Source organism: Podarcis melisellensis, assembly GCF_964234715.1.
Source record: "Podarcis melisellensis genome assembly, chromosome: 4".
In the NCBI taxonomy this organism is placed as follows: Eukaryota; Metazoa; Chordata; class Lepidosauria; order Squamata; family Lacertidae; genus Podarcis; species Podarcis melisellensis.
In genome coordinates, this window is record NC_138531.1 from 96,581,470 (window position 1) to 96,725,045 (window position 143,576).

The window sequence follows — 143,576 nt, forward strand, 5'->3', positions numbered from 1 at the left end:
GGTGGCCCCTAGTTCAGAGCTTTCCAAACTGATTGTCACAACATGTTACTGTGTCGGTGTGTCATAGAAACGCTCCTCACAGGGCTAGATAGGGGTCTGGTCATGTTGTTCTGATGCCTGATTATCGTCTTCCAAAGCAACTACAATGCAAATCTGAAAAAATCTACCATAAACACTGACAACTGAGAAACTCTGGCCTGCGAGCGCTACAACTGGAGAACAGCCTTTACCAAAGGTGTCATGAGCTTTGAAGGCACTCAAACTCAGGACGCAAGGGAGAAATGCGCTAAGAGGGAGGCACATTTGGCAAACCCTCACCGTGATCAACTCCTGCCCGGAAACAAATGTCCCCACTGTGGAAGGACGGTGGATCCAGAATTGGCCTCCACAGTCACTTGTGGACTCACTGTTAAACCTGTGTTTATGGAAGACAATCTTACTTGACTACGAGTGATCGCCAAAGAAGAAGTTTAACCTCCGCTTTGCTACTACAGTGGTACCTGAGGTTACACACGCTTCAGGTTATAGACGCTTCAGGTTACAGACTCCACTAACCCAGAAATAGTACCTCGGGTTAAGAACTTTGCTTCAGGATGAGAACAGAAATCGCACGGTGGCAGCGCAGCGGCAGCGGGCAGCCCCATTAGCTAAAATGGTGCTTCAGGTTAAGAACAGTTTCAGGTTAAGAACAGACCTCCGGAACGAAGTAAGTACTTAACCTGAGGTACCACTGTACTGTGTCGCAAAATGATACATGTCTAAAACAGTGTGTCACTGACATGAGAAGTTTGGAAATCTCTGCCCTAGTTAGAGAAGAAAACCACCTTTGCTTAGGGTGTCTTAGTGCACTGCAAAGTCCGGTGCTAATCCTGCCAGGAGCAAAGGCAGGGTGTAAACAAATATATATTAAGAAGAGTGCTACCCCAGACACGCACCACTCTGATCTTCCTGAGGCACCTGTAAATACAGATTAGCACCTAGAAATGCGATACAAATCTGTGCCCTGCCTACTAATTCTCTTCGCATTGGGGGATTTCTCAAGGAGTCAGACCAGTAAGAAACCTACAGATCTTGCTGTTTGCGTACGGCGGCACAGAAAGGCTGCCAGGCAAACCATTGCCGCCGAGTCAGGAATACGAACCTCTCCATCTCCTAGGGGTGAAAAGAAGTTCATTTTGAGAAGTTCATGAGACTCTTTCCAGCAAGATCACTGTCCTGTTCCCACCTGCTGTTGTGATCTAGTCAAGCAAAAGGGCTTCCCTAGGCAAAACCCACTGAATTCAAGTAGGACTGACTTCTGAGTAGATGTGGTTAGGAACGAGCCGGCAGTGTCTCAGAAATATTTAGTAGTCGAAATGAATTAAAACAATTCTTTAAGAAGATAGTTTAAAAGACTCTTCTTAAAAACTCCCTTAAAAGAATCAAGTCTTCAAAAAAGTTGTATGGTCTAAGGAAGTCTGTAAAAGAATCCTTCCAAAAGAATTTAAAAATTATAATGTAGCACTAACTGAGTACAGGAGCTTTAGGTATAAGCTTTTGTGTACATGCAGATACCTTCAGATGTATGTATCTGATGAGAAACAAAACTATGAAGTAGAATGAGTACAGTTGCATGTGGGTTAGAATAACAAAGTCCAAGCAAAGACTGTCTGTGTTATGTACATAAATTAAAAAATTGTCCCGTAGCTCCTTAGAGACCAACTAAGTTTGTTCTGGGTATAAGTTTCCGTGTGCTTGCACACTTCTTCAAATACCTCAGATACGTGTCTAAAAAAGTGTGCCTGCACACAAAAGCTTAAACCTAGAACTACTCACAGATAGGTAGCCGTGTTGGTCTGCCATAGTCAAAACAAAAAAAATTCCTTCCAGTAGCACCTTAAAGACCAACTAAGTTAGTTCTTGGTATGAGCTTTCGTGTGCATGCACACTTCTTCTTGTTGTGTATCTGAAGAAGTGTGCATGCCATGCACACGAAAGCTCATACCAAGAACTAACTTAGTTGGTCTTTAAGGTGCTACTGGAAGGAATTTTTTTTGTTTTGACTAGAACTACTCAGTTGGTCTCTAAGCTGCTACATTATAATTTTTAAATTCTTTTGGAAAGTCTTCTTTTAAAGACTTTCTTAGATCATATAACTTTTTTGAAGACTTGATTCTTTTAAGGGAGTTTTTAAGAAGAGTCTTTTAAACTATCTTCTTAAAGAATTGTTTTAATTTATTTCGACTACAGCAGACCAACACAGCTACCTGCTTGAATGAAATATTTAGTTTTGTTTTACCTAGACCCAGGAAACTGAAGACCCACTGGAGAACGGAAGCCGTCTGGAGCCTCCTTTCAAAAGGGATGGAGCGGGGAGCAAATTCGACCTTCATTGCGGCGCGTGGCTTCAAACTGGATGGCAAAGGACTCTCCATGGACGAGCGAAGGAAATGGGAAAGAGCAAAGTCTCTGCTGATGCAGAATTAAAGGAGTGGTTTGCAGGGGGCAATTAACGTGGGAGTGGATTAGGCCTATCCCATGGAACGGATCAAGTGTTCCTGTGTGCATTGGGAAACTTTGATTTAAGAAAGGTAGCGAAGCCCAATGCGCAGAGAGAGTCTTGTAGAGGCCTGTCTAGTCCAGCTAAACCACTGAGCATCTTGGGCAGGGGTCAGCAAACTTTTTCTGCAGGGGGTCAGTCCACTGTCTCTCAGAGCTTGTGGGGGGCAGGAATAATTTTTTTGGGGGGAAATGAACGCATTCCTATGCCCCACAAATAACCCAGGGATGCAATTTAAATAAAAGGACACATTCTACTCATGTAAAAACATGCTGATTCCTGGACTGTCCATGGGCCAGATTTAGAAGGCGATTGGGCCAGATCCGGCCTCCAGGCCTTAGTTTGCCTACCCATGCTCTTGGGCTTGCTGATCAGAAGGCCAACCAACCGCCTTAGGGACTTAGCTCTGGATCTGTGTATGATTGACTTCTTTGCCTTGTCTTCTCTTGAAGTTATCCCTTGAGGCACCAGGTATATTTAGAAGCAGAGTGGAACACAGATGGCGCTGTGGGTTAAACCACAGAGCCTAGGGCTTGCTGATCAGAAGGTCGGCGGTTCGAATCCCCGCGATGGGGTGAGCTCCTGTTGCTCGGTCCCTGCTCCTGCTAACCTAGCAGTTCGAAAGCACGTCAAAGTGCAAGTAGATAAATAGGTACCACTCCAGCGGGAAGGTAAACGGCGTTTCCGTGCGCTGCTCTGGTTGGCCAGAAGTGGCTTAGTCATGCTGGCCACATGAACCGGAAGCTGTATGCTGGCTCCCTCGGCCAATAAAGCAAGATGAGCGCCGGAACCCCAAATTCAGCCATGACTGGACGTAATGGTCAGGGGTCCCTTTACCTTTACCTTTAAACATGTTGCAAGATTTGCCCTGTCTTCCATCCATTAAGGAAAGGAGGGGCATAGATTTTCTTTCCAGTGGATCAATATCAGTGGTATTAGATAAGCATGTGTAGAATTTTTTTTTTATAAATAATTTTTATTATTTTCCAACACAAATATACAATTCTGTCAAATTTTCACAAATTTGATTCTTTTTAGACTTCCTTCGGCTTCTCTGACAATCATCCATAATTACTTCTCAGTTTACGCATTCCTCTGTTTATATTGCCATTAAACTTCCCTTCCACTCCTATTTCTTTTTAACAATATATCTCTGCTTTCACAGTGCTTCTTGAAATCCCACCAGTGTTATTTGCACATGTTCTTTTCAGATATTCAACAAATTTCCCCCAGTCCTCGATGAACTTTTGGTCTTGAAGATATCTAATTTTCCCAGTTAATCTGTCCAATTCTACTTAGTCAAGATACGCATGTGTAGAATTATGGTGTGGTGTGATGTGTGATGTGTGTGTCTGTGTGTATTTATACACTTTTATTTATTTTTCCGTTTGTTTTTCACTTTCTTTTGTTTGAAATGTTTTCGATTAAAAAAAATGTTATTGGAAAGATTTTGCATCTGAATCCGCTAGGTTTTGTCCTGGCGAAGTGCTCATATTTTCTCGAACGTAAAATCCACTGGGCTCTGTGGGACTTGCTTCAGAGGAGGCATAATGCAGAACAGGAGAGATGCCTCCTTCTAGGAAACAATGTGAATCTTCCGGCTGCACATTGCCAGTCTGTTCAGGGAGTTGTTTGTGGCCCTAACAATTGTCTGAGGCATCTGTGAGGCTTCTATTTTCCCTTAATACAGAAGCAACAAGTACCAACAGGCCTTTTGTTTGTCAGTCCAACAGAAGAGACTCTTGTATCCGCAGACAGCAGGAGGGTAAAAAAGACTCGCACGAGACACATCTCCCAGCAAACGGGGCTTTGTCCAGCTGAAACTCCATCTCTATCAAGGAACAGGAGGAGAAAGTAATGCAGTGCTGTGACCTGTGGCTGCTGGAGGGTGTCTCCTCCCATGTGTGCAGGGTTGCCAACTTCTCAGCTGGCCCTTGCAGCTCTGCAGAATGCTGCGGCACGATTGCTGACAGGTGTGAGGCATTGTCCGCATACAACATCTGTGCTCAGAGACCTGCACGGGTTGCCGATTTTCTACCATGCCAAGTTCAAGGTGTTACCACCAGTTTGAGCTGGGTGGCGCTGTGGTCTAAACCACTGAGCCTCTTGCTGATCAGAAGGTCAGCGATTCGAATTCCCGCAACGGGGTGAACTCCCATTGCTCTGTCCCAGCTCCTGCCAACCTAGCACGCCAGTGCAAGTAGATAAATAGGTACCACTGCGGTGGGAAGGTAAACTGCGTTTCTGTGCGTTTTGGCCTGAAAGTGAGATGAGAGCCACAGTGGCTATATGCTGCCTTCAGGATCAGCCATAGCTTGCTTCTGAATACAGTGGTGCCTTGGTTCTGAAACGCCTTGGTACTCAAATGACTTGGAACCCAAACACTGCAAACCAAGAAGGAAGTGTTCCGGTTTGCAAACTCTTTTCAGAAGCCGAACATGCTTCGTTTTGAGTGTTACGCTGAGGTCTGTCTGTTTCTGCTATTTCCTTTGCATTTTTGTTTTCGTATCTTTTTTGTTTTGTTTTTGTGACTCTGTGGAACCCAGTTCAGCTACTGGTAGATTGAGTGATTGTGTGACTGCTGTGCATTCTTTATTGCTTTCATTTTATGAAACAACGGTCTCGTTAGTAAAAATCATATCAAATTGCCATTTTAGGGGTTGTTTTTAAAAGTCTGGAACAGATTAATCCATTTTGCATTACTTTCTATTGGAAAGCGCGCCTTGGTTTTGGAACGCTTTGGTTTTGGAACAGACTTCTAGAACAGACTAAGTTTGAGAACCAAGGGACCACTGTACCCCTTGCCTGGGAGCAACAGTGGGCCGGGCTGTGTCTGCTGCTGCTTGGACAGCAGCCTTGGTGGAAAGGCTGTAGCTCAGTGGAAGAGCATCCGCCCTGGAATCAGAAGGTCTCAGGTTCAATTCCCGGCATCCCCAAGGAGAGCTAGGAGAGACCACCCTGCCAGAAACCATGGAGAGCTGCTGCTGGTAGCTGCCAATGTGCTAGGTGGAGCAAGGGTCTGACTCTGTATAATGCAGTTTCTATGTTGAAGGGGTAAAGGTAAAGGACCCTTGGACAGTGAAGTCCACTCAAAGGCGACTATGGGGTTGCAGTGCTCATCTCGCTTTCAGGCTGAGGGAGCCGGCATTTGTCCGCAGACAGCTTTCTGGCTCATGTGGCCAGCAGGACTAAACCGCTTCTGGCACAACGGAAACCCATGGCGGAAACCAGAGCACACAGAAATGCTGTTTACCTTCCCACCACAGTGGTACCTATTTATCTACTTGCACTGGCATGTAGTTTAGACCACAGCATGTAGTTTAGTTTTTAGCACTTCCGCAGGTGGCGAAAGCAGCCTGGTGACTTACTGTAACAATTGCATCATGAGTTCTGGCACCTATTTTTCCGGGGTGGGGGGTGGGGGAGCAGCCCTGGGGGGTGCAGCACAACAGGAGGAGTGGGGGGGGCAAGAGGCAGCAGCCTCCTGCTTCTTTTTTTATTATTAATTTTTTTTTTTACAAATTTCTCTTTTACAAATTATTCAAACATTACCATATTTGCCAAATTACAAATTTTTGACTTCCACCAGCTCCTCCCTTTATATTTATTACGCATTTCCTTTATAATATATTGCCAGTTAATAATATCCTTTCTTCTCGTTTTCTTTTACAATACCCTTTCTCATCACAAAGCTTCTTTAAAACCGACTAATATTGTCTGTTCGTCACAGATATTTTCCAGATAAATCGTAAACTTTCTCCAGTCCTCAGTGAACTTGTGATCTTTCTGGTATCTAATTTTCCCAGTCATTTTATCTAGTTCTGCAAAATCCATAAGTTTCATTCTCCACTCTTCCACTGTCGGTAATTCCTCTTGTTTCCACTTTTGGGCCATTAAAATTCTTGCCGCAGTCACTGCATATTGGAAAAGTTTGTAATCACTTCTATTAATTTCTCTTCCTGTAATTCCTAACAAGAAAGCTTCTGGTTTCTTTACAAATGTGTATTTAAACATCTTTTTCAACTCGTTATATATCATTTCCCAGAAGCCCTTCACCTTCTTACATTCCCACCACATATGGAAAAAAGACCCTTCCTTTTCTTTACATTTCCAACACTTATTACATGTTTTCAACATTTTTGCCAACTTAACCGGGGTGATGTACCATCTATATACCATTTTCATAATGTTTTCCTTTATCGACATACATGCAGTGAATTTCATAACAGCAGCCTCCTGTTTCACCTCTGCTCCCTGCCTTGTGCGCACGCGCACACACACACACACACACACCGTCCATGGCAAAGCCTCACTGCTGCAAGGTCAAGGCCACATGATATAAGGGCAGCTCTTATCTGCTTGGTGGCGCTTGCAGACCACACACTCATGTGCCATTTAGCCACCTAATGCCTTTGCCACCTTTGATGGTCAAAGGCTGATGGCACCCAAGCTGGAGCTAAGTCCCTGCTGCCGGGCTTCCTGATAAGATTACGCCTTATCGCAAAGTCTGAAGGTTTGCCGATCCATTGGGTGCCCTTCCGCAATGTTCCCTTGGCACCATGCCCATCACGGGGGCAGGGGAGGTTTTATTTTCCAGCCGAAGGGCCACATCCCTTTGCAGGAAGCATTGTGGGGGCCGCGTGCAGGTGGCAGTCAGGGCCAGAGGCAAAATTGGGAGCATCCCCTTCATTCAATAATGAAGAGGCATTGCCCCAGTTCAAGGGCACAGTCCAGCTAGGCAAAAACACCCAAGAAGAGTTCAGAGGAGAGCTTTGGAGGAGGGTGGTGTGGCCTAAGGAAAGAGAAACAGAGAGAAACCTCAAGGGCCGCATTCAGATCCCAGGGGTGTGATTCCCCACCCCTGAGCTAAAGAAATGTGGGATCGCAATGCAAAGAATTGACCCAGGTCGCCTCATCATTTGAGCCCAGCACATCCCTAATTATTTACACACACATGGTTGCTTGGCATCCAAACCCCTGAGCCTCTTGCCGATCGGAAGGTTGACGGTTCGAATCCCCATGACGGAGTGAGCTCCCATTGCTCTGTCCCAGCTCCTGCCAACCTAGCAGTTTGAAAGCACACCAGTGTAAGCAGATAAATAGGTACCACTGTGGCGGGAAGGATTTTTGCCGGATATCATGTGCCTTGCGACTAGGAGTCTGCCTGCCACCCTACAGTTGGCGGGTGGACCATTTTGTCAGCGGGAAGCCTGCACACACAAAACCAACAGTGTCTCTCACAGACGTTGAGTACCACACAGCATTTGTTACACACCCCTTGGAGGTGACACCCGGGACAGACCGCCCCCACCGCCCCCACCTTGCTCTGCCACACATGGGCTCTAGGAATTCAGCACACATTTTGTCTCTCTCTCGGGATCTGAGTAGGGGATTTGAAGAATGGCAATCTTCTCTGTTAGTGTCTCCAAGTGATAACACACAGGCAGGTTCAGCTAGGGACTTGAGTCAGAAAACAGAGTCTCTCTCTCTCTCTCCCTGGTAAATAGGGAGAGGCAGAACATATGGCATGCGTGTGTGGCTTTCTTTAATCTGAAAAGCAGTGAAAGTTGTGCTGCCTGTGGCTGGGGAAGTTGTAGACTGCATACAAACCCTGCGTTTAAAGCCCGTTCTGTACCTCTGCAAAGAATCTCAGCAACTGAATTTTGTCCAGGGGGCTGGGGATTGTAGTAAAACGACACTTCCCAGGATTCTTTGGGGGGGCATATGATTTATACGTGTGTGTTTTTAAAGCTTTGGTTAAAGTGGTCAATCAAACAATACAAATTAATTCAATAAAAATAATAGGAAGCAGGGCTGCCTATTTGGAAAAGATTCAGTATTGGGTGGCTTAAGGCTATGACACCTTCCGGTATAGGGCGGTATAGAAATAAAATAATAATAATAATAATAATAATAATAATAATAATAATAATAATAATAGGAAAGCATTGCATTGTGAAAAGGGAATCCTTGGTGTCTGTATTTGTTGCACATAAGATAAAATCCCACCAAACAGCACAGAATTATTATTTTTTTAATAATTTAATAATTATTGGAGTTTCAAAAAATTACAAAAATAAAGAAAAGAAAAAGAAAAACAGAAAATACAAAAAAACAGAAAAATAAAAACAAGTCCATCTTTCCATGTCTTGTCTTTCATTTGCTTGTTTCCTTGACCTCCTCACACCTCCCTTTTTTGTATTCTAGTTCAATTAGTTGTTTCAGCAAATCCTTTCCATCTTTATTTTTATCTTACTAATTTATCTTAATATATTGTAACTTTACATTCTGACCTGTTAACAATCCATTTTAACTTAATCCTTTATAACATTACTGCTAAAACCACATAACTTCATTCCAGCATCCTTCTAACATTCCTTAATTTTACAATGTTTCTGTAGATAGTCTTTAAATTTCTTCCAGTCTTCTTCTACCGACTCTTCTCCCTGGTCTCAGATTCTGCCAGTCATTTCCGCCAGTTCCATGTAATCCATCACCTTCATCTGCCATTCTTCCCGGGACAGAATTTTCTTCCCAGCACAGAATTTTTCAGGGCCCTCCGAGTTTTTGGCAACACATAATTTATGAGTTTTTTCCCCAGCTACATGTCGACTCCACATTTTTTTATACCAAAACAAAACTCTCAAGACTTGTCAGGTTTTCCATTTGGGGGCAGGTGAGGTTGTGGCAGCTGCCAGCATCAGTGTCAAGAGCTCCTGAGAGCTGAAACCTTTGCCTTGAACATCCCATAGATTTAGCAGACAAATTTGCAGTGTCGCTGGAAAATTGTGGTCATTTCCTGACCAAACCATTGTCCAGAATTTGCATTTATTTATTATTTAAACACATGCATTCAAAAGTTACAGCACAGCTTTGCCCACTGCCATAATATCGCAGAACGATCACTCCAATCCTCGAACACTGTCATGTTAGAACCCAATTACCAGTCTGATTTACCTACTAGAAGGAAACCTCTAATATACCAATAGAGGCTGGGTTTAATAAAATCTGGAGTGTTGCTCTATCAGAACACCTCACATACCATTATTATTATTCTTTGGCGATCACTCGTAGCCAAGTAAGATTGTCTTCCATAAACACAAGACAGTGAGTCCGTAAGTGACTGTGGAGGCCAATTCTGGATCCACACGTCCTTCCACAGTGGGGACATAGGTTTCTGGGCGGGAGTTGATCACGGTGTGGATTTGCCAAGCATGCCTTCCTATTAGCACGTTTCCCCCTTGCGTCCTTAGTTCGAGTGTCTTCAAAGCCCATGACACCTTTGGCAAAGGCTGTTCTCCAACTGGAGCACTCGCAGGCCAGTGTTCCCCAGTTGTCAGTGTTTATACTACATTTTTTTAAGATTTGCCTTGAGACAGTCTTTAAACCTCTTTTGTTGACCACCAGCATTATGAGAAATTAGGAACCGCATTGAGGTAGAAGGAAGTCATCAAATAAATCAGGGAATAAAACCGGAGATTAGGTACAGATAAGAAAGTGAGAGTTGCGGGTAGAAAAAGATATGGTCAAGATAAAAGGCTCTCTTACTGGAATTATGTGTTCAGAATATCGTCAATGATGGTTTGTATTTCTTGGGTAGCTGTGTTTTTGACAATATTTTTCATTAGCATTTTTGTTTGTCTTTTCTTTTTTCTTTTTGTGTAGATCTTCTTCTTTTATATAATAGAATACAGTGGTACCTCAGGTTACATACGCTTCAGGTTAAACACTCCGCTAACCCAGAAATAGTGCTTCAGGTTAAGAACTTTGCTTCAGGATAAGAACAGAAATCGGGTTCCAGTGGTGCGGTGGCAGCGGGAGGCCCCATTAGCTAAAGTGGTGCTTCAGGTTAAGAACAGTTTCAGGTTAAGAACAGACCTCCGGAACGAATTAAATACTTAACCCGAGGTACCACTGTATAATAACGTGTTTCATTATGTGTAACATTTAATAAAGTTTAATAACATTTTTTTTTAAAAAAAATAAAATCCTAAATAAATAAATAAAAACTCAGTCAATCAATCCACTCATATTCCCTTAACACATTTCCGTGCGCTGCTCTGGTTCACCAGAAGCAGCTTCGTCATGCTGGCCACATAACCCGGAAGCTGTACGCCGGCTCCCTCGGCCAATAAAGCGAGATGAGCGCCGCAACCCCAGAGTCGGTCACGACTGGACCTAATGGTCAGGGGTTCCTTTACCTTTACTAATATTCTGTTGGAGGCCACCCAGAGTTGCTGGGGAAGCCCAGCCAGATGGGCATGGTATAAATAATAAATTATTATTATTATTATTATTATTATTATTATTATTATTATTATTATTATTTAATTTAGGCAGCAATAAGTAGTTAAGACAGTGCTGGATCCTTGATATCTTTCCTTCCTTCCCTTATTGTGGGAAAAGCCTGCAAAGGTTTAAAATCCCACGTCCAGGAATAGAATTCCGCCCTCCCTCCACAAACACACAGCTCTAGAGACTTTGGGATTCTATTTATTTTAAATGCCCCCTGGCACTCCCATAGCCTATGATCCGCCTTTCAGATTTCTAAATGGGCACGCCATGGTAGATTAAAGAGGGGGATTAATTCATTATTCACCGCTCCTTCGCTCCCTCTGGACTTTCCCTCGCTCTTTCATTTGAGATCTTTTTAAAGGGTGGGTTGCCTGGGGATCTGTCCAAAGATTTTTAGTACTGAAAATTCCTGTCTGGAAAAGAGAATGGCAAGGATTCTGGGGTGCTGTCCAGCACCTTTGCGAGAGAGAGAGAGAGAGAGAGAGAGAGAGAGAGAGAGAGAGAGATGCTTGTGTGTTTGTGTGCTTGTGTGTTTTCAGTTGCCTCTGAAAATGAGAAACCGTGTGCTTCCAAGAGACACTTTGGCAAGTGTGTGTGAAGTCTGAGAGTACACAAGTGGGAACAAACACTGGATGGAAAGTGTGATGCTAGTGGTCAACAAAAGAGGTTTCAAGACTCAAATCTAAAAAAATGTAGAATAAACACTGACAATTGGGAAACACTGGTCTGCGAGCACTCAGGTTAGAGAACAGCCTTTACCAAAGGTGTCATGGGCTTTGAAGACACTCGAACCCAGGACGCAAGGGAGAAGCGTGCTAAGAGGAAGGCACACTTGGCAAATGCACACTGTGATCAACTCCCACCCGGAAACCAATGTCTCCAATGTGGAAGCAAAAAAAATTCCTTCCAGTAGCACCTTATTTTTTTTTTTAAATAATTTTTATTAAGGTTTTCCAAATTAAAACAAATGAAATCCAATTCATAAACTTTTTCCAATATCCAGGACTTCCCCTCCCCACCCCCTCTTGTGTTCCAAATCTTCCAAAAAAGCAATAATATTCAACAAATTCTTATTCCCAAAATACACTCATCATCAATAACTCAATTTATCCAAATTTCCATCCCCTAAGGTCGACCTATTCCCTTCCACGAGTTCCCCCCTTTCAAATATAATACAGATGAAAATAGAATAAAAACAAACAATAATTTTACAACCTTTGGATTCCAAATTTCCCTCCCCTCTTTCCCTGTTGCGTTCCTCCTATCCCTCCACTTCTAGTGTCTTCCTGATGAACCCACCTTTCACTAAACCCACATCCCTCTGGTTCTTTACCGGTCTTTTTTTTTTTTAAAATGGCATATATTAAACTTCTGGCATTTTTAAAATTACAGATGTCCAATCACAGAAGGAGTCTATCAAAGGGGGCCCATTTCTTCTATCCAGATTTTTATATCCAGGAGTATAAACTCCAATTTTATATCCATAAGCTTGTCAAATCTGGATATCCCAAATGTTCCCACTCCAATTCTGTCCAGTTCTTGTTGTTTCCTTGTTCTTGTCAATCACTCTCCTCCTTTTTACTTCCCTGTTCCCTCACAGAAATGTTCTTTTTCCAAAGGCTTCTAGTATCTCTACAGAGGCTTGTTATTCAGGAGCAAAACATTACATCATGTTCCTTTCATTTTTCAACAGATTAATCCATTGTTTCCAGTAAAGTGTAGGCCTCTGTAGACAAAATAATGTTCCATTTCTGCAGTTTCCCAGGAGATTAAAAGTTCTATCCAACTGTTCAAGTTTCCCGTCGAAAACACGTGCAATGTCCCTCAGCTCCTCTAGGTGGATTACAATAACAAAGTTCCCTTCCAGATCACATCCGCCAGTCCAAATAACTTATAAATCCTTATTTGAAACAATTTATCTCCAATTTATAACAAATGTAGCCGGCAAAGTCCTCATAACAAAGTCTCAATTTCATTCTTCCGTTTTGACAGCTCTTTGACAGCTGTCAAAACCTCCGTTGTTCTTCTCCAGGCATTTTCACGAATCGCTCCAGGGGTTCCGGGGGGGTTACTTTTTAATACAAATTCCACTTTTCTCCTCCAGCTCAATCTTATAAATTTCCCTCGCGAAGTTGCTAGTTCGGCAAGATAAGGTTCTTCTCGATCTTAGTTATCCAGTCCTTTGTTTTGGCTCTTCTACAATTTGGGGGGGGGGCTGACTTCCTTTTTTCCACCTCCCCCGTTCGCTCCAAATTCTAAAAATTTACCCCTCTTTTTAGTCCATATTCCAATTACTCACGGGTTCTTCTTTTGGGTCCAAATTTTCAATAGAAGAAGTCAGCGCTCTCCGCCGGATGGCATGCGGCTGCGCTCGGCAGGGATAGCAGAGGACTCAAAGCACCACGCTCCTCCCCGGCACCCGATCCGTAGCCTTTAAAAAGGCTCCTTCACGAATCGAGAGGGCGCTGACGGTGCCAGCCGAGTCTCCATGTCCACGGCCTCTGTGGCCGTGGTTTTTAAGGGTCCCCGCATCGCCGGTGCGGTAGGACCCAGCCCCTGCCGAGCAGGCTCCCTCCGGAGCTCGGAGGGAGCCCGCCATTCGGCGATGGCGCCGACCCGGAAGTCCCAGTAGCACCTTAAAGACCAACTAAGTCAGTTCTTGGTATGAGCTTTCGTGTGCATGCACACTTCTTCAGGTATCTGAAGAAGTGTGCATGCACACGAAAGCTCATACCAAGAACTGACTTAGTTGGTCTTTAAGGTGCTACTGGAAGGATTTTTTTTTGTTTTGACTATGGCAGACCAACACGGCTACCTATCTGTAACTGATCCAATGTGGAAGGACGTTGTGGATCCAGAATTGGCCTCCACTGTCACTTACGGACTCACTGTTAAACCTGTGTTTATGTAAGACAATCTTACTTGGCTACAAGTGATCACCAAAGAAAGAGAAAGAGAAGAGATTCTGAATGATCTCTGCAGCTTCATTCCCCAGCAGGCACCTCCAATAATAACAATGGTAATAATAATAGTAATAGCAATAATTTTATTATTTATACCCCACCCATCTGACTGGGTTGACCCAGCCATTCTGGGCAGCTTCGAACACATATAAAAATCAAACATGGCTCAACATCAAAAAAACGAAGATCATGGCCACTGGTCCCATCACCTCCTGGCAAACAGAAGGGGAAGAAATGGAGGCAGTGGGAGATTTTACTTTCTTGGGCTCCATGATCACTGCAGATGATGACAGCAGTCACAAAATTAAAAGACGCCTTCTTTTTGGGAGAAAAGCAGGGACAAACCTAGACAGCATCTTAAAAAGCAGAGACATCACCTTGCCAACAAAGGTCCGTATAGTTAAAGCTGTGGTTTTCCCAGTAGTGATGTATGGAAGTGAGAGCTGGACCATAAAGAAGGCTGATCGCCGAAGAATGGATGCTTTTGAATTATGGTGCTGGAGGAGACTCCTGAGGAGACTGCAAGAAGATCAAACATATCCATTCTGAAGGAAATCAGCCCTGAGTGCTCACTGGAAGGGCAGATCCTGAAGCTGAGGCTCCATTACTTTGGCCACCTCATGAGAAGAGAAGACTCCCTGGAAAAGACCCTGATGCTGGGAAAGATGGAGGGTACAAGGAGAAGGGGACGACAGAGGACAAGATGGTTGGACAGTGTTCTCGAAGCTACCAGCATGAGTTTGACCAAACTGCAGGAGGCAGTGGTGGACAGGAATGCCTCGCGTGCTCTGGTCCAGGGGGTCACGAAGAGTCGGACACGACTAAACAACAACAACAACAACGCTGAAGAACCCAAGGGCCAGCCTTGCTCAGGCCATTGCCTGGCGCAGCGCTTTGGAGACGTGGTGCGCTTTTTACGCATCTTGCCAAGCGCCTTTCTTCCTTGGGAAGAATGCACGCCTCCCACCCTTGGGGAACGCCTCCCTCTTCTGTCCGGGCCGGGAAGGGTTAAGGGCTGCTTCCTCCCTCCTCCTCCTCCTCCTCCTCCCCCACCTCCCCCTCCCTCCCCGGCGTGCAGTGCGTGCTGACGGAGGCAGGTGATCCGACCGCATCGCCTCCCTCCAGCATCCTTCTCCGCCAGGGCGCACGACTGGGTGCGGTCCTCTCTCCTCTCTGCCGCAGCCGCAACCAGCGCGGCCGTCCTTGCGCCGCTGCCGTCGGATGGCGATGGCCGGAGCCCCGAGGCGCGCGGCTCTTTCTGAAGCCTGACTTGGTGTCTGCAAGCAGTTGAGCCGGAGAGAGAGAGAGAGAGAAAGACAGGCAGACAGACAGACGGAGCGAAAGAAAAGAGGTGGGGCTGCAAGGCCGGATCTCTCCCCCCGCCATCCATCACCCCACCGTCCCCTCTCTCAGCCATGAGGCTCCGAAGGACCCCCCTTTCTCCTCCTCGGGTGGGCGATGCCCTTTGAAAGCAAGCGGGTCTCCAGTCTCCCTTTTGGGGCTTGCCGGCGCCCTCTGCTTTGGATATTGGCAAATCGGATATAGGACAATTTCCTCCCCATCCCTGATCATCTTTCTCTTGGGATCTCCGGACTCTTCAACCCCCTGCCAAAGGGAGTGGCTCCGAATTTGTTTGACCCTCTTTTCTGAATGACTCTAGATTTTTATTATTATTAATTGCTGGCTGTTTGTTTGTCTTACTTCAGTGGGGTTCCGCCTCTGATCAAGCTTGGGTGCTTTTGCCAACCGCACTTTGATTTTTTGTGTGCAAAATCACGCCTGTAAGGTAAGGGGAGAGAGAGAGAGAGAGTTGGGTCGCCACTGAGCTGGTGGCTCCCATTGTCTCTCTGTGTGTGTATCTATCTATATCTGGGGAAGGGGAAGGAGGTGAGTAGGTGTTCCCCAAACGTGGAGGGAGGAGTGGAACTGGACCAGGCTGCCAAGATGGCCTGGCCTTGCATCAGTCGGGCCTGCTGCATCGCCCGCTTCTGGAACCAGCTGGACAAAGCCGACATCGCTGTGCCTTTGGTCTTCACCAAATACTCGGAAGCCACCGAGATCCCGGGGACCCATATTGTGGTGCAGCAGCAGCAGCAGCACCACCTGCCACGCCCATCCTCGGCCATCGAGACCCAGCCCTCTGCCCTTGGCGGGGGTGACCTGGATGCGGTTGCCAGGGCGACCTCTGCAGCTGTGGACCACGCGGCCCCGGGAGGCCATCACAAGCCTGGGCAGCAGCCGAAAGACCCGTCGGCCGACTCGGTGATGCGCCAGGACTACAAGGCTTGGAAGGTGCAGAGACCCGAGCCCAGCTGCAAGCCGAAGAGCGAGTACCAGCCATCGGACACGCCCTTCGAGAAGGAGAGCCAGTACCAGAAGGATTTCCGCGCCTGGCCTATCCCCAAGAGAGGCGACCATCCCTGGATCCCCAAACCTATGCCCATTCCTGCGGTGGATCTGGACAAAGGCTCCAAGGAGAGGCCCGGGAGCCTGGAGATGAGGAGGAAGACCCACGTGGCTCCAGAAAAGGAGGAGAGAGGGAAGGAAGAGGAGGCCAACCCCACCAGGCCTGAAGAAGGGAGGGTCAAGAAGACCAAGAAGAAGGTCCTTGTATCTGAGGGCGACCCGATAGAGCAGCAACAGCAGGTGGCGGCCGGGTACTCCACGTCGCTCGACACCAGCAAAGGACGGGCGGCCGTGGATGCTCTCAACCGGCAGATCAAGGAGGAAGTCACAGCCCGGGTGAGCACCTCCTCCTATAGGTAAGAAGCCCAGCAGGTTGACCCGTACCTGGTAGGACTTCCTACATGGTCCATTTGCGCGGTCGGAGGTGGGCCTGACCGCCAGGCAGAGGGAGGGGGCTGGCCGAATTCGTGGGAGATGCTTGGATCTTTGTCACCGGGAATAATAATAATAATAATTTATTTGTACCCCACCCATCTGGCTGGGTTTCCCCAGCCACCCTGGGCGGCTTCCGACAAGGATTAAAAATACAGTGGTACCTCGGGTTACGCTTCAGGTTACAGACTCCGCTAACCCAGAAATAGTGCCTCAGCTTAAGAACTTTGCTTCAGGATGAGAACAGAAATCATGCTCTGGCGGCGCAGCGGCAGCAGGGGCCCCATTAGCTAAAGTGGTGCTTCAGGTTAAGAACAGTTTCAGGTTAAGAATGGACCTCCAGAATGAATTAAGTTCTTAACCCAAGGTACAACTGTACATCAAAATGTCACACATTAAAAACCTCCCTGAACAGGGCTGCCTTCAGATGTCTTCTAAATGTCAGGTAGTTGTTTATCTCTTTGACATCTGACAGGAGGGCGTTCCACAGGGCGGGCGCCACTACCAAGAAGGCCCTCTGCCTGGTTCCCTGCAGCTTTGCTTCTCACAGTAAGGGAACCGCCAGAAGGCCCTCGGCGCTGGACCTCAGCGTCCGGGCAGAACGATGGGGGTGGAGACGCTCCTTCAGGTATACTGGGCACAAACCATAAGGCGGTTCTCCTCCATAAACCACGTTTACATGAGGAACATCAGAATCTGCCTTATATACTACTGCTCCATCTAGCTCCCTATTGCCTACACTGACCGGCATCAGTTCTGCAGGGTTTCAGGCAAGGGAGAATCTCCCAACCCTACCTGGAGGCCCCAAGAATTGAAGCTGGGCCTTCTGCAAGCAAAGCAGATGTTCTGCAGCCCAGCTGCTGCCATCGCCAAAGGAGGTTGTTGGTAGGACCCGTGCTATACATGCAGAATCTTCCAGGTTCCATCCCTGACCTTTCCCATTGAGAAGATGCTTGACTACGGGGATAGGAATGTTCTTCTGGGTACCGAAGAGCCTCTGCCATTCAGAGTAGACAATATGGAGGCAGGTGGGTCAGTGGTCGGCATATACATGTTTGTATGAAAGGTTCTCTCCTTTTACAGTTTGCATTCAGATTAGTGAAAACCACGCAGGAGAAGTCCCTAGGAGATTGTTTCCCAGATCAATAACTGCGGGGGCACATTATATACAGTGGTACCTTGGTTTAAGTACTTAATTCATTCCGGAGGTCTGTTCTTAACCTGAAACTGTTCTTAACCTGAAGCACCACTTTAGCTAATGGGGCCTCCTGCTGCTGCAGCGCTGCCGGAGCACAATTTGTGTTCTCATCCTGAAGCAAAGTTCTGAACCTGAAGCACTATTTCCGGATTAGCGGAGTCTGTAACCTGAAGCGTATGTAACCTGAAGCGTATGTAACCCGAGGTACCACTGTACATATTTCGCCCTGGGAGTCAAAATATTTTGTGCCAATTTTGCATGCTGTGGGAGATAAACTTCTTTCCTTTTTTCTTCCTCTAACTTCAAATGCAACAGATTTCATGGGTTTAGAAATAACAAGTGTCGACTGTAGTTGTGCCTCCAGAGCTGACAATGAAATTCTGTAAGAGGCTCTGAAATTTTGCCATCCTTGAATTATCACATTGACGGTACAGAATTTCACACTGAATTTTTGCACCCAGAACTTTGACATTTGCTAAGAAAATTCTGTTGGGTGTTCCTAATTCTGCCATCTATAAATCTCCCCCGCAAAAAAAATTATATGAGGGTACATATATGAACTTGCAGAATTTTATATATATTTCTGTGCCTTTTAAAACTTCTGATTGCTGTCATCCATTCAGTTCCTTTCACAGGATTCATATATATTTTAAATCATCATAACCTCTAAGTAGTTTACATGAAACAGAAAACATACTTTAAAATGACTGATAAGCTCAGATGTTAAAAACAAAATGAAACCAGCAGATTTAAAAACAAACAAACTAAAATTACACATGAAAATACATGTTCAATTGACATGTCTGGGTAGGCATGCTTCAACAAAAAAACCGGTATTAGCAGGTCCTGAAAGGCACACTGGCCTAATATCACTGGGCAGGGAGTTCCAAAGGATAGGCCGTAATACAGAAGGCTTGATTCCTTGCAAGGCCAGAAAGAAGATTATGTAGCCTTTGTGAAACTACATGTGGTTGGAGAGAGAAAGGGCTGGCAGGCTCAGAAGAACTGAGACTCAGAAGGCTTTAAGATTATATCTTTAGCCAAGGGTAGCAGGGTAGCTCTCTGAATCTTGTTCTATTACAGTTCCCATCATTCCTGACCATCGGCCAAGGCTGATGGGAGTTGTAGTCCAGCCTCTTCTGGAGGCTGCCCCTGTCTTAAGACACTTGACTAAGACGGTAGCCCCACCATATACTTACCTGGGAGCAACTTGCCTTGAACCAAAGGGCGGTTCTTTGGGAGGAGACCTGCATAGCGTTGCAAATCAGCAATCAAAAAGCATGATTTAGCACTTCTGTGCATGTGTGACTGCCGAAACCCGTAAGTAACCCATTCCAGTATTCCGGTTTCCGGTGGTCCGTAACCCCCCCAAAAAAGCAACCTGAAGCGGCTGTAACCCGAGGTATGACTGTATTTCCTTGACATCTGATGGGAGGGCGTTCCACAGGGCGGGCGCCACCACTGAGAAGGCCCTCTGCCTGATTCCCTGTATGCACAGAGTCCTTTCTCCAATTACATTCGCTGTCCTTTCATGGACATTGTGAGGTTGGGGGGCAGCGTTAGATACTCTGGGGTGGGGGGGACTCGGTGCCAAATGGCTCCTTAAACTAAGGGTAAAAGGTAAAGGTAAAGCTGACCATTAGGTCCAGTCATGGCCAACTCTGGGGTTGTGGCGCTCATCTCGCTTTACTGGCCGAGGGAGCCGGCGTACAGCTTCCGGGTCATGTGGCCAGCAGGACTAAGCCGCTTCTGGCGAACCAGAGCAGCGCATGGAAATGCCGTTTACCTTCCTGCCGGAGCGGTACCTATTTATCTACTTGCACTTTGACGTGCTTTCTAACTGCTAGGTTGGCAGGAGCTGGGACCGAGCAACGGGAGCTCACCCCGTCGTGGGGATTTGAACCGCCGACCTTCTGATCGGCAAGTCCTGGGCTCTGTGGATTAACCCACAGCACCACCTGCGTCCAGTCTGGTTGCCATTTTGGAGGCAAGAAGCCTCATTTTTCAAACGATGAAGTGACTGTGATCAGGACCTGATTTAGGTTTGATGAGGCCCTAAGCTACTGAAGGTAATGGGGCCCTTTATATGTCCAGCTGTCCTTTGTCAACAACAAATTGTTGCTTTTTTTGTTGTTGAATGTATGCTCTATGGTAATTTATGGACCTAATAGGTACCTCAAGCCATTTGCACATAACAGTCCATGCAGAATGTCGGCACCCTATATATAGAAAGGAGCAAACCAGTGATATTTTAGGGAGCAGGCTAGCAGGCGGAGCCCATGACTTACATTCTAGGAGCCTACACAACACAAAACACTGTTGCTGTATGTAGGTTTTATTTTATTTGTTTTTTATCTTATATTTTAGAAATGTGCACCCAGTGGTTTTTTTCCTTTAAATTTTTTGGGGGGCCCCAAGAGAGTGGGGCCCTAAGCTATAGCTTGTTTATATGCAAATCTGGCACTGACTGTGATTGATTCCCAGATGAACATACCCCCAAAATTTGTTCGTAATACCAAAAAAAGGGGTTGTAATCCAAAAATAATGGGACACAGGTGGCGCTGTGGGTTAAAGCCTCAGCGCCTAGGACTTGCTGATCGAAAGGTCGGCGGTTCGAATCCCTGCTGCGGGGTGCGCTCCCGCTGCTCGGTCCCAGCGCCTGCCAACCTAGCAGTTCGAAAGCACCTCCGGGTGCAAGTAGATAAATAGGGACCGCTTACCAGCGGGAAGGTAAACGGCGTTTCCGTGTGCAGCTCTGGCTCGCCAGAGCAGCGATGTCACACTGGCCATGTGACCCGGATGTGTCTCCGGACAGCGCTGGCCCCTGGCCTCTTAAGTGAGATGGGCGCACAACCCCAGAGTCTGTCAAGACTGGCCCGTACGGGCAGGGGTACCTTTACCTTTACCTTTTTAATCCAAAAATAGTTTGCAAACCGGGACACGCACTTCCGGTCTTGACGTGTTTGTAATCCAAAACGTATGCAAACCTGACTGTTTTTAAACCAAGGTACCACCATATTATTAGAAATATATAGAGGCAGATAGTTATGAAATGATTGTGAGGTTTTGTAAGTTAACTGTTTATATTTGGACTTTTCTGCTGTACTTTATTGGAAGGAGAAAAATAAGCATTTCCTTAATAACAATTTAAACAATTTGGTTAACTAAAACAATAACATTATAGCATACATATCCACGTTTGTTAACTGATGTGGTTAAGCAATTAAAAACACACACACACCTTAGACTGAGTTTTGGCACACAGGAAAAACTTAAAACTTATGTAACTCACTCTTCAAAAACAAGTATCTGTGATAATATCTTGTCGTTAGAAAAAAACTGCTCCAAATAATCTTACAGAAACCTCTGAAAGAGCATGACTTTGTGAATGGATTAATGGAAAAATTTAAACATTGCGTATAAAGCCTCATGCTACGTAATTAAAAATAAATCCACATTTCCTGGTGAATAGCCTTTGGACTATAATGTGACTTAAATAGAAAACTATCTTTAGAAAGATTGCACCCCCCCAAAAAAAGCATTTTTTTTGAAAAACTGACTTAATTTTTTAAAAATCCAATTTAATTTTTTTAAAAAATAAATCTGATTTTTATTATTTATTTTTAAAAAAATAATTGATTGATTGATTTTTTGAAAAAAAAAAACACAATGATTTTTATCCACCCTGGCCAGTTTCCAGGCATACCTGCTGCTTGCCAAGAGAGGGAGATGCAAAGCGAGGGGTGGTCGTGGCAGTGTAGACCAGGGGTCAGCAAACTTTTCCAGCAGGGGGTCGGTCCACCGTCCCTCAGACTTTGTGGGGGGGCCGGACTATATTTTGGGGAAAAAATAATGAATCAATTCCTATGCCTCACAAATAACCCAGAGATGCATTTTAATTAAAAGCACACATTCTGCTCATGTAAAAACACCAGGCAGGCCCCACAAATAACCCAGAGGTGCATTTTAAATAAAAGCACACATTCTACTCATGTAAAAACACCAGGTAAGTTCCACAAATAACCCAGAGATGCATTTTAATTAAAAGCACACATTCTGCTCATGTAAAAACACCAGGCAGGCCTCACAAATAACCCAGAGATGCATTTTAAATAAAAGCACACATTCTACTCATGTAAAAACACCAGGTAAGTTCCACAAATAACCCAGAGATGCATTTTAAATAAAAGGACACATTCTACTCATGTGAAAACACCAGGCAGGCCCCACAAATAACCCAGAGATGCATTTTAAATAAAAGGACACATTCTACTCATGTAAAAACACGCTAATTCCCACGCTGATTTAGAAGGCGATTGAGCCGGATCCGGGCCCCGGGCCTTAGTTTGCCTACCCATGGTGTAGATGCACTGGCGAAGCCGATCCGGTACTCCCACCGCCCAAACATAGTTGCTCCTCACCCCTTCCTTTTGCCATTTCTTGTTTCTCTCGCCCTTCTCCTGTGTGTGAGGACCGGTTATCATTTAGCAGAGGACCTTGCAAATTTTCTCCCTCGTCGGTCAGCACAATGCCATCTCTGAAAAGCTGGGAAGGCCGTCAAGTCTGGAAAACAGGAATAGAATCGTAGGTCTTCCAGATGCAGTTATATTTAATTAAAAGGGACGCCGTGAATCATCTTCTGGTTTTCTAAAAAGGCACTGCAGAGCGCTCCTCCCATTTCAATTAGCCGCGACTGTGTGCCGAGAGCCTTTCGGCATCGCTGTTTCCTAAAAAGCACCCACACACCCGCCAGTGAAAACCTGGGCTGATTTTCTGCTCTGTGGGGGTTTTTTTTGGAGAAATCTTCAGTTTTTCCAAATGGTTTTGCTATATATCTTTAAGAAGTGACGGTACGGTGTGTGCATGTGTGTTTGATGTGTGTATGAGAGAGAGAAAGGTCTTGCTTCTCCTTAAAATAATCAAGGATAACCAAAATTGTGTGATAGTGTTAGTGCAGACAACGCAGTGTTCAGAACACTTTGCTGCTCTTAGTTTCAGTGAATGGAATCCACATGTAAAAATTAAGTACAGTAATTCTTGTCTGGAAAGGTGGTTGGTCGACCGTGGCTGTAGGAGCAAACATGGCAATGGCTTTTTATTTCCCAATATTGTTAATGCATTAAACCATGCGTAGGCAAACTAAGGCCCAGGGGCCGGATCCGGCCCAATCGCCTTCTCAATCTGGCCCGCGGACGGTCCGGGAATCCACGTGTTTTTACATGAGTAGAATGTGTCCTTTTATCTAAAATGCATCTCTGGGTTATTTGTGGGGCCTGCCTGGGGTTTTTACATGAGTAAAATGTGTGCTCTTATTTATAATGCATCTCTGGGTTATTTGTGGGGCATAGGAATAAATTCATCCCCCCCCCCGAAAAAAATATAGTCCAGCCCCCCACAAGGTCTGAGGGACAGTGGACTGGTCCCCTGCTGAAAAAGTTTGCTGACCCCTGCATGATAAAACAGACAAGATCTATGGGTCAATACGCACATTAACCTCCATTTTTTAAGGCTTTGAGCTGGTGAAAGTACTGGGGGGCGCTAGGTTGGAGAATGCTGTTTTTAAGCACATCCTAGAAACAGACAACGGAGACAAATGTTTTTTGCAAATGCATGCATCACAACTGCGGCTGCAATGTTTGCTTGAATGCTTAGTCAATCGGTAGAGCGTGTGACTTAATTTCAGGATTGTGGGTCCTAGGTGCATATGGGGCAGAAACATAGGCGCCGACTCCATGGGGCCTGAGGGGGCCCGAGCCCCCTCAAAAATTCGTTTGGGGGGGGCTCCGCCCCCCCAATAATTTAAGAAAATTATTAGTTATATTATGCTTTGTAAAATCACAATATTATGTTGGTATTTTTTATTTTCCTTGTTTGACGATAGTTACCTTTTAAAATACATTCAGTAATGAGTTAAAACAAAGCCACTCCCGATCTAGAGAGGGGGTGGGGTTGCGGGCTCTCGACCCATCAACAATCTCGCAGGGCTGGCGTCAGTCCCGCGAGAAGCGGGGATTTCCCCCTAGCTCATTAATATTCACCGCCCACGGCGGCAGCCAATCAGCTGCCACAAAGGGCGGGCCCTCACAGGTTCACTTAAGGTCGGGGCAGCCCGGGGCTCGCCCCTTTCGTTCCCCCAGCAGCAGCGGTTTGGAGGTCTTGGGCCCCCCCAATATTTTTTATAAGTCGGCGCCCCTGGGCAGAAAATTCCTGCATTGCAGGGGGTTGGACTAGATGACCCAGGGGTCCCTTTCAACTCTGCAGTTCTATGATTCTAATTAGAATGATTTGATTAGATAAGACTGATTGATTGATGGATTGATTGATTAGATCTGGTTTGTTTGTTTGGTTGGTTAGATGAATTGATCTATTAGATGAATTAATCAACTGTCAATTGGTCAACAGGCTAATATTATTGTTATTTTTAAAAAAGTTTTTATTTATACTCTTCAAACGTATACATTTCATTAATTTTACAATCATTTGAACATTTCAAGGTTTGACTTCCTTTTGTTTTTTTAGCAAGCCCTGAAATTGTACAGTGAAGGCATCTGCCTGATGTCAGTAGGGAATCCCACAATGTAGGTGCTGCCACACTAAAATATCAATTTCTTAAGAATGCAAAATGGGTATTGTTGTTGTTTAGTCGTTTAGTCGTGTCCGACTCTGTCGTCCCCTTCTCCTTGTGCCCTCCATCTTTCCCAACACCAGGGTCTTTTCCAGGGAGTCTTCTCTTCTCATGAGGTGGCCAAAGTCTTGGAGCCTCAGCTTCAGGATCTGTCCTTCCAGTGAGCACTCAGGGCTGATTTCCTTCAGAATGGAGAGGTTGGATCTTCTTGCAGTCCATGGGACTCTCAAGAGTCTCCTCCAGCACCAGAATTCAAAAGCATCCATTCTTCGGCGATCAGCCTCTTTATGGTCCAGCTCTCACTTCCACACATCACTACTGGGAAAACCAGAGCTTTAACTATACAGACCTTTGTTGGCAAGGTGATGTCTCTGCTTTTTAAGATGCTGTCTAGGTTTGTCATTGCTTTTCTCCCAAGAAGCAGGCGTCTTTTAATTTCGTGGCTGCTGTCACCATGGGTATTATGTGTCACCTATAAATAACGATTTGCTTGGATAAGACTTAGTTGGGTTTGCTCTTTTGCTTCTCAGCTATAAAGGCTGCACACCAGCCAAGCTGCAAAACTCGCTGATCTTGAGACCTGGGAGAGATTGGTGGGATTGGTCACCTGGCTCAGTCTAAGGTGGCTTCACGTGTGTGGAAGGGGATGGGTGGGAAAAGCAGGTGAAAGCATTTGTGCTGTAAAACGGGCAACCTGTAAAACAATCTCGTTTGCATTTAAGCGTTTATGCTTTGCACAACGAAAAGGCCAGAGGGATTTCAGGTCTGATGCAATAAGACTGATGGTGCGGATGGTGACAAAAAAAGGGACAGTTAAACACAGTCCCACACACACACACAAATCAAATCCCTGTTTAGGGAAGCTTTTAATGTCTGATGCACTACTGTATTTTAATATTTTGTTGGAAGCCTCCCAGAGTGGCTGGGGAAGCCCAGCCAGATGGGCGGGGTATAAATAATAAAGTATTATTATTATTATTATTATTATTATTATTATTATTATTATTATTAAATACAGTCCTTGTGGTTTCAGTGGATGTTATGTCCAAGCTAGGATGCTATATCCTGTTCTCACTATGTGAATGGACCTGTTGGATGTGACCATTTAGATCAGGAACGCCCAGACTCTGTGCTGGTGTCAGATCAGGGTGCCAAGAGCAGGTCAAGTAAGGACTCACATGGCGTCATTGAAGTTAACTATTTATGCTCAGAAACAAGCAGCTCAGGAGGCCAGACCTTAGGAGCACAACTCTGTCCGGTAGATCTTGCCTTGATGCCACAGTTCCCTAAGTCTCCTTCTCCCCTGGCTCCTTCCCAAGCAATCTGAGACTTTGCCGCCTTGCGTGTCTCTGCTCCATCCTCTTCATACCACTTCTGGTCCTAGGAGACCGGGGGGGGGGGGCTGGTTGCAGCAGGCGGGGGGAACCCAAGCTTCTTCTGCAGCCTGCTTCTTGGTCTCCCTCCTCTCCTGCCTCCTCTTCTGCCTCTGATTCTGCACTGCTCTCTGCCACAGTTTCTTCCTGCTCACTAAACCCTGGTACTTCTTCAGCTTCCAACACCTTCTGCTCCCAGTCTTCTCCCTCTGAGCACTCATAGTTGTCCCACCACCAATCCCCGGGCTCTGAGCCTTCTTCCCTTGGGGGTCACAAGCAGGCCCAGACAGAGGGGGGGCCATACGGGCCACTTGGCCCAGGCCTCCAATTCCAAAGGGGGCCTCGGTCAGCATATTTATCTATATTTTCCATTTTGTCTTTATATGCAGATGCGGTTCAAGCCTTGAAATAGAATTATTTGTCAGCATAACTTTTGTGAAAATTATTTATATACTTACTTATTTATAAGACCAGTTATCGCCAGGGTAAAAAAAGAGGGGGGGGCACATTATCTACTTGGCCCAGGCCTCTGCCTGGCTCTGCAAGGCCGTGGTCACAAGAGACCTGGCTATGATGCTTGGACACATAAAAGAATGAAATAGTGAAAGGTTTTGGTGAACCCAATGTCCCCGGCAACAGCAGACGCCTCTTGTTATGTCTCTGTATGCTCTGTGGCCTCCCCTCCCCCTTCCATTCAGCTGGAGATGAGTCTCTCTCCAACCAGTGTAATCCAATTCAGTGATGTAGCAGAATTAGGTAAAGGGACCCCTGACCATTAGGTCCAGTTGTGGCCGACTCTGGGGTTGCGGCGCTCATCTCACTTTACTGGCCGAGGGAGCCAGCATACAGCTTCCGGGTCATGTGGCCAGCAGGACTAAGCCGCTTCTGGCGAACCAGAGCAGTGCATGGAAACGCCGTTTACCTTCCTGCTGGAGTGGTACCTATTTATCTACTTGCACTTTTTTTGCATGCTTTCGAACTGCTAGGTTGGCAGGAGCAGGGACTGAGCAACGGGAACTCACCCCATTGCGGGGATTCGAACCACCGACCTTCTGATCAGCAAGTCCTAGGTTCTGTGGTTTAACCCACAGTGCCACCTGCGTCTCGTAGCAGAATTAAGGTAAAGGGACCCCTGACCATTAGGTCCAGTCATGGCCGACTCTGGGGTTGCGATGCTCATCTCGCTTTATTGGCCGAGGGAGCTGGCGTACAGCTTCTGGGTCATGTGGCCAGCATGACTAAGCTGCTTCTGGTGAACCAGAGCAGCGCACGGAAACGCCGTTTACCTTCCCGCCTCAGCTATACCTATTTATCTACTTGCACTGATGTGCTTTCGAACTGCTAGGTTGGCAGGAGCAGGAATCGAGCAACGGGAGCTCACCCCATCACGGGGATTCGAACTGCTGACCTTCTGATCAGCAAGTCCTAGGCTCTGTGGTTTAACCCACAGCGCCACCCGCGTCCTGTAGCAGAATTAGCCTCCCTTTAAAAAAAGTTTTCCACTGTATATCTGTGTCAGTTCCTCCTGTGGGCTTTCTGAAGAGGCACACCCAGATCGGCAACTCACACAGAGAGAACGGAGTTGGACTCCTCACTTTTACACACTCAGGTGCACTCCTGTTTTAATTCAGGAAAAAAAGAGTGTGCCTCAGTATCGGAAAAGGTGCTTCACAGATAGCTTGAGATTTGAACCTGCATTTTCTAGTTGGTTTTGTTAACCACTGAATTTGTTCTTTAGATGTCATGCTGATTAAAAGAGTAGAATGTTTGTTTTTGGTCCACGCTGCAACCTTTGCAGCTGCCTGGTTTTCGAAATTCCTGCTGCTTGATGAATAATACCCAAGTCCTGCTCACTTTCATTAATAATAGCATTGTCCGGCTAATCTCTGGATAAACATCTTAGCTCTTCTTCGGATACTATTTTGAGGATCCAAGTATCCGCCTGATATCCTGGCAGCTGAGCTTTGCTGGACATCAGTGAGCACAAGCCAACAGAGGAGCTTTTAGAAATACAACAATTATAGCCCGTGCTTAAAGCTTAATGCTCCTGCTAAATCTTTGACAAGGTTTGCCTCTTCTCTCCCTCACCACTGTGGCCAGTGCACAGAACCTTTCTTGCATATGCTTAATAATAATAATCATTTATATCCCACCCATCTGGCTGGGTTTCCCCAGCCACTCTGGGTAGCTCCCAACAGAATATTAAAAACACGATAAAACATCAGACATTAAAAGCTTCCCTAAATAGGGCTGCCTTCAGATGCCTTCTAAAAGTCAGATAGCTGTTTATTTCCTTGACATCTGGTGGGAGGGCGTTCCACAGGGTGGGTGCCACTACCGACTGCCTGGTTCCCTGTAACCTCACTTCTCGCAGGGAGGGAACTGCCAGAAGACCCTCGGAGCTGTACCTCAGTGTCCGGGCTGAACGATGGGGGTGGAGATGCTCCTTCAGATATACTGGCCCCAGGCTGTTTAGGGCTTTCAAGGTCAGCACCAACACTTTGAATTATGCTCGGAAATGTTTTGGGAGCCAAATGTTTTGTGGTCTTGGCGGTCACACTGTGCAGGATTTACATATAAGCTAAACAAGCTGTAGCTTAGGGCCCCACACTCTTAGGGGCCCCCCAAAAAATTAAAGGAAAAAAAACAACTGGGTGTACATTTCCAAAACATAAGAGGAAAAACAAAGCAAATAAAACCTACATCATTTTTTTTTAAAAAAAGGTAAAAGATCCCTGACAGTTACCGTATTTTTCGCCCCATAGGACGCACCGGCCCACAGGACGCACCAAGTTTTTTGGGGGGGAAATAAAGAAAAAAAATTTATTCCCCCCCCCCCAGGTGCTTGTGGGGCCGGCAGCGGGGAGAAGCGCTCTTCTCCCCGCCGCCCGCCTGCAGATCAGGTCCGGGGACAGAGGGAGGACGCGCTGCGCCTCCCAGCTGTCCCCGGAACTTGCGGGGCAGGCAGCGGGGAGAAGCGCTCTTCTCCCCGTCGCCCGCCTGCAGATCAGGTCCGGGGACAGAGGGAGGACGCGCTGCGCCTCCCAGCTGTCCCCGGAGCTTGCGGGGCAGGCAGCGGGGAGAAGCGCTCTTCTCCCCGTCGCCCGACTGCAGATCAGGTCCGGGGACAGAGGGAGGACGCGCTGCGCCTCCCAGCTGTCCCCGGAGCTTGCGGGGCAGGCAGCGGGGAGAAGCGCTCTTCTCCCCGCCGCCCGCCTGCAGATCAGGTCCGGGGACAGAGGGAGGACGCGCTGCGCCTCCCAGCTGTCCCCGGAGCTTGCGGGGCAGGCAGCGGGGAGAAGCGCTCTTCTCCCCGCCGCCCGCCTGCAGATCAGGTCCGGGGACAGAGGGAGGATGCGCTGCGCCTCCCAGCTGTCCCCGGAGCTTGCGGGGCAGGCAGCGGAGAGAAGCGCTCTTCTCCCCGCCGCCCGCCTGCAGATCAGGTCCGGGGACAGAGGGAGGACGCGCTGCGCCTCCCAGCTGTCCCCGGAGCTTGCGGGGCTGGCGGCCGGGAGAAGCACGCGTCTCCCCGCCATCAGCCTCCAAACCACATCGGGAGACAGTGGGATGGCGGCGTTCCGCCTCCCCGCTGTCCCCCGACCTTGTGGCACTGGCGCTGCGGCTCTCCTGAAGCCTGGAGAGCGAGAGGGGTCGGTGCGCAACGACCCCTCTCGCTCTCCAGGCTTCAGCGAAAGCCTGCATTCGCCCCATAGGACGCCCACGCATTTCCCCTTCATTTTTGGAGGGGAAAAAGTGCATCCTATAGGGCGAAAACTACGGTAAGTCCAGTTATGAACGACTCTGGGGTTGCGCCCCTCATCTCGCTTTACTGGCCGAGAGAGGTGATGCTTGTCCGCAGACAGTTTTTCCGGGTCATGTGGCCAGCATGACTAAGCCGCTTCTGGCGAAACCAGAGCAGTGCACGGAAATGCCATTTATCTTCCTGCCGGAACGGTACCTATTTATCTACAGTGGTACCTCAGGTTACATACGCTTCAGGTTACAGACTCCGCTCACCCAGAAATAGTGCTTCAGGTTAAGAACTTTGCTTCAGGATGAGAACAGAAATCGTACTGTGGCGGCGTGGCGGCAGCAGGAGGCCCCATTAGCTAAAGTAGTGCTTCAGGTTAAGAACAGTTTCAGGTTAAGAACGGACCTCTGGAACGAATTAAGTTCTTAACCTGAGGTACCACTGTAGTTGTTTTTTCCTTTGACATCTGGTGGGAGGGTGTTCCACAGGGCGGGTGCCACTACCAAGAAGGCCCTCTGCCTGGTTCCCTGTAATTTCGCTTCTTGCATGGAAGGAACCGCCAGAAAGCCCTCAGAGCTGGACCTCAGTGTCCAGGCTGAATGATGGGGGTGGAGACGCTCCTTCAGGTATACAGGACCGAGGCCATTTAGGGCTTTAAAGATCAGCACCAACACTTTGAATTGTGCTCAGAAAAGTACTGGGGGCCAATGTGGGTCTTTCAAGACCGGTGTTATGTGGTCTTGGCGGCCACTCCCAGTCACCAGTCTAGCTGCCACATTCTGGATTAGTTGTAGTTTCTGGGTCACCTTAACCCAACGTACCACTGTACGTACCACTTTTTTGCGTACTTTCGAACTGCTAGGTTGGCAGGAGCTGGGACCAAGCAATGGGAGCTCACCCCATCACGGGGATTCGAACTGTCGACCTTCCAATCGGCAAGCCCCAGAGGCTCAGTGGTTTGGATGGCAAGCAACCATGTGTGTGTAAATAATTAGGGTTGTGCTGGGTTCAAATGATGAGGCGACCTTCCGATCGGCAAACCCAAAAGGCTCAGTGGTTTAGACCACAGCGCCACCCACATCCCTACATCGTTTTAAGTTAGAGCTTAATATTTATTTTACCATTAATATACCATATTTTCCAGTGTATAAGACGACTGGGCCTATAAGACAACCACCCAACTTTTCCAGTTAAAATATAGAGTTTGGGATATACTTGCCGTATAAGACTACCCCTCTTCCAACGCACACCAAATAAAATTTTTAAAAACCAGTCTCCAGTCCGGCTTGGAAATCTGCTCCACTTCCCAGTGGCCGGGGGCTTCTGGGGCCAATTTTCAAGTGTATTTCTGCTTCATATAGAAAGCTTGGGGTTCTCTGATTTAATTTGCTCTCGTTTTATCCTTTGGTGGGGAGTTGCTGCAGGAGCTGCTGCTGTAGCCGGCGTATAAAACGACCCCCGACTTTTGAGAAGATTTTCCTGGGTTAAAAAGTAGTCTTATACGCCAGAAAATACAGTACTTCTTCTTAATTGTATTTCACTGTTAATATACTTCTTTATTTCATTTCAGTTCAACAATTACTTTGATAAAATACATATTTTGTTTTGCACAAATGGCTTGAGATGCCTGTTAGGTCCATAAACTACCGTAGAGCATATATTCAACACAAAAAACAGCCACCATTTGTTGTTGACAAAGGGCAGCTAGACATATAAAGGGCCCCATTACCTTCAGTAGCTTTGGGCCTCATCAAACCTCAATCCTGCCGTGTGTGTGTGTGTGTGTAGGGTGGGGAAACTTGCTGAGCCCACCCCCATCTGTGCACCGCAAATTTATTGCCAGGTAATTACTTGTCTGCTGCAGTTACTGCGATGTGATGCAGTCGGGGAAGAAGAGGAGGACGTGTGCAGGCTTGCATTATATCACGGACGCTCCCCTCCCCTAAAGTGCTTTGCTGGCAAGAACTCTGGGCTCAGGTGTGCAGAGGTCAGCAGAGTAGCTCAGAAAGGGAGGGGGGAAATGGATTGAGCCCCTCGCTTGGCTACAAGCCAAATGAGAGAATGTCAAGCGCAGCTTTTGAAGCGTCCAACCTCCGCGTTGTTAATGTAAGTATAACATAATATATAGCTAGAAAAGGAGATGGTGTTGGACTTCCAGAGGAAGAGAGGAGAACTAGCCCCGCTGTACATCGGGGAGGGCTGTGTAGAGAGAGTCTCTTCCTTTAAATTCCTAGGAGTTTATCTCAGTGAAGACCTTACTTGGAAAATAAATACAACCCAGGGGGTTAAGAAAGCCCAACAGAGACTCCATCTCCTCAGAGTCTTGCAGAAGAACGATGTCAATCAACATTTGATGATCTCCTTCTACTGGTCCACAATAGAAAGTGTCCTTTCCTACTGCATCACGGTGTGGTACGCTGGCTTGACATCAACTGATAGGAAGTGCCTACAGAGGGTGGTGAATACAGCACAAGATATTATGGGCTGTCCCGTGAATCCGCTGAATGACATTGTGGAAGAACGTTGCCTCAGGACTGAGGAAAATTCTCAGGGATGATTCACACCCTGGCCGGCACTTCCTTGATCTCCTGTCTTCAGGCAGAAGATACAGAAGCAGGATTAGTCGCGCCAACAGGGTAAAGAACAGCTTCTATCCATGGGTGTTAGGCTGCTGAATGAAAAGATAACAACAGGGCAACTGACTTTCGGGTTTGGTGTGTGTGCATCAGTAAACGAGGGGAATTAAGTTACAGATAGGTAGCCGTGTTGGTCTGCCATAGTCAAAACAAAAAAATTCCTTCCAGTAGCACCTTAAAGACCAACTAAGTTAGTTCTTGGTATGAGCTTTCATGTGCATGCACACTTCTTCAGATACCAAGAATACGAGGGGAATTAAGACTAAGAGAGCTGAGTGGGGGGTGTTCATGTAATCTCACTGTATACAAGTTGTACAAGCGACAATAAAGTATTTCAATTCAATAACATAATATATAGCTAGAAAAGATAATGAATGCATTCAGAGGGCCCTTTGCAGGTAGAATCATAGAACTGGAGAGTTGGTAGGGACCCTGAGACAGGAGCGTACAAAGTGGGGGGCAGAGGGGGTGGGACGGCCGAGGTGCCACTCTGGGGCGTGTGTGTGAATGACAAGATGGCCCCTGCCTCCCCCTAGCTGTAGAGCGGCCGAGGGCGCGCACAGATAGTATGGGTGCCGCTCGCATAGCGTCCGTATGGGCTGCCGCGCATGCACACAGTGCAAGGGATGCCGCACATGCGCGCACTGTACGGACATCACGCGTGCGCCATAGGGTGGTTCACCCTGCCCCAGCTGCCGGAGAGGGTTCCTCCTGCCAACGCCCTGAGTCATCTAGTCCAGCCCCCTGAAATGGAGGCTCTGAATCCTTTCCTACCTCCAGTCCTAAGGACCCAAAAACACCTCCTGCCACATTCCTCTCTAAACATCATTTATGCAACAGATACAGCACGAACATATTCCATTCCACTTCCTGCCTTTCTATAGCTTTCTTTCGCAGCAGATATATCTGAAGGGCTTGTTTTCATTTTCGTTTTTATTATGTATTTTGTGCTTTTATATTGTGGCTTTATGTTGTAATGGCCCTGAGACCTGCAGGTATAGGGCGGTATACAAATTTAATTAATAATTTGATGTTGTTGTTGTTGTTCTAATGGCCCTGAGACCTGCAGATATAGAGGAGTATACAAATGTAATTAATTTGTTGTTGTTCCTTGGCTACTGAACATGCTCAATCTTCAGTGAGCTCTTTGAAAAACAGTGACTTCTCCCTCTGATTATTATTTTTAAAGCTTTCCAGTCATTGGGGTTCTCAGTGCTGAGACCTCCTCCTTGCATCTCAGTGGCCCCGGGGAGGGGGTGGTCCATTGGGGCAAATGCAGCTCTGACCCACTAACCTCATTCTTCTCTCGCCAGTCTTTGCCTGCCTGCCTGCCTGCCTGCCTGCCTGCCTGCCTGCCTGCCTGCCTGCCTGCCTGCCTTCCTCCTATCTGCCTATCAGCTTCCTCCTCCATAGGCTCACCTTAGCCTTTATAGAAGGAAGAGGATGGGGACAAGGCTAGAATTAGTTGCCTCTGCCAGTCATTGGCTCTGGCTGGGCTTACAGAATTATGGAACTGCAGAGTTGGAAGGGGGTCCCAGGGTCATCTAGTCCAACCCCCTGCAATGCAGGAACGTCAACTAGAGCATCCAGGACAGATAGTCACCCAACCTCTGCTTAAAAACCTCCAAGGAAGGAGAACCCACAACCTCTCTTGGGAGTTTGTTCCACAGTCAAACAGCTCTTACCGTCAGAAAGTTATTCCTGATGTTGAGTCAGAATCTCCTTTCTTGTAACTCGAAGCCGTGGGTTCAAGTCCTACCCTCCAGAGCAGGAGAAAACAAGCTTGCACCTCCTTCCATGGGATAGCCCTTGAGATATTTGAGGATGGCTGCCACGTCTTCTGTCCGTCTCCTCTTCCCCAGGCTAAACATGCTCTGCTCCTTCAACCATTCCTCATCAGGCTTGGTTTCCAGACCCTTGACCATCTTGCTTGTCCTCTTCCGCACACCTTTCAGGTATCTGGAGGTATCTGGTTGGCCAGCTCCCTCAACCGTTCCTCATCAGGCTTGGTTTCCAGACCCTTGACCATCTTGGTTGTCCTCTTCCGCACACCTTTCAGGTATCTGGAGGTATCTGGTTGGCCAGCTCCCTCAACCGTTCCTCATCAGGCTTGGTGTCCAGACCCTCGAACATCTTGGTTGCTCCTTGCCTTCTGTTCTACCAATCACAGCGGTGATCAGCCACCGCTGGCTACAATCTCTAGGCTCTTTTTGTCAGCCCTCACCACTCATGCTCACAGCTGTTCACCAAGATAGCTGCTACTTGAACCCTCCGTCATTTTCCTTCGGATTCTTTCCGGTTAACAAATCCGCAAGCAGAGTAAGATCTCAGGCATGGAGGAGGAAGGATGAATAATAGTTTTGGTGCAGTGTGCGGGGGGTGAAAATGACTTTTCAGAGGCTTGCAGAACGTGCAAACAAATAAACATACACTCCTAAGGAGTGGGTGTAATTAAAAGCTTATTGAATGCCAAATCAGACCAAATCTCATGTCCTGTTACTTGCAGATCACAGCTGCTTCACAAACTCTCACAAAAACCAGTCACTTGCTGGCACTCACTTTTGTGAATGAGTTTGGCACACCCTGCTTTTCCCAGACCTGTGAAACTCATTCTTGTGAATGGGCTAGTCACATGGCCCAGTGTTTCCAGGCTTGTTGCATTCTTGTATTTTGAATATGTCCTTATTGAATGCTACTACCTGTTGCCCTCCCCATCCCATGAAGCAGTGGTGTAGCGTGGGGGGTGCAGGGGGGGGCCGGCCGCACCGGGCGCAACATCTGGGGGTTAGGGTTAGGGGGCGCAAATCCACGGGTTAGGGGGCGCAAATTACTTGCCTTGCCCCGGGTGCTGACAACCCACGCTACGCCACTGCCATGAAGCCTGCATTTTCTTAAATCTGGCAACAAAGACCTCCAAAAGGACGTCATGTGAGCTTTCCAGGAGCTGCTCAGATCATGGCAAATCTGTGTAGTCAACATGCAAACTTTTGCAAAATTCCTGCCTGCAAACTGTAGCTCATATCCAGAGTCTTGCAAGAGGACATCACAATGTTTTAGAGAAGAGCTGTCCAGGCCATGGGTCAGCAACCTTTTTCAGCCATGGGCCGGTCCACTGTCCCTCAGACCACGTGGTGGGCCGGACTATATTATTTGGGAAGTGCTCGTGTAATCTCACTGTATACAAGTTGTACAAGTGACAATAAAGTATTTCAATTTCAATTCAAAATAACCCAGAGATGTATTTTAAATAAAAGGGCACATTCTACTCATGTAAAAACACGCTGATTCCTGGACTGTCTGCAGGCCGGATTGAGATGGCGAGCCGGACTGGAGACTGGTTTTTTAAATTTTTATTTGGTGTGCATTGGAAGAGGGGTAGTCTTATACGGCGAGTATATCCCAAACTCTATATTTTAACTGGAAAAGTTGGGGTGTCATCTTATACGCCCAGTCGTCTTATACGCCGGAAAATACGGTACATTGTTTAAGATTTGCCTTGTGAGAGTCTTTAAACCTCTTTTGTTGACCACCAGCATTATGCTTTCCATTTTTAAGTTTGGAATAGAGCAGTTGCTTTGGAAGATGATAATCAGGATCTGAAAGAGTGCTGAGTCCCCATGCCAAATTTCTTCCTACACGGCTGAGACTTCATGCACAAAAATTGGGTAGCCTGATATGTCAACCTTAGAAGGTAAAGGACTGAGCCCAGAGCACCCTGGCATGCACCAGGAATCCCGATTACTCTTATATTAATCTCTCCTTTTATCTCTGGGAGCTTCCCACACAGTCTATCAGATTATATTTGAGCTAGGTTGGACTAAGCTCATTCTGGTTGGCACCATTGTTATCCTTGGATGAGTGTAATTGGTGATGAAGGAGCCCTCCCCTTTTAACAGGCTGTCTGGTTGATTTCCTGTTGGCCTTGACCTTGAGATCCCTTGCATCTTTTCCCGTGCTCCCTGGAGGTTCGGAGCAGCATCTAGCAAATTATAATTGTAATAGAAAGTGCCTGGTGATGGATGGAAGGTCCATAAGGATTCAAATTATCCTGATGGCTTTTCTTGATCCATAATTTGCACTGCTTTCTCTCTGTCTCTCGCTTGCTCCACTCCTCCCCACATCAATAAATATTGTGGGAGTAACTCAGCAGGTTATCTGCTGACTTCAGCTTCTTCCTCTGTGGTGATCCCTTGTAGCCGAGTAAGATTGTCTTCCATGAACACGGTCTTCACAGTGAGCCCATAGGGGACTGTGGAGGCCGATTCTGGATCCACATGTCCTTCCACAGTGGGGACACAGGTTTCCGGGTGGGAGTTGATCATAGTGAGGGTTTGCCAAGCATGCCTTCCTCTTGGCACATTTCTCCCTTGTGTCCTGAGTTTGAGCGTCTTCAAAGCCCATGACACCTTTGGGAAAGGCTGTTCTCCAGTTGGAGCACTCGCAGGCCAGTGTTTCCCAGTTGTCAGTGTTGAAACTACATTTTTTTAGATTTGCCTTGAGAGTGTCTTGAAGCCTCTTTTGTTGACCACCAGCATTACGCTTTTCATTTTTAAGTTCCAAATACAGTACAGTGATACCTCGGGTTAAGAACTTACCATATTTTTTGCTCTATAAGACTCACTTTTTCTCTCCTAAAAAGTAAGGGGAAATGTGTGTGCGTCTTATGGAGCGAATGCAAGCTGCGCAGCTATCCCAGAAGCCAGAACAGCAAGAGGCATTGCTGCTTTCACTGCACAGCGATCCCTCTTGCTGTTCTGGCTTCTGAGATTCTGAATATTTTGTTTATTGTTTTCCTCCTCCAAAACCTATGTGCGTCATGTGGTCTGGTGCGTCTTATAGAGTGAAAAATACGTTCTGGGGGTCCATTCTTAACCTGAAACTGTTCTTAACCTAAGGCACCACTTTATCCATTTTTTCTCTTACACTCATTCTCCAGGGCTAGCAAATAAAATAAAATAAAATAAAATGAGACAGCTGCCTCAGGCAGGGACAGCAAGGTGTTGGGAGTTTTGGGGGCCATTATTATTATTTCTACTACTACTACTACTACTTTTTTCAGATGGTACTCAGTTCTGTCACCTCTTAGGTGGGCGCCATTGCCATTCTAAAAGGAGGGAGGTGTTCATGGTGAATTCTGGCACCCCTTTCCCCAGAAAAATAGCACTGCTTATTATTAATTTTATCCCCCCGCCTTCTTCCCCGACAGGGGCAGCATACAGATAAAAACAAGAACCGCTAGAAACATAGAAAAAATAATAATTGAAAAACAACTGATAGAATTAAAACCATCTATCTAATCTATTGGGATGCGGGTGGTTCTGTGGTCTAAATCACTGAACGCGTTGGGCTTGCTGATCAGAAGGTTGGCGGTTCAAATCCCCGCAACAGGGTGAGCTCCCGTTGCTTGTTCCCGGCTTCTGCCAACCTAGCAGTTCGAAAGCACGTCAATGTGCAAGTAGATAAATAGGTACCGCTCCAGCGGAAACAATGGCGTTTCCGTGCGCTGCTCTGGTTCGCCAGAAGCGGCTTAGTTGTGCTGGCCACATGACCTGGAAAAACTGTCTGCGGACAAACGCCAGCTCCCTCAGCCTGTAAAATGAGATGAGTGCCGCAACCCCAGAGTCGTCTGCGACTGGACTTAACTGTCAGGGGTCCTTTACCTTTTTATCTAATCTATTAAAACCATACAAATAATTGCAATAAAAGTGGGATAGAACCAACTCTTTCATGAAAGGCAGTCAGTTCCCTAAAGCCTGTTGGAACAAAGGTCTTCATGTGCCGGCAGAAAGGCAGAAAGGAGGAACTTCTCCAGAGAGGGAGTTCGAAAGTTGCCTGAGGGCTGCCACCACAGAGAAGACCCTCTCCTTCATTCCCATCAACCATGCCTGTGAGGGTGGTGGGACGTAGAAACGGGTCATTGCGTCTTCCCCCTCTTACCTGCTTTTGTCTACCTCCTCCACGAGGGTGCTGTCCGGTGCTGAAATAGCGTTCCGCCACCAGTCAACTTCTCTGAGTTGAATGATGGGAACATCTTCTCCTTTGCTTCAACCACAAGCATATCTTGGACTGGTCCTCTCCTACAGTAGACGGCAATGGGGAGATTCCTGCGTACCTGTGGAACTCCCTGCCACAAGATGTGGTGATGACCGCTAGCTCCAAGTGGCCCTTTTATCAGGGGATGTTTATGGCAGGAATGTTTAGCTAAGGAGGAATGCAGCTCTTGGGCCGAAGAAAGGGCTCGTCGCTTCTGGTTTAAGCGACGCGTGCTTTCTTCCTTTCTTGCACTGCAATTCGTAGGAACCTAGGAAGCTGTCTTACAGTGAATCAGGCCACTGGTCCATCTAGATCAGTGTTGTCAACACTGACTGCCAGCAGCTCTTTAGGGATTCCAAGTTATATCTGTAGATCCTGGGGCTCAAACCTGGGACTTCCTGCATACAAGGCAGTTGTTCTGCCACTGAGCCTCTTCCCCAGATTAGGAATCATATTGATAACACAGGGAGCTGCCATAGAATCACAAAATTGTAGAGTTGGGGGGGGGACCCAGGGGTCATCTAGTCCAACCCTCAACTAGATCATACTTGATAGATGGCCATCCAACAAAAGTCCATTCCACCTTCCAAGGGAGTCCAATGTCAAACTGTTCTCGCTCTCAGAAGGTTATTCCTGATGTTTAGTCAGAATCTCCTTTCTGATAGCTTGAAGATGTTGGTTTGGTTCCTACTCTCCAGAGCAGGAGAAAGCAATCATCATCATCATAGTAATAATAGTAATTTATTATTTATACCCCGCCCATCTGGCTGGGTTTCCCCAGCCACTCTGGGTGACTCCCAACAGAATATTAAAAACATAATAAAGCATCACACATTAAAAACTTCCCTCAACAGGCCTGCCTTCAGATGTCTTCTAAAAGTCAGATAGTTGTTTATTTCCTTGACATCTGATGGGAGGGCATTCCACAGGGCGGGTGCCACCACCGAGAAGGCCCTCTGCCTGGTTCCCAGTAACTTAACTTCTCACAGTGAGAAAACCACCAGAAGGCCCTCAGTGCTGGACCTCAGTGTCCGGGCTGAACGATGGAGGTGGAGACGCTCCTTCAGGTCTACTGGACTGAGGCCGTTTAGGGCTTTAACAGTCAGCACCAACACTTTGAATTGTGCTCAGAAATGTACTGGGAGCCAGTGTAGGTCTTTCAAGACCGGTGTTATGTGGTCTTGGCGGCTGCTCCCAGTCACCAGTCTAGCTGCCGCATTCTGGATTAGTTGTAGTTTCCGGGTCACCTTCAAAGGTAGCCCCACATAGAGCGCATTGCAGTAGTTCAAGCGAGAGATAACTAGAGCATGCACCACTCTGGCGAGAGAGTCTGTGGGCAGGGAGGGTCTCATCCTGCGTACCAGATGGAGCTGATAAACAGCTGCCCTGGACACAGAATTAACCTGCGCCTCCATGGACAACTGTGAGTCCAGAATGACTCCCAGTCTGTTTAATGACTGTTCGTCTTGCGTGTTCTCCCCGTCTCCATCCCCTAAATCTGTTCTGGGGGTTCTCCTATTCCTCCAGAGCAGAGCTGTGGGGCACATTCAGGTGGAGGAAAGAGGGGAAACTTTTGCTGCGCCTACTAACAGCGTCGAGCGTATTGGATGTCCCCCTTAGTGTTATGAACGGGGAAACTGATAAGGACTTGTGCATATACAGGAGACATGCAAAGGCTGTTTCTCCCCCTGGGACGGGAGAGGATCAAACAGAAATAAAGGGAGTGTTAGTTTGGACTAAGCCACAAGGACTAAACCTTGGCACGCATTAAATTTTAAGCAGAGTGTCTGCAAAGCTTCGTTGCACATTATCTAGAATGTGATGGTTGACACTGATTTTTCCCCCTCCCTCTCTTTTAATGATGGCTTTCCCACAAACACCACCTGTGACACAGCAAAAGCCTGTCAACTGCTGCCTCCACTTCAGTCGCCGAGTCCTTTTATAATGGATGGCTAATTAAACAAAGAAAAGATGACTCTCAATCTCGCCATCTGCTTCGAGGCTCTCAGCCGGCCTTGCAGACTCCCCTGAGACCTTTGGGAGCGGCCCTGATGTTTGCAGAGATTCTTGACATGGGGAGAAGCAGGGCTAAATTAGTAGTCTGAGAAACTGGGCTCTGGGATTTATTTTTTATTTTTTGCAAAAGAGGTCATCCGTTTGTGGTGTTGAAACGACAGAGAGTTCCTAGTTTGCTTTCCTGAGGCATTGCTGCAGCGAAGCCTAGTCTGTGCATGTACATTATTTTTTCTTTTCTTTTCAAAGAGATCAGATTTTGCATCACATCCCAGCTCCTGCCACCAGGATAAGTTCAGAAAGCGTGCTCATAGCAATTTGTTTCATTAAAAATTATATACCATGCAGAGATTTCAGGACAATTGGAGTAAATTTATTGAATATTTAAAAGACAGCTGTAAAAACTTTAAAATACTAGCAGGATTGAAGTAATTCCTACAATGTAAAATAGATAAGATGTGATGATAAAATACGCGAAAAGAATTTGATAAGGGATACCAACTGAAGGGATGGAGGGAGGTCACAAGCTCAGCAGGGCAAAAAGGTTTATATATTGATAAATATATGGTATGAAAGAATAGGTAATGTAAAGAAAATTTTAAAAAATTATTGGAAGAAAAAAAATTATATACCACCCATTGACAAAAAGAATAAAACAATGGAATTATCCGTTAAAAACAAATTCAGACGTTTGGGTCTGAAGATTGGGGAAATATTGCTTAACAGAAAGTAGAATAGCTGAATGTCATCCTAGAGGGAATGTATTGAATAATTTCTTTTATTTAACTGACAGGCAGAAAAGGAAAAGTTCTTTCTTCCTTCCTTCCTTCCTTCCTTCCTTCCTTCCTTCCTTCCTTCCTTCCTTCCTTCCTTCCTTCCTTTTATCTCCTTTCTCCTTTCTCTTCTCTTTTGTTTTCCTTTGGTGTTCTCTGCTCTGGCCTGTTATCGGGGTCCAAGGATTACATACACATGAAGGTGGTATAAGGACCCTGAGAGGCAGGGAAGGAAAGACCCCCTCCCCCAGGGTGAGAGACTGGGAGAAGGAGGGGAAGCTCCCAGGTGAGAGCTGAGAGGGGCCACCACTTTTTGTGCAAGACAGAAAGGATGAAACAATGAGATTATTGGCTTAAAACAACCCACTTACAAACAACTAACTTAAGACATTCGAAAAGAATCCAAATCTGCAATTACCGTATTTTTCGCACCATAGGACGCACCGGACAATAGGACGCACCTTGTTTTAGAGGGGGGAGAACAAGGGGAAAAAATTCTTCCGCTCTCTGCCCAGCGCCCCTTCAGCGAAGCGGCAGGAGGCGCTGCACAGAGAGGGGGAGAATTTTCCCCCTCTTGTTTTCCCGCTCTAAAACAAGGTGCCGTTTAAGGTTCAGGCGGCTACCTTGGAAGCCTGGAGAGCGAGAGGGGTTCCTTTCGACCTGCTCTTTGGGGCTGGCGGGGGGAAGCCCACCACCAGCCCCAAAGAGCAGGTCAGGGAGCAGCGGAAAGGCGCAGCGGAGAGGCTGCTGCCATAGCCGCGCGTCACCTTTCCAGCCGGGAGAGGGGCGCGGGGGGCTGCTTTAGCTCCGCGCGCGCTCTCCCGGCTGGAGAGGTGATGCGCGGCTATGGAGGCTCCTGCCAGGAGAGGGCCGCGGGGCTATGGTGTCTTCACTTCATAGGACGCACACACATTTCCGCTTCATTTTTGAAGGGGGAAAAGTGCATCCTATAGAGTGAAAAATACGGTAGCTAAAAATCATTAAAAGACATGGCAGCATAGCTGGATAGGCCTTCCTAAATGAGAATGCTTTTGTTGTTGTTGTTTAGTCGTTTAGTCATGTCCAGCTCTTTGTGACCCCCTGGACCAGAGCACGCCAGGCACTCCTGTCTTCCACTGCCTCCCGCAGTTTGGTCAAACTCATGCTGGTAGCTTCGACAACACTGTCCCACCATCTTGTATTCTGTTGTCCCCTTCTCCTTGTGCCCTCCATCTTTCCCAACATCAGGGTCTTTTCCAGGGAGTCTTCTCTTCTCATGAGGTGGCCAAAGTATTGGAGCACCCTGATGCTGGGAAAGATGGAGGGCACAAGGAGAAGGGGACAACAGAGGACGAGATGGTTGGACAGTGTTTTCGAAGCGACCAACATGAATTTGACCAAACTGTGGGAGGCAGTGGAAGACAGGAGTGCCTGGCGTGCTCTGGTCCAGGGAGTCATGAAAAGTTGGACACAACTAAACAACAACAACAAATGTTGCCAGTTCTGCAGATGGAAGCTGTCGAGTGAAGAGATTGGCAAGCAAACAGGTAGTTGCTTTGCTGAAGTTATGTCATCCACACAATTGTAGTTTTCAAATGCAAACATGTGGGCAGGTGCATCCCTACTTCCATGCGTTTGACTTGCGTGAGACCTCAGCGCTATGCGTGGTGCCAGGAAATAATTAACTAAATCAGTTCAAACTGGAAAAAGGCCCAAAACTGGCAAAACTGGCCCAAAACCTGTGGGGAAACTGCAAAAATGGCGCAGAAGGAACACAAAAACGGCTGGTAAACCCAGGAGCCTTTGCACCAACCTTTGAGTTTTGAGGAGAGTTGGAGTTTGAGAAAGGAAATCTGGAGGGAGCAGTTGTGGTGGAGCTGGCTGGACTTTTTGGTTTGGTGGAGATTCATTTAGCTGAAAATGTGCATCTTGCAGATGGAACATATCAAACGTGTATTATTCTTGTTAAATCTGCATCACATCTTTCTTCTCTGATTGAAATTAAGGGGTGAGGGTCCCAGACAATCTCCAATTCAGGGACCAGGAAGTCCAGACTTGCTTTCCTTCAGCAAGACAGCCGTAAGTCGTGCTTTCGGATTTTTCAGTCATCCAAGCATCTTAGACTCTGCATGTGCCAATGTCCAGCTTTCTAAGTGGTCTGGAATGAGCCAAACTATTTGGGATGCATTTCTCGCCCTTCGTTTCCAGGGAGAGACTTGACAAACATACCGCTGCTTCAGATTTTCATAGCAACCAGAGTTTTTGAGGGGGCTCAGCTGCCAGTTTTTTTACCTCTCACCAACCCAGCTGTTTTGGACAACAGTTTGCATCAGCCACAGCTGGGGAAGGCACTACGTTGGGGAAAGAAAGAAAGAAAGAAAGAAAGAAAGAAAGAAAGAAAGAAAGAAAGGGGACATGACAGAAGTTTGTAAATTTATGCATGGAATGGAGGCAGCAGACAGAGAAACATTTCTCTCCCTCTTTCAAACCACTAGAACTTGTGGACATCCAAAGAAACAGGAGGTTGGAAGGTTCAGTACCAATAAAAGAAAGTACTTCTTCATCCAGCACGTAGTTAAACTATGGAACTCCCTGCCACAGTAGGCAAGGATCGCTACCAATGTAGATGGTTTTAAAAGAGGGTTGGGCAAATTCACGATGGAGGAGAGGGCTATCGAGGGCTACTATGGAGGATGCTTTACATGCTGTACATGCTGTACTGACTCATTTGGAGAAGCAAGGGAACTATGTGCCCCCAAATACCCCAGTAATAAGATCATTAAGTTTGCAGATGATACAATGGTGGTTGGTTTAATCAGGGCTGGAGAGGGGGAGGCAGCCTACAGGAAGGAAGCTGAGCAGAGAATAATTGGGCGCACTCTTCCCACCTTGGATCAAATCTATGCTTCCAGGTGCCATAAGAAAGCTGCAGAGATAGCGCAGGATAGTGCGCACCCCGGAAATGATCTCTTTCAGCTTCTGCCATCTGGAAGAAGGTACAGGGTTATAAAGACCAGGACTAGATGCCTGAGAAACAGTTTCCATCCAAATGTGATTTTGGTTTTCAACGCAGTGTAAGGTAGTCTCTATGGGAGTAAAGGTAAAGGGACCCCTGACTGTTAGGTCCAGTCGTAGCCGACTCTAGGGTTGCGGCGCTCATCTCGCTTTATTGGCCGAGGGAGCCGGCGTACAGCTTCCGGGTCATGTGGCCAGCAGGACTAAGCCGCTTCTGATGAACCAGAGGAGCGCACGGAAACGCCATTTACCTTCCCGCTGCAGTGGTACCTATTTATCTACTTGCACTTTGACGTGCTTTCGAACTGCTAGGTTGGCAGGAGCAGGGACTGAGCAACGGGAGCTCACCCTGTCGTGGGGATTCAAACCTCTGACCTTCTAGGCAGCTAGACTGGTGACTGGGAGCGGCCGCCGAGACCATATAACACCGGTCTTGAAAGACCTACATTGGCTCCCAGTATGTTTCCGAGCACAATTCAAAGTGTTGGTGCTGACCTTGAAAGCCCTAAACGGCCTCGGTCCAGTATACCTGAACGAGCATCTCCACCCCCATCGTTTTGCCCGGTAACTGAGGTCCAGTGCCGAGGGCCTTCTGACGGTTCCCTCATTGCGAGAAGCAAAGCTACAGGGAACCAGGCAGAGGGCCTTCTCGGTAGTGGCGCCCACCCTGTGGAACGCCCTTCCAGCAGATGTCAAAGCGATAAACAACTACCTGACATTCAGAAGACATCTGAAGGCAGCCCTGTTCAGGGAAGTTTTTAACGTGTGATATTTTACTGTATTTTTGGTTTTTATGGAAGCCGCCCAGAGTGGCTGGGGAGGCCCAGCCAGATGGGCGGGGTATAAATAATAATAAATTATTATTATTATTATTATTATTATTATTATTATTATTATTATTCTGATCGGCAAGTCCTAGGTTCTGAGGTTTAACCCACAGCGCCACCCGCATCCCAATAGAATCATAGCATAATAGCATTGCAGAGCTGGGGTGCACCCAAGGGTCATCTAGCCCAACCCCCATGTTCACAACCGTCCTTGGGTGGGTCTGAACCACCAGCCACTGAACCACCACTGACCCATTTCTCTTAAAGGCTTCATGATTTGAGTCTGCCAAGATTGCAGGTGTGGGCATCTTGGGTTCTTCAGGTGTTGTTGAACTACAACTTCCAGTAAGTATGGCCAATGGCCAGGGGTGATGGGAGTTGTGGCTCAGACACATCTGGAGGGCCAAAGAGTTCCCCACACCTGGCCCAGAGGATACAAACTCAGTGAGCATGCGCAGGGGGGACGGTTGCTGAATGCATTGCTGGCCTCTGCGCCTCCAGCGAACATCCTTGTTGTGGGTATATCATCCGGGTTCTGCTACTGTGGGCAAGGCTGCCTTCGGCAATACTGTTGATCTCCCTTAATTTCACTACAGCGAAACAGAAAAGAAATGGATGTATCGTCCTATATTAGAAGCAAAAAACCCCCATTGTTTTGCTGAATTGGAAGAGCCGCAAAAAGATTCAGTTGAGCACACGGATTGATAATATGGACAGATTAGCTGCATACGAATGAATTGCATGTCGCCGCAAATTAAGAATGGATACATATGAAGAAATCTGGAATAAATATTTAAGCAATAAGGCGGACAGTGGGGGGTGGAGAGAGAGGGGGGGAAATATTGTTTAAAAGATGTAGTCATAGGTATATCAGTGTATTCAGATCTGAATTGTCAAATTGTGTCATTATTGTTATTATCGTTTTTGTTGTATGTGTCTTTTGCAGTTGTTGTTTGTATCGAAAAAATGATTAAATAAATTTTAAAAAAACAACTACAGTGGTACCTCGGGTTACATATGCTTCAGATTACATACGCTTCAGGTTACAGACTCCGCTAACCCAGAAATAGTACCTCAGGTTAAGAACTTTGCTTCAGGATGAGAACAAAATTGTGCTCCGGCGGCACAGCAGCACCAGGAGGCCCCATTAGCTAAAGTGGTGCTTCAGGTTAAGAACAGTTTCAGGTTAAGAACAGAATTAAATACTTAACCAAAGGTACCACCGTACAGCGAAACACGACTCGCGTGTCGGGCCCCACACCAGTTGTAGAGCTCCATTCGGCTTGTACTTATTCTTAGCTCCTGCCGCCTGCACGCTACATTATTCATGTGCCTTTTGTCTCGGTGATGCGCACGAGGCAGAGCTTTTTAATGAAGGCGCACTCGGTGGTGTGCCTCTTTCAGCGCCTGCCTGGAAGTCCCCCTCCTCATCTTTGCATTAGGGCCAGGGAAGTAGGGAAAGTGGGCTACTGGACTCGAGGGGTTTCAAGGAAGAACCCATTCAGAATTCCCTTCCACTCTCAGACTAAAAGGTTCAGTGTTCTGCTACCAAGGGAACATCAATCGATGCCTCTGGCGTCCTGCAAGAAGATGAAACGAGCCCGCTGGATCAGGGCCAATGGCCCGTCTAGTCCGGTATCCCGAATGCATCTCGTTCAGAATGTTGGAAGATTTGGGACAGAGAAAAAAAGAATGAAGTAGTTGAACTACGGAACTCTCTGCCACAGGAGGGATAGCCGCCAAACTTTGAAAGATGATTAGACAAATTCATGGATGAGGCGAGGGCTATCGATGGCTGTCAGCCATGAAGGTGATGCTCTTGCCTTTGTGGTTGAAGACCACAATGCTTGGATGACCTGGATAGCTCAGTCCGTTAGAGCACAAGACACTTAATCTCACGGTTGTGGGTTCGAGCCTCACACTGGACAAATGTTTCCTGCATTGCAGGGGTTTGTACTAGATGATCCTGGTGGGGTCAGGAGTTCAGCCTACACTCGAGTAGGACCCTGGCAGAGATACATGCCAGCGTGGTGTGGTGGTTAAGAGCAGTGGACTCATAATCTGGGGAACCGGGTTCACTTCCCTGCTCCTCCACATGCAGCTGCTGGGTGACCTTGGGCCAGTCACACTTCTCTGAAGTCTCTCAGCCCCACTCACCTCACAGTTTGTTGTGGGGGAGGAAGGGAAAGGAGATTGTTAGCCGCGTTGAGATTCCTTAGGGTAGTGATAAAGCGGGATACCAAATCCAAACTCTTCTTCTTCTTCCTGGACTTTCGTTTGGGAGCTTCAAAAGCTTTCTTCAGCCCGAACATCACAGCGACCGATGCCCACCGACACCGGCACACTTAGGGATCCGCAGAGTCTGCGCACCTTGCGTAACAGACCTCAGCAACTCCGCATTTTGGCTAATCTCCTTTATTTACTTATTGAACTTTTACTTATTTATTTATTGGGACGCGGGTGGCGCTGTGGGTAAATCCTCAGTGCCTAGGACTTGCTGATCGCATGGTCGGCGGTTCGAATCCCCGCGGCGGGGTGAGCTCCCAACTTTCGGTCCTATTTCCTGCCCACCTAGCAGTTCAAAAGCACCCCTAAGTGCAAGTAGATAAATAGGTACCGCTTTATAGCAGGAAGGTAAACGGCATTTCCGTGTGCTGCGCTGGTGCTGGCTCGCCAGAGCAGCTTCGTCACGCTGGCCACGTGACCTGGAAATGTCTCCAGACAGCGCTGGCCCCCGGCCTCTTAAGTGAGATGGGCGCACAACCCTAGAGTCGGACACGACTGGCCCGTATGGGCAGGGGTACCTTTACCTTACTTTATTTGCATATAAACACACACAGAGCACTGCAACATGGCTCCCTCTCTCTCTAGCATCAGATAGCAAAGAGAAAATGAACAAAGGACAATACAGTGGTGCCTCGCAAGACGAAAAGAATCCGTTCCGCGGGTCTCTTCGTCTTGCGGTTTTTTCGTCTTGTGAAGCAAGCCCATTAGCGGCTTAGCGGATTAGCACTATTAGCGGCTTAGCGGGCTTAGCGGATCAGCTGTTAAGCGGCTTAGCGGATCAGCTGATAAGCGGCTTAGCGGATCAGCTGTTAAGCGGCTTAGCGGCTTAGCGGATCAGCTGATAAGCAGCTTAGAGGCTTGGGGAAAAGGGGGGGAGGGGAAAAACCCCGCAGGAACTCGCAAGAGATTTTCGTCTTGCGAAGCAAGCCCATAGGAAATTTGTTTTGTGAAGCACCTCCAAAACAGAAAACCCTTTCGTCTAGCGGGTTTTCCGTCTTGCGAGGCATTCGTCTTGCAGGGCACCACTGTAGTCCCACTTCATGGAACACAGTCACACAAACATCCTGTCTCCATCACTTCCCACTCTGTGGAGTCAAAACATAACACGTTATGTGAAAGACAACAATCCCATGACTGCAAGCATGGAGCAGGAATTCTAACAGGTGGTCCCTTCCAATGATTCTGAACACCAGTTGCTGGAAACCACTGAAGGGGAGAGTTGTTCCTGGTTCTGCATTTGGGCTTCATCACAAGCATCCAGGTGGCCGCTGTCAGAACTTCTGATGTTCTTAGGATGGTAGGAGTGACAGCTAGAGGGTTTCAGTCTCGGAAAGGCAAGGGGTCAACTAGATGGCCCTGGGAAATCTGCAAGCCAGATTCAACCCCATGAGCCCTCTCCCCTCTTGCTGTTTCCAGCAACTGGTGTTCAAAAGCATCTCTGCTCCCACTGTGCCGGATACAGTGGTACCTCGGGTTAAGTACTTAATTCGTTCCGGAGGTCCGTTCTTAACCTGAAACTGTTCTGAGCCTGAGGTACCACTTTAGCTAATGGGGCCTACTGCTGCTGCCACGCCGCCGGAGCACGATTTCTGTTCTCATCCTGAAGCAAAGTTCTTAACCCGAGGTACTATTTCTGGGTTAGCGGAGTCTGTAACCTGAAGCGTCTGTAACCTGAAGCATCTGTAACCCGAGATACCACTGTATAAGCTAAACAAGCTATAGCTTAGGGCCCCACTCTTTTGGGGGCCTCCCAAAAAATCAGAGAGGGGAAAACCTGGATGTACATTTCCAAAATATAAGATAAAAAAAATAATAAAACCTACATACAGCAACAGTGTTTTGTGTTGTGTAGGCTCCTAGGATGTAAGTCATGGGCTCCGCCTGCTAGCCTGCTCCCTAAAATATCACTGGTTTGCTCATTTCTATATATAGGGTGCCTGCATTCTGCATGGACGGGTTGCATGGCAACATGTGCAAATGGGTTTCTGTACCTGTTAGGTCCATAAATTACCATATACCATATATTCAACACAAAAATCAGCGACAATTTGCTGTTGACAAAGGACAGCTGGACATATAAAGGGCCCCGTTATCTTCAGTAGCTTAGGGCTTCATCATACCTAAATCCAGCCCTGCTAGTAGCTATCAATAGCAATAATAATAATAATAATAATAATAATAATAATAATAATAATATAGTGGTACCTCGGTTCTCAAACATAATCCATTCTGGAAGACGGCTTGAGTTCCGAAATGTTCAAAAACTGAGGCGTAAAGGGCTAGGTTTTCAGCGTTTGGGTTCTGAAACATTCATAAATGGAGACATTTGAGAACCGAAGTACCACAGCAGTAGTACAGTAATAATCATAATCATAATCATAATATCTATACATAGATACATTCTATACAAGATCTCAAAGTAGCTGTTTTACTACAAAGGAATTTCAGAAATAGACTGGAAAGAGAAGCTGCTGAATTGCAACTTATTACCAAACTTAAAACCATGGAGAGACCTGGTCTGAACAAAGACATTGGATTCTTATCTCATTATACGTGACAAAGCCATTTTTCACCTTCTCACCCCTTGCTTTTTCCTGTAAGACCTATTGCAGTCGTTAAGAGTCGTCAACAGGCTCATCACAGCTATCTGCCCATCACCCATTCCCACCACCCTTCTGAGTAATACCCCTCCCCACCTTCTCACTATATAGAAGGGTCTGGAAACTTCTGTTTCAGTGTATCTGAAGAAGTGTGCATGCACACGAAAGCTCATACCAAGAACTGACTTAGTTGGTCTTTAAGGTGCTACTGGAAGGAATTTTTTTGTTTTGACTATGGCAGACCAACACGGCTACCTATCTGTAACTGAATCATAATATCTGACTGGGTTGCCCCAGTCTCTCTGGGCGGCTCCCAACAAAAAAACACCACACACTAAAAACTTCCCTGGTGTCTTTTAAGAATCATATAACTGTATATCTGTTTAACATCTGATGGGAGGGCATTCCACAAACTGGGTGCCACTACCAAGAAGGCCCTGTGCCTGGTTCCCTGTAACCTCACTTCTCACAAGGAGGGAACCGCCAGAAGGCCCTTGGAGCTGGACCTCAGTGTCTGCACTGAACAACAGGGGTGGAGATGCTCCTTCAGATATATAGGGCCGTTTAGGGCTTTAAAGGTCTACAAGCAAAACTTTGCATTGCGCTCAGAACGGCGAATTTGTCCGCAAAGCCATTTGGAGGCACCAAGCTGAGGAAGGCTGGTTTGGACCAAAGTTCCTTGTTAGAAACGACCTGTTGTGCACGCAGATCTCAATCCACTGAGTGGAGCCCTGATCTACATGCAAATCTCCCTTCTGGGATGCCGTTAATGCAAGGGGGAAAATCATATGTGTGCAGACACACATTGGCTGCTTGTGGTGTTTGCGGTGTGGTCTTTGCAAGCAGTTTGCCGCTAGCCTGGAGTGTGCACTGAATATTAACAACCGGCTAGGTTTTAATTAATGGGTGTGTTTCTCCCCTGGAGGAAGGACGCAGCATCACGGTCTGCTGTCACTCAAATGGATTGCAAAGTGGATTGATCATCCTGAAAAGGGGGAAGGGAATAAAGCAGACCTTATTGGTCAGTCCACCATCAACTCTCATTGATTATTTTCCATTGAGGATGGTGGAAACTCAGAGATGTTTGACAGCAACACATCCTACCTCTCATTGCTATTTTAGAACAGGGGTTCCTAAACTTATTTGGCCTACCACCCTACTTTTCAGGGGGGAAAGATTTACTCAGCACAAACACACACCCCATCTACCTTCTTTAAGCGAAAAAAACAAAGATGCAGAGATAAATTTGCATTCTTTTGTGTACAGTGGTACCTCGGGTTACATACGCTTCAGGTTACAGACTCCGCTAACCCAGAAACAGTGCTTCAGGTTAAGAACTTTGCTTCAGGATGAGAACAGAAGTCGTGCAGCCGCAGTGGGAGGCCCCATTAGCTAAAGTGATGCTTCAGGTTAAGAACACTTTCAGTTCAAGTACAGACCTCCGGAACGAATTAAGTACTTAACCTGAGGTACCACTGTATTACCTCAGGTTAAGTACTTAATTCGTTCCGGAGGTCCGTTCTTAACCTGAAACTGTTCTTAATCTGAAGCACTACTTTAGCCAATGGGGTCTCCCGCTACTGACAGGCCGCTGCTGCGCGATTTCTGTTCTCATCCTGGAGCAAAGTTCTTAACCTGAAGCACTATTTCTGGGTTAGCGGAGTCTATAACCTGAAGCGTATGTAACCCAAGGTACCACTGTACTCAAAAAACAGTAAAATAGGAATACATGCCTCCTTCATTACAGTAGCAGGAACCAAAGTGTTTGGGGAATGGGTGCATGGAGGACAACATTTTGGGGGAACACCAGCGAAGAACGGAACCACGGACAGCAGCCATTTTGAGCTCAGCTGTAGTGTTGAATCAAGTCTCCTTTTTCCACATTTCAGTCTACAGTGACTTCTTTTATCCATATCACATTGTGTCGGTGGATTCTTCTCCCCGCCCCTCAAGGACGAGGATGGGAATATTCCCCAGCATCCCCTCAATTTCTGGCCGGCTTACTGGTTCTGGCTGTTATAAACTAATGAAATAAGTGACTTTTTGGAGTATGGATGCCAAAGGCACACAGCCCTTGAGCGTGTTGGGGGGCTGCGGAAATGCTGGCTGACCTTGTGAGGTCTTCTGAGGATGTGGTCATAGACACCAGTCACAAAATGGCTCCTATGGGGGCCAAAATGGCTGTCAACGGGTCATGACATAACACAAAATGGCTGCCCTAGAGGTGTGGCATAGCACAAGATGGCTGCATCTAAAAGAACAGGGGGAAAACAATAGGACTGTGACATTCCCAAGCTTGGGAAATCTCAATTTTTATTTAAAAAAACCCAGCTGTTTGAAACATATGAAAAGCAAAACGCATTCCGCTGTAGATTGGAACTAGGATGCACAGAAAATCCAAATTATTCATTTAAATGACTTCCAGAGAGGCTGTACAAAACACTGAAACAAATAAAAGTTCCCCAAACAGAGGGGGGGGGGAGACTTATACAGTGGAACCTCGGTTGTCGAACGTAAACCGTTCCAGAAGACTGTTCGACTTCCGAAACGTTCGACAACTAAGGCGCAATGGGAGCCTGGCAAAATCCATTGGAAAAAATGGAGAAATGCACCTCGGAAGCCATTGAACGTCCGAGGTGCGTTAAAAAAACCTGAAGAATTTGCTTCCGGGTTGTTGGTGTTCGAAAGCTGAAACGTTTGACTTCTGAAGCGTTCGACCACCGAGGTTCCACTGTCAGTGGCCTCAGTTTGACAGTGCCACTGAACCCCACAAGCATGAGACAGACATACCTACTGGAGATGGGGAAACACCTTCTTTTTGTGCAGAAGGTTGTCAAGTTTCATCTCAGCATCTCCTCTGCCTGAAATCCTGGAGAGCTGCTGCCAGTCAGTGCCGACAACACTGAGGTAAATGGACCAATGGTCAGACTCAGTACAAGGCAATTTCTTGTCTTCCAGTGTCAGTGGTCCGCCCTTGATCTAAACCAGGATCTTCTTTTGGACCAGCCCAGTACCACCTAATTCCCCTACCAAGTGATACTAAGCTCCAGCCCTTGATCACTCTGTAGCCTCCAGCTCTGGCTCTTGAGTTTTGAAAGACCAGGCAACCTGACATGGCAACAGCCTCTTCCCCCAAACCCTTGGGTAGAGGGTGGGGGAGCCCTCTGTGTCTATCACAGATATTAATATTGCTCAGTGTGAAGTCACTGGATACATAAAGACTTGCTCCTTTTGGAGTGAAACATCGTCTAGACCAGCGGTTCTCAACCTGTGGGTCCCCAGATGTTGTTGGACTACAACTCCCATCATCCCTGACCACTGGTCATGCTGGCTAGGAATGATGGGAGTTGTAGTCCAACAACGTCTGGGGACCCACAGTCAAAACAAAAAAAATTCCTTCCAGTAGCACCTTAAAGACCAACTAAGTTAGTTCTTGGTATGAGCTTTTCGTGTGCATGCACACTTCTTCAGATACACATCTGGGGACCCACAGGTTGAGAAAGGCTGGTCTAGACCCATTAGATTGTTGAAACTTTACTTGCAGAACTTTCTTCAAAAACAGAATGAAAGAATCAAAGATACGTCCAAATAATTCCATACAATATCTTTTTGTGTGTGCCAATTATTTTTTTATTGGTTTTCCATAATTCCATCGTGTGCAAGTCAAACACAGCCCCGTCTTCTTAGAAATAAAAGAAACTTACAATCAGAGCTGACTAACATAGCTCTCTCTCTCACGGACTCCATTTTGCCTGCATTTCAGCCCCTTAGGCTGTGCGGCATCTTAGGTTATGGGTAGCATCTCACTCCCACAGAGCCTGAGAGCAAAGACTTAGCCAGCACCCTTCCAAGATAGCACATTTGCAACCGAATACCTTTGCCACCTGATCTAAAGTTAAACACTCACATGTTAGCTAGCAGGCAACAGTTAATTATCAACTCAAAGACCACTCCAGTGGAATTTCCCCACATTAAAACCTTCGGTGTCAATTAAACAACCGACACTGCTCAGCATAACGGTGTGTACAAATAGAAAGCTACTGAAGCCATTCTATTTCTTAGCCGTTCTTTTGATTTCCCGCTTCTCACTCAAGCTCTCCCCCTTCCCCTCAGAAATGAATTCCAACCCTGGACAGACGTCAAGCCGGTGAAAGCCATCAAGGTCAAGCCCCAGTACAAGTTTCCGGAGGGGAAGATGAACCACAAAACAAGTTACAGCACCCAGTTCACTGTCGAAGGGGCAAAGCCTGGCCCTTCGGATAACAAATTCCTCGAGCATCGGAGGATACGGAGCCTGTACAGCGAGCCCTACAAGGAAATCACAAAGGTAAGGGAGACGGGAGACGGGCAGTACGGCTCCTCTGTGGGATACTTCCCCGCCGAAACAAAACATTTATTTCATACTTTTGTATGCTGCTTCCTCGCACGCTGGCTGGGGCTGATGGGAGTTGGAGTCCAGCGTCATCTGGAGGGGGGGAGGTTCTCCCTCCCTGCTCTGTGGCAAATTTGGAGAGGGGGGAGTCTCTGCGGGGTCATCAGGATCGACCACTCCCCTGCGCATCCCACCAACATCCCGCCCAGTTGGTTGGCTAATTCAGAAGTTCTCAGCTCCTTGGACTGCTCTGTGATTTGACTTTAGTTTCATTTTGGCCCACAAGCCAGATTAGACAGAGACTAGGAACCATTAGATCAGTCTCCCACTGTTGCAAAAGCTACAGGGCTTGGGGTTTTTGTTTTGTTTTGTTTCCAGGGCCTATAATAACCCCTAGTATCTCTGTGTGCCCTCGTTCATTCACTACAAATCTGTACATGATCTGATGTAAGCCAGGGTCCGCCAACCTGTGGCCCATGGGCCAGAAGCAACCCACAGAGGCCATTTAACTGGCCCCCGAGACGCCCCCAAACCAAGCTGCCCTCTTGGCAAGTCCCAGCGCGCTGCACTAAACCGGCACAGCGCGGCGTGGGGACTCACTTCTGCTGCTCTGGAAATCGCTTCTTCTGCGCATGCCCAGATACCGGAAATCACGTCTGCGCATGTCCGCAGCACCGGAAATTGCTTCTGCGCATGCCCAGACACTGAAAATCGCTTCTGTGCAGATGCAGTTTTCGGTGTCTAGGCATGTGCAGAACTTATATCCGGCACTGCAGACATAAAGGTAAAGGGACCCCTGACCGTTAGGTCCAGTCGTGGCCGACTCTAGGGTTGTGGTGCTCATCTCGCTTTACTGGCCGAGGGAGCCAGCGTACAGCTTCCGGATCATGTGGCCAGCATGACTAAGCCGCTTCAGGCGAACCAGAGCAGCGCACAGAAACACCGTTTACTTTCCCGCTGGAGTGGTACCTATTTATCTACTTGCACTTTGATGTGCTTTCCAACTGCTAGGTTGGCAGGAGCAGGGACCGAGCAATGGGAGCTCACCCCGTCGCGGGGATTTGAACTGCCGACTTTCTGATCAGCAAGTCCTAGGCTCTGTGGTTTAACCCACAGTGCTATCCATGTCCTTAAGTGGATTAAGCCTGCTCAAAAAATTGCAGCCAGATATATCCAGGGAGTTTTGTGCAGGGCCCTTCTAAAACCTTGGGCAGTAAAGGCTGAGAGAGACCCCTACCCAAGACCCTGAAGAGATACCCCGATCTCTGCCCCTCACATCACCATCTCCGAGAGGACAGAAAATGTCTGAGGAGGCCCAATGTGTGGTGGTGAAGGCAGCGGCCTGCGGCACAAGGGAAGCTGAGAGCCATGCTACACCAGTGCTGTGCAGATCCAGGAAATTAATCTGCTTACACCAGGGGTCGGCAAGGGTTGGGAATGGGCCGGATCACTCCCGCGGAGATCCTCTGTGGGCCAGGCCAGCACAGCGCGACGCCGGAAATTGTGTCTGCGCATGTCTGGGACGCAGGTGGCGCTGTGGGTTAAACCTCCTGAGCCTGGGACTTGCCGATCAGAAGGTTGGCAGTTCGAATCCCCACGATGGGGTGAGCTCCCGTTGCCAAGGCCGTCTAGGGCTTTAAAGGTCAGCACCAATACTTTGAATTGTGCTCGGAAACGTACTGGGAGCCAATGCAGATGTCCAACTGGTTGACCACGACCGACTGGTTGATCCGCAGGAAGGTTCCAGGTGGGAATAAATCCGTTCCCTTTCTCTCCTGCCACACAGTGGTTCCTCGGTTCTCAAACTTACCGTATTTTTCGCCCCATAGGACGCACTTTTTCCCTCCTAAAAAGCAAGGGAAAATGTGTGTGCGTCCTATGGAGCGAATGCAGGGGGGAGGCAGGCGGGAAAAGCCCGCAAGAGCCGCACACAAGCTCCGTGCGCTCTTGCGGGCTTTTCCACAGGAGGGAGAAGGGACTGACATGCCAGGAGAAGCCACGATCTCTTTAAAGGAGTTGCACGGCTTCTGCGGGCTTTTGCGAGAGGTGACGGAATTCCCCCACCTCCCAGGAAAGCCAGGAGAAGCTGCCCAGTCCCTTTAAAGAGCGCAGGGCTTCTGCGGGAGGTGGGGGAATTCCCCCACCTCCCTCAAAAGCAGGAAGAAGGTCTGGGAGAATCGCACAGGCTGCCTGCAGCCTGTCTGCTGCTCCCATAGCTGGGGGGGGGGGGGGAATCATATTTTTTTCCTTGATTTCCCCCTCTGAAAACTAGGTGCGCCTTATGGTGCGAAAAATACGGTAATCCGTTCCGGAAGTCCGTTCCAAAACCAAAGCGTTCCAAAACCAAGGTGTGCTTTCCCATAGAAAATAATGCAAAATGGATTAATTTGTGCCAGACAACCCCTGAAACAGCAATTTGACATGGATTTTACTCTCTAACGAGACCATTGACCCATAAAATGAAAGCATTAAACAATGTACCTCAGCCACACAATCAATCGGTAGCTGAAGTTGCAAAAACAAAAACGCTGACTTTTTCTGTTTCCCCCTAAAGAAGGCTCAACATTTCTACCTGCCCCTTTAAAAAAGGTCAATAACTTTGACTTTCCTCCCTAAAGAAAGCTCAACAACTTTGACCTGATTGCCAGTTTTTTATTCTTTGAGTAAATCACAATTTCATGGGAGCTGGACGTCTCTGCTCTACGGCATGTGCAGAAACCGCCTTCTTGACCATTGAACCCAGTCTTGGTCTCATCCACTCAATCTGCCAGACCCTGTCTTCACATGCAGGGGGAATGCTTAACTCCCTAAGGGTTTGAGACCCCCATCAGCTTCCCGTCTGATGGGGTTTAGCTGGCCAGTCGAAGCCATTCCTAGGGTGTGGCCGCTGTTGCCTCCTGACAGCAAATAATAATAATAATAATAATAATAATAATAATAATAATAATAATAATAATAATAATAATAAAAAACAACTTTATTTATACCCCACCCTCCCCAGCCAGAGCTCGGCTCAGGGCGGCTAACACCATTAAAATCACAGTAAAAACATAATAGGGGGGTTATGTACTGAGTTGAATAGGATCCAAAAGGCAGCAGTCTGATTGGTCCTAGAACAATAGGATCCAGAATGCAGCAGTCTGATTGGTCCTAGAACAATAGGATCCAGAATGCAGCAGTCTGATTGGTCCTAGAACAATAGGATCCAGAATGCAGCAGTCTGATTGGTCCACAGGAGCCACCCAATCCAGCTCCAGGTGGAAGTGAATCCACAACCTGATTGGGCTACAGGTGAATCCCAGAATTAGCCAATCACGTGGGGCCCATTGTGTAAATAATGTATATAAAGCAGACATTCTGGGGGAACTTCCATTCCTCCTCACCACTATGAGCTGAATAAAGAACATGAAATCCACTCTCGACTCCAAATATATTTCAAGGGGGAAAGAGAGGGGGTGGGAAAACCAATTTAAAATGCAGCCTCATTTTAAAGTAGCCGATAAATCAAGACCATAAGGGGAGGGAAACATAAGGGTCAGACTGAGTCCAAACCAAAGGCCAGGCAGAACAGCTCTGTCTTGCAGGCCCTGCAAAAAGATGTCAAGTCCCGCAGGGCCCTAGTCTCTTGTGACAGAGCATTCCACCGAGTCGGGGCCAGTACTGAAAAGGCCCTGGCCCTAGTTGAGACCAACCTAACCACCTTGCAACCTGGGACCTCCAAAATGTTGTCATTTGTGGACCTTCAGGTCCTCCGCAGAGCCACAGGTGAGAGATGAATGCTGAAGGCCACCAAAGCTGGACAAACTACCCCAGAAGGAGCACAACATGTCCCTACCAGAGGCACTAACTGTCCCCTAATGCTCCATACAGTGTTACCTTGGTTTATGAACTTAATCCATTCCGGAAGTCCGTTCTTAAACCAAAGCATTCTTAAACCAAGGCGTGCTTTCCCATAGCACTGGGGGACTCAATTGACACTCAACAGGAAGCGGAACATGTTCTGCTTCCAAGGCAAAGTTCGCAAACCAAAATACCTGCATGCGGGTTTACTGCGTTCTTCATCCAAGTTGATCATCAATTAAGCTGTTCTTAAACCAAGGTACTGCTGTATATCAGATAGAGATGCAAGGCAAATCTTGCGGCCCACAATCTCGATGGTGGTGCATACACAAAGAGGGTTTAATGGTTCTAAGGACAGGTTAGTTCACCAGTCAACTTAAAGCAGGCATAGGCCAACTCGGCCCTCCAGATGTTTCGGGACTACAACTCCCATCATCCGTGGCTAACAGGACCGGTGGTCAGGGATGATGGGAGTTGTAGTCCCTAAACATCTGGAGGGCCGAGTTGTCCTGTGCCTGGCTTAAAGGCCTTGACACTGCCCTTTCGATGAAACCTTTGCCACCGTTCGGCAACGCCTCTCTAAATTCGCTTTTCTCCTCCCTCCCCCTCACCTCTCCTTGTGTGTTGTGTGTGTTGTTTTTCTTTTGTGCCGGCGGCGGCTTGCCGGTTGCACCCGCCCAGGTGGAGAAGCCGAGCCCTCAGCCTTCTAAGCCAAAAAAGACGACCACAAGCCATAAACCCCTGAAAAAGGCCAAAGATAAGCAGATGGTTTCGAGCCGGTCGTCTAAGAAAAAGAGCGCCGAGGGGCCCAGCGCAACAAACGCGGAGGAAAAGGAGAAGAGTAAAGAGATGAACAATAAATTGGCCGAGGCGAAAGAGTAAATTTCACTGCTCTTACTTGCTTTCTCTTTCTCTCTCTCTCTCTTTCTCTCGTTTTCTATCCCCCCTCCTTTTATTTTCTTTATTTTTTCTTTTTTTTAAAATAAAGGCCACAAAATTAATTAGAGGCTTCTAATCTGCCTGTGTTCCAATTGTATTAGAAGCTTTTTATCTTTGATTTCAAAGGCGGATTAGAAAGCCTCCTTTTTTGCAAGGGGGGCGTTGTTTGGCTGCCTAGCGTAATAGGAGGCAGGGAAAGGCACGGCAGATTAGTTTTCAATCTGTGTACATCAGAGATTTAGGGGGGAGATAGAATAGGAGAGTGGCTGGAAGACAGGTCTTCTCGTCCAGCTTTCACCCCGGAGAAACAGGTTGGCTTGGTTTTGGGGGGCATCAAAAATCCTGCCCAACCTGTTGCACCCAGGGGCAAGAATGAGGCAAAGGGAATGTGTGTGGATTCACACACTGAAAGCAGAAACCCATTTGCACCACTTCCATCTCCCTTAAAAACAAATACTAGTCTCTGCCCGAGTGCCCCTTTCTTATGCCTTAGCCTATAAAGCTCAGAGGAAGAAAATAACCTCAATTCATACCACTAAGAGAGGGTGTAAAATAAATATTGGTTCATGTGTAAAAAATAATCTATCTGGTAGCCCTCCCGAACCTCCTTGCGGTGTATTTTTAAAGTCAAAGTAATTTACATTTCTGTGGGGGTGAACAGGACCGCCTTGTCACTCCTAAGCAATTTGGAAAGGGGGCAGGATCAGCCCCTTCATTTTTGAGGACAGATGCAAAACCCGTGACCTGGAATTTGAGGGCCCACACTTTCCCACCCACAATGCCTTAGGAGAACGTGGCGCATGCTGTGATGTCACAGCGTCCCGTATTTCCTAGCCCCGCCTCGGCCAACCAGGGTGGAGAGCGTCTCCTGTTGTGATGTCACTAGGAGAAAGTTCTACTAAGCATGACAGAAGGAAAGAGAGGGGAGGAACCGTGCAATTCCCATTAACCTAGTTTCTTTGGACATCTGCAGCCTGCACCGTGCGAGGTTTCGAAAATTGTAATGGCGACGTTAAACGTCTCCCAGAGGAAATGCTCTTTTTCAGCTTTCAAGTCCATGTAGCTCTGAGGTTCAGAGGTAGAAAACCTTGCAGAAGTAGACCAAAAACCAGAAAATAAAAAGAGAACTGTTTAGTTTCTAGAATATAAAAAAAGACCCAGGGATTTCTGTGATCAGTCTGAACGGTATTGCCAGAACCCTGCTGATTTCAGATTACGGCACAGGTTTCAGAGGTCTCTCCTAGCCCTACCTGAGCTCGCATGTTGGGACCGGTTGTCCTCAGCAGAGGTTGGTTTCATACATTGCCAACAGCAGAGAACTCTCCTCATTTCCACCCCATGCTGAAAATAACATGAAATTTCAAGATCTCCACTTGGCAGCCATGTGTACTGACGTCCTGATTTGCCCAACATTTTCGCCTGCGAAAAAGGGCAGATCGAACGTTGTGTGTGTCACATGTGTGCTATGTCAGATATCCACGCAGGTGTGATGTGAGAGACTGTATAAACCTGGAGTCTGCTGAGGACAGCCGGCAACAGCAGATGACCTCATGGTGATGTCACGCAACTGCCGATGGCGTCATGCAAGTGTCAGCTGATCGCTGCTGAACCACCATCACAAATTTGAAGAATACTAGTTAGTATCTCTCCAGGTGAGTTCTGGAAATACAGGGTTAGGTTGATCAAAGGCCCCGGGTGCTTTCTCATGTCAAAGACAAAACAGTTTTTAGTTTGTTTTTCTGGTTCCTCCAATGTGCAAGTAAGAACAGCACCGCAAGCGACTGGAAAAATAATAATTCGCTGCCCAGAGAAGCGGCCGTTGGGTTTAATTGCTCTTTGGCCCTAAATTGCCAATTAGTTTTTAAAAGAACGTTAACAAAACAGGAAGGGCGATTGGGATGGATCAAAAGGGCAAATTTCCAGGTCCACAGTTGCTATGGAGATGTTCAAGAAAAGCTTCCACCACCCCCTACCCTACCCCATGAATCTTTCTTAGTATTATTATTTATAGAGCGCAAGATTTGCAGAATGTAAATTTTTGAGGTAGTTGAGAAAGAAGCAGAAATACTGTCTTTGCCGCAGAACCAGGTTAGGGGGCTGCAGACCTAACCATGTCTGCCCAGAAGTAAGGCCTATTGAATTCAGCCGGGCTTACTCCCGTGTAAGTGGAGGTTTTAGGATTGCAGCCTCAGAGGCTGGGGTGGGGTGGGGGAGAGGGTGGGGTGAGCTGTATGATAACTGGGTAGCAAATGTTTGTGGGCTTGGCTTTGACTACTGAACTGAATGCAAAAACCGTACTGTATTTGTGTGTGACGTGTTCTATTAAGGCTTGCTCCCGAATGCTTTCGGCTATAGAGTATGTGTAACCAAATTCTGTGGTGTATCTCCAAGTGTAGCTATATTAGAACTTGTATGAAGTATAGCCAGGTTTGTGTGTTTGTGGAAGTGTCGTTGGGTGGGGGGTTCGGGTCGGTCGGGGCAAGTTCTTATACCTCCAGTACTTTGGAGAAATGCAGGAATATCCATCAGGAAGCGTAGAAATAATTGCAAATGTGTGATGCATTAAAAAGGAAAAAAAAATCTCAACAAAGATACATGCATCGTGGAGAGCTTCATTGATAGATCCATAATGCTCATTTGCTATTCAGAATGCTTTTTAAAAAGGAAAAGGGGTGGGGGAACATCTGCATGGACATTGCTTGATTATACAAATTTGCAGCTCTGAAAAGATGCTACTTCATTCTGCGATAGCATCTCATCTACATGCTCCATGAGAGCCCTGCAGCAAAAAAAGTTGGGCCATGATCCAGGGGGTAGATCTCTGTTTTTCTAAAGAGTTTTTTTTTTAACTCCTTCGCTTAACCACCATCACCCTAAGGAACCTGCAACCTTTAAAACTGGCCTGGGTCCATTTTTCTTCTTGAATTTCTGCCAGCTGGACACAGCAGTCTAATTCACCCTAGTGGGAGCATTGCATCAGCCTTTCCCCAGCTAAATAGGTGGTTTCAGAAACCCAGCTCAAGCGGCGAATAAATACCAGTACTTTCCCTTTCTCTCCTGCCACACAGTGGTGCCTTGGTTCTCAAACTTAATCTGTTCCGGAAGTCCGTTCCAAAACCAAAGCGTTCCAAAACCAAGGTGCGCTTTCCCATAGAAAATAATGCAAAATGGATTAATTTGTGCCGGACTTTTAAAAACAGAATTCCGACATGCATTTTGCTATCTAACGAGACCATTGACCCATAAAATGAAAGCAATAAACAGTGTACTGCAGTCACACAATCAATCAATCAGTAGCTGAACTGGGTTCCACACAGTCACAAAAACAAAACAAAGGAGCCGCAAAAACAAAAACGCAAAATCAATAGCAGAAACAGACAGGCCTCAGCGTAGCACGCAAAATGCAAGGGTGGCACTCAATTCGGAGCACTTCTGAAAAAAGTTCACAAACCGGAACATCTACTTCCGTGTTTGCAGCTGTTTGCAGTGTTTGGGTTCCAAGTTGTTTGAGGACCAAGGTGTTTGAGAACCAAGGCACCACTGTATTTGGAAATTTGGGGTGACAGATATTTATTTGGGTGGAGGGGAACAGGGAATGGATTTGGATAGTGGAGGGAGAAGGTGCTGCATTTGATCTTTGAAGCACTCTCAGTTGATACACAGAGCAAAGGGTAGCCATAGAAAAAATGTTATACTACCGGTATGCTACCTCCAGTCCTGTGCAGAACTGGGATATGATTCAGCTTGGCTCAGGCAGCCGAACGAGGCAGGAGACCAGGAGCTTCCTTCGCAGGCTGAATAGCATCTTAGGTGTGCGTGTGTGTGCACTTTTCACCAGGACAGTGGTGCAAGAGAAAAAGCGTGGCCCCACCTCTCTCTGCACAATCCGAATCCTGACCTCCTCTCCTCACTGAGATGGCTGTTTAAAGAACAAAAACCACACACACTTAAATAAGGAGAAATCACACACCTCAAATATGCATCTAGCACCGTCTTTGCCAACCAGAGCTGACTTGAGCACTGTCAGGTTAGCAAAGGTTAATCTAATTCAGCGTTTCCTGCAGGTTTCGGACTACAATTCCCATCATCCCTTGCTAGCTAGGGGTGATGGGAGTTGTAGTCCGGAAAACAGCTGGAGACCCAAGTTTGGGAAAGACTGATCTGATGCAAGTGCAGGGAACCTTGGACCTGCCAGATGTCTCCAAACTACAACTCCCATCAGCTTTAGCAAGCATAGCCAGTGACCAGGGGTGGTGGGAGTTGTAGTTCAACATCTGGAGGGCCAAAAGTTGGCCAGAACTGAACTAATGCACTTTTCTTTGATCCAAAGCCCCATTAAGCATAACTGGGCAGCTTAAATGCTCACCTGCCCTCTTAGAGGATGCTAAGATGCCCCTACCGGTCCATGGGGAGACCGCAGTCTAATGAAACGAGGAGGTGTGTTTTGTTTTGTTTTTGTATTTAAAAAATCCTCGTGGGTCATGGAGGGTGCAAGAGGCCTTTAGTGACTTACCTTTTCTCTGGTTAACACCCAAGTGTTTCCTTTAAGCCCGACATATTGCAGCAGCAGCTCCTGAAATCTCCTGTGGTCTTGGATGCAAAACACGATTTAGTTTCATTCCGCCATTCAGGTTTTCCTTCCGAACTGTGTCTCAGCAAACTTCTGTAACTCCCTCATTCTTTGCATTCCTTTGACAAATATTTGCTTGCTGGCTTACCTTCCTGTTTTCCCCCCTTCCTTTTGAATATTCCTGCGATTTCTCGTCTGCTTGTTGGATCACCTCCTTCCTTGTACTGTTGTATCCTCTTTTTTGCTCGAGATGGTGCTTAAAGTCCTCTTCACGGCTTGTTGACACCCCCACTCACCTTGGCTTTGCAAAAAAAAAACCCTGAAATAAATTCCACAACCACACGCTTTGCTCATCTGCGGTGTTTCTGTTGGGGGGGTATTGTATGGTCTTTTCACAAGCGCATCCATGCTCATGATTCTGCGAGGCAGACCCAAGTTGTCTTAAGAGATATTTTGTGGTCTCGATTCTGCTGCATTATCACCAAGAGGGGGAAGGAAATTGTCTCCCTAAACTGTGCTAAGAGTTCACTGTCTCAGTACTGCCTTCAGTTTTGCTGTTAGTATAATCACAGCCAGACCAATATTAATGTATAGCCAATAGATTGTGGTGTGTTTGTTCAAATAGAGGGTCACTTTTTTCTTCTTCTTCTTCCTGGACAATGATAAATAAATGCTGAACACAAATGCCCACTTCCTTGATTTTTTTGTTTTTACCCTCCGAATTGAGTAAGCCAAAGAGGTTTCCTTTTTTTGACGGTAAGTCCCACAAGAGACCTTAGTTTCATCCGGGAGAAATCGTGAGAACAATGCTCTGCAAAGTTTGGTTCTCTTTCAAGCTTGAGCTGATTGATCAATTAGGAATAATAATAATAATAATAATAATAATAATAATAATTGGAGGAGGGGGAAAGTAAGGATGGAGGCAAAAGTTTGCCTCAGTTTGCATTTAAAAATGAGCCTACACTTTGCAAAACTGCACAGCCACCTTTTCAATCATGCGCTTCTCTGAATGTTGCAGTACATTTCTCTAGCCAAGTAATGTGCACAAACAGGCAAATATTACTAGGGTAAAGAAGGTGGTGTGAATTAAAACATATGTATTAGTGACAATAGGTAAAGGTAAAGGTACCCCTGCCCGTACGGGCCAGTCTTGACAGACTCTGGGGTTGTGCGCCCATCTCACTTAAGAGGCCAGGGGCCAGCGCTGTCCGCAGACACTTCCGGGTCACGTGGCCAGCGTGACATCGCTGGTCTGGCGAGCCAGAGCCGCACACGGAAACGCCGTTTACCTTCCCGCTGGTAAGCGGTCCCTATTTATCTACTTGCACCCGGAGGTGCTTTCGAACTGCTAGGTTGGCAGGCGCTGGGACCGAGCAGCGGGAGCGCACCCCGCCGCAGGGATTCGAACCGCCGACCTTTTGATCGGCAAGTCCTAGGCGCTGAGGCTTTAGCCCACAGTGCCACCTGCGTCCCTTATTTTGGTGTGACAATAGCACACCAAAAAAAGCACTCTGTTAGGAGAAACTGTTTTGCAAAAATGTGAATATTAGGCAAAATTGCATATAAAAATGTGTTTGATGCACTAAAATGCTGGTGAATTTTCATGAAGGCCTCATATATATATATATATATATATATATATATATATATATATATATATATATATATATATATATATATAAATAATTGCAAGCGTAACGTGGAAATGTGGAGAACTGAATTTTCAGACTGGGGAAATGAGGTATCAAGATGGACATATCCACTCTCCCCTAGCTGCAAGTTAAACACATTTCTTCTCCGTTGTTTTAGCAGCCTTTGCTTCTGGTGTGTTCTTTTGCAGTGAGGAATGAGCAAAATTGTCCTTAGGCCTAACCCTGCATGGCAGGTTTGCTTTATTACAATATTATGCCTCCTACGGATCTCAAAAAGGCGCCCATGCTGAGGTCTAGTGGCACATGAACTTATTGATTCAGCCGCAAAATTGACAGTTGCATCTTAAACACACATTTTATTGGCCGGAGAAGTATAGCAGGTTATTGGTGCAAATCCCAGCAGCTATGCCGCAAATCATGGGAAACTATTTTAATTGCATTGATGAACTGGCTGGTGGCTTTTACTGTTTGATATAGGTTTTCAAAGGCATAAAACAATCAAATCCACACATATAAATGAAAGACACAAGTCCTCAGTGTCAGCAAACAGGCTTTAGTGCTTTTTTGAAAGGGTTCATCATTCAGCTACTACAGTAGGTATCTCTTTACTGACAGCAGCGAGACTGGAACTCGGAACCTTTTTGTGTAGGAAAATGCAAAGGTGCCTAGGATCACGGCCTTTTGAGTTTGCCTTGGTGCTTATAGATGTTGCTCTCCACAAAACCTCTTCTTCATTTCCTTGAACGCAAGGAAACCGAGATGGCACATAATATTATGTAGGGTAAGGCAGCCTCCCTCATAGGCCATCTTGTAATGAAAGCAGTCGTCACAGGAACAGCTTGTCCAACTAAACCCAACCATTAAAGGTAAAGGGACCCCTGACCATTAGGTCTAGTCGTGGCCAACTCTGGGATTGCGCGCTCATCTCGCTTTATTGGCTGAGGGAGCCGGCGTACAGCTTCCGGGTCATGTGGCCAGCATGACTAAGCCACTTCTGGCGAACCAGAGCAGCGCATGGAAACACCATTTACCTTCCCTCCAGAGTGGTACCTATTTATCTACTTGCACTTTGACGTGCTTTCGAACTGCTAGTTTGGCAGGAGCAGGGACTGAGCAACGGGAGCTCACCTCGTCGTGGGGATTTGAACCACCAACCTTCTGATCGGCAAGTCCTACGCTCTGTGATTTAACCCACAGCACCACCCACACCCCTAACCCAACCCTTAGGAAGCTGTTAATGTGAACAGCAGGATAAACTCTTGAATGCATTTTCTGAGAAATCTTTGCTTATGGGAACGTTACCTGCCGAAGTCCCTGCCATACGCTTTCACCAGAGACAAAGGGAGAAAATGGCGGATGTTTGATTGGGATTCCACCCGACGCGATCGCGTGGGAAGAAATTTCTTTGTGTTGCGACATTGCCCCACCACAAAAGCTGTTCTTAAAAACACCCGACAACTGTTTTTTGATGTTACACATGTGAGAAGAAGCTCCCGCTTTGTGTGGAGGCCTTTTTCAAATGTGGGTGCATTTTGTGACCGTCAGAGGATGGTTTTATTAAACATTTTGCTCCATGGTGAGGCTGTCAAGGGCATAGCAATGTGATGTGTTGGGTTTCAAAGATGGCATGTCTTGGGCTGAACACTGGAGTCTTCTTCTTTCAAGTTTCGTCCGCAAAGACATGAAAAGATGCCAAACTCTAATACCTCCACTCAGTGGAACACTCGGGGACACATACTCCTAAATATTTTGTGAATCTTTGTACTTTTGTCCATTTGAAGTATAAAATGGTCATTTTCTTGAGTCAAAATGAGAGTACCCCTAAACATTTTTTAAGAGGAAAAAAAGCATTGCCTCAACTCAACATTGAAAATCCTCTAATAATTTCAAATTGGACAATATATCTTTTTACATTCCAAACTAATGTTTGGACTTCCAATATGTGGCTTTGCACAATTGAAGTATTTTAAGGCATTTTCCCCCTCCTCTCCTCCCAAATCCATTTTTATTGGACCCATTTCTACTCAGCCTATAAGACAGTATAGTTTTCCAGCACTGTTGCCGGGTAGATCTCCCCTCACGGGCCATTCCCCTTTCTAGAAACATGGGGCAGCGTGTCCTTCTAGGACCGAGGAGGTGCGGGTTCAAATCCCCTCTCAACTAGGGAGAGTTTCTTAGGCGAGATGTATACTGCCCTACATCACAGGGTTGTTGTGATGTTGAGGTGGGAAATGGCAAGAACTGTGTGGGCTGCTTGGAGTTCATTGGAGGAAAATTGGGTTGTAAACGAAATGAAACAAGATAAATGCCGTTGTGCCAACCTAAAAATGCAGCTAAGGCCCAGTTCACACATTGTGTAAGGCCCGTGTACCCTCTACCTGCATTGAGCATACTTGCACAGTCTGGTGTGTGAAAAGGGGTATTGGTGGGCGCTGCAATGTGTGAGACTTCAGGTTCACATCCCATCTCAGCTTTAACCTTAGGGATGTCTCAGAGGCTTGCCATACATTTCTGGTGTAAAAAATGGCATCAGGGGGGAATGGATTTTGGCGAAGCAGTAAAATGTCAGGACAAACTTGGATGCGTGGCAACACAATGGCTCAAATCACTATTTTGGGGATAGGTTTCCTGAGGGAAGCAGAAAGCTCGACAATTTGTTTCCCCCAAAATTTTGGTGGGTTTCCTTAGAAAGAAACTCAACAACTTCTTTGCAGGTGTCAGGAATTTTACCTTTTGAAATATGACAACTCGAGCCTCTCAACTTTGTCCTGGAACAAGGCTAAAATAATAATAATAATAATAATAATAATAATAATAATAATAATAATAATAATAATTTTTTATTTATACCCTGCCCTTCCTGGTTCAAAAACCAGGTTCAGGGCGGCTAACAATAAATTTAAAACACTTTAAAATAATTATGAAAGCAGCATAAAATACAGTATAAAAGAGTCTGGTGTGAGGTCCTTGAATGAAGGGAGAGATACATGGGGACAAGAAGGGGGTATTGGGTTGCTGTTCTTATTTTTATTAGGCATTTTGAGGTTTTGTATCTTGATTTTATTCTATGAGCCACCCTGAGACCCCCAGGTATAGGGCAGTATCTAAATTAAATCAATCAATCAGTCTGTCAATCAATAAATAAAAATAAAGGATGGACCTTGCCATTAGTGGAATTGGGCGCCTCAGGCAACAGATACTGAAGAGCAATTGCAAGTTCTTGTTGAACAGAGAAGGGCCCTAGGCTACATTGACACCATTACATTTAAAGCACCAGATTAAACTCTCCTAGCTTCCTCCAAAGAATTCTGGGAGCTGTAGTTTGTTAAGGGTGCTGAGAGTGGTTAGGACACCTCCCCATTCCACTTGCAGAACTACAGTTCCCAGAATTCCCTGTGAAAAGGGGTTGATCATTGAAACACTCTGGAAAGGGAATAGGGTCGCCTAACAACTTAATGAACTACTGGTCCCAGAATTCATTGGGGGGGGGAACCCTGATGATTGAAAGTGGTAGTTGGTAGAGCATGAGTCTCTGAATCTCAGGGTTCTGGGTTTGAGCCCCACATTGGGCAAAATATTCCTGCATTGCAGGGGGTTGGATGATATTGTGGGAATGTTCAGGGAGGCAGGAGAGGATATATTGTTTAATGATACCCTTCCTAACTTGCGTTAGCAAGTTCTATATCTTAGCAGACTTTAAAGGCACAGCGGTTTGCTTGTTGCAGGCTCGTCTGAGCCTCCCTGTCTAAGATTCCTGGGAAGATTCCTTCTTGTCCCTCTTAAAAAGAATTGGCACGGCAATCTTACTAAAGTCTATAAAAGTAATTTACTCACATTCATTCAGTTCACAGATGGATCCCTGAAGGCAGACTTAGGTTACAAAAGTATATGTACATGTGGAACTATTCCATAAGGGAGTTTGTTCCAAGTGACAGTCACTTCTGCTACCATGGAGAAAAACAAAATGGAGAAGAAGAGCAAAAGACGAACGTGTGCTCCCCTACCCTAAGGTTACCAGATATTTTTTTTTCAATGAATCCGGAGACACTTTTCAACTTCCTACTAAATTGATGGATTTTGTCAGGGGACTGATTTGTAAATCCGGGGACTGTCCCCGGGAAATGGGGACGTCTGGTAACCTTACCCTACCCAGATTAGGCCATGCCCACATCTAGTCACATGCAGAGGAAGTTTGTCCCAGCTCAGGAGGAAACTGGAAGTTTTCTCCTGGCAGGTACAAAGCATCCCCTAGCATGTCCATTCTAGGAATGTTGTACAATAGTACCTCAGGTTACAGACACTTCAGGTTACAGACTCCGCTAACCCAGAAATAGTACCTCGGGTGCTTCAGGATGACAACAGAAATCGGGGGGCGGCAGCAGCAGGAGTCCCATTAGCTAAAGTGGTACCTCAGGTTAAGAACAGTTTCAGGTTAAGAGCGGACCTCCAGAATGAATTAAGTTCTTAACCCGAGGTACCACTGTACTTGACTGCTATGTGTTTCACATCCCAGAGATATGACCCTCTTGTTCCCTTACGACTCTAAGACTCTACGACTCATTTAAATGTACAGTGTGAATAATAATAATAATAATAATAATAATAATAATAATAATAATAATAATTTATACCCCGCCCATCTGGCTGGGCTTCCCCAGCCACTCTGGGTGGTTTCCAACAAAATATTAAAATACCATAATACATCAAACATTAAAAGCTTCCCTAAGCAGGGCTGCCTTCAGATGTCTTCTGAATGTCAGGTAGTTCTTTATCTCCTTGGCATCTGATGGGAGGGTGTTCCACAGGGCGGGCGCCACCACCGAGAAGACCCTCTGCCTGGTTCCCTGTAGCTTTGCTTCTCACAATGAGGGAACCGCCAGAAGGCCCTCGGCGCTGGACCTCAGTGTCCGGGCAGAACGATGGGGGTGGAGACACTCCTTCAGGTCTACTGGGCCGAGGCCGTTTAGGGCTTTAAAGGTCAGCACCAACACTTTGAATTGTGCTCGGAAACATACTGGGAGCCAATGGAGGTCTTTCAAGACTGGTTTTATGTGGTCTTGGCAGCCGCTTCCAGTCACCAGTCTAGCTGTCACATTCTGGATTAGTTGTAGTTTCCGCCTGCTGCCCACAGACGGACACGGTCCCATTCCCAGTGTTGAAATAAGATTCAGCTGTCAGCCAGCCCAGCTCCTGCAAATGAAATGGGCTGGTTTAGCCATTTTGTTCTTTGCCTCAGGCCGCAAAACATCTTCTAGCCTGTCACTGGAGACGAAAGCATCTCAACTGTCCTGGACAAAGCCTGATTTCGACAAACACCATAAAATGTTTGAAGGAAAAGTTCAGATGAAATGAGCAAATGGAATAAATCCATGCTTCATGAGGGCTCGCTTTTATTTAGAGGAAGGCTGGAAATACTTTTGGTTCTGAGTGCTGAACTAGAAGCAGGGGAAAGAAGTAACCTGAGCTATTGGGGGGAAATTCCCACTTGCACTGTATTTGGAAAAACTGCAAAAGGAGTTTTTTGTCACCACAGCAGTCAGCAAAGATGGGGAAGAGATTTGGTTTGGATTGCATTTCGATGCATGCTTACCTAATCCGTACTTCCTGAAACAGTTAGCAAACTTTAACACAGGTCGCCGTTGACATCCACACTTCTCTGAATTTTGCAATGCAGTTCAGCAACCAAAAAGTGTGCACAAAAAATGTTAGGGGGAATTAAGTGGGAAAATGCATATATGAGACAAAATTGCATACAAAAATCATATGTTGGGATAAAGAGGAATGAACATGCTGCTGAATATTCACAAGGGGTTGTTCCTTTAATTGCGAACTTAAGCAGAATTATTGTGGACTGAGAAAACGAGAAGTGAAGAAACCATAATTAACAAATTCACCCACCTCTAGCAGTCAGCCAGCTGTTGTAGGAAGCTCAGAGACAGGACCTAATGTTGATCATCCACTCTCTTTCTTACCTGGTCCCTAAGAATAAGTGGCATTCTCTACATTAAATTCCCGTAAAATAAATGCCTCGCACACCCAGATATTATCTTTGTCTCTCACGCCTACGCAAGCACACACCATAATAAATGTTTTCACTTTCAAGATGCTCTCAAGAACTTAACCCGATTCCACAAAATGTCCAACTTGGCTTTGGAAATTGCCACTTAGAGTGCTGTACAGATACTTAAGAAACAAAAGAAAATGCTCCAATCGAAAATAAGAGTTAAGACGACCGATTTGCAAGGCTCGTGCAATTCACTTGGACTGTGACCACTGGATCTTTCTCCTTAATGATGCTGCAAATCTCCTTAGCAAATCCACTAAACCCTGCGCCAGCATTGGGGGTGTTCAAAAATACCATATTATGGGCTTTTGCAAGAAGACGGGTGACTGAAGCTCCTGCTGATTATTATCCTTCATCTTTTAAAAATGGAGACCATGGCACATTTGGGGGGGGGGAATTAACCCTTCCCTCCCACACAGATTTCCCACCCAATTCACACGATAAACATCTCTAAAACAGGTCCCGGGAGATTAAGATGCCATAAAGACATGCAAAAGAATGATAAAAACTAACACACACACACACACATTATTTGTGACATGCAGATGTGAACCAAGTGGATCATTTTGGGGAAAGCTTTGCAAGCGAGGGAGAGTCCAAGGATTTGGCCATCTCTGGTCTTTTCTCTCTCTGCAGTCAAGGCTTCACTGTGACCTATCAGAATTTTCCGTACACTATAGCACATCCTGGCGAATTCATTCTTCATAGATAGCAAAGGGGTTCTTATTTGCTAGCCTCTACCTTTTGGGGGACGCGGGTGGCGCTGTGGGTTAAACCACAGAGCCTAGGACTTGCCGATCAGAAGATCGGCAGTTCAAATCCCCACAACGGGGTGAGCTCCCGTTGCTCGGTCCCTGCTCCTGCCAACCTAGCAGTTCAAAAGCACGTCAAAGTGCAAGTAGATAAATAGGTATCGCTCCGGCGGGAAGGGAAACGGCATTTCCGTGCGCTGCTCTGGTTCGCCAGAAGCGGCTTAGTCATGCTGGCCCATGACCCGGAAGCCATACGCCGGCTCCCTCGGCCAATAAAGCAAGATGAGCGCCACAACCCCAGAGTCGGCCACGACTGGACCTAATGGTCAGGGGTTCCTTTACCTTTTGCTTTAAAGGGAAGCAAATGGCCTGAGTGTCATTTTGGATAAACTCCAAAATATGTGGTTGAAATTTCAACATGAGGATGTCTGCAAAAGCAGATTAGAAATTTTCCCCGCTTAGCGACTGATTATCTCTCATCTACAACAGGGGCCAGGCCTCAGACTAGAATATACGTCATCATCCTTTGGACATTGGGCTGTTTAGGAGCAGTATTATCTGAGTTTAAAAAGAAAATGTCCCAAAGAAAAACAACTCTCTCTCTCTCTCTTTTTGGCTCTTCAATTATTGTCCACCTTTCGGCAACAGCCCCGTAACGAAATAAACACTATCACAAAGCATTATTCATATATAAAATGTGAATCTTCTTCCATATTGCAAGCCTTCAGGGTGCGATATCAAAAGCCAGTTTCAACATGACTCCATTACACAAAGCTGTTAACAGGAGCAAAGTTCTAATTTTCTCATTAAGTAGACAGTTTGGGGAGTTGTTTTGCTTTCTATGCAAGTAATAATAATTGGCAAATCCATTAAATAGCCAATATTGGATGGGGGAGGTATTGAACTCACAGAGGGCTCAACATGCCATAAAACCAGCCTAGCCTAGTAGCTCAGGTTTAGGCCAATGTTTGAGAGCAGAAATGTGGTAGGGTTGCCACATTTCAAGAAGTAAAAATAAATTTTAAAAAGGTTGTTGAGTTTTGAGGGAAAGTTTCGAAAATCCAGACATTTCCCAATTTCCCAAAATTCATGATTGGAATCCCGGCCATGTCCAGGAAAAACTGGACGTATGGCAACCCTACCCAATGCATTGTTTTTATCCAACGAAGCCATGCTCAGAGTAGACCCATTGGAGTAATGGACTACAGACTGTGATGTTTATTGATTTCGGTAGCTGCTGCTTCTTTTTTTAAATAATCTTTATTAGTTTTTCAATTAGATACTCCACATACACATATTGTATTACATTTTACATTCATACTTGCTCTTCAGAGATGACTTCCTTCCTTCTTCTGGTTTTTTATATCACATATAATTTTATCACATTATTTTCTTCCATTTTATCTATTGTTCTTCATTTTCCATATTTGTCCATAGTGTATCCATAAACAAATAAGTCCTCATGTTTATACAATTCTTTTTGTCTGTCTGTATACATTTACCACTACTGTTAGTTATATTAGTTTCCTTATACATTTTGCTTCCTATTATTTTCATTATCCATCACTTTTCTTACATCTTTCCCGTTATGAGGTTTGTTTCCAATTCTACTGGTTTTACTATTTCATCTTATCTTTCCTATATACAACATAAATTTTTCCCATTCTTTTTGAAATGTTTTCTCGACCTGTTGTCAACTTTCCCCCGTTAGTTTGGCTATTTCTGCATATTCCATTACCTACTGCTAGCCCAGGTTTGGACATAGCTGTCAACTTACAAATTTTAAAATAAGGGACCAGCAGCCTCGAAAATAAGGGATCAAAAATTACTTTGATAAAATACATATTTTGTTGCATGCAAATGGCCTTAGATACCTATTAGGTCCATAAATTACCATATAGCATATATTCAACACAAAAAAACCAGCAATAATTTGTTGTTGACAAAGGACAGCTGGACATAGAAAGGGCCCCATTACCTTCAGTAGCTTATTTAAGAGACATCATCAATAAGGGACAGCAGCGGGACATGGCGCTGGGATAAGGGACTGTCCCGCCAAATAAGGGACACTTGACAGCTATGGGTTTGGAAACAGCAGCAATTACCAACAGTAGAAGAATGGCGACAGATTTCGGTAGCTTTTTAGCTGGCTGCAACCCGATGACACCTTAGTTGGCTACCTATGGACCACATTCTACAGTTCCACGCTACGCAAATGATTGCAAGTTCTGCTGCTTTTATGTGTGACAGAATAGGCTTTCGGTCAGTCTTGTGGCATGATGACTTCTTTCTCTTTTTTTTGCTTTCAGTGCCTCCATTAAAACAACCGGTGCTACAGACAAGGAACCCATTTCCTTAGGACGGGACCAACTGGTCGAGGTTAAGCCCCTGCCTTCCATTCCTGAGTAAGCAGATGGGACAAGCATGTAGCCTGCATGAAACGTATAAAAGACTTATTTGAATAATAGTACAAAAAATAATAATAATTCGAAAATCAATAAAGTGGTGCTAGATCCTCTGTTGTCTCTGGAATCATTTGCAGAATTGTGTCCGGATTCATTCCATCAAGTTGCTTCCCCAGATGAGAATGGCGAGGGTTGGATTTTGACAACATCTGGAGAGCAAAAAGTAATACAGTGGTACCTCGGGCTACATACACTTCAGGTTACATACACTTCAGGTTACTCACTCCGCTAACCCAGAAATAGTGCTTCAGGTTAAGAACTTTGCTTCAGGATAAGAACAGAAATCGTGCTCTGACGGCACAGTGGCAGCAGGAGGCCCCATTATCTAAAGTGGTGCTTCAGGTTAAGAACAGTTTCAGGTTAAGAACGGAACTCCAGAACGAATTAAGTGCTTAACCTGAGGTACCACTGTAGTAATAGTACTGTAATAGTAATTTATTATTTGTACCCCGCCCATTTTGACCAAACTGCGGGAGGCAGTAGAGGACAGAGGTGCCTGGCGTTCTCTGGTCCATGGGGTCACGAAGAGTCGGACACGACTAAACGACTAAACAACAACAACAACAACAACCCTGCCCATCTGGCTGGGTTTCCCCAGCCACTCTGGGCGGTTTCCAACAAAGATTAAAAATACATTAAAATGTCACACATCAAAAACTTCCCTGATCGGGGCTGCCTTCAGATGTCTTCTAAAAGTCTGGTAGTTGTTCTTCTCTTTGACATCTGGTGGTAGGGAGTTCCACAGGGCCGCCGCCACCCAAAGAAGGCCCTCTGCCTGGTTCCCTGTAACTTGGCTTCTCACAGTGAGGGAACTGCCAGAAGGCCTTTGGCACTGGACCTCAGTGTCTGGGCAGAATGATGGGGGTGGAGATGCTCCTTCAGGTATACAGGACCGAGGCCATTTAGGGCTTTAAAGGTCAACACCAACACTTTGAATTGTGCTCAGAAACGTACTGGCAGCCAATGTAGGGCTTTCAGGACCAGTGTTATATGGTCTCGGCGGCCGCTCCCAGCCTGCCATGCTTGTTTTAAAGAGCAAAGCTCCATATCTCTGCTGCTGGAGGGTCCAGCAGGCCAATTACTAGGGATGCTTAGTGGGCTGAGCACTGTAGATCTTGTTTCCATTTGTTTGAAAGGGGAGAAAAATATTTTAGTGGTAAAAGAATAGCTCTCTGGGTGCCTAGATCCAGGTTCAGGGCAAGTACTTTTCATGAGAGAACCCCAACAGATTTAAAATCGCAAAATATGCAGCAAAGTGAAAAGTGGGAATGTAACCTGTTAGACCTTTAAAATATCCCCTTCTAAGTTGTAGTGTTCCCAAAACAAGGAAAGATTGGACTCTGATTAATAGAATACACATGAGGCTTGACCAGCAAGACTCTGGGAGGAGGTGCCCATAATAATCCTCTCCACCCCTCAGCCCAGGTCGTTTTATTCACAAAAGAACTTTTTACACAGTGTTTGTAAGAACCAATCAGATTTCCTCTGAACATTTCAAAAAAAAAAAAAACCCACGTGGGACAAAGTCAGATCAGAAGAAATCCTGTTAACTACAAAGACTACTCTGAGCATGCATACATAAAGGTAAAGGTAAAGGGACACCTGACCGTTAGGTCCAGTCGTGGCCGATTCTGGGGTTGCAGCGCTCATCTCACTTTACTGGCCGAGGGAGCCGGTGTACAACTTCTGGGTCATGTGGCCAGCATGACTAAGCCGCTTCTGGCGAACCAGAGCAGTGCACGGAAACGCCGTTTACCTTTTCGCCAGAGCAGTGCCTATTTATCTACTTGCATTTTGACGTGCTTTCGAACTGCTAGGTTGGCAGGAGCAGGGACCGAGCAATGGGAGCTCACCCCGTCGCAGGGATTCGAACCGCCGACCTTCTGATCGGCAAGCCCTAGGCTCTGTGGTTTAACCCACAACACCACCGACGTCCTCTGAGAGTAAATAAAACAGGACTAGAGGAATGCTTTTAGGAAACCCAGAGGTCATAAATAAGCAGTAAACAGGAGAGGAAGGATGGGTAGTATTTACCATCTCTTTGTGAACTCTCTTCCTGGCCCTAAGATTAACAAAACTAACAATAGCTACATCAAAGAAGCTACCTGCTATCTTTATGTACTGAGGATGCCTGATGAAGCAACTGGCCTGTGTTTCAGAATGCTTATATGTGCCTGTCAGGTGTAGAGAAATAGGACAGAGACGCAGAAGCGTGAATTGATCAGAATTCATATAAAATGGCTCAAACCCAGTCAATGTGATGCTTTCATTGCTGACACAAATGGCTTGCTCCATATCTTTTATAATTCCTCATAGCCTGATCACTACACTAAGTTGCTTCCAAAATTCCCCACTTCCCTTAGCATAGAAAGAGACCGCATATTTGGTAACTTGAAAAATGATTTACTTACAAATTCTTCCAAGGTCAGATTCATGTGCTTTTTCACACAGCAGCAAGACAGACAACTTAGTTTCAAAAATTGTTTCTAAATTATCTGTACAGAAACAGAGAGATGGCTTGCTAAAGCCACACAGCCTGGGATTGGAGCAACCTAGCTCAGACGCCCTTATTGGAAGGGTTCACATGGTGGAAGAGAAAGAACAAAGAGTCTGGTAGCCCTTCCTCCCAATGTGAGTGGGTGTGACCTAGCTAAGCCTGGCAGGACAGCTTACTCTATGGTCTTAACCCCTTCATGCATTAATTACAGTTAAGTATGTTGGTTATATGAGACTGGATATATCCCACAGATCTCAGGTCCTCCTGGAGGGGTTTCCCAAATGGGACATCTGGTTCGCCACTGTGAGAACTGGAAGCCTTTGGCCTGATTCAGCAAGGATCTTTCTTTCTTTCTTTCTTTCTTTCTTTCTTTCTTTCTTTCTTTCTTTCTTTCTTTCTTTCTTTCTTTCTTTCTTTCTTTCTTTCTTTCTTCTTTCTTTCTTTCTTTCTTTCTTTCTTTCTTTCTTTCTTTCTTTCTTTCTTTCTTTCTTTCTTTCTTTCTTTCTTACCTTATTTCCCCCAAAGCGGCATACATGATTCAGATCCCTCCATTTCAGGGGGTTGGACTAGATGAGCCTTGGTGTCCCTTCCAACTTTACAGTTCTACGATTCCATGGCTGAGTGGGAATTTGAACACCGGTCTTCAGGCCCAACACTCTAACACAGCCTTTCTCAACCTTGGGTCCCTAGCTGCTGTTGGTCTGCAACTCCTATCATCCATGACCACTGGTCCTGCTAGCTAGGGATGCTGGGGATTTGTAGCCCAACAACATCCGGGGAGCCAAGGTCGAGAAAGGCTCCTCTAACCATTACATCACACTGAATCTCAAGTCTTGGGCTGCCATTTCCCATCATCCCTGACAAGTGGCCATGCTGGTCAGAGCTGGTGGAGTGCCACCAACATCACCAGATCCACAAGATCTCCATTCTTGTGTTAAAAAACAAGAGTCTCTAAGCTAGGCTTCCTCAAACTCAGTCCTCCAGATGTTTTTGACCTACAACTCCAATGATCCCTAGCTAGCAGGACCAGTGGCCAGGGATGATGGGAATTGTAGTCTTAAAACATCTGGAGGGCCGAGTTTGAAGAAGCTTGCTGTAAGCACTGACATCCAGGGTATTAAAGCGACCCATATTTATTAAAACACACAAACACACACAAACGTCTACGCTGATGTCCTTCTTGGATGTGAGTCTCCTTCTCTTTGTCTCATTTTCCATTCCTTTGTGTCCCTGCCTTCATGTCAGCTTCATTCTTTCCCCCTCTCTCTCCTTAACTATGCAATAGTCACATATGTATCCCAGATCTCCATTATTATTTAAGCTGGGCAAGGATTTCCCATTCAGTAACCACCAACCATCAACCCTTGTGACATTTCTGGGTCACAATCCAGATTCCTCCATCTCAGAATAATAGATATTATAGTGTTCCATTTTTAATGAGCGATCCATTATTTAGGCAGGGGCATTAATGATGTATAACCAAGTCAGGACCTCGGAGTTAAACGTCTTTCTGTGTCATGTTGCGGAAGTGAAATGGGAGGTGGGCAACTTTCTCTATCCAGATCTACATCTGTAACGTAAGTAACATGTTGGGATTATGTAGGAACCTCAGAGCTACAGACATAATCTCAAGGTTGTGGGTTTGTGTCCCACGTGGGGCGAAAGATTCGAGGCTTGCACAGGGTTGGGCAAGATGACCCTCAAGGTCCTTTCCGATCCTACGATTCTATAATCTTCCTTTCCACTACTTTTCAACAACTCAGGGGTGGGGGAGATTTGCTGTATTTTCTGACCGTGCCGTAAAAGCAAGAAAGTTGGCACTGGGCACTGAACTCTGCCTCAAGAATCCCAATTCTCCATTAAAAAAAAGAAGTCAGGTTTCTAATAATAGTTTTCCCTGTAGTGATGTATGGAAGTGAAGGCTGATCACCGAAGAATAGATGCTTTTGAATTATGGTGTTGGAGGAGACTCTTGAGAGTCCCATGGACTGCAAGAAGATCAAACCTCTCCATTCCTAAGGAAATCAGCCCTGAGGGCTCACTGGAAGGACAGATCCTGAAGCTGAGGCTCCAAGACTTTGGCCACCTCATGGGAAGAGAAGACTCCCTGGAAAAGACCCTAATGTCGGAAAGATGGAGGGCACAAGGAGAAGGGGACGACAGAGGACAAGATGCTTGGACAAGGTTCTCGAAGCTACCAGCATGAGTCATGAAGAGTCGGACACGACTAAATGACTAAACAACAACAACAAATAATAATTTATTATTTGTACCCCACCCATCTGGCCAGACCTCTCCAGCCACTCTGGGTGGCTTCCAACAAAGATTAAAAATACATTAAATTGTCACACATGAAAAACTTCCCTGAACAAGGCTGCCTTCAGATGTCTTCTAAAAGTCAGGTAGTTGTTTATCTCTTTGACATCTGATGGGAGGGTGTTCCACAGGGCGGGTGCCACTACCGAGAAAGCCCTCTGCCTCGTTCCCTGTAGCTTTGCTTCTCACAGTGAGGGAACCTCGGCACTGGACCTCAGTGTCCAGGCTGAACAATGGAGGTGGAGATGCTCCTTCGGGTATACTGAGCCAAGGCCGTTTGAATTATGCCTGGAAATGTACTGGAGCTAATGTAGGGCTTTCAAGACCGGTGTTATGTGGTCTCAGCTGCCGCTCCCAGTCAGCAGTCTAGCTGCCGCATTCTGGATTAGTTGTAGTTTCCGGGTCACCTTCAAAGGTAGCCCCACGTAGAGCGCGTTGCAGTAGTCCAAGCGAGAGACAACCAGAACATGCACCACTCTGGCGAGACAGTCTGCGGGTGGGGAGGGTCTCATCCTGCGTACCAGATGGAGCTGATAAACAGCTGCCCTGGACACAGTATTAACCTGCGCCTCCATGGACAGCTGTGAGTCCAAAATGACTCCCAGACTGCGCACCTGGTCTTTCAGGGGCACAGTTATCCCATTCAGGACCAGGGAGTCCTCCACACCCACCCGCCCCCTGTCCCCCAAGAACAGTACTTCTGTCTTGTCAGGATTCAACCTCAATCCATTAGCCGCCATCCATCCTCCAACTGCCTCCAGGCACTCGCACAGGACCTTCACTGCCTTCTAGTCCCTGTGAAGTTTGGATGGATATTACTAATGAGTGATGACTCCGTCCCAGACTGCTGTTTCCTTTGTCCAACAGAACTGAGCAGAAGTTGCTGTGAACTAGCCCATATCTACATGATGGTGTGTGCATTTGTTTCACGAAAAATTGAAATGCTGAACTGAAAGGAGTCCATTCGTTTCCGTTTTTATTTGTTACAAAACTAACGCCTTGGCTGATGAATGGTTTGAGTGATTTTTTTTTAATGATGCCTTTTATTGTTCGTTTGCTTTGGGACGTTTTGCTGGAAGACACTCAGGAAATAAATAAATGTATACCATGAATGTCTGCAGGGAGAGAGAGCTTATGCATTTAATTACATGCACGGCTCCCTCGCTCCGTTCCCTACAGACATTAATGCAATATGCAGATATGTCAGCGAATCAGCTTGTGATGTTGCAGTGTAGCTTTCCTGCTTCCATGTTCATCAACACAGGAATCCTATGATTCTATAGGGACAAGGGTAGCGCTGTGGTCTAAATCACTGAGCCTCTTGGGCTTGCCGATCAGGGAGTCAGTGGTTCGAATCCACATGAGAGAGTGAGCTCCCATTGCTCAGTCCCAGCGCCTGCCAACCTAGCAGTTTGAAAGCATACCAGTGCAAGTAGATAAATAGGTACCACTGTGGCGGGAAGGTAAATGGCATTTCTGTGCACTCTGGTTTCTGTCACAGTGTCCCGTTGTGCCAGAAACGGTCTAGTCCTGCTGGCCACGTGACCCAGAAAGCTGTCTGTGGACAAATGCCAGCTCCCTCGGCCTGAAAGCGAGATGAGCGTCTCAACTCCATAGTTGCCTTTGACTGGACTTAACCGTCCAGGGGTCCTTTACCTTTACCTATGATTTTATAGTCAGCTATAATGCTTGGCCACCTCATGAGAAGAGAAGACTCCCTGGAAAAGACCCTGATGTTGGGAAAGATGGAGGGCACAAGGAGAAGGGGCCGACAGAGGACGAGATGGTGGGACAGTGTTCTCGAAGCTACCAGCATGGGTTTGACCAAACTGCGGGAGGCAGTGGAAGGCAGGAGTGCCTGGCGTGCTCTGGTCCAGGGGGTCACGAAGAGTCGGACACCACTAAATGACCAAACAACAACAACATAATGCTTGCAGAGGACTTAGTTCTGTGCAGCCTTCTGGAGAGAGCGGCGTCACACCAGGCTCCTATACAGGTCTACTCAAAAGTAGGTTTCTCCTGAGTTTCATGGGGCTTACTCTCAACAGGTAAGCACAGCTAGCCAAAGTGTGGGGAAAGGGAGAAAGGTAGCCTTCTGCTGATTAAATGCAAATGCTTGGATCTGTCCAAATCTGTCTCCTATTTATGCTGAGCTCTCTTTTCTCGATCACATCTTCGATCATCAATCCTTGTGATCGATTGCAGCTTCCTGGGGATCCAGAGAACTGCTGAATTCTGTGCTGTCTAGTCGTCCACCATTGATTATATCTTCCAGAGAACGTTCCAAATGTTCAGCGATGTTGCAGCTTCTGGGAATCTTTGGCGGCTTTCACCAACACCTGAAAATAGATGCTGTATTTCTTCTCTTTTCAGAGGCACTCGTGTGAATGATGACCCTCTCATCTGGGCGGCTGCCAAAAATTACCGTATTTTTTGCTCTATAAGACTCACTTTTTCCCTCCTAAAAAGTAAGGGGAATGTGTGTGCGTCTTATGGAGCGATTGCAGGCTGCGCAGCTATCCCAGAAGCCAGAACAGCAAGAGGGATTGCTGCTTTCGCTGCGCAGCGATCCCTCTTGCTGTTCTGGCTTCTGAGATTCAGAATATGTTTTTTCTTGTTTTCCTCCTCCAAAAACTAGGTGCGTCTTGTGGTCTGCTGCGTCTTATAGAGCGAAAAATACGGTATCTCTTGGGCGTTTCGCACATCTACTCATTTTTATATATACTGGGATACACGCAGCCTCATTTGCACGTGGCGTCCGGCCAAGTAAGGTGTGCAGGGAAATGCCAAGCCCGTTCCTGGAGAGAGCCATCACTTGGTTGTTGCTATGGCAACATGGCCTCTCTTTTAGTCATGCAAACGGCAGTGCTTAGCAGAGCAGCTAAGGCCATTAGCCCAACAAAGAAAGTGATCTGAGTACAGTGGTACCTCAGGTTAAGAACTTAATTCATTCTGAAGGTCTGTTCTTAACATGAAACTGTTCTTAACCTAAAGCACCACTTTAGCTAATGGGGCCTCCTGCTGCCGCCAGAGCACGATTCTGTTCTCATCCTGAAGCAAAGTTCTTAACCTGAGGTAATATTTCTGGGTTAGCGGAGTCTGTAGCCTGAAGCGTCTGTAACCTGAAGCGTATGTAACCCGAGGCACCACTGTAGTTCAGCTTCATTGTCTGCTGCAGGGATGTCCAACAGGTCAATCGCGATCTACTGGTAAAAGGTAAAGGGACCCCTGACCATTGGGTCCAGTTGTGACTGACTCTGGGGTTGGGGCGCTCATCTCGCTCTATAGGCAGAGGGAGCCGGCGTACAGCTTCCAGATCATGTGGCCAGCATGACTAAGCTGCTTCTGGCGAACTAGAGCAGCGCACGGAAACGCCGTTTACCTTCCCACCGGAGCAGTACCTATTTATCTACTTGCACTTTGCCGTGTAGTTAAAGCTATGGTTTTCCCAGTATAGTTAAAGCTATGGTTTTCCCAGTAGTGATGTATGGAAGTGAGAGCTGGACCATAAAGAAGGCTGATCGCCGAAGAATTGATGCTTTTGAATTATGGTGCTGGAGGAGACTCTTGAGAGTCCCATGGACTGCAAGAAGATCAAACCTCTCCATACTGAAGGAAATCAACCCTGAGTGCTCACTGGAAGGACAGATTGTGAAGCTGAGGCTCCAGTACTTTGGCCACCTCATGAGAAGAGAAGACTCCCTGGAGAAGACCCTGATGTTGGGAAAGATGGAGGGCACAAGGAGAAGGGGGCGACAGAGGACGAGATGGTTGGATAGTGTTTTCAAGGTTACCAGCATGAGTTTGACCAAACTGCAGGAGGCAGTGGAGGACAGAGGTGCCTGGCGTTCTCTGGTCCATGGGGTCACGAAGAGTCGGACACGACTAAATGACTAAACAACAACAACAACTTTGCCGTGCTTTCAAACTGCTTGGTTGGCAGGAGCTGGGACCGAGCAACGGAAGCTCACCCCGTCACGGGGATTCGAACCGCCGACCTTCTGATCAGCAAGTCCTAGGCTCTGTGGTTTAACCCACAGCACCACCCGCATCCCTCAGTCTACTGGTAGATCCCCGCTAATTTTTGGTAGATCACAGTTGATCTCTGGCTCCCTTTCCTTAGCATCGCTAAAACTGACTCCTTCCCTGCCCCACCCTCCATTGTTGTATGATCTCTGGAAGGGAAGACGGAGCTTTCTCTGTCCTGCTGTTTTCATCCATAGCGATCTCTTTGTGAGTGACTTTACCCCTTTGTCAGTTGACCACCAAGTCCAGTGTGTACAAAATGCAATTCCTATTTTGTCAGTCCTGTAGTACATTCATATTCTAATTTCTTCATCTTCTCTTGTCTTTTTCTATCTGACATATTCTGTAATGGTTCTAGGGGTTGCTCGTGCGTAAATCGACACCACACCTGGCTGGGTTACCTGGGTGAACCCTTTCTGTCTGGACAGCCTTTCACTTTGTGGCTGTCTCAATCGCTGGCAGAATCCGTCAGTGGGCGTTTCTTGAACCTCTTCCAGCAAAGAAGCTCTTTGACGCCTAGTCTCCGCCTACTCTCCCTGCGCGGAAGCCTTCTGCGCAGGGAGGGTGTGGGCAGCGGAGGACCTGTGCTCTCCCCGCTGGTCTCCGGTGAGGAGTCATGGAGCCACCTCGCCAATTCCCCCATCTGCCCCCCTTCTCCACTGGTGCTACGCTGAATTCCTTCCCCAGAAGATGGGCTGCTTCTCTCCCTCCCGGGACGCTCTCCTGAACCCCTCTGGAGCCCTCCCTCTCCCTCTGGCTCCGATGGCAGTTTCCTGACATATTCCTTAGAAGAGTATGACATTAAATCATTTGAACACTGGCAGTGGTAGATGCTGGCAGAGGCAGACAAGACAAGGATTTCACCGCAAGGGTCTTCATCAGCTGTGTGTAGTTCATTACTATATATAACAGCTACATGGAACTTATTCGTGATAGGTTCTCTTGACTTTACATACTGGACGTGGTGGTCAACTGAATAAGCTACATTTTAATCTGTTATGTCACGATGTTGATTTCGACATTATGAGAAGCTGTATATAATTTTGAGAAGTAGTTTCTAGTAAATTGCAGTTATTATTATAATACAGCCTATTATGAAAGACTAAGTTGCACATTGCAATAATAATAATAATAATAATAATTATTATTATTATTATTATTATTATTATTATTATTATTATTATTATTTATACCCTGCCCCATCTGGCTGGGTTTCCCCAGCCACTCTAGGTGGCTTCCAACAAAATATTAAAATACAGTAGTCCATCAAACATTAAAAAATTCCCTAAACAGGGCTGCCTTCAGATGTCTTCTAAAAGTTAGATAGTTGCTTATTTCCTTGACATCTGACGGGAGGGTGTTCCAAAAGGCGGGTGCCACCACCAAGAAGGCCCTCTGCCTGGTTCCCTGTAGCTTCACTTCCTGCAGTGAGGGAACTGCCAGAAGACCCTCGGAGCTGGACCTCAGGGTCTGGGCAGAACGATGGGGGTGGAGACGCTCCTTCAGGTCTACTAGACCGAGACTGTTTAGGGCTTTAAAGGTCAGCACCAACACTTTGAAACAAAGACTAAGCTGCACCTCATTTTTCAACAAAAGCAAACGACCAGAAAGGCTCTTTGAGAGACAGATAAATGAGAACAGCTACAGCTCATCTCTGTTTCCACCCGTTGATTTTCTTTTTTTAAAGAAGAGTTATATAAAAACAAACGCCGGATTACTTTGAGCGACTGGCGTGCGCTCGGTTTTTGCAGCTTTTATGTAATCCGAGGGCAGAAGGGGTGAGATGCCCGTCATCTAAGAGCTGGCCCTGAACAACCACTCCAAAAGCTAGTGTAGCATTTTGGCAGGGAGAGGAAGTTAAGGGCTGTAATGACTCTGGCTGCCATTTCTCACTGTCCTGTCCTGAACTTGACTTGAGAAAGTGTTTGTTCACACAGAGCATTGTTCAGTTCTGGAACTCGCCCCTTCAGAAAGCTGTGAAGGCCACCCACCTAGAGGGCTTTTAGGGAGAACTGGACAAATGCATGGAAGAGAAGACTATCGATACCTCCTAGACAGGAGAAATCTGAGGGCTCCCTTGGACAAAAAACAAGGACACCAGCCAGGAATACCAGAGCAAAACAGCAGCCAGTAGGTTTGGTCTTTATTGAAGACTGTCGCGACAGGACTCCCACCTGCCACAAGGTGGAACAAGATGGAAGCCCGAACAAAAGAGCCCCCAAACTTTTATTAGCTGCTAATCCCCATGTTACATGGACGCGGGTGGCGCTGTGGGTTAAACCACTGAACCTAGGGCTTGCCAATCAGAAAGACGGAGGTTTGAATCTCCATGACGGGGTGAGCTCCCGTTGCTCAGTCCCTGCTCCTGCCAACATAGCAGTTTGAAAGCACGTCAAAGTGCAAGTAGATAAATAGGTACCACTCCAGCGGGAAGGTAAACGGTGTTTCCGTGCACTGCTCTGCTTCGCTAGAAGCGGCTTAGTCATGCTGGCCGCATGACCCAGAAGCTCTCTGCAAACAAACGTTGGCTCCCTCGGCCTATAGAGCAAGATGAGTGCCGCAACCCCAGAGTCATCCGCGACTGGACTTAAAGGTCAGGGGTACCTTTACCTTTACCTAATCCCCATGTTACACCCCCAAACTACATCACTCATACATCAGAGTTACATCATGAAAGGGGAGGTCTGGTGGCAGTAATCTGAGCATCCTGGACCCTGCCCCATGGTTCTCCTTGCCCTCCACCAGACACTCATCAAATGTAATAAAAGAGATTTCCCTGTTTCCCAGCCAAGTTAATCACACCCTTTTGTCTTCATCTGGGTTTGTTATTTCTGGAATGGCTACCTGTCTGGCACTCAGGTATCAGGAGGTGTTATGTACTGAGTTGAATAGGATCCAAACTGCAGCAGTCTGATTGGTCCTAGAACAATGCAGCAGTATGATTGGTTGGCAGGAACCACCCAATCATGCTCCTGATAGAAGTGAATCCACAACCTGATTGGCTTACAGTAGAATTCCGGAATTAGCCAATCATGTGCAGCCCATTGTGTAAATAATGTATATAAAGCAGATACTGTGAGGGGACTTTCATTCATTCCTCCTCACCACTATGAGCTGAATAAAGAGCATGAAATCACTTTGCGACTCTGAGTATATTTCAGGAGGCCAGGGATTATCACTCAGGCAGAGGGGCTGCTGAGTAGCTGAGCTCACATGTCTATATGAATTGCTGAATTTTTCCCAGTGAGACAATACACAGATACATTGATCAGGGAATTCTTACATTTGGTATTGTGCAGCAAAGGCCCTTTGAATAGATAGGAAGAAACCGCGATGAAGTGTTTTGTGGGGACAAATCACAAAAGTCACAAAAGTGATTGTGCTGATTTTGGTAGTGGGCTGCATGTGCATGATATCTGCTGGAGGGACAAAACTCCGTCCAACCTATACATAAATTCCTGCAACAACAGGATGGCTCTGATCTGCTTCCACAGTCAGAGGCAGCCATAATTCTGAAAACTAGTCCCTCTCTCTCTCTCTCTCTCTCTCTCTCTCTCTCTCTCTCTCTCTCTCTTAATATCTAGCCTGATGAAGAATCTTGTAGTACTCAAAAGCTTGCACACAATTTTGTGACATTTTGGTTGCCGCTCCAAAAGGGTCTTGTCCCGCATGCAGATTTTTGAATCTCCCTTGTGGGCCGAGGTGGCTGCCTTTGCTATTTATATTATATAGAATGATAGAATTTGGAGCAGGTGGTGATGCTCTGGTCCTGGGGTGAGAATTTGTAGGGGGAAAGGGTTCAGTCGCACACACACACACACACATATACAGTGGTACCTCGGGTTAAGAACTTAATTCATTCTGGAGGTCCGTTCTTAACCTGACACTTTTCTTAACCTGAAGCACCACTTTAGCTAATGGCAGTGGCGTAGCATGGGTTGTCAGCACCCGGGGCAAGGCAAGTAATTTGCGCCCCCTAACTGAGAGAGAGCCAGGTAGGGGCAGAGAGCTGCGAGTGCGAGCGCGCGCCGCCCAGATGTTGCGCCCGGTGTGGACGGCCCCCCTGCACCCCCCACGCTACGCCACTGGCTAATGGGGCCTCCTGCTGCCGCCATGCAATTTCTGTTCTCATCCTGAGGTAAAGTTCTTAACCTGAGGTACTATTTCTGGGTTAGTGGAGTCTGTACCTGAAGCGTATGTAACCTGAGGTAGCACTGTATTCACAAAAGGATTAACTGCCTGCAGGATGGCTCTTGATAACTAAGGATGGATTTTTGAAAAGTGAGATGGGAGCAAGTAGAAGGAGGGGGTAATCAATAGACGAGCAGTTTGAAAGCCCCATCATTCATCTTCATTGATCATTCGGGATGGCACTTCCCTGAGAAGGCAGATTAATGAGTCTGCTAAGCTCAGAAGTCCAGGATCCTGTTCTCACAGTGGCCATCTGGAAAGCTCAAAAGCAGAACCTTTCCCTGCCCCATATTTTTTATTAAATTTTCTGTTTTACATTTTAGAATATTCATTTAAACCACCTTAAAATATCAACAACTTGCCTTCTTCTCTTTCCATGGTTCATTTTGCCTCACATAAATCCATGCGTATTTTATATAAACTAAACCGTTGAGTATTCCATTATTACATCCATCATTCATCCATTATTTACACTCCTGAATTTATCTTAATGCTGCCATGTTCTCAAATATCCCCCCATATATTCAATAAACATTTTCCAATCTTCTCTAAATGTATGTTCTTCTTGACCTCTTATTCTATATGTTAGGTCTGCAAGCTGCGCATATTCCATGAGTTTAAGTTTGGTTGAGACCTCACTCGGTTTCCATTTTGGGGCTAACAAAACACAGGCCGCAGTAGTGGCATACATAAATAACCTTTTTTGACACCTGGGATTTTCCATATGAATTATCCCCAACAAAAAGGACTCTGTTTTTTTCGGGAAAGTACTTTTAAATATATATTTTTTTCAATTCATTATAAATTATTTCCCAATACTCTTTTTTTTTTTTAAAGGTAAAGGTACCCCTGCCCGTACGGGCCAGTCGTGTCCGACTCTAGGGTTGTGCGCCCATCTCACTTAAGAGGCCGGGGGCCAGCGCTGTCCGGAGACACTTCCGGGTCACATGGCCAGCGTGACGAAGCTGCTCTGGCGAGCCAGCACCAGCGCAGCACACGGAAACGCCGTTTACCTTCCTGCTATAAAGTGGTACCTATTTATCTACTTGCACTTTGACGTGCTTTCGAACTGCTAGGTGGGCAGGAGCTGGGACCGAAAGACGGGAGCGCACCCCGCCGTGGGGATTCGAACCGCCGACCATGTGATCGGCAGGTCCTGGGTGCTGAGGTTTTACCCACAGCGCCACCCGTGTCCTGTTATTTCCCAATACTCTTTTACCCCTTTTACAAGTCCACCAGCTCAAAAGTAGAACTTGAGTACCACATTGCCCGTGTTCTGGGCTTCAGTTTTAGGAGGGCAACCAAGATGATCAAGGGTCTGGAAGCCTTATTAGGAACGGTTTAGGGAGATGGGTAAGTTTAGCCTGGAAAAGAGGTGACTGCAAGGCAATGTGATACCCATCTTCAAATATCTGGCAGACATTCCAAGCTTGCATTCTTCCTCCATTGGCCTGGGCCAATGGATTCAAATGACAGGAACAGTGCTGGATTTACGTATAAGCTAAACAAGCTACAGCTTAAGGCCCCACTCTCTTGTTGTTGTTTAGTCGTTTAGTCGTGTCCGACTCTTCGTGACCCCCTGGACCAGAGCACGCCAGGCACTCCTGTCTTCCACTGCCTCCCGCAGTTTGGTCAAACTCATGCTGGCAGCTTCGAGAACACTGCCCAACCATCTCGTTCTCTGTCGTCCCCTTCTCCTTGTGCCCTCATGGCCACGTCCCCCCCTGACCAGCCCCTATTTAAGGCAGGCGCAGGCCGGGGATCTCCCTCTTTGCCGCTCATCAGCTGTTCCTGTTTCCCACCCTCCCTCCCTTTAAGGTTTTTGTTCCTTGACCGTGCTATGGACCTTGGTTGGTCGCCATTGAGGGGCCTGGTAGGAATTTTTCCACTTGGCCAATTGGCACCAGCCACTTGGTTTTCGCCTACCTCGTAGCAAATCGTCACAACTTTCTTGGGATTGGCGGTTAGGCATTGGTATTGCTCTGTAGATGGAAGAAGGGAGGTAGCGCCATCACCTGCCCCACATATTGAAAGGTAGTCCGGTAAAGGATTCCGGGGGATGTGGCCCTGTCCGAAGCCTATGGAGGTGAGGGCCTAAGGCACGCCCCCTAGTGGTGACCCCGGGGGAGTTCCTAGTTGATGTGCATCAGCAGGACTCCCCCTACTGGTGCTTAACCCTTCCCGGACTTCAAGCTGACGTCAGATATAGTCGGTTAGGACCAATGCCTAAGCCAGTACTGCTCATCATCTGTAACCAATAAAGTTGTGGCCTTATTTAGCCCATTAACCTTAATAATTGTGTCATGTGTCTTTATTTCCACTGGGATGGGGGCAGGAACTCGCCAAGCAATTGCCAGCAGTTGGCATTCAGATGCATACTCCTCATGAATTTGCCCAGTCCTCTTTTAAAGACATCCTCCAAAATTCGGCTTCATTGGGCGTCCCCGAGTTCTCGTGTGATGAGAGGGAACGGAGAAACGTTTCTCTATCCATTTTTGTCCGCGCCAGGCAAACTCACCCGCAAAGGCCAAGTCATTGTTGGCTCACACTGCCTCCGTCAAATCTGATTGGCCAACAGGTTCCCACGGCGATAATGCAAAAGGGTCATTTCCCCCACCATCCCCTCTGCTCCTGACATGTCCGCTCTGGGGTTGGGGGTGGGGGGAACATTAAGAACAGCTGCGCGGACGAGATCAAGCAGAGGAACAACCGGCAGCTGGCAAGAAAGGGGTTTGTTCCACAGCTTAATATAAGACGGGTGCCGTCCTTGAATCACAGAGGGGCAGAAGAAACCTGGACCCCCTGAGAAGCCCACGGTTTGGCTGAAATTGTAGGGTGCTAGGGGATGGGGTTTTCTTAAGCCCACCCAGTGGTGTAGCGTCCTTTGCTGGTGCCCGGGACACCCACACATGCAGCAGGTGGGACCAGGAGCTGGGCACAGAGAGGGGACAAAACCCACCATGCCAGCGCAACTCTTACAGGGCTGGCGTTAGACATGGAGGGTTCAAGGGGACCAATGGTGCAAGGGGGAGACTGGCCAACCGATGCAGCCCTTGGCAGGTGACCCCCCCAACACTGGCCAGGCGGCCATTCAACAAGGGGGCCAGGAACATGGCGGCATGGTCCCAGGCTCTGGGGCCCAGAGACCCCCAGCGGCAGGCAGGGCAGGGATCCCTGTGTGGCGCACCCAGCTTGCGCTCCTCAAAATAATGCACGTGGGGTTACGGCCCTCCTATGGGCTTCCCACACTATGTCCCTGAGCCCATCCTATAATTTTCCTTGTATATTTCAGTCATTGAGTGGGGGGTAGGCAGAAAAAAACAAAACAAATAGGCACAGGTTGATCAAACAGCAGCATCTAACAAATGGGGAACAGGGGCTGTCCAAAATGGCATTGGACTACAAGTCCCATCAGCCCCTGCCCCTATGCAGAGATGATGGGAGTCGCAGCCCAGCAGGAATGGGGAATCTGTGGCCATTCGGATTGATTGCTTTCCATTTATTTATAGCATTTATAAACAGATTAACAGTTCCAAAATGTATTTGGACTACAAAACCCATCACCCCTGACCACTGGCCCGAGCCTAAGGTAAAGGTACCCCTGACCATTAGGTCTAGTCATGACCGACTCTGGGGTTGCGGCGTTCATCTAGCTTTATTGGCCGAAGGAGCCGGCGTACAGCTTCCGGGTCATGTGGCCAGCATGACTAAGCCGCTTCTGGCGAACCAGAGCAGCGCATGGAAATGCCGTTTACCTTCCCGCTGGAGTGGTACCTATTTATCTACTTGCACTTTGACGTGCTTTCGAACTGCTAGGTTGGCAGGAGCAGGGACCGAGCAACGGGAGCTCACCCCATCGCGGAGATTTGAACCACTGACCTTCAGATCAGCAAGTCCTGGGCTCTGTGGTTTAACCCACAGCGCCACCCGCGTCCCACGGCCCAAGCCTAGTACATGAATAAAAATAATTTTGCCCCCTATTTGTATTCACTGAAGGCTGCCACCGAACAAACAATATCCGCAAGAAGCAGCTGTCTGTAGCCAGCCGGCGACGCCACAACGAAACCTAATCCACAATCTCAGAGGAAGCGGGGGAATATTCGATCTGGTTCGCCTTGATCTGGAGAAACTAAATTTGTGCTGGAAAAGGTTTTAAAAGGAAAAGAACAAGAGGAAGGAAGGAACCCAGCTATATCAAGAAGATGAGCCAGAATTTGCAAGACACTCTCGAAAAGTTTCGGAACGTGATGGAAGAAATGGAGCGGAAAGTGGCGGCCATGCGGGAAAGGACGGAGGAAGCTTACAGAAAAATCAACGAGCTGGAAGAGCAGAAATATTCGCTGATTGACTCCAGCGAGCAGCTAAGCAGGGAGCTTCACAAATTGTCCTACCAAGTGGCCCTCTTTGAGACCCAGAAAAACCCTCAAGAAAAGATCTATCAGACTCCCAGGCCAAAGGGAAATTTTGCCGTTGAGAAATGAACAGGAGACAAAAGAATGGCAAAAAAAATTTTTTTTGCTAATGATCGCAACCAACAGCGTGAATTAAAAAAACGACACAAACGTTTGGTTTCTCCGCTTTTTAAAAGAGCTCAAGGGTCCTGTCCTCAAGAAAAGAGCATGGGCCATAGGGGACACCTCTTTCACATGCAGAGACAAAGACACATCCACCATGGATGCTTTAGTTGTTATTTCTGCATTGCAGGGGGTTGGGTTGGACTAGATGTCCCCTGGGTTCCCTTCCAATTCTGCAATTCCATGATGCTATGATTAGGTGCATAGTTCAGTGTTCTCAGTGTTTGCAAGTCCTATTTGACCTTTCACATGGGCGCAAAAGCAACAACCGGAAAGCTAAAGGGTTATAATGTATTTTTAGCATTCATTTCTCATACTTGTAGAATTGTGGAGTGGGGGGAAGGGACCCTGAGGGTCATCTAGTCCAACACGCCGCAATGCAGGAATCTTTCGCCCAACGTGGGGCTCAAACCCGGACCCTGAGATTAAGAGGCTCTCATGCACTATCGACTGTGCTAATCTGTGTGACTTCATTCTAGAAAAAAAAGGCCTGTTAGCATGCAAAAGTGATGAAATTTGGGGGCGATATACCAGATTACAGTTCTTTCCCCCGGGGGGAAATAAGTGGGGAACAGAATGTGCAGAATCATAGAATCATAGAGTTAGAAGAGACCACAAGGGCCATCGAGTCCAACCCCCTGCCAAGCAGGAAACACCATCAGAGCACTCCTGACACATGGTTGTCAAGCCTCTGCTTAAAGACCTCCAAAGAAGGAGACTCCACCACACTCCTTGGCAGCAAATTCCACTGTCGAACAGCTCTTGCTGTCAGGAAGTTCTTCCTAATGTTTAGGTGGAATCTTCTTTCTTGTAGTTTGGATCCATTGCTCCGTGTCCGCTTCTCTGGAGCAGCAGAAAACAACCTTTCTCCCTCCTCTATGTGACATCCTTTTATATACATGAACATGGCTATCATATCACCCCTTAACCTCCTCTTCTCCAGGCTAAACATGCCCAGCTCCCTTAGCCGTTCCTCATAAGGCATCAGAAAGGGTGGTGTTGAGGAATTTCCCTTGGGGGTTCAAGGATGGATGCTCAGAATTATTCCCAGTTGGTCAGACTTTATTCAGTAATGCATTCATTACAGGCTAGAATATCTGTGAGATCTTTCCATTCGAACACATCTTGGCTGCTCTGCTGCCCACCCTCTCCCTCAGTGCTGGATTTACATATAAACTAAACAAACTATAGCTTTGGACCCCACTCTCTTGCCCCCCCAAAAAAAAATGTAAAGGGGGGAAAAACTGGATATACATTTCCAAAATATAAGATAAAAAACAAAATAAAACCCACACACAGCAAGAGTGTTTTGTGTTGTGTAGGCTCCTGTGATGTACATCATGGGCCCCGCCTGCTAGCCTGCTCCCTAAAATATCACTGGTTTGCTCCTTTCTATATATAGGGTGCCTACATTCTGCATTTGCAAATGGCTTTAGATACCTATTAGGTCCATAAATTACCATATAGCATATGTTCTTTAGTGATCACTTGCAGCCAAGTAAGATTATCTTCCATAAACACGGTTTTAACAGTGAGTCCGTAAGTGACGGTGGAGGCCAGTACAGGATCCACACATCCTTCCACAGCAGGTCATTGGTTTCCAGACAGGAGTTTATCACGGTGTGGATTTGCCAAGCCTGCCTTCCTCTTCGCACATTTCTCCCTTGCGTCCTGAGTTCAAGTGTCTCCAAAGCCCATGACACCTTTCGTAAAGGCTGTTCTCCAATTGGAGCGCTCATAGGCAAGGGTTTCCCAGTTGTCGGTGTTTATACTACATTTTTTTACATTTGCCTTGAGACAGTCTTTGAACCTCTTTTGTTGACCACCAGCATTATGCTTTCCATTTTTAAGTTGGGAACAGAGTAGTTGCTTTGGAAGACGATCATCAGGCACCCACACAACATGACCAGTCCAACGAAGTTGATGTTGAAGAATCATCGCTTCGGCACTGGTGATCTTTGCTTCTTCCAGTACACTGGTATTAGTTCGTCTGTCTTCCCAAGTGATGTGTAAAATTTTTCGGAGACACCGTTGATGGAATCTTTTGAGGTATTGGAGATGATGTTTATAAGTGGTCCATGTTTCACAAGCATACAGTAAGGTTGTGTCAGTCAAAAACTCACAGTTCCATAATGCAACAGGTACTGACTGCATGTCTGATTTGCAGCAAATGAGAATCTCTGATCTGGCCCTTGTGCAGGGTGGAAATAAATGAGCTCCCTACTGCAAGAAAAGAGTTTCAAAGCTTTACTGCAAACGTTCTTAAACTAGTTACAAAATAAACGTTGGGAGAATACAAAGTGTGCTGGGCCCGGGGGTAACCTGTGAAACGCGGTCCAGGACCGGTCCAGAATCCAAAGGTTCCACTGGGAGTCAGTCCAAGAGGGTCAAGCCAGGAAACCAGGCAAGGACAGGTACAGGATCTCAGGCAAGATCTGGCATACAGCAATATTGCTTCTGCAACCTGGGGCGGGGTCCGACAGCCTTTTATCTTTGTCGGGGTAGCGGCCGGTCCTGATCCCCCCGGCGACTCACCTCCCTGTTTCGCCCAAAGGTGAGCACTCCGCCTGCGAGTACTCAGGTCTCTCCTTCTCTCAGACCTCAGTATCTGCAGCTCAGGAGACGTCGGTGGGTTACTAGACCCAGAGGCCACCTCAGCCTCCCCTGACCCAACCGGTAGTGGAGCAGCTGTAAGTGATGGCCCAGCTGGAGGCAACAAGGTGATCCCCACATCTGGAGCCAGGGCAGGCTCAGGCCCCTGACTCGGCCCAGCTGGTGTTTGTTGCAGGGGAAGCTGCGCAGACTGGGACTCTTCAGGATCAGGCCCCAGACTTGGTTCAGATGATGCCTGAGGCAAAGGATCCGGTGCGGACTGAGACTCCTCTGGTCCCAAGTCTGAGCCCAGGTCCCAGACCAGTCTGAGCCCAAGTCCCAGGCCATCACACAAAGTAACACACTGTTCTTTAACAAGCCAGCAACGCAGTCCGGTCTTCTTTTTAATACTGTTCAATACACTTTCCTCTCTCTGGTGCCAGTGAGAGATCCCATGCAAGCGTCGCTGAGCCAAGCCACGACTGCTGATGGCGCCAACGACTGATTTAGATGCTGAGTTTTCAGGTTTAATTTCATGCTGCGAGAGATCTCTATTTGGGCTTCTGGGATGAGTCGTCAATTAACCTGAAACAGAAACAGCCACCCTTCCCCATGGCATTTGCTCTCGCTAAAATTCCTGAATAATGCAAGCATCTCTGCATAGTATTTTAAGCAAAATGCATCCAAACAAATTTCATGCATATTAAACTGATATCTTTAACACTGCTGTACAAAAGGAATGTTAGGAAACAGGATAGAGGCTCTAGCTTTATAACAAGGAAATCTAATAGGAGTATAGCATCTAGATCAAGGGAAGTAATAGTGCCACTGTATTCTGCTCTGGTCAGACCTCACCTGGAGTACTGTGTCCAGTTCTGGGCACCACAGTTCAAGAAGGACACTGACAAACTGGAACGTGTCCAGAGGAGGGCAACCAAAATGGTCAAAGGCCTGGAAACGATGCCTTATGAGGAATGGCTAAGAGAGCTGGGCATGTTTAGCCTGGAGAAGAGGAGGTTAAGGGGTGATATGATAGCCATGTTCAAATATAGAAAAGGATGTCACATAGAGGAGGGAGAAAGGTTGTTTTCTGCTGCTCCAGAGAAGCGGACACGGAGCAATGGATCCAAACTACAAGAAAGAAGATTCCACCTAAACATTAGGAAGAACTTCCTGACAGTAAGAGCTGTTTGACAGTGGAATTTGCTGCCAAGGAGTGTGGTGGAGTCTCCTTCTTTGGAGGTCTTTAAGCAGAGGCTTGACAACCATATGTCAGGAGTGCTCTGATGGTGTTTCCTGCTTGGCAGGCGCTTGGACTCGATGGCCCTTGTGGTCTCTTCCAACTCTATGATTCTATGCGATATTCCTTGCGTCTGAATGCACCGAACGCAAAGGGATGTTATGAAGAAATATATTGAAGCTGCTGCTCACAGATAAGGTGGTAGATCTAAAAGAAATGGGGACAACCTTATAAAACCCACAGGAATCAAACTTAAGTGTTAAGACTGCTTATGTGTTTCCTTCGTCTCTCCATTGCAAGGCCTCAGGAGATATCGCCCTCTGTTTTGCAGTGGCCACTGCTTCCATGCAGTGCACGATTTATGTATAAGCTGTGATAGGAATATGTTCATAACCGCACATACATAGATCAGCACAGGAAGGCCAACCTGGAACCATTTTGATTCCTAAACTGACCAAATGTTTTCTCTGCAAGGTCAATCTGGAAAAGTCTCCCCATTGTCTCTTTCCTCACAAATCCTGTCTTAAGGACACATTTAAGATATGAATAAGGTGTGAGCCTGTGACCTGGCCCAGGAAATAAGTATTTTACCACTACAAAAGAATGGCCAGGCTCCCCAGGAAATCCAATCAAGTAACCTGCCAGACAGGAGATAAACAAGGACAAGAGAAAAACAACATTTAAATTTCTGTGATGTAGGTGGGATGTATCTGAGGGGTGGTCTTAGGTTACACCCCTTCTGTGATGTATGCATAATGTTTCTGGGGGTGGTCTTGATCTACAGGGTGGCAATTTCAAAAGTCTTTATAAGGCCTTGCATGCCATTGTTCTGGGTTCCTCTTCCCTCCTGCGTGTGGTGAGTGAGGACCCTGTTGCAACAGATCAACAAAGATCAAGCTTACTAGCTGCTTTGCTTCTCAATATTCTCTGGTTGGCCTCTGTTATTTTCTCCTACCAATAGGGAACCTATGTAAGGACTCTATATGGGCTCTTGGATACCCCATAAGGGAAAAGGGCATATTTTTATTTACAACAAAGCTAAACAAGCTACAGTGGTACCTCGGGTTAAGAACTTAATTCGTTCCAGAGGTCCGTTCTTAACCTGAAACTGTTCTTAACCTGAAGCACCACTTTAGCTTAGTGTATTTTTGGTCTTTGTGGAAGTCGCCCAGAGTGGTTGGGGAAACCCAGCCAGATGTGCGGGGTACAAATAAATTATTATTATTATTATTATTATTATTATTATTGCTAATGGGGCCTACCGCTGCCACCGCACAATTTCTGTTCCCATCCTGTAGCAAAGTTCTTAACCTGAGGTACTATTTCTGGGTAAGCAGAGTCAGTAAACCTGAAGCGTCTGTAACCTGAGGCGTCTGTAACCCGAGGTACCACTGTGTAGGGCCCCACTCCCTTGGGGGACCCAAAAAAATTAAAAGGAAAAAATCCTGGATGTACATTTCCAAAATATAAGATAAAAAACAAATAAAAATAAAACCTACATGCAGCAACAGTGTTTTGTGTTGTGTGGGCTCCTAGGATGTAAGTCATGGGCCCCGCCTGCTAGCCTGCTCCCTAAAATATCACTGGTTTGCTCCTTTCTATATACAGGGTGCCTGCATTCTGCATGGACTGGTTGCGTGGCAACATGTGCAAATGGCTTGAGATACCTATTAGGTCCATAAATTACCATATAGCATATATTCAACACAAAAAACAGTGACCATTTGCTGTTGACAAAGGACAGCTGGACATATAAAGGGCCCCATTACCTTGAGTAGCTTAGGGCCTCATCAAACCTAAATCCGGCCCTGCTTCCATGTATTTCAGTTCTTGCACCTGTATATTTCCTTTCTATTTATTTATTTGCAAATTTACAAGCTGCAAAAGATTCCTGCATTGCAGGGGGTTGGACTAGGTAGAAAATCCCCGTGTCCCCTTCCAACTCTACAGTTCTATGATTATATATATGGTGAGAACCAGAGAAGGCAGACAACAAGATACTGTCTCCACTGATAAATTGAGTTTTATAGAGTACTGGAGTAATATAACAACTAATGCTGCTTTGAACCTTGTGATATTAATTTATTATGTTTGATTTTGGTATGGAACTTGGTTCCTTTACGTTGCATTCTAGATATTCCTTTCTGCTTTATTTCATTTGGCATCTGTTATTATACAGTGGTACCTCGGGTTAAGTATTTAATTCATTCTGGAGGTCTGTTCTTAACCTGAAACTGTTCTTAACCTGAAGCACCACTTTAGCTAATGGGGCCTCCCGCTGCTGCCGCGCTGCCAGAGCACGATTTCTGTTCTCATCCTGAAGCAAAGTTCTTAACCTGAGGTACTATTTCTGGGTTAGCAGAGTCTGTAACCTGAAGCGTATGTAACCTGAGGTACCACTGTACTTTGTTACATTGAACTGTAAATAAATACTGTGGTACCTCGGGTTAAGTACTTAATTCGTTCTGGAGGTCCATTCTTAACCTGAAACTGTTCTTAACCTGAGGTACCACTTTAGCTAATGGGGCCTCCCACTGCAGCTACGCCATTTCTGTTCTTATCCTGAAGCAAAGTTCTTAACCCTAGGTACTATTTCTGGGTTAGCGGAGTCTGTAACATGAAGTGTATGTAACCTGAAGCATCTGTAACCTGAGGTACCACTGTATATGCCTCCACATTGAGCGGGGCTTTATTTATTTTTACCCCACCTTTTCTCTGAGGAGCTCAAGCCGGCAGACATAGCTCTCTTCCTCCCCCATTTTAGCCTCACAACTACCCTGTGAGGCAGATTTGAAAGAGCGAGAGACCTAAGAAAATACCAACGAGGAGCTAAACTACAACTAAACCAGAGTGTGGCAACTGGACTGGTGACTGGGAGCGGCCACCGAGACCAATAACACCAGTCCTGAGAGACCTACACTGGCTCCCAGTACATTTCCGAGCACAATTCAAAATGTTGGTGCTGAACTTGAAATCCCTAAACAGCCTCGGCCCAGTAGACCTGAAGGAGCATCTCCACCCCCTTCATTTGGCCCAGACACTGAGGTCCAGCTCCTTCTCGGTGGTGGCGCCCGCCCTGTGGAACACCCTCCCATCAGATGTCAAGGAAATAAACAACTATCTGACTTTTAGAAGACATCTGAAGGCAGCCCTGTTTAGGGAAGTTTTTAGGAGGAACAGCTAAGGGAGCTGGGCATGCTTAGCCTGGAGAAGAGGAGGTTAAGGGGTGATATGATAGCCATGTTCAAATATATAAAAGGATGTCACATAGAGGAGGGAGAAAGGTTGTTTTCTGCTGCTCCAGAGAAGCGGACACGGAGCAATGGATCCAAACTACAAGAAAGAAGATTCCACCTAAACATTAGGAAGAACTTCCTGACAGTAAGAGCTGTTCGACAGTGGAATTTGCTGCCAAGGAGTGTGGTGGAGTCTCCTTCTTTGGAGGTCTTTAAGCAGAGGCTTGACAACCATATGTCAGGAGTGCTCTGATGGTGTTTCCTGCTTGGCAGGGGGTTGGACTTGATGGCCCTTGTGGTCTCTTCCAACTCTATGATTCTATGATTCTAATGTTTGATTTTTTTATGTGTTTATAATACAGTGGTACCTCAGGTTACATGCGCTTCTGGTTACATACACTTCAGGTTACAGACTCCGCTAACCCAGAAATAAGTGCTTCAGGTTAAGAACTTTGCTTCCGGATAAGAACAGAAATCGTGCTCCAGCAGCGTGCCGGCAGCAGGAGGCCCCATTAGCTAAAGTGGTGCTTCAGGTTAAGAACAGACCTCCAGAATGAATTAAGTACTTAACCCAAGGTACCACTGTATCCTGCTGGAAGCCGCCCAGAGTGGCTGGGGAAACCCAGCCAGATGGGTGGGCTATAAATAATAAATTATTATTACAACCGGATTAAAAGAAGAAAATTCACACTGCAGATGACTCTCCATTCTAGAGAGTCTTCAAGGGATGAACGAATGGAGAGATGGTTCTGTTAGGATCGTCCTACTCGCAAGTAGGACCCTGGCAGAGACACATGCCTGACTGGCAAGTTCTCTCCCTCCTGGTCTGTCCTTTGGGAGCTTCAAAAACTTTCTTCAGCCCAATCTCACAGCAACTGATATCAAGAAGCATCAGCACACTTAGGAACCTGCAGAGTATTGGCGGTTCGCATAACAGACTCCATAGCTCAGCATCTTGGCTAATCTACTTTATTTACATATAAACACACACGGAGCACTGCAACATGGCTCCCTCCCTCTCTAGCATCAGACAGCAAAGAGAAAAAGGACAAAGGACAATAGTCCCACTTCATGGAACACAGTAACACCAAACATTCTTTCTCCATCACTTCCCACACTGTGGAATGAAAACAAACACCGTCATGTGATAGACAACAATCTCATGACTGCAGACACGGAGGAAGAATCCTAACAGGTTCTCCCCAAACTTCAAGAGGTGGGGAATTCCACAGGGCAGGGTCTGCCACACTAAAGGCTTAGTCCTTGATGATGGTCAGCAGAACCCCAGGAGCTGTGCTGGGAACAACCAGAAGTGACCTGTTTCCTTGACTTTACTGCGGTTTCTCCTCCTTCCTGTCCACCCTTCTCTTCTTGTTCCATCTAGGAGAACTCCCTCTTCTTTGGACATGGCAGAAGGCCAACCAATGCTATAACCCCACCTGGAGAAGCTGGGGGTAAAACCTGAGGCCTTCTGCACGCTAGACAGATGCCCTACCCACTAGGCTATGGGCCTAGAGGGCAAAGATACCTGCTTCTCCCATGACCACCTCCCCACTCCTCCATGAACACACGCCCAAAATGCAGTGGCAAGTTCTCAAAGTGTCATTCAAAGAACCTTTCAAGAAAGTGGAATTCAAGAGCCCAATCAGAGCCAAGGTTTGTGACATCACCCTGCCTCCCCGCGGACGCTATTGGCTGAGGCGTTGCCATGACGAACGACAACACAATGGGGCCCCGAGTGATTTCTACCTTCCTGACATGGGTGCCGAATTAAAAACAGACAGATGGAAACAAACGAGGAGCTGGCAGCCGGCGATATAGGAAAGAGGGGTGTGTTTTCTACCCGTGTTTTTGGGCTTGGAGGCCAAAAAAATGCCGAATATCTGAAAACGGAAAGCAGGGGAGGGAGGGGAGTTGCAATGGACAACACAGTAAGGGCGGAATTGGGGTGCTAGGCCAAAAATATCCTCATCACGACCATCCAGGGAGGAGTCCAACCTGGGCGCCATGGCAGTGCCAAATTCTCTTGCTAGCCCTCGCACCTGCGGCTGAGTCACACAGGTATAGCATCTCCAGAACGTAGGCTGAGGGTTCGAGGTCAGGGGTGGGGAATTCGTGCGGGGATGAAATTTCACAAAATGCCCAAGCCTGGCTAAATACTAAAAACCAAAGAATTGTAGAGTTTGCAGGGACCTAAGGGCCATCTAGTCCAACCCCTTGCAGTGCAGGAATCTCAGCTAGGTCATACATGAAACATGGACATCCAACCGCTGGGGGTGACCGCAAGACTCGCCGTTTCAATTTTCAGCTTTGGAATTAGACCTCAACATCTGAGACGTGCCTATTTTGATTGGCGAAACTGGATTCATGCCATGTATTGAACACACATCCAAGGCATGACCCCCCCCCAAAAAAATATATTATGGGAACTGTAGTTCTTGACCAATACTTCCCAAACACAATGCAGTCTCAGGAAATTGTTCGTCTAGGTGAGCACATAATCAGTCAATCACTTCTGTTTATTTCTATGGGCAAATTTCTAACCCAGGAAAACCCTCCGAAACCTTGCAAAAGGCAAACAAGGAAGGAAAAAACAGGTCCGGCTGTTTGGATGTCTCAATCTGCAGTGCGTTTAGTGAGGTTTGGGAACATATCCTTGAGTCTGGTTAAATGAATTTTCATGTAACAAGCATTTGGATAGAGGGACATTTCCAAACATCGTTCAGCCCGGACACTGAGATCCAGCACCGAGGGCCTTCTGGCAGTTCCCTCATTGCGAAAAGTGAGGTTACAGGGAACCAGACAAAGGGCCTTCTCGGTGGTGGTGCCCTCCCTGTGGAACGTCCCCCCACCAGATGTGAAGGAAATAAGCAACTATCCTATCTTTAAAAGACATCTGAAGGCAGCCCTGTTTAGGGAAGTTTTTAATATTTAATGCTGTATTGTTTTTAACACTCGATTGGGGGCCGCCCAGAATGGCTGGGGGAACTCAGCCAGATGGGCAGGGTATAAATTATTTATTATTATTATTATTATTATTATTATTATTATTATTATTATTGCTGCGGTCAGAAGGGGCAACCTTATAGTGTTTACAACAATAATGTCTCACATCAAATGCAACATCTGTAGAAAAGATTCTATAACCTGGGGGGTTGAGGAGAGAACACACATACTTCTGCAAACCAAGAAAATCTTTTTATTTTTATTTTTTGTGTGTGGAATCAATAGAACATTGGAGCATGGGCAAAGCACTCAGGCAGGCTTTTAAAAAAACCCTTTTGTTTCCATTTTCCAGGCTCCGTAAAGAAAGCTTGATCCTCCGACACTCCTCCCCATTTTTCCTGGGGAAAACAGTTTCTCTCTCCCCGCTGGTGCAAATTTCGTGGGTCCCAAGGAGACAGAGTGAGTCTTGGAAAACCTTCGGCAGTACTATACGTGAACCAGCAGGGGGCGCTTTTGCCTTAAACATGTGCAGGCAAAGTCATTTGTTACAGATATACCAGAACGGATTTTAAAGCCTAGGTTTACTTGAATAAGCAACTCCCCATTCATTAAAATCACAGCTACGCTCAGGGGCAGGCATTGAAAAGGTGTTATGTTATTAAAGTGGGCATATGCAGTCTTCCAGCAAAATCTCCCCTGTGAGCAGGAATCAAGGTCCCATTTATACAAACATAACCTTTGGGACGCAGGTGACACTGTGGGTTAAACCACAGAGCCTAGGACTTGCCGATCAGAAGATCGGCGGTTTGAATCCCCACAAAGGGGTGAGCTCCCGTTGCTCGGTCCCTGCTCCTGCCAACCTAGCAGTTCAAAAGCACGTCAAAGTGCAAGTAGATAAATAGGTACCACTCCGGTGGGAAGGTAAACGGTGTTTCCGTGCGCTGCTCTGGTCCACCAGAAGCGGCTTAGGCATGCTGGCCACATGACCCGGAAGCTGTACGCCGGCTCCCTCGGCCAATAAAGCGAGATGAGCGCCGCAACCCCAGAGTCGGTCACAACTGGACCTAATAGTCAGGGGTCCCTTTATCTTTACCTTTAACCTTTGTCTAAACCTAATTGTGATGGGGGGGGAACAATTTTGGCTGAAGGAGTGGCATTAAATTTACTCAGAGTAGGCCTATTGAAATTAATGGGCCTAACCATGGTGCCACCCACAAAACACAGTGAAAGGATTATTCTGCCACTTTAACAGACAAGGGGGATCCTGGGAACTGTAGTTTTTAAGAGGGCTGAGCATGGCAGCTCTAGGAGGTCGGCACCCTTCGCAAACTACAGTTCCCAGGCTGCTCCATGGCTGTGAAAGTGCTAGAATAGTGCTTTAAATGCATGGTGTTGTAGTCATGTTTGTTAATGTCAATGGGTCTAAAGGGAAAGGGACCCCTGACCATTAGGTCCAGTTGTGTACGACTCTGGGGTTGCAGCGCTCATCTCGCTTTATTGGCCGAGGGAGCCGGCGTACAGCTTCCGGGTCATGTGGCCAGCATGACTAAGCCGCTTCTGGCGAACCAGAGCAGCACACGGAAATGCCATTTACCTTCCCGCCGGAGTGGTACCTATTTATCTACTTGCACTTTGTGCTTTTGAACTGCTAGGTTGGCAGGAGCTGGGACCGAGCAATGAGAGCGCACAAATGCCGACTCCCTCGGCTTGAAAGTGAGATGAGCGCCGCAACCTCATAGTCACCTTTGACTGGACTTAACCATCCAGGAGTCTTTACCTTTATCTATTACCTTTATAGGGCAGTATACAAATTTAATTAACAACAACAATAATATTTATACCCAGCCCTTCCTGGCCAGGGCCAGGCTCAGGAAGCTAATACTGAATATAAATTACAATAAAACATAATATGGGGGGGGGACAGGGAAAAAAAGTTAATTAAAATATGGAAATATGGCTTAAAATACAGCTTAAAATGCAGCCTCATTTTAGTAGTAGCCCATAAATCAAGACCATAAAGGGAGGAAACATGAGATATTTACCTGAGCCAGCTATCCATGCTGGTCCTACATGGTCCAGCAAAAAAGCCAAGGGAAAATTTATATACCAAATCCCATATAGGGAGTCATAGTGAGACCAAACCAAAGGCCAGTCGGAACAGCTCCGTCTTGCAGGCCCTGTGGAAAGATGTCAAGTCCTGCAGGGCCCTAGTCTCTTGTGACAGAGCGTTCCACCAAGTCGGGGCCAGTGCTGAAAAGGCCATGGCCTTAGTTGAAGCCAATCTAACCTCCTTGAGGCTCGGGACCCCCAAAGTGTTGTCATTTGTGGACCTTAAAGTCCTCCTCAGGGCATACCAAGAGAGGCGGTCCTGTAGGTCCAAGAGTCCTAGGCCGCATAGGGCTTTAAAGGTCAAAACCCTTATTATTTCCCATAGAATTGGCTGTGGTCCCTTTAAGACTGCAGGCCACCCCTCCTAAGGAGGTGAAGTCCCTGGAAGAGACAACCTCACCAGCTTTCTTAGGCCTTCAGGTGGCTCTGGCTGAGACAACATCTTCCTTGGCTCAGCTATGAGAAGCCACTGGGAGCTGACCAGGGTCCTGATCTGCTTTGCTGCAGATTGCTCGCTCCAAGCTTCAGTGCATATGGGTGAAGAATTGAAGGCTCAAGGCTCCCAGCTGGGCATAAATATTTATCATGATGATCAGCTATTAGGCGCTCCCTTGGCTGGAATAAATCTCTGTCATTTCTCCCTCTGGGGCTTAGCTGTCTTCGTATAAGAGGCTCAAAATTAGAATCATTCTGTCCCTTTAATCTGTTTGAGGGGCCCTTTCGCTGTCAACGGTTCATCATTAACAGCTTCCTCTCTGCCTCTTCATGAATCTCTCTCTCTCTCTCTCTCTCTCTCTCTCTCTCTCTGCAATATCTTCTTTATTTATAAAAGTATTTACGCACCGCCAACTCAAGCAAAGCAACATGACGACGTGCAGCAGCGTAGGCAATGAGACATAAAACACCATAAAAACAGTGCAAAACGGTTAAAATGAAACAAAAATGAGTTGCTTGAGCCTGACCACATTCAAATGACTTCAGGAGGCACCTCAAAATCGAAAAGGAAGGAGCCTTAGAATGGGACCAGTGATTCTAAGTAGGATTTGAGTCAGCAGAGATTCATAGAATGCCTTTCTTTCAAACAAACAAACAACAAAATGGGTGGGCCGCAAAATTTAAAATAAGAAGAAATGTGCAGCATTCAGCGCCCATTTAAAATGCATTTGGGAGGGGGACTAGTGAGATGTTTTTGTTTTTATTATATGTTTTGTGTTTTTATGTTGTGAACTGCCCTGAGACTTGCAGGTATGGATAGGGCGGTATACAATTTAAATAATTAAATGTGCTGCTCTGGTTTTGCCAGAAGCGGCTTAGTCCAGGCCACATGACCTGGAAAAACTGTGGACAAACGCCGGCTCCCTCGGCCTATAAAGCGAGATGAGCGCCGCAACTCCAGAGTCGTTCGCTACTAGACTTTACTGTCAGGGGTCCTTTTAAAGGTAAAGGTAATGTAAAGGGACCCCTGACTGTTAGGTCCAGTCATGGCCGACTCTGGGGTTGCAGTGTTCATCTCGCTTTATTGGCCAAGGGAGCCGGCATACAGCTTCCAGGTCATGTGGCCAGCATGACTAAGCCGCTTCTGGCGAACCACAGCAGCGCATGGAAATGCCGTTTACCTTCCTGCCGGAGCGGTACCTCACCCCGTCGCGGGGATTCGAACCGCCGACCTTCTGATCGGCAAGTCCTAGGCTCTGTGATTTAACCCACAGCGCCACCCGCATCCCGTCAGGAGTCCCTTTACCTTTACCTTTTTAATCTTCTCATAGGGTCGCCAGCTCTGAATGAAACGTCTTCACCATGTCGCTGACGATGGAGGAACTGTCGACGACGAACGAAAAGCTCCGCTACCAAATCAATGACCTGACAGAGACAGTGGCCTACCTTGATTCTGAGAACCAGGCCCTGCTCAAGGACAACAGCACCATCAAGGGCCACAACCGGAGCCTGCAAGAGACGGCGGACAGATTCAAGGCCGCCATGGAGGAGATGCAGAAGAAGGTGGAGGACATTAGAGAGAAGATGGACCACACCAACACGAGGATCCATGAACTGGATGCCCAGAACAAGGCCTTGGCGAAAGCTAACGCAGAGCTCAGCAAGGAACTCCGCGAGGTGACCTCCCAGGTGGCCCTTTTCGAAGACTACAAAGCCGCTCAGGAGAAGGACCTTCGAGAGATGCAGAACCTGTCAGTGGAGGTCAAAAAATACCTGAAGAGCCTGGAAGATAGGCTACAGGAGACCGAGCATCACTATCAAGCGGAGAAGAACAATTCCTCTCAGCTGAGGGAAAAAGTCGGGGCGCTTCTTCAACTCCGCCAGAGCCAGAGGAACGACATCAAAGATCTGCAGGCCCAGCTGGAGACCTGCGTGCAACAGGCCACCATCTTGAGGCTAGACCAGGAAAACAGGGTGCAGATAGGCTCGCTAATGCATGAAATCGTGGAGGCCAAACTGGTGGATGTTGCCTTGCAGCAGTCTAAGAGCAGGAAAGCCATGTACTGGTTCTGGCAGGTGGGCAAAGTCCTGAGCGTCCTGGTGCTCGGGTGCGTTCTCCTGCTGACCCTGGCCTTATGCTACACCTATTTTTTCAACCACGAATTCATGGCGGAGACTCTCCTGGCGTTTCTTGGCGAGCATAACGTCAACAGAATCGTGCAAGGCTTCGCTCACTACTTGACGTGGAGGAACGATGGCCTCTTGCCTTTCTGAAACGCAGCCCGCCTGGACCCCTCCGCGTTCCTACAACTTGATTTTGACATTAGAAATCTATGGATTTAAAAACATTGTAAGAATCTCAATAGACGGGTCTGGTTGTTTCTCCTTCTTTGTTTCATTGTGTTTGGTTTTTACGCTGGCGTAAAAGACAGTAGTCAATTCAGGGGCAGATAAAACACCAAGGCCAGTTCAGTTTATCTCTAACTAGCAGCCTCGTGCTTTAGCATTGCTTGAAGAAACAAAAAATGCAGCGTTTTTAATGGTTTGGTCTGCCATCTTGATTCAAAATGGCATCCAGCTGTATCCAAACATAGGCAAAAATCTGCTCTTTGATCTTAGGAGCCAGCAAGCAAAATTGGGTCAGAGTCTCTAAAGAGGAACCGTATCTCTTAGATGAGGAAGTAGCATCTCTCTAAATTACATTTTAGGAACATGGGAAGCTGCCTTAAACTGAGTCAGACAATTGGTACATCTAGCTCAATATTCTGATGGGTGACAACTCTCAAGGATTTCAGGCATGGACCTATCCCAGCCCCACCTGGAGAGTACAGTTGGGACTGAAATCTGAGGTGATCTTTATGAAAGGTAGTATATACACAAAGTATCAAATGTGGTGACAGTAATAATAATACAACAAAACACCACCACCACAAACTGGCTTATAAGTATACAGTGGTACCTCACGTTACATACGCTTCAGGTTACATATGCTTCAGGTTACAGACTCCACTACCCCAGAAATAGTACCTCAGGTTAAGTACTTTGCTTCAGGATGAGAACAGAAATCATGCAGCGGTGGCAGCGGGAGGCCCCATTAGCTAAAGTGGTGCTTCAGGTTAAGAACAGTTTCAGGTTAAGTACGGACCTCCGGAATGAATTAAGTACTTAACCTGAGGTACCACTGTAAAAGGGACGCGGGTGGCGCTGTGGGTTAAACCACAGAGCCTAGAACTTGCCAATCAGAAGGTCGGCGGTTAGAATCCCCGCGACGGGGTGAGTTCCAGATGATCGGTCCCTGCTCCTGCCAACCTAGCAGTTCGAAAGCACGTCAAAGTGCAAGTAGATAAATAGGTACCGCTCCGGCGGGAAGGTAAACAGCATTTTCATGTGCTGCTCTGGTTCACCAGAAGCGGCTTTGTCATGCTGGCCACAAGACCCGGAAGCTGTACGCCGGCTCCCTTGGCCAATAAAGCGAGATGAGCAGCGCAACCCCAGAGTCGGCCACGACTGGACCTAATGGTCAGGGGTCTCTTTATCTTACCACTGTAAAACCAAATTTACTAGAATAATAGCTAGAATAGAGATAGACTTGTAAGCATTCAAACAACAAACATACTAAGGTGCCATGTGCAAGAGAAAGCCTGGAGATACTGTAAACATGGAGTGGATCAATGTACAACTCTATCTTAACAAGTTACATGTGCAGTAAACATTATACAGACTGGATAAATGAACCGTTCAACAAGTCCAATCACAGAACGGTAACCCTGTGCCGCTACAACGGCAAGGGTAGCACACTGGAAAATATGAAAAGGTTTTTCAAAGCTGTTTTTCAAAGATTGAACTGGATGAGATGTCCTTCAATGGGTCTTGAGTTGGAAACACAAAGCCGTATGCATGGATCAATCACAGGAAGGCAAATCAAGGCCACCACCCATTGAAGAACTTACGCTCTTTTTGAACGGTTTGTTTATTCAGTCTGTATAACGTTTACTGCACATGTAACTTGTAAAGATTTGTTGTTGTTTAGTCATTTAGTCGGGTCCAAATCTTCGTGTCCCCCTGGACCAGAGCACGCCAGGCACTCCTGTCTTCCACTGCCCCCCGCAGTTTGGTCAAACTCATGCTAGTAGCTTTGAGAACACTGTCCAACCATCTCATCCTCTGTCGTCCCCTTCTCCTTGTGCCTCCATCTTTTCCAACATCAAGGTCTTTTCCAGGGAGTCTTCTCTTCTCATGAGGTGGCCAAAGTATTGGAGCCTCAGCTTCAGGATCGGTCCTTCCAGTGAGCACTCAGGGTTGATTTCCTTCAGTATGGAGAGGTTTGATCTTTTTGCAGTCCATGGGACTCTCAAGAGTCTCCTCCAGCACCAGAATTCAAAAGCATCCATTCTTCGGCGATCAGCCTTCTTGATGGTCCAGCCCTCACTTCCATACATCACTACTGGGAAAACCATAACTTTAACTAAACAGGCCTTTGTTGGCAAGGTGATGTCTCTGCTTTTTAAGATGCTGTCTAGGTTGTTAAGATAGAGTTGTGCATTTATCCACTCCGTGTTTACACTATCTCCAGGCTTTGTCTTGCACATGGCACCTTAGTATGTTTGTTTTCTGAATGGTTATAAGTCTATCTCTATTCTAGCTATTACCGTATTTTTCGCTCTATAAGACACACCAGACCACAAGACGCACCTAGTTTTTGGAGGAGGAAAACAAGAAAAAAAATATTCTGAATCTCAGAAGCCAGAACAGCAAGAGGGATCACTGCACAATGAAAGCAGCAATCCCTCTTGCTGTTCTGTTCTTGCCCTTCCTAGAGGTTCCCAGGGCATCTTATCACCAAATAAAAATACAATATTAAAATCAGTTTAAAACACTTAATTCTGCCAAGCCCTGCAATGACCTGACTTCATTGTCTCCATAGTGGGAGTTCCCAGATGGCGATGGCGACCTTTTATCTCCATTAATCGTCAAGCGCCTGCCTTCTCAGCTGGGGGTCTTTCAACGTTGCTCATTTTGAGAGCTCTATCAACTCGCACCAGCTGGACACCCCCATTATATATTTCTGAAAACGCCCACCCACACAACGCAGGGGCAGCTCAGGAGGGATGGAGAAAGGGGTCTGCCTTTGTGAGATTAGGAGTTCTTTAGCAACGCGCAGACGATAAATGTGAAAATGAAGGCGATTAAAACCGGGGCGGCACATCTGTACGAATTGGCCTCGGGGGAAGCAGAGGGACGCAGCAGCAGAAACAAAGGGTTCATTGGGAGAAAAACAGAGAAGAAATGGGGCAGGATTGGGGCCAAGGATTTAACGTGAACAATTTGAATATCTCCTCCCTCCTCATCTCTCTAGGTAGCTGTAGATGAGCCACAGACTTAAGCACCTCAGCCCTTGTCTCTGTCTGCAACATGGTGATCAGTCATATGGGCCTGGCTTAAAGGGCTGTTGTTAGGTTAAAACAATTAATGAAGGAGAACCGTTTTTCAGACTCCTGATATATACACACACAAAAAGATATTAGAGGGTCAGCAGTCCAGTTCTGCAGCTGCTGGGGTTTGCCACAGACAAAATTATGGCTGAAAAAAACCCAAATACCAGCCCCAAGGTTTTATGTTATAAGGGCAGCCTTCCCCAATTTGGTGCCCTCCAGATGTTTTAGACTACAAAAACCATCAGCCCCCGTCAGTCTGGGTAATGGATGATAGGAGTTGGAGTCCAGTAACTTTTGGAGGTGGGGATGTGGAGATTCCTTCGATTCACATTTCGATGCAAATCTATGTTAACTGGCACTTCTCTGAGCAGTATGCAAAATGAAATGCAGCTGTCTCTTGAACTTTTGCAATGGGAAGAACAGACGCAAAAAAAAAAAGTGCTTATATTCAAGATGTACAAAAAAAACCCCTGCACTATATCGGAGGAAACTGCCTGGAGAAATGTATGTGAGAGGCAAAACGGCGTACAAAATGGTGCTCTTTAAGCACAAGAAAGACGTGTGTGGATTTTCCGGGGTGGGGAAGTGAAATGCCAAAACTGGTCGGTAAATGAAGAGGGGCTGCACTTAAGGTTGGAAGAATGAGAAACCAAAATTGTCCATCCCTATTGGGGATGCTTTTGAATTCTGGTGGTGGAGGAGACTCTTGAGAGTCCCATGGACTGCAAGAAGATCAAACCTCTCCATTCTGAAGGAAATCAGCCCTGAGTGCTCACTGGAAGGACAGATCCTGAAGCTGAGGCTCCAAGACTTTGGCCACCTCATGAGAAGAGAAGACTCCCTGGAGAAGACCCTGATGTTGGGAAAGATGGAGGGCACAAGGAGAAGGGGACGACAGAGGACGAGATGGTTCGACAGTGCTCTGGAAGCTACCAGCATGAGTTTGACCAAACTGCAGGAGGCAGTGGAAGACAGGAGTGCCTGGCGTGCTCTGGTCCAGGGGGTCACGAAGAGTCGGACACGACTAAACGACTAAACAACAACAAATTGGGAGCGCCATCTCTCGAGGACCAGTTTTCAAAGGAGCAATTATGCACGGGCCGTAGTTGCGTAGAAGGGGAAAAGGGGAGGGGTCACCACTGGGGTCACCTGGTCCTGCTCCGGAGGATGGTCACGCAACCGTGGCAACTGGTGCAGCGCTGGAGCGGGGTCTCGGGTTCGACCACCCCAGTCTCTGCATCAAAAGAGAACACATTGTCTGTGCCTTGCTCGTTTTTGTCTGTCCCTCCCAGGATGTAGATTTTGCTGGAGCACACAGTGACGCCGCAGTTCTCCTGAAGGAAGAGGGGAAAGTCAGAAAGAGGAGATGACCGTATCCCCTCAGAAATCCACAAAAAACCGCTCTCTCAGCTCAGCTGTCATTTGTGCTGGCTCAGCTTCTCCTTCCCTCAAACACCCACCCCTTTAAACTTGCCCACATCTCAGGGCCGGCCCATGCATGAGGCAAGGTGAGGTAGCTGCCTCAGTCGGCAAAACCTACAGGAGCAGCAGATCTCGATACAGTGGTACCTCGGTTTAAGAACAGCCCTGCTTATGAACGATTCGGTATACGAACTCTGCAAAACCGGAAGTAGTGTTCCAGTTAGCGAACTTTACCACAGTCTATGAGCGGAAGCCGAATGGTGGAAGGGAACCAGTGGCGGGAGGCCTCATTAGGGAAAGCGTGCCTCAGTTTAAGAACAGCTTTGGTTTAAGAACGGACTTCTGGAACGGATTAAGTTCGCAAACCAAGGTACCACTGTTTAGATCGTTCTTCCCTTCCTTGTTCCAAATATAGATCTTCCCTCATCTGGTAGGAAGGAAGGACACCACTTTGGGGTCTACTCAGGTGTAATGATCTCTGGCAGGCAAGCAAGGCCCGATAAGAAGTAATGATCCTCCGGCATTTTTATGTATGTTTATTTACAAGAAGACACACCCAGAGCACGGCTTCTCGCCTGCTCGCATTTACGATAGTTGGTCAGTCAGAATTTTTCCCCTCCCACAGCAGGAAGGACGCCAAATCCCTGCCTTTTCCTTCCGTCGCCATCTGATCTTATCCAGATGCCTAGAACGGGGACTGAGAAGTTGGCCTGCCCCCTCCTCCCCACTGTCACTTGACACAGACTCAGGTCTCGGCTTATCTGCTGATTGCCTAGCAACGCTCTGGCTGCCTCCCAACTCTTCCTCTCCTTGAGAGCTAACAGTCTTCCCCAGGAAGCGGGGTCAAATTGCCCTTTCTTGACTTTGTCAGCCAACTCTTATCTGAAGAGTCAGTCCCTCATTTACTTGGTTCTATTTCTAGTCTAGGGACGTGGGTGGCACTGTGGGTTAAACCACAGAGCCTAGGACTTGCCGATCAGAAGGTCAGCGGTTCGAATCCCCGCGACGGGGTGTGCTCCCGTTGCTCTGTCCCAGCTCCTGCCAACCTAGCAGTTCGAAAGCACGTCAAAGTACAAGTAGATAAATAGGTACCGCTCTGGCGGGAAGGTAAACGATGTTTTCGTGCGCTGCTCTGGCCACATGACCCAGAAGCTGTACGCCGGCTCCCTAGGCCAGTAAAGCGAGATGAGCGCCGCAACCCCAGAGTCGGCCACAACTGGACCTAATGGTCAGGGGTCCCTTTACCTTTTTACCTATTTCTAGTCTAACTCATCCCCTGTGCTCTGGGGGCCACGTTCCTGACATCAGGCACCAAAAGGTCTTGAGCCAGCCCCGCCACATCTCATTTGATACCAGGATTGGACACCCACCCTCCTTGTATTCTGAACAGGAGCAGCACAAGAACAGGTCCTTTTGGGTGGTGTCTCCCCGCTTGCGGAATGCTGTCCCCAGAAAGGCTCGTCTGGCCCCATCGTTACATACATTTAAACACCAGGCAAAAACATTTATTTTCCACTAGGGGCCTTTGGCTTTTATTTTTTTATTAAACTTGTTGGTTTCTTTATCTTGCGCCCAGGGCAACTCAAAACAATTTACAATTTAGTGAATAATAATAGAAAATAAAATAATAAAATAGCTACTTCCTGTGAGCAAGCAAGACAATAGCTGGTGCAGGTGCCTTTATCCCTACTGATGGCTGGTGAGGAACCTGTTTTCACCATTCTGGGGTCCTGTCTCTTTTTTCTGCCCTTTTAGATGTGGCACCCCATCTTGGAACTGGTCCCACAGCAAATTCTCTAAGGGCCCAATGGCATTCTCCTTACCAGAGGTCCCAGGAGGGACGCAACTTCAGCCCAGGTGTCCGTCTGGGGGCTGTAGCTGAAGATTTTACTCAGGAGTCCTCCAACAACGTAAATTGAGTGATCCAAAGCAACGGCGTTGAGGCATCGCTGGCGGAAAGGGGCTGCTGACAGAAAGATCCACTTGTTTTCCTCTGGGTCATAGCACTGAACCTGGGGGAGCAATTAATAATAATAATAATAATAATAATAATAATAATAATAATGTTTACATCCCATCCTCCCCAGCTGAAGCCGGGCTCAGAGAACAGTAAAATAATACAGCATTCTAAAATCAATTCCTTATAAAATCAGTTCAAATCAAATTGATGGCAACCATTGCGCTAGAGTTCTCTGACGATTACTGAAGGAGGGGGTCAGGCTGTGCCTTGGCCAAAGGCCTGGTGGAACAGCTCCGTCTTGCAGGCCCTGCGGAAAGATGTCAAGTCCCGTAGGGCCCTAGTCTCTTGTGACAGAGCGTTCCCACCAAATTGGGGCCACGTCCGAAAAAGCCCTGGCTCTGGTTGAGGCCAGCCTTACCTCCCTGTGGCCCGGGACCTCCAAGATGTTTTTGTTTGAAGACCGTAAGGTGAAACATACCAGGAGAGGCGGACAGCTGCAGAGGTTTAGTTTGCAAAAGTCCCCACGGCCCCCCGGAGGTTGGCAACCCCGGCAGTACCTTATCTGTGTTGGCCCCGTCCTCCACGGCGCCCCCGATCACATACAGCTTGTCGAGACACGGCACCACGGCCGCCGAGCTCACTGCCTCAGGCAACGGCGCAACATCTGCCCAGCTGTTGGAAAAGGCATCGTAGCATTCCACCCTGGCCAGGCGGCCAAAGCCGTCGTAGCCGCCCACTGCGTAGATCTGTCGGCGAGAATTGGGGGGGGGGACGCGATTCATCAGATCTCTGATCTCACCCAGATGCAGGGCTTGTAAACGGGGTGTGGGCAGAGCAAGAGGCAGTGTGGTACAGTGGTTAGAGTGCCGGGCTAGGGTTCAAATCCCCCACTCGGCCGCAAAACCACCTTGGGCCAGCCTCAGTCGCTCAGCCCGACCTACTTTGCAGGGTTGTTGTGAAAAGTAAAATGGTGTAAATTGTGTAAAAGAATTTTGGCAAAGGGTATTTAAGGAGATGACAGAAATCGCTGGGTTAAAGCCGACCATTTTTAGAAAAATGGAAGTGCAGCTTGTAAATTTGCAAATAAATAAATAGAAAGGAAATACACAGGTGCTAGAACTGAAATACACGGAAGCAGGGCCGGATACAGGTTTGATGAAGCCCTAAGCTACTTAAGGTAATGGGGCCCTTTATATGTCCAGCTGTCCTTTGTCAACAACAAATTGTCACTGTTTTTTTGTGTTGGATATATGTGTCAGCATCGCCCTTGAGCCAGTGCCACCAACTGGACTCATCCACTTCAGCCCCGACTGGGCTAGGCGAGCTGGGTAGCACTTCCAGAGACCACCTTGTGGACAGGAACAGGTCAAAGTGCTGTGGACTCACAGCTTATTCACTTCCACAAGTAGACAGTCGTCGCACAGCAGAGTATAGCAGAGTCTAGCAGAGCATAAACGACTCGGAGAGCAGCTCTGTAGAATATCTTCTTTATTCTATCTACAACTATAATACAACTATATACAGAGCTTAATGAGGTCTAAGCATAAATGAATGCTGCACTACACTGAGTGTCTGCAGCTGCTCCTAGCAGCAACCTTATCTCTACACACAATCTCTAACACTCAGTCTCTCTCTCTCTCCGACACACTGACTGACTGACTCTTTGATGTGGTGCTGGAGTAGAATAAGTAGAGAGCAGAACACCGCCCCCTCCTCTCTGAAGAATCAGCAGAGACATCAGGAGATTCTTGGATATGGGAGGGGTGAAATCTCCTCAATATGCTATATGGTAATTTATGGACCTAATAGGTATCGAAAGCCATTTGCACATAACAAAATAACCAGTCCATGCAGAATGTAGGCACCCTATATATAGAAAGGAGCAAACCCGTGATATTTGAGGGAGCAGGCTAGCAGGCGGGGCCCATGACTTACATCATAGGAACCTGCACAACACAAAACACTGTTGCTGTATGTAAGTTTTATTTTATTTGTTTTTTATCTTACATTTTGGAAATGTAAATCCAGGGGTTTTTTCCTTTAAATTTTTTTTGGGCCTCCAAGAGAGTGGGGCCCTAAGCTATAGGCAAATCCAGCACTGAAATATACTCTGAGTCGAGTGTTGATTTCATGCTCTTTATTCAGCTCACAGTTGTGAGGAGGAATGGAAGTTCCCCCGAAATGTCTGCTTTATATACATTATTTACACAATGGGCCCCACGTGATTGGCTAATTCTGGGATTCCCCTGTAGGCCAATCAGGTTGCGGATTCACTTCTACCCGGAGTTGGATTGGGTGGCTCCTGCGGACCAATCAGACTGCTGCTTTCTGAATTCTATTGTTCTAGGACCAATCAGACTGCTGCATTTTGGATCCTATTCAACTCAGTACATAACAAGCACTGAAGCCGCTGAGCCTGGGGCGTGGTGGTAGGGCAAAGATGAGTGGTCAGAGGGAAAAGAGGGAGAAGACTGGGAGGAAGAGGCGTCGGAAGATGGAGAGGGAACAGGGCGTAGTGAGCGGGGAGAGTTGGTGGCAGAGAGGCGGCCAGAATTAGAGGCAGAAGCTGACGCAGGAGAGGAGAGGAGAGGAGAGGCAGAGATGGTGCCAAAGAAGGACAGAACATTTTTTATGTACGCAACAACAGCAGCAAGAATACTCATCGCAAAGTATTGGAAGACACAAGATCTACCCACTCTGGAAGAATGGCAGATGAAGATGATAGACTACATGGGATTGGCAGAAATGACTGGCAGAATCCGAGACCAGGGAAGAGAGACGGCGGAAGAAGATTGGAAGAAATTTAAGGATTATCTTGGGAAATATTACAAAATTAGTGAATGCTAGAATGATGTTGGTTAGAAATTAAGTGGTTTTCAGCTGTAATGAATAAGATAAATTGGGGGAGGGAGAAAGAAAGGTTGAAAATTAAGTGAAAACTAATGGCGAGGATTTGCTGAATTAATAATTTGAATTGGGATACAAGAAGGGGAGGTATGAGGAGGTCTGGGAAGTAAGTTAAAAGAAAATAAGTGAATGGAATTTTATGTGTTTTTAAATTGTTTTAGTTTTGTATTTTTGTTATATTTTGTTTTTTGTTTTTGTATAATCTTTGAAAAGTCAATAAATATTTTTTTTAAAAAAAGGAGAGGCAGAGATGGGTCACGTTGGGGAATAGTAACAAATGCCTCTCCCTCCTGCGGCCACGACACACCCCACCAATCACAAAGAGAAGTCTGTACCTTTCCCTGGAGGCTGGCCATCTTGTGCCTCCACCGCCCTTTCTGCAAAGAGGCGACCCTCATCCAGACATTCAGCTGCGAGCTCAGCACCCAGACATCTCTGCCGTTCAGGTGGCCTCCTGTAAAAGCAGACACGGAGCAGCCACATAACACAGGAGCCAAAAGACTTAAGGCATGGGTAGGCAAACTAAGGCCCGGGGGCCGGATTTGGCCCAATCATCTTCTAAATCCAGCCCACGGACGGTCCGGGAATCAGCATGTCTTTACATGAGTAGAATGTGTGCTTTTATTGAAAATGCATCTCTGGGTTATTTGTGGGGCATAGGAATTTGTTATTTGTTTTTTTCAAAATATAGTCCGGACCCCACAAGGTCTGAGGGACAGTGGACCGGCCCCTGGCTGAAAAATGTTGCTGATGCCTGATCTAATCCAACATCCAACAAAACAAACAAGATGAATTTTAACAGGGAGAAATGTAAAGTATTGCACTTGGGCAAAAAAAATGAGAGGCACAAATACAAGATGGGTGACACCTGGCTTGAGAGCAGTACATGTGAAAAGGATCTAGGAGTCTTGGTTGACCACAAACTTGACATGAGCCAACAGTGTGACGCGGCAGCTAAAAAAAGCCAATGCAATTCTGGGCTGCATCAATAGGAGTATAGCATCTAGATCAAGGGAAGTAATAGTGCCACTGTATTCTGCTCTGGTCAGACCTCACCTGGAGTACTGTGTCCAGTTCAGGGCACCACAGTTCAAGAAGGACACTGACAAACTGGAACGTGTCCAGAGGAGGGCAACCAAAATGGTCAAAGGCCTGGAAACGATGCCTTATGAGGAACGGCTAAGGGAGCTGGGCATGTTTAGCCTGGAGAAGAGGAGGTTAAGGGGTGATATGATAGCCATGTTCAAATATATAAAAGGATGTCACATAGAGGAGGGAGAAAGGTTGTTTTCTGCTGCTCCAGAGAAGCGGACACGGAGCAATGGATCCAAACTACAAGAAAGAAGATTCCACCTAAACATTAGGAAGAACTTCCTGACAGTAAGAGCTGTTCGACAGTGGAATTTGCTGCCAAGGAGTGTGTGTGGTGGAGTCTCCTTCTTTGGAGGTCTTTAAGCAGAGGCTTGACAACCATATGTCAGGAGTGCTCCGATGGTGTTTCCTGCTTGGCAGGGGGTTGGACTCAATGGCCCTTGGGGTCTCTTCCAACTCTATGATTCTATGATTCTATGAAATGCAATTAATTAATTAATTAATCAATCAATCCATCAGTCATACAGTGGTCTTCTCCATCTCCTGCCAAGGAAGGGAGGAGGATATTTCTGCAAGGTTGGACTAGATGACTCTCGGGGTCCCAACTCTACGATTCTATGATTCTATGCAGCCATCTCACCTGAGATGTAGACGTCGTTCTTCAAGGTGCAGGCAGCAAACTCTGACTTGCTATATCCAGGGACACTGGATAGTGGCTTCCATTGTTTGCTCTCGGGGTGGAAGATATCCACAAAAGGAAGTTTCAAGGACCCTTTCTTGCCACAGCCTCCAATCACAACGATCATTTCTGCTAACTCCATGTATCTGGGATAAGAAAAGAAATTTGTTAGTCTCAGAGGACGGCAAGACCCTTTTGGCAACACAACATGACCCACATCCCTATAAAGGTGGGTTATCTCCCGCTTGGACTACTGCAATGCGCTCTACATGGGGCTACCTTTGAAGTTGACCCAGAAACTACAACTAATCCAAAATGTGACAGCTAGACTGGTGACTGGGGTCGGCCACCAAGACCACATAACACCGGTCTTGAAAGACCTACATTTCCCAGTACGTTTCCGAGCCCAATTCAAAATGTTGGTGCTGACCTTTAAAGCCCTAAATGGCCTTGGTCCAGTAGACCTGAAAGAGCATCTCCACCCCCATCATTCTGCCCCACACTGAGGTCCAGCGCCGAGGGCCTTCTGGCAGTTCCCTCACTGTGAGAAGCCAAGTTACAGGGAACCAGGCAGAGGGCCTCCTCGGTAGTGGCACCGCCCTGTGGAACGCCCTCCCACCCGATGTCAAAGAGATAAACAACTACCTGACATTTAGAAGACATCTGAAGGCAGCCCTCTTTAGGGAAGCTTTTAATGTTTAACAGACCACTGTATTTTTATACTTTGTTGGAATCCACTCAGGGTGGCTGGGGGAGACCCAGCCAGATGGACGGGGTATAAATAATAAATTATTATTATTATTTGAATTATTATAAAAAATGCAGGAGGAAAGGACTAACAATAGGATCCACAAAGGGGAGGAGGGAAGTTATATATATTGCCAGGTCAAAAATTATAGAACCGGTATCACAATATGGACTTCAAACCAGTTTGGGACGATTTATCGATAGGTTGCCCAGCCCGAGTAGCAACCTTCTCTCTCTCTTTTTACCTTCTGGGTCTAGACCGCCGAGAGCTGACCTCCTTGCCTTGGACGTAATACTTGCGGGCTTCTAGCAGCAAAGGGATGCACTCCTTGGATTCCTGGATGAGCTCGTCCGTCTCCACCTTTTCTAGAAAATAAACAGGGTCTAGCAGGGGGAGCCTCACGTTCTGGAGCAAATCCTTCAGGGCCCCCTTCCTGGCAACCACGTCATGGTTCACCCACCGCATCACTGCCTCGAAGACGGCTTCCTCCTTGGGGACAGCCAGGTGATCACTTGCCAGGCAGCTCACCAGCTCCTTGGCGTCCAGCTCCAGGAACTCCTTGTGGTGAGAGACCTCCACAAAGCCCTCCAGAAGACACTTCTTGCTCCTCTCGGTCAGAGATGGGATGGAAAAAGAGTTGGCGACCTTCAAGATTCCCAGACAGTTGTGAGGATGTAGCTGACCTTCCAAGAAGGCAACACAGGGGTCCTTGAGCCTTGGGATTTGGAGAAAGCTGGACAGCTCCAGCAGGTCTTCCACGTTGTCCTCCTGGATGAGGATGTCCCCGCCGTAGATGTAGTCCAGGACGAGGCTCATGCTGGGAGCAGAGACCTCACGGAGATGGACGGTGCCTTGGCGGCCTTCCTTCGCGCCCCCGGCAAACAGAGCCCGGAAGTAGGTGCTGCTGGCGGATAAGGCAACCCGGTGGCAAGGGAATTCCTGCCCACCCATGGCGAGGACCACGTCGGTGAAGATGCCGCCCAGCCGGTAGGAGTTGAGAGTCTGGAGGATCTGCTCAGCGTGACGAGACCCGCTGCAGAGTTTTGCATGGAGGTTTCCGCTGCCTCGGCCCAGAGAGGCAGGGTGATCGCTGACGCCCGTTCCGGAATGGGACTCTTGTTTCATCCCGATTCAGGGCATGAAAAAGTTGGATTGCTTTTAATAGTGTGTTTTAATGCTGCAATCTTCTCCAGGACCTTGGAGTGAAGGATGGAAGAAGAAAGAAAGAAAGAAAGAAAGAAAGAAAGAAAGAAAGAAAGAAAGAAAGAAAGAAAGAAAGAAAGAGAGAGAAGGAGAAAGAAGAAGAAGAAGACAGAGGAGCAGGAGGAGAAGAGGGAAGAGAAGAAGGAGAAGTAGTAGTGACACTTGTAGTTTAATGGTGAATTTTGGACATAATGGAGATGCATATTAATTTAATAATAATAATAATAATAATAATAATAATAATAATAATAATAATAATAATAATAATATATTACAGTGCATGCTCGGGTTGTGAATGTGATCTGTGTGGGATGCACGTTTGCAACCCACAGTGTTCACAACCCGTGTCTGCGCACGCATGGGTTACGATTCAGCGCTTCTGTGCATGTGCGACTGCCGAAACCCGGAAGTAACCCATTCCAGTACTTCCGGGTTTCTGCAGTCCGCAATCAGAAAAAACACAACCTGAAGTGGCTGTAACCTGAGGTATGACTGTATTTATATCCCAGCCACTCTGGGCGGCTCCCAACAGAATATTAAAAACACGATAAAACATTTGAAAACATTGCCCACCTAAAAGTTTACTTGAGGACTAGGAACTTGCTTATGATCTGGAATTGTGCTCTTCATGACATAGCGTAGTTCCAGGGTATTTTGTAGGCTGGGAGAATGATGGCTGGAAGTACAGGGGACCCTAAAGGGGCATGAGGGAACTTTCCTCCGCAAACCTTTAAATTCTCCTCCACCCAATGCCAAACAGTTTATATTCAAACTCCTGCCAAAATTTCGCCAAAAGTTCAACTTTGTGTACTTTCCATCTGTCTTTAACGACAATAGCCCATTGTTGACAAAGCAAGCCTTTTTCTGGCCCTAGTCTGACCCATGGTTCTAACAGTCACATGTAAGGTAAAGGGTAAAGGACACCTGGACGGTTAAGTCCAGTCAAAGGCGACTATGGGGTTGCGGCGCTCATCTCGCTTTCAGGCCGAGGGAGCCGGTGTTTGTCCACAGACAGCTTTCTGGGTCATGTGGCAAGCGGGACTAAACCACTTCTGGTCCAACGGGACACCGTGACGGAAACCAGAGTGCACGGAAATGCTGTTTACCTTCCTGCCGGAGTGGTACCTATTTATCTACTCGCACTGGCATGCTTTTGAACTGCTAGGTTGGCAGAAGTTGGGACAGAGCAACGGGAGCTCACCCCGTCATGGGGATTCGAACCACCGACCTTCTGATTGGCAAGCCCAAGAGCCTCAGTGGTTTAGACCACAGCGCCACCTGCGTCCCCCCAGTCACATGTACCCCTTGTTGTTATCATTGTTTCATTTGCTGTCCAATGAGCCTTATAGCTGGCAAGATCCGAGCAGAATTTATACCATGGACAAGGAACGTTCTTTCTTCCCTCGATCCAGGAATAGGGTTTCCCCCCCACCCCAACTTCCATCTCCTGAGCTCAAACACCAAGAAGCAGAAGAAGAGCTGGATATTATTTCATTGAAGCCTTGCAGCATGATTCCCCAAAGAAAGTTCAAACCCTTGGTTTCCCCATTGCGCATTTCCTACAAATCAGAGAAGGTAAGCTTTTGCATTCAGACAGAAATTTGCCTGCATGCATTGTTGCGTGTCTCGCTTCTGAAAACGTTACATCATTTGAGTTACAGATAGGTAGCCGTGTTGGTCTGCCATAGTCAAAACAAAAGAAATTCCTTCCAGTAGCACCTTAAAGACCAACTAAGTTAGTTCTTGGTATGAGCTTTCGTGTGCATGCACACTTCTTCAGATACACTGAAACAGAAGTTTCCAGACCCTTCTATATAGTGAGAAGGTGGGGAGGGGTATTACTCAGAAGGGTGGTGGGAATGGGTGATGGGCAGATAGCCTGTTGACGACTCTTAACGACTGCAATAGGTCTTACAGGAAAAAGCAAGGGGTGAGAAGGTGAAAAATGGCTTTGTCATGTATAATGAGATAAGAATCCAATGTCTTTGTTCAGACCAGGTCTCTCCATGGTTTTAAGTTTGGTAATAAGTTGCAATTCAGCAGCTTCTCTTTCCAGTCTATTTCTGAAATTCCTTTGTAGTAAAACAGCTACTTTGAGATCTTGTATAGAATGTCCTGGGAGATTGAAGTGTTCTCCTACTGGTTTCTCTGTCTTGTGATTCCTGAGTCGTCAACAGGCTCATCACAGCTATCTGCCAATCACCCATTCCCACCACCCTTCTGAGTAATACCCCTCCCCACCTTCTCACTATATAGAAGGGTCTGGAAACTTCTGTTTCAGTGTATCTGAAGACGTGTGCATGCACACGAAAGCTCATACCAAGAACTAACTTAGTTGGTCTTTAAGGTGCTACTGGAAGGAATTTCTTTTGTTTTGTTACATCATTTGGGAACTGCAAAATGTCAAGGCACATGTAATGGTTATATGGGGTTGCTCGTGCGTAAGTTGCCGCCACTCCTGGCTAGGTAGCCTGGTTAAACCTTTCCTGGCTGGACAGCCCTTCACTTCGTGGCTGTTCAGTCGCTAGCAGAATCCGTCAGTGGGCGTTTCTTGAACTTCTTCCAGCAAAGAAGTTCTTTGACGCCAAGTCTACGCCTACTTTCCCTGCGCGGAAGTCTTCTGCGCAGGGTGGGTGTGGGCAGCGGAGGACCCGTGCTCTCCCCGCTGGTCTCCGGCGAGGAGTCCTGGAGCCCCCTCTCCGATTCCCACATCTGCCCCCCTTTATCCCTGGTGTTACGCTGATTTCCTTCCCCAGCCGATGAGTTCCCTCTCTCCCTGCTTGGCCCTTCTCCGGCATCGCTTGGGAGCCTTGCCTCCGCCTCTGGCTCCGATGTCAGTTCCCTGACAGCACACAACACGGTTTCCAAGGAAAAGAAGTGACAGTCTGCAAGACAGGTAAAAACTGCCAGAGATTCGGTAAACGCCAAAAACCTACATCAAAGAGCAAAATAGACTATAAATTTAATAAGAAATATAAATATATTTTAGCACAGGCTTTACTATCCTACCCTTGACCTCAGGAGCTCAAGAAAGCATTCCTTGGGTAGCTCCCATTTCACCTTCGCAGCTCAGTCCCAGCAGGTTGCCTTAAAACATGAATTGAATTGAACTGAATTTTATTATTACGGTCACAGACCAGTTCCGGCTCACTTGCAATATCAGGAAAATCATAAAACATTGAATGGCAATTGGGTATAACAGAGGCAATTCAGATATAGCGGCAGTTAAAAATATATATTAAATCTTGATCACTAAAATATAACCTAAAATTGTTATTTAAAACCTTAATCATTTTGGTAGTACAGCTTGTTCCCTAAGTTTTATGGCAGTCGCACAGAATTTGGCCACCCTTAGCGTGATCTCCAGATCCTTGTCCTCTACCAGGAGTTTTAGACATTGAAGTCCGGACCCATTTGGAGATTTTTGTATAACAGGAGGGATAAATACCGAGCGTAGATGCCCGTAGAAACGGCAGTGTAACAAGACATGAGAGACAGTTTCTACCTCCATCAAGCCGCAGGAATTCAATTCAATTCCTAGGAAAAGCGAACGGGGATTAGAACCCAAGACCTTGCAGATGGCATCCAGCTATATACCCATGCTAGTGGAGCAGCTTGATCTAATATAGGAAAGGACCACATCTCAGTGGTAGGGTGTCTGCTTCGCACCTCCTCCAATCCCCAGGTAGGGCTGGGAGAACCCCTTGCCTGAAACCCTGGGCAGCTGCTGCTGCCAGTCAGTGCTCAGCTTGAGGCACCAACATTCTGTAGAAGGCAGATTCCTACACCCCCCTCACCTGGTCTCTTTGCTTATAGGCATCATCCCCTTTGCTTGGAAGGTCTTTCTCACCTGTCCGATGGAGATCCCATCACCTGGAATGGAAGGATAATGGCTCATCCGAAGGCACTGGACCAAAGAGCATCACAGCTTGGTTCTGGCAACCCCTTGACCGATGTAAACTGGCCAGCAAAAATAAAATAGGACACTCCCTTTGCTTTTGCGCTTGCCCAAGACAAATAATAACCCTCTAGTCTCCAAGCCACAAAGCAATAGACGATGGGGTTCGGCTTTGTTCCTGGTAATTATGATGCGCTCGGAGGATCTGCCTGGCATTTGCTGCAGCTGCCAAGTGACGGCTCAGGCAGGGGAAATCTCCCTGTCGCCTCTGCAGAAGGGAGGGCGTGAGGATGCAGAGGGGAGTTCACCCAGGGGAGAGCTTAGAGTCAGCAGCCCATCTGGAAAAGCAATTGTGGCCCGGAGGAAAAGCATCGTTTGAGCGAGAGCCTGGCAAATTTGCACAGAAAAAGAGACGTTTTCAGGGTGGAACGGCCCAGGTTAAGCCCATGGCCTAGTGGATCTGGCAACACAGGGTTCCGATGTCTGCAGCCCCTGGTTCACCACCTTAGGCCACTCAGGGAAAGCTAAGCAGGGATTCGAACCCGGACCCTGCAGATGACACTCAGCTTTATAACCATTCTAGAACAGCTGGCACTAATATGGGAAAGGGTCTCAGTTCGGTGGTAGAAAATCAGTTTTGCATGTAGAGAATCATAGAGTCATGGAGATGGGAGGGACCGCGAGGGATGGCAGCTAACAGATTGAGGTTGAATCCTGACAAGACAGAAGTCCTGTTTTGGGGGGACAGGAGGCGGGCGGGAGGACTCCCTGGTCCTGAAGGACCAGGTGTGCAGCCTGGGAGTCATTTTGGACTTACAGCTGTCCATGGAGGCGCAGGTCAGTTCTGTGTCCAAGATGGCTGTCTACCAGCTCCATCTGGTACACCCAGAACTGGACACAGTACTCCAGGTGAGGTCTGACCAGAGCAGAATACAGTGGCACTATTACTTCCCTTGATCTAGATGCTATACGCCTATTGATGCAGCACAGAATTGCTTTGGTTTTTTTAGCTGCCGTGTCACACTGTTGGCTCATGTCAAGTTTGTGGTCAACCAAGACTCCTAGATCCTTTTCACATGTACTGCTCTCAAGCCAGGTGTCACCCATCTTGTATTTGTGCCTCTCATTTTTTTTGCCCAAGTGCAATACTTTACATTTCTCCCTGTTAAAATTCATCTTGTTTGTTTTGGCCCAGTTCTCTAATCTGTCAAGGTCGTTTTGAAGTGTGATCCTGTCCTCTGGGGTGTTAGCCACCCCTCCCAGTTTGGTGTCATCTGCAAATTTGATCAGGATGCCCTTGAGTCCATCATCCAAGTCGTTGATAAAGATGTTGAATAAGACCGGGCCCAAGACAGAACCCTGTGGCACCCCACTAGTAACTCTACTCCAGGATGAAGAGGAACCATTGATGAGCACCCTTTGGGTTCAGTCAGTCAGCCAGTTACAAATCCACTGAGTGGTAGCATAGTCAAGACCGCATTTTACCAGCTTCTTTGCAAGAATATCATGGGGCACCTTGTCAAATGCCTTGCTGAAATCAAGGTAGGCTACATCCACTGCATTCCCTTCATCTACCAGGCTTGTAATTCTGTCAAAAAACGAGATCAGGTTAGTCTGACATGACTTATTTTTCAGAAATCCATGCTGACTATTGGTGATCACAGCATTCCTTTCTAGGTGCTCACAGACTGTTTGCTTAATGAACCGCTGCTGGAAATCCTCCAAGGAGATAGAGTCCACCACCTTCTGAGGGAGACTGTTCCCATCAAACAGATTTCACTGTCCGAAAGTTACTCCTAACGTTCAGTCGGACTCTCCTTTCTTGCCATTTGAATTCATTGGTTCAAGAATACGACAATGCACTGTATGTGCGGCTTCCTTGCGCTTGATCCGGAAGCTAACGTTAGTGCAGAATGCTGCGGCATAATTGCTGACAAGGTGAGGGGGTGTCTGCATATAACATCTCTGTTCAGAGACCTGCATTGTTTGAGCCAAGTTCAAAGTGTTAGTATATAAAGCCCGAAACAGATTGGAACCAATTTACTTGTAGGGTCGCCTTACCTGTATGTGGAAATTCCATCTGCAGAACTTACACCATTAAAGGTGTCAAATAAGATTTCACCCTTGTAAGAAATCAATCTTTTAGTGTGGCAGAACTCGCACTTGGAACTCCCCGCCTGTTGACATCAGTACCTTCACTGTACAGTGGTACCTTGGTTCTCAAACGCCTTGGTACTCAAACAACTTGGAACCCAAACACTGCAAACCCGGAAGTGTTCCAGTTTGCGAACTTTTTTCAGAAGCCGAACGTGCTCCGTTTTGAGTGTTACACTTCTAATTGGAGTATTATGCTGAGGTCTGTCTGTTTCTGCTATTTATTTTACATTTTTGTGGCTCTTTTTTGTTGTTTTTGTGACTGCGTGGAACCCAGTTCAGCTACTGATTGACTGTGTGACTGCAGTACATTGATTATTGCTTTCATTTTATGGATCAATGGTCTCGTTAAGATAGTAAAATTCATGTTAAATTGCTGTTTTAGGAGTTGTTTTTAAAAGTCTGGGACAGATTAATCCATTTTGCATTATTTTCTATGGGAAAGCGCGCCTTGGTTTTGGAACGCTTTGGTTTTGGAACGCACTTCCAGAACGGATTAATTTTGAGAACCAAGGTACCACTGCACTCCTTTTGACACCCCGCTGAAAACATTTTCATTTAGGAAAACCTAACAAGATACGTAAAATGTCGGCAGGTGTTTTTAACCGGGTGTACTGATTTGCGGACCGTTTTAAAGAGCTGTTTTTAACCAGTCATTTTGTCCCCCTTTTTTGCTTCTGTAAACCACTTTGATGTTTTACGAGAATCAAGACGTACATAAACCTTGGGGAATGAAAATAAATCTCCTGGGGTTGTAAATCCAGCAAAACATCTGGAGAACCCCCCTGTTTTAAGAAACAATGCATCAGTCTTGTATTGCATCTTGACTCAGTCTCCCCTAGAGCAGCGGTTCTCAACCTCTGGGTCCCCAGATGATGTTGGACTACAACTCCCATCATTCCTAGCCAGCATGACCATTGGTCAGGGATGATGGGAGCTGTAGTCCAACAACATCTGGGGACTCATAGGTTGAGAACTGCTGCCCTAGAGAGAGATCCGGGAAATGAGATTTGCTCCTATATGTGGGATGTACTGCTTGCAGCTTTTATTCTTAGCACAGCCTTCAGTGGGGCCACCCGCTGATCACCCCACAACTGCTTTTTGTCATGCACCATTCTCCCTCTCAGAGCCATCTTTCCCATTGGTCTTAATGGTTCGTTGCGCCAGGGCGCCGGCCTCTCAGGGGCGCCCTAGTGAGTGGGGGGTGCTGTGCGGCTTGGCACCAAAGGAGTCTCAGTCTGCACCGGATCCTTTGCCTCAGGCATCCCTGAACCAAGTCTGGGGCCTGATCCTGAAGAGTCCCAGTCTGCACAGCTTCCCCTGCAACAAACACCAGCTGGGGCCTGAGCCTGCCCTGGTTCCAGATTTGGGGATGACCTCGTTGCCTCCAGCTGGGCCATCACTTACAGCTGCTCCACTACCGGTTGGGTCAGGGGAGGCTGAGGCGGCCCCTGGGTCTAGTAACCCACCGACGTCTCCCGAGCTGCAGAGACTCAGGTCTGAGAGAAGGAGAGACCTGAGTACTTGCAGGAGGAGTGCTCGCCGTCGGGCAAAACAGGGAGGTGAGTTGCCGGGGGATCAGGACCGGCCGTTACCAGAAAGCCAGAAAGCATGTCCACCAGCACGTTTTCCTGCTTGATCACCACCACCACGCCGGGGATCGGGGCGGTGGAGGAGGCAGAGGACATTTTCCACTGCCCTCTCCTTTGTTTTGGAGTTGCATGGCGGGGCGCTGGAGGGATCTTTGCACCACGGCACCGGATATGCTTAAGACGGCTCTGCTCCCTCTTACCACCATTTAGAAAGCAGGAAGATCAAAGTTGTTCCATGTTCAGGTTTTAAAATATTTCCAGTTAACGTCTCCCTTCTTCGTGCTTGGAGCTTTTCTCGGTCTGCACAGCACCCTACCTGCAAATCAGGATTGGGAAAACTCAAAACACATTGAAATCGGCCTTCCAGGGCTCTCTATGTGGCCCCCAGAACCCTCTCAAGCCCTGCTTCCCCCCCCCCAGCACCAATGCCCGTCTTCAATGCGTCCTTGGAATGTACCGTATTTTTCTCTCTATAGGACGCACCCGACCATAGGACGCACCTAGTTTTAGAGGGGGAGAACAAGAAAAAACAATTCTCTCCCTCTCTGCGCAGTACCTCTTCAGCGAAGCGGCAGGAGAAACGGAGCCCCTTCCATTTCTCCTCCCGCTTCGCTGAAGGGGCGCTGCACAGAGAGGGAAAACTGTGCAGCGCCTCTCCAGCGAAGCGAAGCCTGGAGAGCAAGAAGGATCGGTGCGCACCGACCCCTCTCACTCTCCAGGCTTCAGAGAAAGCAACGCAAAGCCTCCGGCGCGCGGCAGGAGTGCTCCCACTGCGCTTCAGAGGCTTCGCGTTGCTTTTGCTGAAGCCATGGAGCCTGCATTCGCTCCATAAGACGCACACACATTTCCCCTTAATTTTTGGAGGGGGAAAGTGCGTCTTATAGAGCAAAAAATATGGTATTTCCTCCCCACTTTTGCTTCTGGCTCCACCCACCAGTCACATGGCCCTTGGATCGTTGTCTAAATGGGCAATGCAGCCCTCAGATTTCAGGCCAGACACCTTCCCAGTGCCCGGAAGATTTCAAACCCATAAAATTACGGATAATAACCACGCTTCGCCAAGAGGTCACAACATACATCTTTAAATAAGTTCAGCTAACAATCGCTGCACCGAGGAGAGGAGAGAAAGACAGTGGGGTTCCTTCCATCACATGACCCTGCACGACGTTGGACTACAACTCCCATCAGATGTAGCCATGCATGGTCCTGGATGATGGGACTTGTAGTCCGGCAACACCTTTGAAGGCTATCTTCTAGTGGGTCCCATCGCCAGATCGCTCCTCGCAAACATGCCGAATCCTGCCCCACCCGCCCCCAATCCCATGATAGGCAAGAAAAGGGGTCACAAAAAGGGGGGATATTTACAACAACAACAAAAAATCAAAGAAACCCAGTCCAGCTTCAGTTTTCAGAGAGGCACCAGGCCACCTGCACGAAGTCCGTTGCATTAAGAGTCCCAGGCAGTCCACGCAAGGACCAAGGAAGCGCCGGAAGGTTCCGGAGCCCCGCAAGCGCTCCTCCACTGCCCCCTCAGTTGATACGAAGCTTCACTTCTCGGTGGTCCAGAGGGGTGACGACTTCGTTGGCGTAGCCGTTCTCCGAGCACAGAGAAAGCTCGTCCGTCGTCTCGATGCCGCTGTTGATCTCTGAGGAGGAAAGAGAAAGCGCGGGGTGTTAGAAGGCGGAGGGGGAAGGATCTGAATAGATGCTGTGGTTAACGCCAGGCAGTGCGGTGTACTGGTTAGAGCGTCAGACTAAGACCTGGGAGACCAGGGTTCAAATCCCCCCTATTGAAGCCAAGAAGGGTTGTTACAGTTCCACAGAATCCTTTCAGAGAGTCTAAGACAAGGATTTCCGGAATATTAGCCTTGTATCGCCATCCTAGGCTTCATCAGTAGGCTCATATGTAATATTACAGGATAGTGGATCTTATAGCAGCCTCTACTATGCTATAAGATCCACTATCCTGTAATCTTACATATTGTAATATTACATATTGTCTTAGACTCTGTGAAAGGATTCTGTGGAACTGTAACAACCTTTCATGTGGATTATTGGAGTCTTTGAAGAGACAGGTGGAATGGACACCAATAACAACAACAACAACAACAACAACAACAACAACAACAACAACAAATTTTATTTATACCCCGCCCTCCCCAGCCAAGACCAGGCTCAGGGCGGCTAACACCAAATATAAAAACAATTGATTGAAATACAGCTTAAAAAACAAGATTAAAATACATTAAAAAATTTAAATGCCACCTCGTTTCATTGGAAACTCAATCAAAAACTTTTGGGGGGATAAAAATGTCAAGTCTTCGCCAAGGCTAACTATCCAGACTGGTCCTACATGGGCCAGAAAAAAGCCAGGGAAGTCCCCAAATAGGAGTTCCAACACAGAAGGAGAAAGGGGGGGGGAGATTGAGGGGGAAGGAATCAAATTGATGCATAAATACTTATACATGTATGGACCTTATGCATGAACTGACTAGAGAATGAACCGATCCACTGGGTCTTCAGCCTTTTTCGCTGAACTTTATGAGACTTCTGTTGAAATCTACAATTTGATACAATGAATAGTATACCTTATTTATTTAAAAGTACATTACCATTTAAAGCAGCAACTCTGCAAAAACTTGGGCTGGGTCTGTAATGTTTAAAAAAGGCTTAACCTTAGCCGCATGACAATGAATTTGTGGCGAGATTCGAATTGAAGACCCGAAGAATAGCAAGACATCCCCACAGGAAGTTGCTTCTCTGCCGCAGATCAAGTTATAGCCACGTGGAATCCAGCCTCGAATTGCCTCACCTGAGAAGATGAGTTTCTCCTTCATGATGTTGACATCCCGGCTGGACCTTCGGACGGCGGCGCTGAGCATGATCTGTTCAGGGTTGTAGCTGTGCATGCTGCCCATTCGCCACCTGAAACGGACAAGGAGAACGTCGGGAACCGGACTTTTCATGGAGCTCACAATCCATGGACTCTCAAACTCATGAGGAAGCGACTCTGCGCTATTCTCCTAGCACAGCGACAGAAAACTCGTTTCCCCTCTGTTTTGAAACTCTGCAAGCTGGCCTGACCATCTCAGGGGCGGCTCACAGAATAAAAACAAGTAAATAATTACAAAACAGAAAGACAATAGCCTCCCCACCTTCTCACAGAGACGTTTAAAAGTCTACAGAATATGAATCAACCCAAGGCGCGGTTGAAGAGGACGTTTTTCGCCTGGAGCCTTAAAAAATACTGTATTTTTCGCTCCATAAGACGCACTTAACTGTAAGACGCACCTAGTTTATAGATGAAGAAAACAAAAAAATATTCTGAACGAAACAGTGGACGTGTGATTTTTGTGGTTCATGCTGTGGCCACAGACATGATATGTGATTTGACTGTGAGTTTGGGGTAGCCCAGTGCAAAAATCCTGAGAATCCATGTGGATCCGTGCTTTGTAACCATGTTTTTGCGTAATTGCGGCCCCACGAAACAGTGGCTGCGTGACTTTTTTGGTGCAGGCTGTAGCCATGGACATACTATGTGATCTGATGGTGAATTTGGAGTGACCCAATGCAAAAATCCGGAGACTCCATGGGCTTTTACCTCCCCCCCCCCATGGGCTTTTACCTCCCCCCTTTCAACACTCCCTTCCCTCTTGTTTGCCTTAGTGTCTTTTCCTTAGCTGGAGCAGTTTTTTGCTCCTCCTTTTCTTCTAATTTGTCTCCTCATTGCTTGCTTTAGTATTCCTGTCTCCTCTCCTTGCAAGTTTGCTGTCTTTACCTCCCCGCTCCCAGGCAGCCTCCTTTATCTCTAGAGTCCCTTATCTCCCTCCAATCGCTTGCTGATCAGCTGTTCAGCGGCTTTGTTTCAACACCCCCTTCCCTCTTTCTAAAAAAAAGGGGGGAAAGCACGACCTGCTTTTTGCCCCTGGGCAATTCGGCTCCAGGGACCACACATTCGCTCCATAAGACACACAGACATTTCCCCTTACTTTTTAGGAGGAAAAAAGTGTGCGTCTTATGGAGCGAAAAATACTGTATGTAATGAAGGCACCAGGCGAACTTCCCTGGGGGGAGCATTCCACAAGCAGGGATCTGATGAATAATAATGCAATAAAAATAAGATAATAACGTGATGGAATCCAAAACAGCAACCATTAACGGCACATTTATTGAAAAACCAATTAATGCTATTTAGTTTAATTGATCTAACAAAACTGATAGACTCCCCCCGCTTAAAGAGTGCAGGACTGCCATGCTTCAAGGACCGCCTCTCTGCATAGGAACTGACCCAGACCCTGAAATCATCCTTTGGGGTCCTTCTTCATGTGCCCCCTACATTTGGGGTCTGGAGGGTGGCAACATGAGAACGGGCCTTTTCTGCTGAGCCGAGCACAGATTCAGTGGCTGGGCTCCTCTCAAATTGGAGCGGGGGGGGGGAGTTAGTGGGAGGGGGCCGCAATTCTGAATTTATTGTTACTCATATTCTATACTGTATTTAATGCTGTTTTTTTGTTGCATCAATTAAGTGTTTTAAATTTATTGTTAGCCACCCTGAGCCCGGTTTTTTGAGCCAGGAAGGGCGGGGTATAAATAAAAAAATTTACTATTTATTAACATGCTTTCAATGGAAATATGAGAAAGGACTGGAGGTTAGCAAAAGGATTGCAAAAGGAGGCAGCTGCTCAGTGACCAACACCCTCCCCCCTCCAGCAAAGCAATATTATATATATATATATATATATATATATATATATATATATATATATATATATATATATATATATAATATTATTTTTATATATATATATATATATATATATATATATATATATATATATATATATATATATATATATAATTATATATAATTATATATATAATTATATATATTATATAATATATATATACACGCTGAGCAGGATTCGATCTCAGGTCTACTGGGAGGGGTGATGCTAAGCAAAACAGGCACAGGCAACTTAATCCGACCAAGGGGAACAGGAGTCAGAACGAGTCTGAATTTTCCAGTTAATCATTTCTGGCTCTTTTGAGTCTGACACAAAGCGTGAAAGCCCTGGGCTTCTCAAATTACCACTTAAAGCAGTGACTTTGCAAAAACCTTGGGCCGGATCTGTGATGTTTTAAAAAAACCGACCCGTTTATTTATTTATTTTAAATCAAGCCATCTAAAAAAGGTGACCCTGATTGATTGATTGATTGATTGATTGATTGATCAATCAATCAGATTGTTAGTGTGTGTGTGTGTGTGTGTGTGCGCACACACACACACATTAAATAAAATTAATAAAATTAATAAAATAAAATCATATATAAAGGGGGAGCCTCACTTAAGCTTGTGTTTGTCATCTGCACTTTTTAAAAGTGCTCCCCAATACACACACACACACCACACACAAAAGATCAAATACATACGTAAGATTAAATACAAACACCAAAACCACAAACAAAGCAGCCACACGCCACCCCAATTTCGTCTTCGTTGCACCTCCTAGTGGTCATTTAAACCACCCACCTAAGACCACTAATGGATACGATTTCAACAGGCCTGTGTGCTAACATCAGGTCTGCTGCCAAATCAATACAAAAATAGAGGAGTCTGCATTTTGCTCCAGGTGCACCCAGGTTCTATCCCCACGCCAAGGGGACCCTGAAAACAAAAGGCCCTCTTGCTGGGAGAATGGTCCGCAGTGCTTCTGGAATGAGAAGCTTGCAAGCAATTTTGCATTTACAACTTCCCTTCCAATAGTAGTAGTAGTAATAATAATAATAATAATAATAATAATATTTGTACCCCGCCCATCTGGCTGGGTCTTCCTACTTCAGGGGCAGGTAACCGGTGGCCCTTTAGACGTCAAACTACAATTCCCATCAGCCCATGGTCAGGAATGATGGGAGTTGTGGTTCAGTAGTACAGTGGTACCTTGGTTCTCAAACGCAGAAAACCCAGAAGTATGTTTTCCGGTTTTCGGACATTTTTCGGAAGCCAAACTTCCAATGCGGTTGTCGGCTATTGTTTCCAGGGCGCCTGCACCAATCAGAAGCTGCGCCTTGGTTTTCGAACATTTCAGAAGTCAAACGGACTTCCGGAATGGATTAAGTCTGGCGCTTTTGCTGTTTATATTGCGTTTTTGTTTTTGAGGCTTTTTCAGTTCATTTGCTTTTGTGACTGTGTGGAACCCAGTTCATCTATTGATTGATTGATCGATTGATTGACTGCACAAATGGATAAAAGCCCCCTATCCGAACAACGACTATCATCAGTGCAGGTGAGAAAAAATAATAATTTTTACTTTTATCATCTACAACACTGTCTTATTTATTTTATAGTACAGTACCATGATTAGTGATTTCATTTTATGGATCAATGGTCTCGTGAGATAGTAAAATCCATGTTCAATTGCTGTTTTAGGGGTTGTTTTTAAAAGTCTGGAACGGATTAATCCGTTTTGCATTGCTTTCTATGGGAAAGCACGCCTTGGTTTTGGAACGCTTTGGTTTTGGGACGGATTAAGTTTGAGAACCAAGGTACCACCGTATCTGGAGACCCGCAGGTTACAGATACCCTGCTCCCGACATTTTATTGTATTTTGTTTTGTTTTTAAAATTTGTATAGCCCTATACACGCCGGTCTCCAGGAGGTTCACAACGTAACACCACAAAATAAAAACACAGAATAAGTTTGGCCTGCCGCCGTCACACCCAGGGAGGTACAAAAGGCTCGCCAGTCCCCAAATTTAGCAGAAACCCAGTATGATGACCAGCACCCCAGGGGTTAGGTCCAACACATATGCCCTTTCCCCTCCCTGCCGCCCCAAACCATCGCCGTGGTGCGCAGGTTTCCTTGCGCAAAGACACCAGTTGCACACACACACACCCGCGTCAAATGCAGCCCTCGAAAAGCCAAAGGGAGTTGCTCTTCGTAAAAGGGGAGGAAAGAGAGAGGGTCAGGAAAGGAGGAGGAGGAGGTGCTGAGCTGATAAAAGCACGGACGTGTGCGGAAGAAGCCGGGATGAGTGACGGAGGAAGATGACACCAGCCAAAACACTTCTCCTTACTTCCTGCGATCGCTGCTGTTCCCGCAAAGTCAAAGAGATAAATAACTACAGTGGTACCTCGGGTTAAGTACTTAATTCGTTCCGGAGGTCCGTTCTTAACCTGAAACTATTCTGAACCTGAAGCACCACTTTAGCTAATGGGGCCTCCTGCTGCTGCCGTGCCGCCGGAGCATGATTTCTGTTCTCATCCTGAAGCAAAGTTCTTAACCTGAAGCACTATTTCTGGGTTAGCAGAGTCTGTAACCTGAAGCGTCTGTAACCTGAAGCGTATGCAACCTGAAGCGTATGTAACCCGAGGTACCACTGTACCTGACATTCAGAAGACATCTGAAGGCAGCCCTGTTCAAGGAAGTTTTTAACATGTGACATTTTAGCATATTTTTGGTCTTTGTGGGAAGCCCCAGAGTGGCTGGGGAAACCCAGCCAGATGGGCGAGGTACAAATAATAAAATATTGTTATATTATTATAAGGTTTCCCAGGCCAAAGAAGAAGAGACCCGCAGCCTCTTCTCCCAGCGGTTGACCAGATGTCTGGGGAAACCGGGGAGCAAGATTCGAGAACAATTCTCCCCACCCACAAGATCGCCTTACAGAACACAGGTGGCGCTGTGGTCTCAGCCACTGAGCCTCTTGGGCTGGCCGATCAGAAGGTCGGCAGTTCAAATCCCCACGACGGAGTGAGTTCCCGTTGCTCTGTCCCAGCTCCTTCCAACCTAGCATTTGGAAAGCACACCGGTGCAAGTAGATAAATAGGTACCGCTGCGGCGGGAAGGTAAACGGCGTTTCTGTGCGCTCTGGTTTCTGTCACGGCGTCCTGTTGCACCAGAAGCGGTTTAATCCTGCTGGCCGTATGACCCGGAAAGCTGTCTGTGGACAAACGCCGGCTCCCTCGGCCTGAAAGCGAGATGAGCGCCACAACCCCACAGTCACCTTTGACTGGACTTAACCGTCCAGGGGTCCTTTACCATTACACCACAGCAGAATTGACACTACGGCAGGCGCCACAAAACACCTGTTCTGCATTGGTGAGAACGCGTCGGTTTAGTGAACTTTGGAACTCCCTCCCTATTCATATCAAGCAGTCACATTCTCAACACTCTTTTTGTCGCCTGCTACAAACATTTTTGTTCGGACATGCCCACCCAGATTCTTAGGAAGCCGAGGTGATTTTAATCTGATTCAGTATTTTAACTTTAACAGTAGGGCTATGCCTTTTTCTCGATTTTACGGCTTTATCTTCTTGCAACCACTTTGAGCTTTTCTCTTTTTTTTACAATCTGCATTTTCCAGCAGCTGAGATTCAGGCGCGTTCCTGCCTCTGACCGCAGAGACAGAGCACTCTCTCCCATCACAGCTACCAATAATAATAATAATATATAATAATAATAACTTATTATTTATACCCCGCCCATCTGGCTGAGCTTCCCCAGGCACTCTGGACGGCTTCCAAAAAAATATTAAAATACTGTAATAGCCCTCTCCTCTGTGAATTCGGCTAATCCTTTTTAAAATCATGTGGGTTGATCGCTTCTTAAGCCTGCTGTGGAAGTGAGTCCCACAGTTTTAAACCTGTGCTGCAGGAAGAAGCGCTTTCTTTTATGCGTTTCCAGAATGCTCAGCTTTGCCGGAGGGCCACGAGTTCGAGAGAGGGAGGAAAGCTCTTCTCTGTTTTTTCCAAGCCAAGCATAATCGTACAAACTACAAAAGCGCTGCACACTTGCTGTGTGCCTTCAGCGCATGGAAAAGCTGTTCCTTGCAGAGAAAAAGGGGAAGAAGTGGGAAGGGGGAACTGCAGAAAGTTCAGAACCCATGTTCGGATATTTCCGTTCCACCTTAAAAGGGAGCAGGCTTTGTGAGTCACAGAGTCTGCGTATTTCCTGTTCACAGGATGTTTATGTTTTCTATTGCTTTCGTTTCTCTCTCTGTGCCTGAGCAGACCGAAGCAGGCAGTCATGTTTTCCTTTGTTCTGTCCAACGCTGAATAAACTTCTAAATGATACTCTCCTGCATGCAACTTTCGCTGTGCGAATTCTGCTGATAGAGCATGCATCAGTTCTGGAATGTGGCAAGCTATTTTCTGGAGCTCGTGTCACTAATTGCTGATACTGTATCTACGGGAGACCGATGATTGTCCGGAGACGACGTGGGGGCCATGATGGGCCATATCTCCCTGGCAGTATCCCAACAATACATGCACAACACACAGACATATTTTCATGTGTGCCTCTTTCGGGAGGGATCCAGTGGAACCTGCAACATTCCCCCTTGCTCCCCCAAGCAAGATCCCACATGGCGGATCTACACATCGCTTCCAGGCTGTCTTCCAATACAGAATGCACCGTGGAGGAAAGCCGAGGCACTGGATTCGAATCCCGCTCACGCCTACGTTCGCTTCGGTTATTCCATGAAAACACTGATAATGCACAGAAACTATATCTTTAAAAAATGAAAAGAAATCTTTTGTTTTTAAAAAAAAAAATGGGAAAGGCAGAGACAGACCGATGAGAATGGTTCTCCGTAACACAACCAAACGTTGCGGGAAGATAATGTGTGGAGGCGGAACGCTTGGGTAAACAACGAAAAATGAGGAATTGGGGCTTGGCTGCAAAAATGGGGTGGGCTGGGTGGGGGGCAGGTTTCAAATGCTCGCCAGAAGAGAAGAAAAACGACCACAGGGGCCAATTGAAAAAATGAGAATGGGTTGAGGACATAGAGGCACCCTCCATTTCAGCAGAATGTGGCCGAGAAGAAAAACCTCAGCTGCTCACGGTGCAGGCACATGAAAAGGCCCTGGCTCTGGTGAGGCTAATCTGACTTCCTTAGGGACGTCTAGGGTGTTGCTATTTATGGACCTGAAGGTCCTCCGTGGTGCAGACCGGGAATCCCCACTCAGCCAGGTGGAAGCTCGCTGCGTGCGGCCTTGGGCCAGTCGCTGCCTCTCAGCCTAAGCTACCTCGCAGGGCCGTTGTTGGGATTAAATGAGGAGGCAGAAGGGAGGAACCACCTTGAGATCCTTGGAGAAAAAAAGGTGGAATATACGGCCTCCCTTGGAAATGGTGGCTGTAAGAGACATGGAATGAACTCCTTTGGAAGATAGCACACTCTCTTTCCTTGGAGGTTTTTAAGCAGAGGCTGGATGGCCATCTGTCATGGATGCTTCAGCTGAGATTCCTGCATTGCAGGGGGTTGGACTAGATGACCCCAAGGGTCCCTTCCAACTCTCTATTATTTTTATGCACGCATTAAATAAACAAACAGGACACATTTCAGGGGTTGCTGGAGTCAGGGACGCTTGGAGTTTTGCAAACCGAGGCTGCCGAGTGCACTCAAATCCCAGTTCCGCGGGCAGGAAAATCCCCGCTTAGTACGCTTCGTGAGCCAGAGGGTAGTTGTTGTTTTTTTACTTTTAACTTCTAGAGGGTTTCTTCTGGAAACGGCCCTGCTTTTTAACCCAATTTTGCAGCGGTGCTTTTTGGGGTTTTTTTTTGAGGGAGGTGGGAAGGAAGGAAGGAAGGAAGGAAGGAAGGAAGGAAGGAAGGAAGGAAGGAAGGAAGGAAGGAAGGAAGGAAAACAGACGAAAGGTGGGATGAGGAAAAAGGCATCAGAAATTACCTGATTATGTGATAGCTGTAAAGATGCCAAAATGCAGCAGCAGAGAGAGCGAGAAAGAAAGAGAGAGAAAGAGAGAGAGAGAGAGAAAGGAGGAACATGCAACAAGGTCAGAGCAGTAAGAAAAATAAACCAAGGAGGAACAGGGCACCTCCTTCGAGTCCATCATTCCTCCCCAGGGAGCAAAACTACCAGTGCAGTGTCAGGGCAAAGGAGATTTAAGTGCTGGTGTGGAAGACTCAGAATCCGTCCCATTGGGTCTCTGGGCCAATCCCCTCTCGTCCAACTAGCTGCAAAAAACTGGGAGAAGACGTTCTACCCCAACCCCAGGTGAGAGTGTGTCAGATACCTGCATCCCTTCAGATGTTGCTAGACTACAACTCCCATCATCCCTGGCCACCTTGGGGTCCAAAAAACACTCAGGGGGCTTCCCCACCCCTGATCTAGGGCACCCTGAGTGGATATCGCTTGCCCAAACTTTGCTCGAAAAGGGGTTGTGGGAGAGGATTCTAGTCAGCGAACTGCCCTCAGATCGTCTCTTGGAATTCGCAGCTGGAAAACAATTCTCTCTTCTCCTACTAGACGGGAAGGTGGAAAAATGGCTGCCCTCTCTTCTTTCAAAGCATCTAAGAATTTTGCCTACGTTTGCTCCTGCCCCTCACTCTGTGGATCTTTAGGATGTTACTTCTACGCTGGATTTGAAGGCTAAGGATCAGCAGCCAGAAACCCGCTGGGCCAAATCTGGCCCACTGCTGTGGAAGTGGAGAAAGCGTAATTTGCGGCAACACAACCTGGCAGTGGGTTATTTTAAGGTGCCCGGATTGAGGTGCCGGCCTGCTGTTCCTTTGGGCCTTCCTGAAGTAAACCAAGTAAACCAGCAGCTGACCAGAGCCTTCATCTTGGCTTTGTCTTTTTTCTCCTCTGAGTTCTTTCTGACTACATGCCCGGGACTCCAACACAGCATCTTTTACAAGCTTACTGTGACTTCCCAGGCCTCAAGAATTACATAGGAAAACAAGAGAGTGCCAGGCATCATGCTAACAAATCCTCTGTTATTCATGACCCCCTCGCTAAATCCTTGCTCAGCCATGAATTCACTACAACTAATTTGGGGGACCCCTTGACCTCCATCGAAATCTCACTCCAGAGCCCAGGACGGACCATCCCGAAAGATTTATTTAGAGAGGCACGTGGTTTCACTCCTGCCGGATCACCTCAGCAATGATGGTGCAGACAGCATGTGAAATAATAACAATTAAAATCCCCGCATGTAGAAAACTGGTGTGTCAGGGAGTGGGCTAAGAAGCCTGACGTGCTAGCTTTCTACATGTGGGGGAGATTCAGAAACGAGGGCCTTTCCAAACAATACAGGAGGTTCATGCCAATTCCCTCCCTCAACGTTTTTGGGTGGCGTCTTGGTTACAGATGTGGCGTGGTGCCCACTTCCTTTGTGCCTTCCCCATTCAACCCTTGCACTCTCAATCTACTTACAGGACTAGGGTGGCACAGGGTGGCAGCTCAACGGAGCACCAGCCTCATTTGTCCTGCGTTGTAGGAACTGAGTTAACTTATAAAGGGTTGCTGAAAATATTCCACTGCCCTTAAAGGTGCCTTTTCAGACATGGGTTCATTGTTGTTGTTTTTTTGCAGGGGGCGAAAAATAACACTGCAAAACCACTACCTGCAGCTACTTACTTCTGGAATATAAAAACTCCTACGATTACGACGAACGAAACGAGGTCGGCGGTTATCCAGATGAGATAGTATTCGTCCGGAGACTGGAAGAAGAAAAAAGAGGAGACAAAGATGCAGTTGGCTTAAGGCAATAATTAAAATAATAGTTTCTCTCTCTCAATGTGGGGATGCAGAGTTCTGGTTTCAGATATATTTGAGACATTTATTAGCAGGCAATGAAGCCCGTTCTCTCGGTGACGGAAGAAAACAGATAAGATAATGGCAGCATGGCAGCAATGTAAACACGTACAAAGGGGATAGGTAAAGGTAAAGGTACCCCTGCCCGTACGGGCCAGTCTTGACAGACTCTGGGGTTGTGCGCCCATCTCACTTAAGAGGCCAGGGGCCAGCGCTGTCCGGAGACACTTCCGGGTCACATGGCCAGCGTGACATCGCTGCTCTGGCGAGCCAGAGCTGCACACGGAAACGCCGTTTACCTTCCCGCTGGTAAGCGGTCCCTATTTATCTACTTGCACCCGGAGGTGCTTTCGAACTGCTAGGTTGGCAGGCGCTGGGACCGAGCAGCGGGAGCGCACCCCGCAGCAGGGATTCGAACCGCCGACCTTTCGATCAGCAAGTCCTAGGTGCTGAGGCTTTAACCCACAGCGCCACCTGTGTCCCAACAAAGGGGATGCAATAACATAAATAGGGGCAAAAATTAAAAATGCATAAAAGACTCTCATCGGAGAGCTTCCTTCCTCCCCCTGGTGGCTTTCAAATGTTTCCACTACAATACTCATCTGGATTTGGCTAACTGGCCCCTGTAAGGGAACTTTAACAACCTGGCAGTTAAAACGAAAAGCCTTCTTTTGCGTCCAGGGCAGGCTTTTCGTTTTAACTATCCTTTTGAAGGACCAGGTGCGCAGCCTGGGAGTCATTTTGGACTCTCAGCTATCCATGGAGGTGCAGGTCAATTCTGTGTCCAGGGCAGCTGTTTATCAGCTCCATCTGGTACGCAGGATGAGACCCTCCCTGCCCACGGACTGTCTCGCCAGAGTGGTGCATGCTCTGGTTATCTCCCGCTTGGACTACTGCCATGCGCTCTACGTGGGGCTACCTTTGAAGGTGACCCAGAAACTGCAACTAATCCAGAATGTAGCAGCAAGACTGGTGACTGGGAGTGGCCACCGAAACCACAAAACACTGGTTCTGAAAGACCTACAGTGGCTCCCAGTACATTTCCAAGCACAATTCAAAGTGTTGGTGCTGACCTTTCAACCCAGTATACCTGAAGGAGCATCTCCACCCCCATCATTCTACCTGGACACTGAGATCCAGCGCCAAGGGCCTTCTGGCGGTTCCCTCATTGCGAGAAGTGAGGTTACAGGGAACCAGGCAGAGGGCCTTCTTGGTAGTGGCACCCGCCCTGTGGTATGCCCTCCCATCAGATGTCAAGGAAATAAACAACTACCTGATTTTTAGAAGACATCTGAAGGCAGCTCTGCTTAGGGAAGTTTTTAATGTTTGATGTTTTATTCTGTTTTTAATCTGTTGGGAGCTGCCCAGAGTGGCTGGGGAAACCCAACCAGATGGGTGGGGTATAAATTAATAATAATAATAATAATAATTCCTTCTCTTACAGTAACACCAGGAGCGAAGCAGCCTCAAAAATCATGTCCTTAATTCACAGTTCTAAAACAAAGGATGGGGGGCTTACGCCATGGCATCTAGACCCCAAGAGATCTTCTGTGGCTCCCAAGATCCTTCAAAATTCATTTTTAAAACAGGAAACTTTTTAAAATTTAATTGAGGGCTTATATGGGCTGCCTGACGCCATGAAGCCAAAGTAAATTGCGGCCCTCAAGTCCCCCCAAAATATTTTCATATCTATATCTATTGATCGATCAATATATATGATCATTCCCCTAGGCTTCCTGCTGTATTGCCAACAGGTTTCCATGACCCCTTACCCAATATTTGTTTTTTCAAAAAAGGGCTGTGCTCACTTTTACACTTCGACTACATCTATTTTGACACTCAGGTGCCAGAGTATTGGCCACAGGTTAAGGCAGCCCTTGGAGAACCACCCCTGACCCAAAGCTTTAGTTTATTAATCTACCGAACCAACCAATAAGACTGGGGCTCAAATAAATGCCTGTGCATGAATTAAGAAGAAGCACTTTCGCGACCACTAGATGCCGCCCTGGGCCACTAAACTGGTAGCTGCAGCTGCAGAAGTTGCAAGCACTGTCAATTTGCTTTTCCCCTTTAATCAACGAATGGATTTGACCCGAGTAGAGGTTTATCCCCTTTCTCTTTCAGTAATAAGAAGTATAATCGCGTGCATGCGTGTCGGAGCAAGAAGATAACCCCAGGTAAGCCCTGCATGAACCACAGCCTCCTCTATGATGTTTCAAGGCCCAATTCAAAGTGCTGATTTTTACCCATAAAGCCTTATGCGGCTCAGGACCTCAATACCTCAAGGACTCTTATGGGTCCTCCCCATAAGAACCAGCCCACACCCTGCAATCATCCTATGAGGCCCTTCTCCCTGAGCCCCTCCATGGGAGCTCCAGCGGGTGGCAACACGAGAGCAGGGCCTTTTCAACGTTGGCTCCCCATTTGTGGAATGCTCTTCCCCCAGGGAAGCTCACCTGGTGCTCTCTAGTCTAGCTTAAGGCACCAGGCAAAACCTTTCCTTTTTACTGAAGCTTTTGGCCCTACATTTGAAGCGGGTGGTGGGAGGAGGACAGTTATCGGTTTCGTTCTTGTTTTCAATGGTGTTTCCTGCTTGGCAGGGGGTTGGACTCGATGGCCCTTGTGGTCTCTTCCAACTCTATGATTCTATGATTCTATGATTCAATGTGTATTTTGTGTGGGGGTTTTTGAAACTTGCATTTCTGTGTTGTGAACCACCCTGAGATCTACAGACGGAGGTCAGTATACAAGTTTAATAAATAATAAAAACAATGATAAGTATTTGTGGCCTCTTTGGGCGGGGAAGAATCTACCAAAGCATTGCTGTGGAGGCAGCACCTAGTAGCCACTAAGAGCCCTTTTCGGATTGTCTCACCAGAGTGGTGCATGCTTGGGTTATCTCCCGCTTGGACTACTGCAATGCGCTCTACATGGGGCTACCTTTGAAGGTGACCCGGAAACTACAACTAATCCAGAATGCGGCAGCTAGACTGGTGACTGGGAGCGGCCGCCGAGACCATATAACACTGGTCCTGAAAGACCTACATTGGCTCCCAGTACGTTTCCGAGCACAATTCAAAGTGTTGGTACTGATCTTGAAAGCCCTAAACGGCCTTGGCCCAGTAGACCTGAAGGAGCATCTCCACCCTGCATGGAGGTCCAGCGCCAAGGGCCTTCTGGTGATTCCCTCATTGCGAGAAGTGAAGGGAAGCAGGCAGAGGGCCTTTTCGGTAGTGGCGCCCGCCCTGTGGAACGCCCTCCCATTAGGGGTCAAAGAGATAAACAATTACCCGACGTTTAGAAGACATCTGAAGGTAGCCATGTTTAGGGAAGTTTTTAATGACTGATGTTTTAATGCATTTTTAATCTCTT

The 143,576-nt window shown here is 46.9% G+C and overlaps 4 protein-coding genes and 1 long non-coding RNA gene across 7 annotated transcripts in view; 3 read left to right on the forward strand and 2 right to left on the reverse strand.

The window, feature by feature from the left end:
• The first annotated feature begins 14,873 nt into the window (after window positions 1–14,873).
• Window positions 14,874–74,451, forward strand: MAP6 (microtubule associated protein 6). Its single transcript, XM_081909977.1, has 4 exons — window positions 14,874–16,559; window positions 53,858–54,071; window positions 58,638–58,834; window positions 74,243–74,451. Exons 1-4 carry the CDS (start codon window positions 15,742–15,744, stop codon window positions 74,340–74,342), a joined length of 1,329 nt encoding a protein of 442 aa, XP_081766103.1. The 5' UTR covers window positions 14,874–15,741; the 3' UTR covers window positions 74,343–74,451.
• A 15,673-nt stretch (window positions 74,452–90,124) lies between these two features.
• On the forward strand, window positions 90,125–91,739 carry LOC309368673. Its single transcript, XR_014167854.1, has 2 exons — window positions 90,125–90,263; window positions 91,425–91,739. It is a non-coding gene; the product is annotated as an uncharacterized lncRNA (long non-coding RNA).
• Window positions 91,740–100,774: 9,035 nt separating this feature from the next.
• Window positions 100,775–106,923, forward strand: LOC309369286 (uncharacterized protein). Of its 3 annotated transcripts, none has more exons than XM_081910097.1 (3): window positions 100,775–101,131; window positions 102,369–102,475; window positions 105,892–106,923. In XM_081910097.1, exon 3 carries the CDS (start codon window positions 105,923–105,925, stop codon window positions 106,832–106,834), a length of 912 nt encoding a protein of 303 aa, XP_081766223.1. In that variant the 5' UTR covers window positions 100,775–101,131; window positions 102,369–102,475; window positions 105,892–105,922; the 3' UTR covers window positions 106,835–106,923. The 3 variants fall into 3 exon arrangements, with proteins under 3 accessions (XP_081766223.1, XP_081766224.1, XP_081766225.1); XM_081910098.1 differs by having other exon boundaries at window positions 100,776–100,900; XM_081910099.1 differs by lacking the exon at window positions 102,369–102,475 and having other exon boundaries at window positions 100,776–100,900.
• Window positions 106,924–110,961: 4,038 nt separating this feature from the next.
• Window positions 110,962–119,928, reverse strand: KLHL35 (kelch like family member 35; the record flags this gene model as incomplete). Its single annotated transcript, XM_081909135.1, has 6 exons — window positions 110,962–111,329; window positions 113,241–113,429; window positions 113,935–114,123; window positions 116,620–116,738; window positions 118,017–118,201; window positions 119,048–119,928. The coding sequence occupies 6 exons, from the start codon at window positions 119,926–119,928 to the stop codon at window positions 111,141–111,143; spliced, it is 1,752 nt and encodes a 583-aa protein (XP_081765261.1). The 3' UTR covers window positions 110,962–111,140.
• An 8,788-nt stretch (window positions 119,929–128,716) lies between these two features.
• Window positions 128,717–143,576, reverse strand: part of GDPD5 (glycerophosphodiester phosphodiesterase domain containing 5) — a 168,276-nt gene continuing 153,416 nt past the window's right edge. Inside the window, exons 14-16 of the mRNA XM_081910244.1 lie at window positions 140,028–140,110; window positions 130,463–130,575; window positions 128,717–129,296 (exon numbers count right to left, since the gene is read on the reverse strand). Coding sequence (XP_081766370.1) covers window positions 129,181–129,296; window positions 130,463–130,575; window positions 140,028–140,110 — 312 coding nt within the window. The 3' untranslated portion in view covers window positions 128,717–129,180. The remainder of the gene's footprint in view (window positions 129,297–130,462; window positions 130,576–140,027; window positions 140,111–143,576) is intronic.

What these genes read in the sequence shown, in the direction of transcription:
- MAP6 (XM_081909977.1), top strand. Translation starts at nt 15,742, where the DNA reads ATGGCCTGGCCTTGCATCAGTCGGGCCTGCTGCATCGCCCGCTTCTGG. An exon ending in CCTACAAGGAAATCACAAAG is followed by an intron (nt 54,072 to 58,637) that starts GTAAGGGAGACG and finishes GCACCCGCCCAG; the next exon opens with GTGGAGAAGCCGAGCCCTCA. An exon ending in AAATTGGCCGAGGCGAAAGA is followed by an intron (nt 58,835 to 74,242) that starts GTAAATTTCACT and finishes TTTTGCTTTCAG; the next exon opens with TGCCTCCATTAAAACAACCG.
- LOC309369286 (XM_081910097.1), top strand. Translation starts at nt 105,923, where the DNA reads ATGTCGCTGACGATGGAGGAACTGTCGACGACGAACGAAAAGCTCCGC.